This window comes from Octopus sinensis, linkage group LG5, assembly GCF_006345805.1.
Source record: "Octopus sinensis linkage group LG5, ASM634580v1, whole genome shotgun sequence".
Taxonomy (NCBI): Eukaryota; Metazoa; Mollusca; class Cephalopoda; order Octopoda; family Octopodidae; genus Octopus; species Octopus sinensis.
Window position 1 is genome coordinate 64,829,139 of NC_043001.1, and position 144,179 is coordinate 64,973,317.

The following is a 144,179-nucleotide window of genomic DNA, read 5'->3' on the forward strand; positions in this document are numbered from 1 at the left end:
AGGTAGGCAGTTAGGTAGGTATGTATGTAGGTATGTATGTGGGTATGTGGGTATCTATGTATGTATGTAGGTACGTATGTAGGTATGTAGGTATGTATGTATGTAGCTAGGTACGTAGGTATGTAGGTATTATGTTTGTAGGTATGTATGTGGGTATGTATGTATGTATTTATGTAGGTATGTATGTATGTATCTCCCTCATGCATCTTCCTCCCTCAACATCTATTCCATCTTTTTTTCATTCATTTAATAAATCTTAAAATTGTACTCGTATTCTACTAGCATGCCATATATGGCACACTCATTATTTCAAAAACAAAACATTTCTCAGTTATATTTTCTGTGTGTCTGTGTAACATATAAAACACAACTATTAAGTTTTGTTCAAATTGGATAAAAAAAAAAGGATTCAGGAGAATATGGGTTAAGAGATAAGGTGATGGTTAGGGTGAGGGTGATATTTAGGTTTAGGGTTAATGTTAGGGTTAAGGTAGGGGTGAGGGTGAGGTTCACATTGAGTGTTAGGTTTAGAGTTAGTGTTAGTTTTTGAGTTAGGGGTAGATTTGGAGCTAGATTTCAAGTGAGGTTTAGGGTTATGGTTAATGTTAGTGTTAGGTCTTCTTTGCGCTTTAGGGATAGGTTTAGGGTTAGCATTAATATTATGGTCAGCGTTACAATATAAGGCTTAAATAAATATCAGAATTTGAAAATATTAGATGCTTTCCTCTTATGAGCTCATTCAACACTCAAATATACAAAATATATGACATAATTCACTGAAGTCAGTCCCTTTTATATGTGGCACTCTTCAAACCAGTTTACACATAGTTAAAACATGATCACTGCAGGAACGAACTATCATTGCAATTACTTACACAAAAGGTACAGTGCAGTGGGCTGCAGTTTGGTGACCCCTGGTATATATGAATTACTTGCTTTAGGCATCCTTAAAAGAAGGGCATGAGGGATAGATATTTTTAACAACTTCAAAGAGCAATGTAGAACTAAATTTTACTAATTTGATAAGTGTGTGCACAGATGGTACTCTAGCTATGATGGCTAAGAATGAAAGATTTATTGCACATCTTGAAAGAGTAACCAAAGAATCAAATGTACTAATTTCTTTTCATTGTATTTTACATCAGTAAGATCGTGCAAAATCTGTCATTTTAAATGACACTTTGCAGAAGTGTAAACTATATTCGAGCAAATGCCCTGAAGCATCATCAATTTTGAAACATGCTAATGATGGATGATGAAGTAATTAATTTGCCTTATCACTCAAAAGTACACTTGTCACAAGTATTGGTCAAAATTTTGTCTTTACAAAAGCGAATAATTGACTTTTTCAAAGGAAACAACAAACATTGTGATTCATCAAATCCAAACTTTTACAGAGATATTGCATTTCCATGTGATTTTATATCAAAACAAAATGAGTTAAACATTTCATTGCCAGGCAGAAAAAAAATCTATATGTGGCAAAAAATTCAGGCATTTAGAAAAAAGTTGTTTTTCAAGTCTCTTTTGGCTAAATCAAAACTTTCAGAGGGACAATTTCCCCAGTTTACGAAGTTAATGAGAGAAAATGAAGATATTTCTGGATCTTTTGAAGAATACAAGTCAGTTTTAGACTCATTAGTAGAAGAATACAACAAAAGATCTGGTGATTTTGAAAAGCATAACATCATTCTGAAACTTGCTTTTCAGCCTCACTTAGTTGATGTACCAAAAGCTCTTGAAGAGTTACAAATGGAGCTTATTAAAATGTCTGAAGATAATATCCTGAAATCTCAGTTTGACAAGAGGGAAAAATCCCATCAAAATTTGGAAAAATGTGGTAGAATATCCTCATCTTCGTGAACATGCAGAGCAACTAATTTCCTACTTTTCTTCAACATACTATTATGAGTCTACATTCTCGTACTTGACGCAAACCGCTGAGAATGCAATTGACAGATGAGCATTTGGAGGACCAACTGAAACTAAGAACCACTATGTTAGAGCCTGATAGCAAAATGCTTTCTCAAAAAAGGCAAATTCAAAGAAATTCTTTGAATTTGCTTGTATAAAAAGTACCTACTTGCCTAAGTTAAATATTTGAAAATGTTATATTCTCAATGTTCATAAGCTGTCTTTTTTATAAGATTATTATTCATTTACAATGTACCAACTTAAATAAAATATTTGAAAATGTCTTGCTTTCGATATTATTCATTTACTTATTATTTGTACTTAAATAAAATATTTGAAGTCATGCTTTCAATTTCTACACACCTGTCTTTCTTTTATTAGATTACTAATAGATTATTTAAGGAATAAAATAACTAAAAAAAAGAAAAATAATTTGTTTAATGTGGCCTCTATGATGAATTAAAGGGTGGCCTTCATGCACAAAGAGGTTCACCATCCCTGAGCTACACCATAGCCAAATTTTTGCAGTTCTTTGTTACATCATCTTATTAAATGGTAAGTGCTTAATACATCCCCACATTACTTACAATATTGCAAGCGGTACAATTATCCTCAAGAAACAAGTTGAGGCAACCAGTATACATGTTTTGACAGGTAAATTTTAGCCTCGGTGGTTTAGTTATGTTTGGGAATAAGAGTGATAGCTGTTGATAGCCATGTAGCTAATGTTTAATATGCCTTTGATACTCCTCCCAAATGTTGCTGATAGCAGTTGAAATTTTTTAACCAGTATCCAGTAATAAGATCTGGGCCTCAGAATTCCCTATTTGGTATCTGTGCTGTCAATTTTGTAGAGTGTTTGTTTAACATGCTTGCAGTATCCCTGCTCTGTCTCATCTATCCACTCAGTCGTTTTACTAAATCCATCATTTCTTTCCCAAATTGATTTACAGTAACTTTCCACTTCTGTTGATGGGTTGCTTTTTACTGGTGTTATTTTTGTTGAAGTGACATCAAAAGGTTGCTAGGCTAGTCTGTTTTTCATGCCAAGTACCCATGTAAAATCTTAGTGAAGTGGTCCATTCAGTTCTTGTAGTGACCAGTCCAGAATGCCAAATGTAGGCCAAAGGACAAGCACTGCAAAGCTGTTGCAGGCAATATGCTTGTTGTAAGCTGAAAGTTCTGATGACCATATTCTCTTTACTCTCCTGAGGTATTCATTCCTTGTCCTCTCCTTTTTTATGGGTCTATCATATCTGACATTCTCATCTTGTCCAAGATACCTATAATTGTATGTGTGTGTGCGTGCGTATTAACTTGCAGGGTTTGGAAGAAGAGGTAGTGCACTTGGTTTTTTTAAGTCTATGTCCATAGACTAATGAGACTGGTGCGATTAACCCTTTAGCATTTAACTACATCTGGCCCAAATATTCTATCCGCTTTATGTTAAAATTAACCAGATCCAACCTCTCACACCTACCCTACAATGTCATTCTAAAAATAAACAAGCACACTATTGAAATCTTGAAGCTACAAGATAATGCATGATAATTCAAACAATATCAATAAATAAGTATTACATTTGATAAAGAAATATGAAGGTGGTGAGCTGGAAAGGAATTCTAGAGAGTCAATGTTCTTGGAAGTAAAATGAGATGTAGTGATTAGTATGGCCTGGCAGCAAGGTAGGGGGAGGAGGAAATACAAGACACAAATACCAGAGTGGAGACAGCATGAGCCTAACCTGCTCAGAGAAGCAGAGACTATTAGGGCAGTGGTGTAATAATGTGATCTGATAGGAACCCCTGATGGTGGAGTAGTTTTGATAGGATAATGTGTATATAATAAGGTATATTTATTTTGAATTTCAGTCTCTTTGATAATTATGATAATTCTTCTATTGTTTATTGTGATTAGTTATTATCAATCCCATGTATGTGTATACTGTGCGTGTGTGTGTGTGCGCGCACGTGCGTGTGTGTATGTAAATTTGAATACAGAATAAAGAATGAAGTAAAATATTCTTTGATGAAAACAACATGTCCTTTATTTCTTCTTAAATTGTGCATAACCAAAAGGTTTGAAAATTACAAGTATGGTTAGTAATGAAAGAAATGTAACATGATTAAATAGTTGTTTATATAGTTGACGATTCAATTACTCAACTTGGGTTTCATATGCAGCATATGCTGCCGCCTGAAAATTCTTTGCAGCTGCCACAGGGTCAGGGTCTTCAATAATTCCACGACCAACAATTATTGCATCAGAACCATGCACACAAATAGCTTTCTCTGGAGTCAGGTATTGCTGTCCAAGGTCATCTTTTCCCGCAGACATTTTGACACCTTCAATCAAATTTTAAAAAGTTACCCTTAAATTTGAAATCAATTTGTAAAAATTTGAAATGGAAAAGTTTTCATATGTATATATATATATATATATATATATATACACACACACACATATATATATACATATATAAATAAAGGTATTATCATAAATAGCCAAACACATATCACAAACACAAAATCCTGTTTCCTATACAAATATGATAAAAAGACCTTCAAAACCAAAACAGTGTATTTAATAAACTATATCACTGGAGTTAACCCTATAGTATTTGAACGAGCCCATATCTGGCCCATATATTCTACCTGCTTTATGTTCAAACTTGTGGTCTTGAGATTTCTACTGCTCTTTCTAGCACAACGCTTTCCTATTTGGAAGCCTCTTATTGTATTTCTATATGATTAATATATAGTCTAATGACTAATTTGCTTTTTGTGCTAGGCCACTGGTAATAATAATATATTATTACCCTATTTTATTATGTTTAAATATTGTTTGATAAATTTGTTCGAAATTTTTACCGGCATCCTCTCTGTCGCTGGGTATAATCTGCGTCTGTGCAGTGGTTTGAAAAGTAAGGATTTACAAACCGTTAGTTCTACATGTGGATCTGGCGGTCTGTATGTCTGAAATCTAAAGGCTGTCCCACTGAAGAAAACTGGCCTTCAGCAAATACTTTTTTGCTGGAAATAGTTAGAAACCGTCGGTCTGGGAAATAGCTGAGATGGTAAACGTTTTTAATTTTCATTCCTTTCGTGAATTTATCCTTTTTTGTGGTCTTGAGATTTCTACTGCTCTTTCTAGCACAACACTTTCCTATTTGGAAGCCTCTTATTGTATTTCTATATGAATAATAAATAGTCTAATGACTAATTCGTTTTTTGTGCTAGGCCACTGGTAATAATAATTTATTATTACCCTATTTTATTATATATATATATATATATATATATATATATATATATATACAACTAGAAACTGAAACTGAAAGAAGCCCATTGTATATATATATATATATATATATATACAACGGGCTTCTTTCAGTTTCCCTCTATCACATCCACTCGCAAGGTGCCATGCAGTAGGACTGAACCTGGAGCCAAGTGGTTGGGAAGCAAGCTTCTTTTCACACAGCCATACCTGCACTTTATATGTATATATATATATATATATATATTTATATTATGTTGAGGAAAAAGTTTGTGTGCCATGTTAAAATAATGAACTGAATGAACACACACACCACAAAAATATATAAAAAGCATTATTTTAACACGGCACACAAACTTTTTCCTGAGCTTTATATATATATATATATATATATGTGTATGTATGTATGTATGTATACGACATGTTTCTTTCAGTTTCCATCTATCAAATCCACTCACAAGGATTTGGTTAGCCCAAGGCTATATGAGAAGACAACTGCTGAATGTGCCATGCAATGGAACAGAACCCAGAACCATGTAGTTGGGAAGCAAGCTTCTTACCACACAGCCACACCTGTACATACACACACATGTGATGAGTATATAAGGATAAATTATCCAGGCAGGTACCATATGGGCACTCCAGTATAATCCAGGTTCAGGCTAACCGCATTACATAGTAAGAAGCACTTAGGATTACTCAAAGTGAGCAATCCCACTGACGGGTAAATCCTGGGTTCACTTCACAGGATTAAGAATATTTAAGAGTGTAAATTCAAAACAATTACGAAGAATACGGAAACTAGTACATCATATTTTTTCTTTTAAAAATTTATTTTTACAGTTAATTATAAAGCATAATTGGTTTATATGACTGGTTCGTGTTTCCACTGTATAGGAAGTGTCCAGTTGCATTTGCAACCAGCTATTTTCATTCATTCAGGGTCTGTCCACAAATGCGGTTCAAAGCGAATGAATTTTATTTGTGTGGCTTAATAAAGTGAAGGGGAAATTTAAAAACTTGAAATGGCTATAAAAATTTACCTCACATTTAACCTCATCTCAACTTTAGGTTTAAGGATGAAACTGAGAGTCCTTGAGCCTAATGGATCAAAGTTATATCTCAGTGTTTTGTACAATAACTAGGTACAAAATGAGATAAAACAAAAACAAACTAAAATTAATTCTGTCAAATTAATTTGGATATCTATGGTATAAGGAACTTATTTATGATGAGAATTTGAAAATTTCTCTGTATAATTGAGTTTTAGGTTATATGCAGTTTCTATGTTCAGTATGTGTTGCTATGGTTTCTAAAAAAGATATTTCAATTGTTGAGGATATTGATAGTTACTTGAAAGTCAAACCAAACATTTATCCCTTAAATTTGTACACCTCCCATTTGTATAGCAGATACTAACTTATCCATCACTTGCATGGAAGTATTTTAATGTTATCTTGTGCAAGTGTGGACATCTTAAGTCTTGTTCTAGTATACAGTTAAGCAACTGGTGTTTAGATGTAAAAATCTGGAAAATTATCTCTTTGCACAAGATTCATCTTTTTCCACCTATTATATAAGGTACAGTCATGCTACTTTTTTCCCATTCTATCCTTAAGGGACCGGATGGTGTTACGCCTTTTAAGCCAATCCTTAAACAAATGTAAATGGTTTGCCAGTCACGATTTGAAGTTTGTTGAGCACACACCAATTTCCAACATAATCTTATAATGGTACACTAAATTTTCCCTCATACATTCAGTATTTAAGGGACAAATTTTATTTCTACCATAATTACAAAGATTTTTTCCATACTAATACTACTTCTGTTAGTGGATTAAGAACTAGAACTAGTAATCCGCCTTGTTTTTGTATCTAGTGATCTGCTAATGTTTACATTCTGACTCCAGCATGGCCACAGTCAAATGACTGAAACAAATAAAAGAATATGTGTGTGTGTATGTGTATTTATATATACACACACATATCTATATAGATGTATATATACTGTCCCTTCATTGAAGTGAGGCCATGCTTGATAGGTTTCACTCAATATGTTTCTAGGTCCTCAATATTTCTAGCTATTGCTTATTGTCTCATTTTAATGAAATACAGTGGCTTCTCTTCCCCATGATTGTATTTGCTTTATGATGTGTTAGGCCAAGTGACAACAACAATTGCCTCACACTGAGTTCAATGAATCCTCTAAGTTCAACTTCAACTAGTAAATTCTCTACTTTCCAGCCTGCATCTTCTTATTCCTCAAGGAGGTTTTTATAATGGTTGATCTTTCAAGCTTGAGATGCATCCATGATATTTTCATGAGGAACCTTTAACTTTATTAGATTTACTACTTTCTATCTTTCACAACATATCATTATATCAGGTTTCTTCATAACTGGAATGGGAAGAATCCTTGGCACCCTGGTGAATCTGCAGCCACCTCCCAATAGTCATTCCACTTTTCATCATTCACAGGAAGTTTCTTCTTCAAATGGATCTGCTGTTTTGAATGCACAAAAGTAATGAAATATCTGGTTGGTTTCTTCTGTGGCTTTATGCCACTGTTGATGAGAGCAATTTGGTTCTTCGTAGCATTGAAGAGAACCAGATTGTGTCTCCATGTATATCTATTCAATGCTAGTGAACAGTTGAAAAGTTTCAGTGTTCCAACTTTTCTGTATCTGAATTTATAATTTTCTCTGATATGTTCCATCTTACTAAGTTTGTAGCCAATGGCAAGGCATCATCAGATGAATGAATCAGAAAACTCAAATGTGATGTACTCCACTTTCCTATTTTATTGCAACTTATTTTTCTCTCAACTGCATATTCTTCCCAACTTGTCATCTGTCCTTGTTGAGAGCATAGAATCAAATGAAGCTCTTTTCTCTGTTTCTCTTACTTTGATGCTGTTACTAACAATAAATCTGCATTCGTTCCACATCATACTTGAAAACGGTCTGGACCGACCAGCACCAAATCCAATCTCTTCTGATCAATTTATATGGAATCCACTATATCTCAGTGTGTAAGTGATGACAAGATGTCATTAGTCTCTGCTTCTACTTTCCACTTCCTGGCTGTTTCTACATCTGGTGAATTACGCCTGATTTCTACATCCTTTGACTCTGAGCATAACCATTTGTACCTTCCCTACTTTATAGTATATACTATATACTGTTAAACACTCAATGGACATGAAGGGATTCCTGAAGTAAATCTAGTGGCACTTATATACATACTGTTGACGACATCAGGTAGCTGAAGACAGTGAATGTGCTTTAAGCGGCATACTACGAGATGTATACCCAAGTTTACAATTATTACTTTATGATTCAGCAAATCACTGTAAACAAATTTAAATATTTTCTGTGCCTAATTTTTATTTAAGCATAACCTTAACTCTAACCAAAAACGTTCATTCCAAGTGCTTCTACCCTAACCTTCAATCCTAAATGTAAGTCCTTATCTCAAAACTCTAACCCTCAGTTTACTTCTAAATCTTAAATCCTACTCCTAAATACTGCATTAGGTTCTCATGTCTCAATACCATGTTATTAGACACGGGCCTGTACTTTTTCTAACAACTGCTAATTAGGTAACACATCATCTATAGATCCTCTTGTGTATTCAAGAAAATCAACTGATTACAACAGTTACATAAATGGTATAGATCACATGAATCAGATAATGAGTAATCACCTGATTGGTAGACCAGGTAATTAGTGGTGGATACCTGATTTGGTACATAGTAAATATGTGTGTTGTGAAACATTTCATTACATACAAAATCAGAAGAGACTCAAAAAGCTATGCAACCATCTGCTGTTCTGAGCAAATGTAGCAATGCAATTTAGGATAGACTTCTTTTTCTTCTTAGCTCCATTGGTGCCTTTGAGGAGCATATTGGGCAGTCAGTGATCGCCAATTATCTCTGTCTCTGACCAACTGGTATGCTTCTTCCCAGGTGATGTTCAGTTTGTGTAGGTCTTCTTTGAAGGTACTACGCCATATCTTATTTGGCTGGCTTCTTTTTCTCCTATCTTCCAGCAACATCCAGCCCATCGCTGTTTTGGCAAGCCTTTACCTGTGGTAATCTTAGTATGTGTCCAGCCATTCTCATTTGTTGTTCAGTTACAATTGCATGCAGGGCCTTACTCTTGCTGCTTGGAGAATGGCTTTATTTGTCACTCTGTCTCAACAAATGATTCTTAGGATCTTTGTGCGGTACTGCCAATGAAATATGTTGAGTTGGCAGATGATTTTTGCTTTCATCTTCCAAGTTTTAGCTGCTTAGATCACTATTAGCAGTATTGCTGTTTTGTACAGACAAATCTTCAGCTCTATACTTACGTTATTGCTACACCTAAGTGTTGTCAGTCATCACCTTGCCAATTCTGCAGCTTACATCTGTCTCTGCATCACTGTTGCTTGTTACTATGCTTCCCAGATAAGTAAAACTTGTAACTTCAACTGGTTCTTGTCAAACTTTCACTGGTACACTTTCTACTTGTTTCCCCAACTTGCATTACCTTTGTTTTTTGACTGCTGATTCTCAACCCAGTCTTTGCCACTTCCCTTTCCATTTTTGATATTTCTTGTAATGTTGGGTGATTCTCAGCTGACATGGCAATGTCATAGGCAAACTCCAAATCTTGTTAGCCAGTCCCTTGTCATCCATGGTATGTCTATAGCCAGTTCAATTTTGCTGAAATGTTGTCCAGTCCAGGCACTTTATTGTTTTCTAGTCTCTTCACTGCTTCTCTCACTTCATCTTCCCTTATTGCTCCCCTTTCTCCTGCCAAATGTTCTGTTTGTTGGTCCTCTAAATTCAATTTTACTGTTAGTGCTGGTTAGTTTAGGGTTTCATTTTGTTATTCTTCACTTAGCAGAGTCTTCTTATTCTTAGCCTTCACTGGCAGACTGCCCCCTTCTATTAATCCTGTTAAATCTCTCGCGATTCTGTATAGGGTTCTGATGTCATTGCCTTCTGAGCTTCTTTCATCTTCCACCCATCTTCTTTTGTCATTCCTGCATCCTCTCTTCACCTGCCTATCTGCCACTCGACACTACACTACTGTTTTTCTGTTTTTGTTTAGTCCTTTCTTCTTTCTTTTCCTTCCTGCTGTCAATCAACTGCCATGTATCTGGAGTAATCCATCTTTCCTGATACGTCTTTTTACATCCTTGCACTTTGGGTAAAAGCACTTTTGAACATATTCCATTGTTCTTCCAAATCTCCGGTCTGTTGCAGTGGTTGGAATCAGTTAACTACCATAGAGTCATGGTCTTGAAAATGGGAAGAAAGTGTTGCCAATGTACAGATCATTCATACTACAGAATAACAAAAAGTGCTTTCCATTTTCAGCTGTTTTGCTTCCACTTGCTCTAAATAGAATCTAGCTAAGCATTCCAGTCCTTCACAACCAGCTTGATGCCAAAGCGTGGTGCGCTACTGATCACATCATGTTAATAAAAATTATTCTTCTCTGTTTCTTCTGCATCGTCTGTTGGTGCTTAGGTACATGGTACTCTTGACGTCCAGAGTAGAGCATGGTAATTTTTCCACTTTCTATCTAGCATATTTCACTTACTCCCAAAATGCGCAACTTATAGTTGTCAAATTCTTGCAGCAACAGTGTCACTCTGCTACACTAGTACAATGTCCCCCACATTCCAAGTTCCTTGTTAGTTTTTTTGCAGTTAGGAGTTGGCTCTTCATTAGGGTCCAGGACACCTCTCAGCTTTCCCCTGGATCAGTCACGAAATCTTTGTTTGTAGCGATACTGATTATTTCTTTAGCACTGTAAGCTTTTACAGGGTCGGGTTGCTAGCCCAATGCCTAACCCGACTCCTTTTTCATCCTGGACTTGGGACCAGGCCATGGTGGAGTCTAGCAATACTGATTGTTTCTTTAGCACTGTAAGTTTTTACAGGGTCAGATTATTAGCCCAAAGCCTAACCCTCCTCCGTTCTCATCCTGGACTTGGGACCAGGCCATATGACTATCCATTGAAAAATTTAACTGTTGAAAGGAAAGCAAAAGCCTGAATTCCCAAAAACTTTTAAATCAATGATTGCAAAGAGACTCTGTGCTGAATGCCAACATGAGAAAAGGACCCCCCCCCCCCCGCCCTGGACACTCAAGTGAAATGACTTTCCATGATTTTCTCACTGTATCCATGAATGTCATGGAAGCTGTTATGATGTTTGCTAACATGTTCATTTAACCCTTTCATTACCAAACCACCCAAAGCCGCCCGAAAAAAATTTTGATTCATGTGACCAAGCCGCCCAAACCCGCCCGTATTTACCTATTCATATTTAAATGAGAATATCAGACCAAATCTCTTTAGTACATTCGTGAAAACACATGATTATACTTCGTAAACAGTTCATCCACAGTTTTGTACAACGATCGAAGTGTAATTTTAATTCCGTGAATTTTGGGAGATTTTTTTCCGAAATTTGTTCCTATTGTGTTTTCAAAATTTGTAATTCTGACAAAAAATGGATACGAATTTCATTATATCAAGCAGCAAGTCAGAATTCGAAGGATTTTCTACTGAAGACCTTGATAAATCTAACTCTATGACCGAAAAAAAAAGCACGTGGTATTTGATAATGAATCTGACGTTTCATTTTCCAAAAGTGAAAACAGTGAATCCGAGAGCTCCGACAGCAATAAAGAAAATGAATTGGCACCTGAATGGAGTGAAAATTTAAAAACTGTTTCTTTCAGTGATTTTTCTGAAGAAACTGGACCAAGCCACAGACTTTCCCAGGAGAGTAAAGCCTTAGACTATTTCTATTTACTTTTTCGAATGAGCCTATTTGAAATCATTACGGCGGAAACGAACCGTTACGCTAAATGTAAACAAAGCCAAAGAAAGGATAGTTAGTGGTTTCCCACAACTTTAAATGAAATTAAGATTATTTTGCCATAAATATTATTATGGGTATCAGAAAGTTACCCAGAATAACAAATTCTATCGTAAAATTTTGTTGTATACCCAATTGAATATTAGCTAATAACCCATTTTCTATAGCGATGTTTGAACAAAATTTTAATAATTTTATATTTTGTTGAATTTACCTGTATCTACCTGCAATTAGAGTCACTTTGTGACAAAAATTATAGTATAGAATTGGTTGAGAACATTTCATTAAATTATCTTCCAAAAATCACATTAATACATTGATAAATAAAAAAGTTATAGTTGTTTAATGAAACCAGACTAAATTTATGATTATGTTAGAAATTAATTGAAACACATAAGGGGTGTATTTTTGTCAGAAATATAGTAACGAAAGGGTTAAGTGACCAGCCATCTCCCTGAAGGGATTTGCAATTTGTCTGTTTTCCTACTTACCAAAACTTTAGCCTTTGCTGAATTATTTCTGTAATTATTTCTGTCTGAGGCATCACCTTTACCTTTGTAGCAGTTGACTATAGTGCTGCTACATCATACCCCACCCAACCAGATATTTTAAGGCCCTTTGATACCAAACCTTGCTTCCACATCTGAAATTTCTTCTCTAGTTCTGGTAGTGATTCAAATATAAGAACATGGTCATCAGCATAGAGGAGCTCCCAAGAGCAGCCCATCTTAAATTCTTCTGTTATGGCTTGGAGGACTATGATGAACAAGAGAAGGTTGAGAACCAATCCCTGGTGAACTCCTACATGTACACTGAATTCAGTGCTATACTTGTTGCTAGCTTTCACCTTCCTGACAGCACTCCTATACATGGCTTATATGGCTCTCGCCAACCACTTATCTATTCCAAGCTTCTGCATTGACTACCAGATAAGGGAGTGGGGGTGCCTGTCAAAGGTTTTTTCTATGTCAACAAAAGACAAGTACAGAGGTTACTTTGGCAGACTGCCTCTTAAATGTCACAGCTAACTCTCACTGTGCATGTAAATAGGAAAGGGATGCTGTTGGATTGTGAACCTCAATTATAACAGGTACATGGCTGTTGTAGTTTGGCTGAATCAGATGATGAGCCATTACCCAATCTGTTGACCTGGTAATAAAAGGTAGTGATACCTGGTTCGGTATATAGTAAATATGAATACTATACACTAAATCAGGAGGGGCTCAAAAGCAATGCTACAATCTGTAGTTCCAAGCAGATGTAGCAATGCAGTTAAGGGAGCTGGTTTTCTTTAAAAAAAAAAAGCTATTGGGAGAAAAACTAAAGCCTGCCAGAGGAATGTCCCTCTGAATTCAGCCGATCTCCATAAATTAAAGAACATTGACAGCCACAAATGACTTCATCAAAAAAGGAAAGTTCTCAGTGGATGGGCCATTGAAACAAGTTTCCACTTTGCATTCTGCAAGCATGCGATATGTACAGTAGGGTGCTTTACAAGTTACCATCATAGAAATATTGTCTGATCTATATACATATGATTTGACTTCATAAATATTTTTTTCAAATTTACCTCATTTTTATTTTTTATTTACCTGAAAGGTAAGTGATAAATTTTGATCAATTTGTATTATGAATCATTATGACATGTTAAGGTTATCTCTACAGATATTCTATAGAAATTATAGCCAGCACTGATTTTCATAATGATGTTCTGTATCCAAGACAGCAAATGTAAACAATGAAGTTGAAGATGAAAAAACACATAATGAAATACTGTCCCTACAAGTAATTAATATTTACATTATTATAAATGTTTCTGTGTATTTATGTATGCATGTGAGTTTATTTCATTTAGTTACTGGTATTGTTTTATTTGTTTCAGTCATTTGGCTGTGGCCATGCTAGAGCATCACCTTTTAGTCAAACAAATCAACCCCAGGACTTATTCTTTGTAAGCCTAGACCTTATTCTATTGGTCTCTTGCCAAACCACTAAGTTACAGAGACATAAGCATATCAACATCGGTGGGGAACAGACAGACACAAACATACAGATGCATATATATATTGTTAAATGTTTTTCAATTATTTACAGTTAATACACGTATTTTTATATATTTATTTAATAATTAGTATAAGTTAAGATAAATACATTTATTCTATTATAATTTTTTTTTTATTTATTATTTTAGACCTGCTGAGTGACTGACTATAGTTTTAAATAGAATTTTAGATTGATTTAATTTTAAATCGAATTGATTTTATTATTATCTATTTGAAAATATAGCCATGAAACATGCATAGTCTTTTTACTACTATTTACTATTTATTGTACTTAATTGATTTTTTGAATAAGGTTTTATAGTATATGTTTTCTATATGGTGTAAATAACATCTTTCATTATTGAATTGTTTAATAGAGGTTTTTCTCTAAATCATATACACCCTCAATCGTCGACAGATTATATAGGTAAAAGAATATTATTGCTTTCTCTTAATTTTGAGATTTTCCAAAAACACGCACCTTATTATATTGAAGCCCTGTGGGAGGTGGGATATAATAATAATATTAAATTCTTTAATAATTCTAAATATAATTATAACATAAAAGATTACAATATTAATGATTCCTATAGTTTTTATAATCATAAACCTAACATTAAGAATTATGATAAGTTTTATTTAGGTAATTATGGTATTAATAATATGTATTATGATAATACAAAACATAAATATAATAGACTAAAAAATAAGATTAAATTTAATTCATTTGATAATAATAAATTTAATATAAAAAATAAATATAATAATATTAATAAGAACAAAATTTGGTTAATTGTTCCTTATGGAGTTCAAGTTAAAACACATTATTAAAGAGATTTTAACTATAATTGAAGTATTCATTAGAGATAATAAAAAATATAACATTTTATCTAGTAATAATTTTGGAGTTGGTTATACTACTAATAATAATGCTGGTAACATTATTTCTTCTTTTAATAAATTTAAGCTGAATAAGTTTTACAAAAACAAATCAAATTATCATTCCAATAATAAAAAAGACCACAATATAATTAATTGTACTTGTAGAGATAAAAACTAAATAATAAATGTAATTTCGATGATGTAGTATATAAATGTGTAGTGACTTTGATTGTTGATAATAGGAATGGTTACAATTTAAATAGGGCCGACTTCTAATAAAATTAAATTATGAGTGGCTCAACACATGAATTCTTTTAACAAGAGAAATTTAATTAATTCTACTGGCCTTAGTAAATATATATATGGGAACTAAAATCTAAAAATATTACTCTTACTCTTTACTCTTTTACTTGTTTCAGTCATTTGACTGCGGCCATGCTGGGGCACCACCTTTAATCGAGCAACTCGACCCGGGACTTATTCTTTTTTGTAAGCCCAGTACTTATTCTATCAGTCTCTTTTGCCGAACCGCTAAGTAACGGGGACACAAACACACCAGCATCGGTTATCAAGCAATGCTAGGGGGACAAACACAGACACACAAACACACACACGCATATATATATACATATATACGACGGGCTTCTTTCAGTTTCCGTCTACCAAATCCACTCACAAGGCTTTGGTCGGCCCGAGGCTATAGTAGAAGACACTTGCCCAAGGTGCCACGCAGTGGGACTGAACCCGGAACCATGTGGTTGGTAAACAAGCTACTTACCACACAGCCACTCCTGCGCCTATTAAGTACAATTTAAATTGAGAAATAGTTTATAAGGCAAAATCATACTGAATAGGTGGTCATTTTTGTTTATTATGTACTAACGAATTTAAGGCGATATTAACTAATAAAAAAAAATTAATTCCCTAGACGAACAAAAAGTTAAATGTAGACATAAATTAAATTACTTATATGAGTTTAGCTAATTTGTGTATATGCATAAACGCTGTTTTATGATATTAATTGTTGTAGATATAATTTGTAGTAGTAAAATGTGTATAAATTAGCACGAAATTATATAGTGTATATTACATAATTAGAATAAGATGAAAATTAGATGTTTATAAAATAAATTAATTAATTAATGAAAATAGATTAAATTATAGATTTTTAGCTTAATTTATGTTTATTATATTATGTATTTTACGTATTTAGTATTTAAATTATTTAGTCTTTACAATTTTTCCAGTAAATGGTATAAAGTTAATTTTTTTATTATTCTCACAGCTAAAATACATTTGCAATTTTAATAGCTTAATACATATTTCTATCTATTTCTTCTATAAATTCTATTTACGCCATATTTTCATGTGATATATTTCTTATAAACGCTAAGTTCTACATATTACGTTTAAATTTTTAGTTAACGAAAATCCTTCGATAAGGTAAGTTATGGTTTTATTTTAAGAAATATTTTTAAATGCTTTTCGATTATTTATACATGTATTTTTATATTTATTTGATAATTAGTTTAAGTTAAGATAAGTACATTTATTTTATTATTATTATTATTATTATTATTATTATTTTAGACCTGTTGAGTGACTATATTTTTAAATAGAATTAATTTTAGATCGATTTAATCTTAAAACAAATTGATTTTATTATTATTATCTAGTTGAAAATATAGCCACAAAACGCGCGTAGTCTTTTTACCAGTATTTATTATTTATTGTACTTCATTGATTTTTAGAATAAGGTTTTATAGTATATGTTTTCTATATGGTATGAATAACATCTTTCATTATTGAATTGTTTAATAGAGGTTTTTCTCTAAATCATACACATATATTATACTAGCAGTATCGCCCGGCGTTGCTCGGGTTTGTAAGGGAAATAACAATATAAGCATTTTTAGAGAGTTATAGCCAAAAAATAGCAAAAAAATGCATTAAAAATTGAAAAAAAATTAAGGTAAATTTTTTTTAAAAATCGTTGACACATCGTAGATATTTTTAGAGAGTTACTTCCCTTATATGAAAGCGAAAAAAATGCATTAAAATGGAAAAATATGATGGTAAATTTTTTTTAAATCGTAGACTCATCGTAGACGTGCGCTAATACCCAGAAGGGCTCGATATGAATCACGACTATAAGATACCCGCTTTTGGTTAAACTGCACCGCAAAATGTGGGAGTAGTTACGAATCTAAATCGAAGGGGACAGACACACAACTTCACTCTTATATAAAGATGCTTTTTTTTTTCAGTCATAGAGTTAGATTTATGAAGGTCTTCAGTAGAAAATCCTTCGAATTCTGACTCGCTGCTTGATATAATGAAATTCGTATCCATTTTTTGTCAGAATTACAAATTTTGAAAACACAATAGGAACAAATTTCGGAAAAAAATCTCCCATAATTCACGGAATTAAAATTAAACTTCGATCGTTGTACAAAACTGTATTTGAAGTGTTTACGAAGTATAATACGTGTTTTCACGAATGTACTAAAGAGATTTACTCTGATATTCTCATTTAAATATGAATAGGTAAATTCGGGCGGTTTGGTAACGAAAGGGTTTATATAAGTGTCGTCTGTTTATACATAAACACTGTTTCGTACTTTCAGTTTAGTCTTCCTCAAATCACTCTGTCGCTAATTTACTCTCTTCCAAGAACATTTTCACTCACTCTTATCTGTTAGCTTCCCATACATTTTACTCATGTATCTATCAGCGTGATAGACAGAAACAAATATTACATCTAGTTTCACTTTATTCGTTGCACACTGTGTGTGTGCATTTGCGTGTGCTGTAAACCAGACTAAGAAAAGCATTTGACATACACACCAGAATGTGAGTTTTCTGTAAATTTTGCTTAATTGGAGTTTAAATTTTAAAAACTGGACCTGGCATGACCCGATGCATTCTACTCTTAAAAATGCTAGGTAAATTGTAATTGAAGAAAACCTATATTGTAGATTTCTATAAGATACAAAGGGAGGCAGATAAAATCTGCCTTTTATAATAAGAGATATATATACACACACACACATACGATGGACTTCTTTTCAGTTTTCGTCTATTGAATCCACTCACAAGGCTTTGGTCAGCCCGAGGCTATAGTAGAAGACTTACACACTCCTGCACCTATATGTATTTCATTTTCTAGTTTTCTTCTTTTTTCTTCTAGTTTTCTTCCAGTATTTCATTCTATTTTTACCTTTATTACTACCTCTGTCTTATATACATTTAAGTTCAACTGATAATCCACTAATGTACACAATTCTTTGATATTAAAATTTTGTTGTATACTCAATTGAATATTAGCTAATAACTCATTTTCTATGCTGATGTTCAAACAAAATTGAAATAATTTTATAAAGAGTTATATTTACCTGTAATTAGAGTTGCGTTGAGACAAAAACTATGCAACAGATCTATTTAAGAACATCTTAAATTGTGTTCCAAAAATCATGTTAATATATTGATAAATAAAAAAGAATTATTTTATGAAGCCAGCCTAAATTCATGATTATATTAGAATTTAATTGAAACACATAAGAGGCATATTTTAGTTAGAAATGTAGTAACAGAAGGGTTAAATAGCATTTAACCTAGAAATGTTTCACAGTTCAACAACATTTTAAAATTATATAACATTGATTATTTACCTGGAGTCATGTGAATAAATTTTGGGTCCGACAGAAGCTTTTTCTGACAAATAAAACCTATAACAAAATCACTGTGCTCCTCAGCCATTTTAATTGTACCTGTAAAAAACAAACAAACATAGAACTCATTGTTGAACTATCATATGGTAACTAGATAAAACAATTAAGAAAAATAATTTAAAAAAATGAACTTACTTCTGGTATACTCTCCTTCTGCCAAATTACCTGCTGAACTCATTTCAGCTATAAGGACACATGCACGACTATCTGTCATTCCAGACTGTGATTAAAATAAATATAATTCAAATGAGAGAGAGAGAGAGAGAGAGAGAGAGAGAGCAAGAGCATGAGAGTGCATTTTCATTCATTAATGTATATGTGTGTGAGATTTGCCTTCATCAAGCAGCTGCAAAATAACTAATAGGATAAACTGACACATTTATCATCTGTTGATGAAGAACACTAAAATAAGTGATGGTATGTTGTCAACTTAATGTGACATGAAAGGGAAGAATACTACTGCTATTTAGTCCTAGGAAACAATGTTTCCTGTTGGCCATGACACATTTTCTGTGTCCTTATGTTTTCAAAGGGGGAGATAGCATCATTAGCCAGGGCATCGCTAACCCACCCTTTAGCAAACAGAGTGCCTCACAAGTGGCTTTCCTCCCTTCCACAAAAAGCGGAAAAGGTGTTCCAACCTCTTTAGCCACGAATCGGGGCAAGGGACGACGGTCAGTGATGACAGATGCAATAAGCACCTGTACCACCTCCGCCCTTCCTTTCAAAGACAGAGCCCTTCCAGACTAGAGCCTCCACCTTGCTTGCCACTTCACTCTAATTCTCCTGTCTGGGAGTCCAGTCCAAACCAAACTCCAAGCAACTTAACAGGACCACCTGTCCAGTGACCCACGAAACTGGATGATATCAACTTGCTCCTCCAGGTGCCAAGGCGCAAGCCGATGGACTTGTCCTTGTTAACTTTTGCCTCTGCTACTGCCTCATATGCTTTGATAGCATCCTATACACAAGGTAGCTGCACTTCATTGGACATGATGAAGGTGACATCATCTGCATAAGCAGAGACTGACTTACCGCAGCCGATTTCATTAGGGTTGCTTCCCAAGTTCTCCAACTTCCGCAACAATAGCTCAAGAGCCAACACAAACAGAAATGGAAACAGGGGACACCCTTGATAAACTGAATGCTTGATTGAAAACAGCTTCGACAAGTAGCCATTTATCTGGATGGTGGATTTGATGCTGCTATACATGGCGGAGATCCACCTATGGATGTCCGGACCCAGCCCAGCCACTTCGAGGACTGCTGTCAGGTACTGGTAGTCTACCCTATCAAATGCTTTACTTTGGTCTAAATGGACCTTTGCCAGTTAATTTACCCAACCTGTCTAAGGTGTAGCATATAAGGTGAAGATTGTCCTGGATTGATGTGCCTAGGATGGCAAATGTCTGCACCTTCCCTACAAGTTTCTCCATGTCACACATCAACCTTTTGGCTAACACCTTGGCCAAAATCTTTAACTCTATATTAAGTGGAGTTATGGGCCTATAATTACTAATATTATCCTCCTTGCTCAGATAAAAGGGATAACTCACAGTTTCAATTTGGGGAGGGGCTGCGCAACTCCGCCTGCCTCCCCATCTTTCTCTTTGTTTGGTGTGGCCGCTGGGAATTCCCATGCTTTGGCTACCGGGCTAACAATTAACTTGCCCTCAGCCACTTCCACACTCATATCTCTAATGTCATCTGAGTTTCCTTCACATTTGCATATGAAGGAAACATAAAGTTTCCTTCAGATTTGCAAATCGAATGTCAGTTTTATTGTCTTCTCATTCTTTGTAAACTCTTGCTTTGTGGTGTGATCTAATGATTCTGTTTAATGCCTCGTTTTTTCCTCTGAATGCTATTATTTTTTTCCTGTGTTTTGGGGAGGGGTTTGGTAAATTGTTTTACCGTGGGACTGGGTTGGGGAGTTTGGTTATGTGTGTCTGCATGCTTCGATGATTTTTTTGTTTGGGGAAGGGAGTCCAGGACATGTGCTTTCTTCCGTTTATGCAATACAGTTGTGAAATCCATATCTTTGCTTGTGTCTTTTTTCTCTTCCACTTTTTCTGTCTTTTTTCCTGTTGTACTTTCAGGTTTTTCTGCCACTTTTCGGGGAGGGGCCTCGTTTTCTTTTCTCTTTTTATTTTTTGTGCACCTGGATCGGATGTGGCCCTTCTCTCCACACTTGAAGCATCTGGACCAATGTCCCTCTACAGCTACTCGCATGGAGAGCCCCTCCCCAACAAACACCCTATCAGGCAAATTTTCTAAAGTTTCATTAGTGGCCTGTACCACTAATTCAAGTGTTTGGCCTTTCCAATTTATCATATCCTTCTTTTTCATTTGCAAGATGGTTACTTTCTCCTCCACATATTACTGCTGTTGCCACCCACAAAACTTCATATCCAGCAGGAATTTCTTCTACAGTGATTTTAGTCGTCCTGTGGCCCAAGTATGTGGGCAGCAGCTTAATTTCTTCATTTTTTGTAGTGTCTTTGTTGATACTTCCTTCACTACATTAGCCAATAGGAACTGCGCTTCGACAATCGCGCTACGTGTCCCCTGGTTAACGTAGCATACATGGTTCCAAATTGGTGCCATGCACCTCTCTACCACCTCCATAGTTTTTTTTCTCTTTTAGGTTATAAACCTTGTACACCACTGTTCGGGCATTAATTTCTGCAACTGTTTCAGTGGGCAGCAACAGCTTAGTGTCAGTGCCACTTTCTTTTATTAAATTCCTGAATTTATATAACTGTTCCATTTTCACTTCAAGTTTGGTTTTGTTCCCACCCACCGTGGCTGAGAAACTTGGTTTTTCCTATTCTATATTTAAGAGATGAGGAATTATGTACATTATTTACATTTGACGAATATTTGTCCTCATCTTGTTTGTTGTTAACATGTTTCGGCTGATATACCCTCCAGCCTTCATCAGGTGTCTTGGGGAAATTTCGAACCTGGGTTCTCATTCCTAAGGTATATTTCGATGTTATTAATATTATTGTTATTATTATTATTATTCAAGTCACTGCCTGGAATCGAACTCGGAATCTTGGGGTTGGAAGCCTGCACTCTTAGCCACTATGCCATATGCGTTTTTCTTTGTATATCCTTGTTCACACCGGTACACTCCTTCCCCATCACAGGGAAGTCCTTTAGGGATTCAATACTGAATTCCATAATGAAATACTTTTCAATAGGTGTCAGGGTGTGGTTAAGAGTTTTAGCAGTGGAAAGAATTAGTAGTAAATGGCATAAAGATGTCATGTCAAAGTGCTTTGGACTAAATAATAATGATGATAACCATACACACATACATACATATATACACATGCATCTGCCTACTACCTTCTCCCATGTGTGACAAACTGACCAGCTGTTTCTTCAACTTTAATTGTACATCATCCACCTATTTGCGTTTATACCCTGTTAATACTAACCAGCCTTTAATTTAATTTAATCTCACTTATCATATGTTGTAGGAGACAATTGCATTTGCATGGATGATGGTTCACTTGCAGTTAGTGATTCTGCAAAGAAAGAGGCTTGGAAGCGCTACTTTCAAAGGCTACTAAATGTGGAGAACACATGAGAGAAGGAGGGTCTGCCCAATTTGGACACAACAGAGGGAACAGCTATCCAAATAGACAGTAGATTGCTAGATAAAGCCATGAAGGATATGAAGACAGGGAAAGCCCATCAGGAATCACTGCTGAGACACTTAAAATATCTGGTGGAGTGGGATACGGTCTAGTCACCTATATAGTTAATCAGTTGTCCACAAGGGAGTTATACCCAATGACTGGTGTAACTACAAAAGTAAAGGAGACGCTGCAGACAGAAATATTACAGAAGTATCAAATTGTTGGATGAGGTGATGAAAGTTTCAGAGGGTCATAGCTCTACTAATTAGGAAGAGAGTTAGTCTAGATAAGACACACTTTGATTTTGTGCCTTGGAGAAGCACTACTGATGCTATATTCCTGGTAAGGCAGCTGCAGCACAAGTACTTAGCCAAAAATAAACTTCTGTACCTGGTTTTTCTTGATATGGAGAAAGCCTTTGACAAGGTCCTCCACTCCATTATCTGGTGGTCAATGTAGAAGCTAGGGATAGATGAGTGGTTGTTAAGAGCCATACAAGCCATGCACAGGGATGATGTCAGGAACAAGTATATCAATGAATTCGGTGTACAGGTTGAAGTTTGCCAGAGAGTGGTTCTCAGCTTCCTCTTGTTCATCATAGTCCCCAGACTGTAACAAAGGAATTTAAGATGGGCTACCTTTGGGGGCTCCCCTATGCTAATGATCCTGCTCTTATAGCTGAATCACAACTAGAATTAGAGGAGAAATTTCAGGTGTAGAAGCAAGGTCTGGAATAAAATCAAATTTTAGGTGTAGAAACAAGGTCTGGAATAAAATCAAAGTCTTAGTAAATAGGAAGACTGACAAATCACTAATCCCTTCAGGGAGATGTTCCTGCTCAATATGTAGAGGTGTACCCAGTGCAAACTATGGACACATAAGTCATGCAGCAGTATCAGAGGAAGGTTAACAAAGAAAGCAGTCTTTGTATTTGGCAGATGTGGCACTAGGAATGTACAAAGAATAGACTTCATGAAATTACCCAGTGGAATATTTAGAAGTAGTAGATAGCTTCCATTACCTTATTGACCAAGGATGTACCTGCCAAAATGTCTTGCAAACAACTTGCACATGCAAGTGCTACCAGTCAAAAACTCCGCATACCGGAAGCCAGCAAGTGTATGGGGTCATCAGGAGAGAATGCGCGCCATTTTGGGGCCTACCTCTTGATGGCATCAATGCACACCGGCCCCCATCACTGATATGAGGCCCTGCTTGCTAGATCAACTGGTTATCAAACAAAGCTCAATATTCTTCTAGCCATCGCTCATCGTCTCTTTTTAACCAAATCCAGTGGCTAGCCTAGTTTGGATATCGGTCATGGTTTACGATGAGTTAGGCCTAACGATAACAACAGTTGTCGCACAGTGTCCAACAAACCCTCTACATCCAACTTCGATTGGAAAATGCTCTGCTTTCCAGCCTGTATCTTCACATTCCTTGTGGAGGTTTACATAACAGTCAATCTTTCAAGCCTGGGCAGCGTCCATGTTATCTTCATGAGGAACCGTTAACTTGACTAGATTTACAACTTTCCTTCTTTCATACCACACCAAAATGTCTAGTTTTTTCGTAACTGGGATGGGAAAGAATCCCTGGCACCCAGGTAAATCTGCAGTCACTTCTCAATAGCCATTCCACTTTTTGTCTCTCACAGGAAGTTTCTTGTTCTTCTTCTTGAAACGGATCCACTGACCTGATCGCACGAAGGTAACGAAATCTCTAGATGGTACTTTCAACGGTTTTTTTCTCAGTGTTGTTGAGATGAATTTGGTTCTTTATAGCATTGAAGATAACCTTAAGGACTAAGTTGTGTCTCCATGTATACCTGTTCAATGCTAATGAACAGTTGGAAAGAATATGTTTCAGTATTGCAACCTTTCCACATTGGCATATGCCATTCTCTGTAGATAGCTTCCTTTACCTAGGTGACCAAGGATGTACCTGCCAAAATAAGAATGGGCTGGGCGAAGTTCGGAGAGCTGCTACCTTTGTTGGTAACAAAGGGCTTCTCATTCAGAGTGAAAGGTGGATTTTATGATGCCCATGTGTGAACAGCCATGCTACATGGTAGTGAAACATGGGCTTTAGCTGCAGAGGACATGTGAAGGCTCAAAAGAAATGAAGCTAGTACACTCTGCTGGATGTGCACATACCACAGAGGAGTGTAAGTGTCTGAAGAAGAAAATTGGGTATAAGTAGCATCAGACAGAGTGTAAGAGAGAAGACTGCACTGGTATGGTCATGTAATGCATATGGATGAGGACAGCTGCATAAAGAAGTGCTGATCTCTAAGTGTGGAAGGAGACTCAGGAAGACATGGGATGAGGTGGTAAAATATGATCTTTGGATGTTGAGCCTCATGCAGGTGATGACAAGTGACCAAGACTTTTGGGGAGTTGCTATGCTTCAAAAGTTACATCAAGCTAAGTGAAATCATAATCATGGCCAGTGTTGGTGACAAGTAAAAGGCATCCATGGCCATGACATGTGAAAGTCACTCAGCACACTCTGTGGAGTGGTTGGCATTAGGAAGGGCATCCAGCCATAGAAACCAATCCAAAACAGACAGGAGCCTAGTGCAGCTCTTCTAGTCTACCAGTTCCAGTCAAACCATCTAACTCATGCTGGCATACATACATACATGCATGCATGGATGGAAGGAAGTAATGTAAATATTCTCATTCATGGAGACTCTTCAGATATGAGTTTTACAAAACATTCCTTTGCCTTTTATAGAAATTTAAAAGATGTTTTGTTTTGTTTAGAAAAGGAGAAAGAGAGAAGAGAAAAGAAGAGAGGAGATGAAGACAGAAAGGACAGAAAAAAGAAGAAAAAAGAAAGAAAGAAAAAAAGAAAGTATTTGGGGATGGTCTGTGACCTGCAACCCTCCTACAGGCAGTTGATGCCTTTCAAGATATTAATTCTATTTCTTAAAGAAAGGAAAGACCAGAAGAAGGATAAGGAAGACAGAAAAGGGGGCTTCTGTTGAAGCCCCTTGTTGTTGAGATGAATTTGGTTCTTTATAGCATTGAAGATAACCTTACAATGTCATTGTTTTTCAAAGCATCTCTCTCTCTCTCTCTCACTCCCTCTCCTATTACATACATATTAATATGTTTGTAAAATGCACACACACAGGGGCACAAGCATGACTGTGTGGTAAGAAGCTTCCTCTCCAACCACATTGGTGTGTTTATGTCCCAATAACTTAGCAGTTTAGCAAAAGACTGATAGAATAAGTACTAGGCTTACAAAGAATAAGTCAACTAAAATCCTTAAGGTGGTGCTCCAGCACTAACTGAAACAAATAAAAGAATGTATATGTGTGTGTGTGTCTTTGTGTCAGTGTTTGCCCTGCCATCACTGCTTGACAATCGGTGTTGGTGTGTTTACATCCCTGTAACTTAGCAGTTTGGAAAAAGAGACGATACAATAAGTACTAGGCTTTAAGAAATAAGTCCTGGGGTCAATTTTCTCAACCAAAACCCTTGAAGGTAGTGCTTCAGCGTGGCTGCAGTCAAATGACTGATACAAGTAAAAGAATAAAAGAATACACTTACACATACACCGAAAGCTTCTCTCTCTCTCCCACTATATACATACTAACACGCTTGTAAATATACACATACATAAAGCTATATATGTGTGTGTATGTGGATTCCATATCAAAGCTAGATGAAAAATTCTAGGTGTGGAAGAAAAACCTGGAATCTAAGGGCCCTATGGTTAACTTAGCAAAGACTAAGGTCCTAGTAAGTAAGAAAACTGACAGGACTCTATCCCACCCTGGTAGGTGGCCCTTTCACTTTGTAGGAAAGGTGTAGGCAGGAACTCCATACAATGTGCCCAGTGCAAGCTATGGACTTACAAGAGATGCAATGGGTTATTTGGAAGATGCAGAGGAACCTTAAAAACTTTAGAGTCTTGGGAAACTGATTCTCTCAAATGCCCTGGTGGATCATTAGATGTAGTAGATAATTTCTGCTACCAAGAGGACCAAATTAGTAATGGGGGAAGATGCACAATATGTAACAGCTAGAATAAGAATAGGATGGAAGAAATTCAGGGAGCTGCTACCTCTCCTGGCCATGAAAGGTTTCTCTCTCTCTCCGAGTGAAACAAAGATTGTATGATGCATGTATACAGACAACAATTCTACAGACATGGGTCCTGAATGCACAGGACATGCAATGGTTAGAAAGGAATGAGGCTAGTATGCTCCACTGAATGTGAAATGTAAGTGTACATGTTGAACAAAGTGCCAGTGTTCTGAGAGAGAAGTTAGGCATAAGAGGAATTGGTTTGTACAAGACAGGAAACTGCACTGGTTTGGGCATATGATGTGGATGGATGCCAACAGTTCCATGAAGACAGGATGAAGTACTGAAAAACAACCTCAGGAAGCTAGACCTTTCAGATGAGATGACAAAGGATTGAGATACCTGGCCATACTCAAGAAGACCCATACCCCACAGCAGGAGTGTTAAGACTGATCCTTCTGGTGGTGTAAAGAACTCATGGTAGCGCCACGCAAAAGCACCTGTGTGATGCCATGTAAAAGAGCCCATGCAGCAACACATAAAAGCGTCCATGTGGCCACATGTAAAAGCACCTGTGTGGTGCCACATAAAAGCATCCACCACACTCTGTAAAGTGGTTGGCATTAGGAAGGGCATCTAGTTGTAGAAACCACACCAAATAAGACTGGAATCTGGTGTACCCCCCCCCCAGCTTGCCAACTCTGGTCACACCACCCAATCCATGCCTGCATAGATAATGGATGTTAAATGATGATGATGATACACACACACACACACACAGGTACATACACATCTATCCACCCATCCACCTACTCACATATATATATTATAAATACACACATTGCATATGTACACCCACACACACATATACACACATGTGCACACTCACACATCTGTCTGTATGTATATTTTACACCATCCAGGTGTTTTGAGTGTAAGTTGAGGACTGAAAAAGTGATTCTTAAGTAATTAGAGTCACAATTATAAAATATGAAAGAAATCAAAAAAGTTAAAAAACCAATATAAAATGAAAACACACTTGTCCAATGTTGATTAATTTCAGACAAAACATCCCCCTTCCCACCTCTTTGCATTCACATGAACTTCCAGCTTGTGCACCTTTGGCAGTGCTCTACCATCCCATTTATATTCTCACTAGCAGCATAGCCCGGCGTTGCCCGGGTATGTAAGAGCCCCTAGTAGGCAATGACTAATCCCAATCTAGTCCTTTCCCTCTAGGGAACAAAGGCGCATGTGTAGGTTGCAATGTCTTCTCTTCACTCGAATACTTCTGTGTATACGATGTTCCTAGCTGTCCCTTTGGGCGAAAACATGAAAACATCATTGCGCCTCCCAATGCGTGAACAGCCCACGTAGAGTTGACCGTGGGCGAAGCACTGTTCGCCCAACTGTAACCCAGCAACTTGTAGCGTTTGGCCTTGGGATTTATTGATGGACATTGCGAAGCAGAGTTTAACAGGAAACTGAGAACGCCTTAAGTGGATTGGTAGGTCAGCGCCCGATGGTTGAAGGTGCATGCGTGGAATGAAGAAGTCCTCTCCCTTCCCACAACCGGTAAGCATTGTGGCCGTTATTAAATGTGCTGGCAAATGTTTCACGAGACATGTGCCATTGCACTGTTTAGATGGAACCAAATTCCTGATGAGCATAATGGGCGCACCGACTTTTAACTTCAGGATGTGTGGCGGCAGGCCTGGCGGTTCAAGTGAATTCAGGAATTCAACAGGATAATCGGCAAGCTCGGCGGGGTCTGCTGTCCTATCAATAGATTTGTAGACGTGGACATTACCAGGAATAGCTTCAAGTAGCTGGATATTGATGGAGTTGAGAGTTAAAAAGGTTGAGTTGCGTCCCCTAGACAGTCTGTACCGGGAATAGCTTCAAGTAGCTGGATATTGATGGAGTTGAGAGTTAAAAAGGTCGAGTTGCGTCCCTTAGACAGTCTGTGGTTTCTGTTTCTGATTCTCGACCCCATGTCGAATTTATCGATTTTTTCCAGAACTGGGGGAACTTTTCAAAATTTTCGCTGCGTTAGTTTTGAATTATGACATTGGGCTATGTGTGTGTCGAGTTTCATCAGAATCGGTTGAAAGCCGTGGTCAGGGTGAGGGTACAACCTAACAGACACGCAGACAGACAAACTGCCGTTTATATAGAGAGAGATTCGCACACTGGCACATCACCACCATCTCTCTGACTCTCTTTCACCCATTCACTTTCTCTTTCTTTGACTGAGGTAACCCTGAATCTCCTCTACAGCAAGACACCTGTTTCTGTCCCTGTCACACTCTAACCTCTCATCACCTGGCAGAAATCCACCTCTTCCAATATCCCTCTACCTCTCAAAGGAACTTTGTCTTGCAAGTTACTTGGTGACCTTGTCAGTGCTAGTGCTGCATAAAAAGTCCATACTGTAATGTGATTGGCATTTAGCAGTAAAAACAATGCCAAAGCAACGTCACCGGTGCTGGTGTCACATGAAAAGAACCCAGTACACTCTGTCAAATGGTTGGCATTAGGAAGGGCATCTGGTCATAAAAATCATGTCAAAACAGACAGTAGAGCTTGGTGCAGCCTTCTGGCTTAACATCTCCTGTCAGCATGGAAGATGGATGTTAAGTGATGATGGTGGTGGTGGTGGTGTAAAGTGAGGTGACAAGTTTTGAATAATTATATCAATAAATCATTACTGCATGTGTGTATTAGTGAATATATTCAATTTTGTGGCTTTGCTCAAAATTAAATTCCAGTATTTCCTGCTATTTTATGTTTATGATGCATCTGCTTTTATGCATTTAAGTTCAATTCAAAAGTCAATAATATGCATAATTCTTATTACAGTTTCACATTACAATTTTGAAGTATACATAGTTGAATATTAGCTAAAATCTCATTTAAAATTATGATGCTTAACCCTTTCGTTACCAAACTGCCCAAAAAAAATTTTGGTTAATGTGACCAAACCGCCCGTATTTACCTATTCATATTTAAATGAGAATATCAGAGCAAATCTCTTTAGTACATTCGTGAAAACACTGATTATACTTCGTAAACAGTTCATCTACAGTTTTGTACAATGATCGAAGTGTAATTTTAATTCCGTGAATTTTGGGAGATTTTTTTCCGAAATTTGTTCCTATTGTGTTTTCAAAATTTGTAATTCTGACAAAAAATGGATACGAATTTCATTATATCAAGCAGCGAGTCAGAATTCGAAGGGTTTTCTACTGAAGACCTTGATAAATCTAACTCTATGACTGAAAAAAAAAAAAGAAGCACATGGTATTTGATAATGAATCTGATGTTTCATTTTCCAAAAGTGAAAACAGTGAATCCGAGAGCTCCGACAGCGATAAAGAAAATGAATTGGCACCTGAATGGAGTGAAAATTTAAAAACTGTTTCTTTCGGTAATTTTTCTGAAGAAACTGGACCAAGCCACAGACTTTCCCAGGAGAGTAAAGCCTTAGACTATTTCTTTTTACTTTTTCAAATGAGCCTAAATGTAAACAAAGCGAAAGAAAGGATAGTCAGTGGTTTCCCACAACCTTAAATGAAATTAAGACTATTTCTGACCAAAATACACCCCTTATGTGTTTCAATTAATTTCCTACATAATCATAAATTTAGTCTGGTTTCATTAAACAACTATAACTCTTTTATTTATCAATATATTAATGCGATTTTTGGAAGATAATTTAATGAAATGTTCTCAACCAATTCTATACAATAATTTTTGTCACAAAGTGACTCTAATTGCAGGTAGATACAGGTAAATTCAACAAAATATAAAATTATTAAAATTTTGTTCAAACATTGCTATAGAAAATGGGTTATTAGCTAATATTCAATTGGGTATACAACAAAATTTTACGATAGAATTTGTTATTCTGGGTAACTTTCTGATACCCATAATAATATTTATATATTATTATGAGTATCAGAAAGTTACCCAGAATAACAAATTCTATCGTAAAATTTTGTTGTATACCCAATTGAATATTAGCTAATAACCCATTTTCTATAGCGATGTTTGAACAAAATTTTAATAATTTTATATTTTGTTGAATTTACCTGTATCTACCTGCAATTAGAGTCACTTTGTGACAAAAATTATAGTATAGAATTGGTTGAGAACATTTCATTAAATTATCTTCCAAAAATCGCATTAATATATTGATAAATAAAAAAGTTATAGTTGTTTAATGAAACCAGACTAAATTTATGATTATGTTAGAAATTAATTGAAACACATAAGGGGTGTATTTTGGTCAGAAATATAGTAACGAAAGGGTTTAACAAGATTTAAATAATTTTGTTTTACTGAATTTACTTATAAGTAGATTCACTTTGAATCAAAAATTATGCAACAAATTTAAGTATAGTTTATTGTGTTCTAAAAACTACATTTTCATATGTCAATGAATAAAAAAAAGTTCCAGTTATTTTATGAATCAGAATTCAAGATTTTAAAAAATTTAATTGAAACATTTAGGAGTATATTTTAGTTAGAAATATGATAATAAAAGATAACTATTAAGCATTTTAAACTTGTAATGCTTTCAATATCATGCAATTGCAACTTTTATAACCACCTGATATTGTGATTTCTATTTCTGTCAACATATGGATTATAGATATCTGGATTTCTATGCGATATCTAGAATGATCCCAGAGTTAGTAAAAGTAGTAAATTAGTTATTTCATAATAAATGTGAAGTGGTATAATTTGATGCTAGCTTCCTATACTTACCTTTTTCAAGCCCTTAATTACACCATCCCCTGGTACAGAATGTGCATTTACTAAGTGAGCCCAACTGGAAATAAGATAAACACCTCCAGTATACTGATGAAACACAGTAGAACCAATGTCTGAAAATTTTCTGAAATAAATTATAAATACATAGAAAATGGTTTAAAATGAGAAAATAGGTGTTGTACATAAAATATTTGAAAAGTACAAATGTTGATCTCTACACACAATTGCTTTTCATATGTAATTTTGAGAAAATATGTGTTGCCAGTTGTTGACAATGCATTCATTTTTTTTATCTTATTTCTTACACAACCATTTGAATGAATAAATGTAATGTGAATTTAATCCTGATGAACAATAATCAATACTGCATTCCATTTTTTTTAAGTAAAAGAATATTACAGATGGAACTTTAGCAAAATTTCATCATGAGATGAAATTCCCATGTGAAGTTGAACTTTTACTCAATGTGAATGGTACTCTTACTTCAAAAATTGAAAAAGCACTACCTTTCTCAGATTACATTGATGCTATGTTTCTCCAGCATATTTAAATTTTATATTAACTTGATTTGTGATGGTCATTTAACCATAAACTGACTGTAAGTTCAAATATACTATCATCTCCAAGACCAGTCACGTAGCTATTGTATATGGCAGTCATGATGTTAAGAATAAGCACTGCACAAGTTCTTTTGGGTAACAAACAGCTTTACAAAGTTTAAAATACAAACTATTTCAAATGGGTGGGTCCTCCTGCAATGCACTTTTGTTGAATATGTATTTATAAGTTAAAACAATTTTTTTCAGAAAAATAATGCTGTCCTCTACAGATGCCTAACTAAGCTATTTCCAATATAGAATGCTATTATGTAATTACTTCATTTACTGGCACCTATCTGGTTTTCTCATGTCACTTACACCCTATTTATGGTCTTAGGATGTGGGGGGAAAAACAGAGCCTAAGCATCATTTGGCTGATATTTGTGATATTCAAAAATCAAAGGATGTTATAAAGAATGTTAAAGTCACTTATTTCTTTTTGAAGATTGTAAACTATTTACAGAATTCATTTTATATATTTATGATGGCTTGCTGTAATTAACGTTTATTAATATTATTTCTCCTTTTAAGGTAGCAAGCTGGCAGAATCGTTAGTACGTCAGGCAAAACACTTTGCGGTATTTTATTAGTCTTTCATCCTTTCTGGGTCAATAAAATAAGCACCAATTGAGCACTGAAATTGGCCTTGTGCCAAAATTTGAAACCAATATTATTTCTTCTTTTGCTAAAGTTTCTAAGTGAGATAAAATAAGCTAGTCTGTAGTCTTTGGTGTCTTTCACAAAGAATTTGAATTCAAATTCCCAACTGATTCTGAATCACTCAAGAGGAATATATTCTTTTCCTATAAAATTTTTGCTAAGCAAGTTAAAATGACTTGTCATGTCTACCATAAAATGCAACTTTACCAGCCAATTGGAATCTTTCAATTCAGGATAGCTATAAGAGTTTGTAAGAATTGTATGCAAGGTGTAAATCTTTTCTGAACATCACCTTTAGAAAACAGTTCTGACATAATTGCTTAATTATACCCAATAAAACTTTTACAAAAATTGTTAGGCAATAGACCAAGACAAATAAACTACAAACAAAGCTAACAATAAACCCAAAACAACAACAGAACTTTAGAAAAGTTAATTTTTAAAAATCCAAGATACCAAATACAAAAGTGAAAATTAATTATTAAAGTCTGGCAAAATCAAACCAAAATCAAACCAAATACAAAATTAATCCATACCTGGTTGTTACATTACTAATGGAGGGCTAATAAATGACATTTCTATAGACCCAACTAGCACTTGCTGGTTTGAATAATGCTAAAATTGCCACTGAAAATTATTTCTGTTTGCTCATAGAATCATCATCATCATCATCACTTAATGATAATGATTCTATAAAAATTTCAAAGAGCCATTTGTAGCAGCCTAAAATGTTGCAGGTTTCTAGTGCCAGCCCTCATGGAAGATTGCAAAATATAAATAAAAGGAAGATGAAAAACTTTCCTGGATATATGAGTGTGATGAACAAAAGCTCATGATGTGTACTTTATCAATAACTTGTTTTACTGAGTATTCAGTATCAATGAAAATGTTTATTCATTTAACAAGTACATATGGAAAAATCCTAAAAAAACAATCCTAAACAAGATAAGACTTTTTCATGAAAAAATGGTAAAAGGATTTTCGGAGAATCTCATAATACATAAATAGAAGTTTCCATTGATGAGGCTATTATTTGGGTGTAGGAGCTCTTTTAAAAGCAGGTAACAGATCCTCAGAACCTATGAAGGTAGGAAAAAAGTTTGGGCTCATGCTGATTCACACAATGATTACATAAATGACTTAGAGGAAAAATGATTGAATTAAACCTTGGAAGTGGAGTTGTAATTGACTTGATGGAACCTTAATGTTTTTTTTTTTTAGGCCATTATATTTTTATAAATAGTTTTTCTCTTCCAAGAATTTATTCCTCAAACTTGGGCAAATAGCATATGTGGAATAGCAGATGTTAATAGAAAGGGAATGCATGGAGGTTTCTCAGTTCCAAAGAAGATTACATCCCTTCAAGTTGATGTTAATGCAGTTTGTAAACACGCTGATGTAAGCAGAGACCAAAAGCCAAGTAGCAGAGTTTTCCACATGAGCTGGTTGATGATACCTTATCTTGGTAGTTTCATGAGCTTGACAGCAGGTGATTCACAGCAAGACTTTCCAGATACATAGGAGGACTATTACATTTCCATAGGGTGGCAGCAACTAGAACTTTGTATCTCTTTCTCTGTCTTCCAATGGATTGTTGGTCTTTAGTCAATTCCCTGTAGAAGACTATATGGAATAGGCAGAAGGGGAGGGGCATCCTGATGAGATGGCCAGCCCAGCAAAGTTACAGCATTCCAAGATGGTTCAATGAGAATCCCTGTCTTCCCATGAGATGTCCAAGATGTGTTGGAAACCTGATGTGAAAGGATTCAAGAATCTTTGGGTGCTTGCAGTAAACCATCAATGTTTCCACACCATATAAAAGAATAGATAAAATGAAGGACTGAAACACAGCAAATTTTGTAGGAATGATCAGATTCTTGTTGGAGAACACTGGTCCAAAAATAACCAAAAGCTGTAGATGCCTTCTGTATTTGACATTGGACCTCCTCATCATTAGAACAATTGTTAGACAGGATGAACCTGAGGTAGGTGAATGGCAACACAATGTTGACTGTTGCCACCAATGCAAAGAGAGGGAACCTAAGGTGGTGAGTGGAGACCATGTTGATTGCATTACTTCTGTTTTCTTGGTGTTAACCTACAGACTGAGTTGTTGAAAAATATTTGCTATCATATTCAGGATATGCTGCTTCAATTCTTGATTATGAGTTGACAATCTACAGTCATCTGCATACTGGAACTCAAAGATCATGGCAGTCTGAGACTTAGATTTGGATTTGAGTCATCAAAGACTGAAAACACTACCGGCCAGATAGTAGGTGACCATGATTCCATTGTCAGGATCAAGTTCACTCCACATGAAGAGAGTATCAACTGTGATGAAGAGGCTGAAAAGAACCAGAACAAGTACACAGCCTTGTTTCACACCAATGCTGACATCAAAAGGGTCTGATTCTCGACTGCCAATGACCATACAAGCATTCATGCTCTCATGAAATTCTTGGGTGAGTTGCAAAAACTTTGGTGGACACCAACACTTCTGCAGAAGACTCCAGAACTCACAATTTACAAGTGTTGAATGCCTTTGATAGATCAACGAAAATCAAGCAGAGATCTTAATGCTGTTCTCAACATTTCTCTTTAATTTCATATGCAACATCATGTCAGTGGTACTGCAATTCCTGAGAAAACCACACTGTGACTCTAGAACTCTTTAAATGAGAAGAGAGACTAATCTGGAGAAGAGAATGTCAGTTAGAAATGATATATGTTTTGGGTTTTTTTACATTATTTTTTCTTTATTCTTGTTTTGAAAAGTAAAGTAGTCAATAAATTAGGACAGGATTTCTAGCAACATTTTACAACGAACATTTGACATTTGAAAAATTCAATGTAAAAAACTTTTTGATCTATGGAGCATTGCTAATGAGTCCTCATTATCCCTCAAGAATTTCATTTTTACCCCACCTGGGGTAATTTACCCCTGTTCTCTGACCCCTGCATTGAAAGAACTTTGATTCCAATCTCTTCCAACAAATTTGAAGAAAACTAGTTTTTAAATTCTTATTTTATTTTATTGGGGCTTTCATGAATCAAGGTTTCTGTTGAAGAGTGTAGGCTTGAAATGTAAAAGACTTTATTATTTTCCTGAGCGTCAAACTAATACACTTGCTTGTTGTTCATACACCTGTCTTTACTTTTTGTTTTTCTGTAAATATCAACTATATATAGAGCAGTTGTATACCGTCAACTTAAGTTGACGGTATACAACTGCTCTATGGATTGTTGGTCTTTAGTCAATTCCCTGTAGAAGACTATATGGAATAGGCAGAAGGGGAGGGGCATCCTGATGAGATGGCCAGCCCAGCAAAGTTACAGCATTCCAAGATGGTTCAATGAGAATCCCATTGCTTATATCTCTCTGAGATATTTAGAAATTTAATATTTCTATTTTTTTCAACTATATATATATATACTTTATTTAAAGCAGCAGAAAATTCAACAAAACCTGTTACTCTGAGTTTCCCGTTGCTGTTCGTCGGACAGTTTTTGCTAGAATGGAACTGATATGTGAATTCTATCCAGACTATTACAAACGCTACACCTTTAAAAAATGGACTTGTTTGATTGGCCCTTTAGAAATAACGGCCAATTTTCGAGCGATAAACAAAGATGAGTTAAAAAAAAAACATATATATATATATAAAATATAAAAAATATAAAAATATATAAAAAAATATTTTTAAAATATTAAAAAATATATAAAATAATATATTAAAATTATAAAATTCGAGGAAAAACCTTACATTGAATAAAATACATATTGACCTTAATGAAGGAAATATAATTAATACATGGAACTTGAAATGCATTAAAAATATAACACAGCAATTCATATTCATATTAAAGTATACATATATATCAACATACACAGAATAGATGCGTGCGAACCCCATACATATACAGACATATAAATATAAAGATAAAATATACACGCAAATGCGTGTATACATATGTATACGCAATCTAGCTCGCACGCAAGCTAAAATCATAGTAGGTTAAGTATCTTTCGTATTTACGAAGCAAAGCTTAGGGCATGAGTGAGTGAGGGGAGTGTGACGTTGCCTGACTTTATACATGTATCGCATAGTTAGAGAAAGAACAAAAGAAAGGAAGAGAGAGAAAAAAGAAAAAGGGGAAGAAAAAAGAAAAAGGAAAAGAAAAAAGGAGGGTTGGAGAGAAAAAAACGGAATAGGAAAAAAAGAAAAATTATGTATACAAGCTGTGTAACCTCGTATATTGACACATATATAGAGATGCAAGTGCACAAACACACAAGTTCAAGTGGATACATACACATACATTTGTGTATGTGTGTGCTTAAGCACAAACATACGCTCACTCACACATACACAGAGACGTATGCTTACAAATACATATTCGTGGCTATACACATATTTACATCACAATTCTAATTTTTGACAACATTGCTTTTAAAAAAATGGTGAGTGTAGTAATGAAAATTATATGAAAGACATGTAAAATATAACCCCCTATTTTGGATCATCTATAAATTAAAATCAAAGTAAGCCTATACAATATAATAACATGAAATAAACTAAGCCGAAGGTTTTTCCTAATAAATATGTAGAAATATAAACAAAATATATGCATGAGACTTTGCTATACGGGATGGAATCTGCATAGCGCGAAACAAATCCATCGTTGCGTTTACATACTAGTCCAAGAATCACAATCAAAAATACAAAATATATACTCTATCCATATTTATGCTTGACATTTTAAATTTGGCTGCGTGCCTGCATAAGTTCATCAGCTCACTTCTTTGATTCAAAGAATTATTGTCTTTGAATAAGATATAGAGTTTTTCTAACAGGCAAAGGTTGCATTTGAAATTATTTTTGTGTGCTCCATGCCTGTATGGTGCCGCCCTGTCCAGAATGCTCCATGTCACATTGAAAGGTGGGGTTTCCTTTTCTTTTAGTTCCCAGACATATTTTGCTAGGCTGGTCCTCTTCCTATTTTCTGGGTATATAAATGAACTTTTATGCGAAAAAAATCGTGTTTTAAACAAGTTTTCTGAAGCCCCTGTATATGTCCTGTATTCCGATGAGCCTTCGCTCTACAAACTAATCCTTTTACGGGACATTTCCCTTCTAACAGACAGGAGGATTCATTTTTGAAATTGCATTTCTTAATGGGCTCAGCACCATGTTTAATCTCAATCAGATTCCTATTATGCTGGCTAATGTAAGAGGCGAAATTTCTACAAGAATAGCTAACCTTCAGGGTTCTTCTATTAAATATCCTATAGAATTTATGGTCCTGCTTAAAATGCCTAGAGACTATATTAGTCTTTATGGCCAAATTGAAAGCCAGGTTGAACCACAAAACTTTCCTGGTCCTAGTTCTTCGCGCGGCATTATTATCAGCATTAAACTGGTTGTACTGGATCTTCTCAGAAAATCCACTATTCCTTAATGCGCTATCGTACTAAGGCACAGCATTATGGAATGCTGCGTCGTCCGAAGAAATTGAAGATATTCTTCTACCTACATTGCTGACTAAGTTCCTAAGGATAACTGGCGGATGGTTTGAATCTTTGCTAATATACGATAGCTTTTCATTGGGCTTACGGAAAGGTTTAAATCTATCCGACCTTACATTAAAATTTACGTCTAAAAAATCTACACTATTCAGGTTAGTATCTATTGTAACCCGTAAGCCCATCCTTTGGAAGAAAGCTATGAGGTCCTTCCTAAGTCTATCTGATTCATGGCCGTTTAAATTATGGGTGGCTATAAGGCCGTCATCCCTATATAAACCTGCATCTATAAATGGGAATTCTATTTTTAGATTATGAAGAATAAAGACTCCTACGAGCATACATAGCTCAGCCCCGTCGTATGCCCCCATCGGTACATCGAAGAGAGAATCCTCACTCTTCTTAATCCAGGTGGAATCCTCGAAAAAAAGAAGTGATTTCCTCGCATGCATAATAATATCAATTTCCGAGCTATCAATGCTGACATACTGCTTGGCGAAGTCTAATGCCCTTAGGAGTAACGTCCTAGATATTGACGGATAAAAGTTAATAATATCGAATTGTGTAAAACTGCAATTATTCTTATAGCTAATACCTTTAAACCACTCTATGAGTGACTTACTATTCTTCCAAATTCTCAAGTCTACTTCACTATCTAACTTAGTTAAAATACGGTCCAAAATATTTTTGCTAATAATGCCTATCTCAGTTTTAGCCGGATTTATCAATCTACATTTGGGGTTTCTATTAAAATTGGCTTTATGGTCTTTTAGTGTAATAAAAGCTGGTCGTGGGGAAAGATATTCAATCCTATCACTAATCTTAAGATTGTTAGCTATTCCTCTTGCTTCCAAATTCACCTCTTTGTATATATTTGTGTTATCTTTTTTGTATGTGTCTGTGACACTATATATGTATATGTATATATATATATATATATATATATATATTTATTTATTATATAGAAGGAGCTTCTACAGGACTAGAACTGTTTCATTCAAGAGAAATCTTCAGGAAGCTAGTTAACAAGAATTGTATTGGCATTTATACATTTAGGCAGGTTTAACGGGGGGGGGACTCTTTTGGGGGTAGGCATAGCGCAAAATATCATACTTGGGGGAGTGGTCAAGGAGTCAGTGTTAAATTAGATAGAAGAATAAATAAATAAAAAAAAAAAAAAAAATTAAAAAAAAACCCTATATGTAAAAAAAAACAAAAAAAACCTATATATAAAAAAAAGGGGGAATAGAGTTTTAGGTAAATAAGGAGATTCTCACTTGTACCTATGCACACATGTATACATACATACACACACATACAAACTTATATACATATACATACACACATACATACACACACATATATATATACATATATATACACTTACACATACACATATCTACACATACACATATATGTATACATACACACACTCACATGCATACACGTATACACACATGTATATATACACACACGACCTCACATACATATACGCACAGAAAATTATATATACACATACACACACATACTCACATACACGCATACACACACATATCCACACACACACATGCACACACAGCACACTAGTCCCTATATACACATATATACACATACACACACATACATACATGTATATATATACATATGTGTACCTATGCAAACCTACACATACACACATATATATACACATACAAATACAGACCCATTCCCTAATTTTAATTTTATTATCTTCGTTTATTACTTTTGTTATCTTTGGCCGCCTGGTCACAAACATCTTGGCTATGACAGCCAGTCCATTTATCTGTCTACTGGAAAACAAGCACTCATTCACTCACGCACACTCTTTAGCACGTACTCTCACTCATTCGTACACTCATACACATACACGCACGCACACGTTATATTCATACATACATCCAACTACATACATTCACGTATATACACATACGTACGCGTACCTACAGATTTATGTCTACACTCTTAGAAGGCTAGTCTATATATATACACCAATAAATATAAATACACACACATACATATACACCTATATACAAATACATACATGTATATATATATATATACATATATATATATATATATATCATCATCATTTAACATCCGCTTTCCATGCTAGCATGGGTTGGACGGTTCAACTGGGGTCTGGGGAGCCCGAAAGCTGCACCAGTCCAGTCAGATCTGGCAGTGTTTCTACAGCTGGATGCCCTTCCTAACGCCAACCATCCGGTCGTGGCCGTTCGCCAGCCTCATCTAGCACCTGTGTCGGTGGCACATAAAAACACCTTCCGAAGACCCGGCAAGACTAGTCAGGCCATAAACCATGGCCCCTACCTGGGACGTAGTCAGTCCACCTGTGCATACCTTCCTCCTTGTGATACTTGTGAAGGCCTGTTGAGGCAAGTGAAAATCAAAATCAAAATCAAATCAAAATAGATGAACATCAATGGAATTTGTATCTTTGTGGTACCAGTGCCGGTGGCACACAAGAGAAAACCATCCGAAAGTGGCCGTAGCCAGTACCGCATCGACTGGCCTCCGTGCTGTGGGCACATGACAAACACCATCCGATCGTGGCCGTTCGCCAGCCTCATCTAGCACCTGTGTCGGTGGCACATAAAAACACCATCCGAAGACCCGGCAAGACTAGTCAGGCCATAACCCATGGCCCCTACCTGGGACGTAGTCAGTCCACCTGTGCATACCTTCCTTCTTGTGACACTTGTGAAGACCTGTTGAGGCAAGTGAAAATCAAATCAAAACAAATCAAAATAGATGAACATCAATGGAATCTGTATCTTTGTGGTACCAGTGCCGGTGGCACACAAGAGAACCATCCGAACGTGGCCGTAGCCAGTTCCGCATCGACCGGCCTCCGTGCTGTGGGCACGTAACAAACACCATCCGATCATGGCCGTTCGCCAGCCTCATCTGGCACCTGTGTCGGTGGCACATAAAAACACCTTCCGAAGATCCGGCAAGACTAGTCAGTCCACCTGTGCATACCTTCCTTCTTGTGGCACTTGTGAAGACCGGTTGAGGCAAGTGAAAATAAAATCAAAATCAAAATCAAAATAGACAAAATAGATGAACATCAATGGAATTTGTATCTTGTGGTACCAGTGCCTGTGGCACACAAGAAATCCATCAGTGCCGTAGTCAGTGCGGTGGGCACATGACAAACACCATCCGATCGTGGCCGTTCGCCAGCCTCATCTAGCACCTGTGTCGGTGGCACATAAAAACACCATCCGAAGACTAGTCAGGCCATAACCCATGGCCCCTACCTGGGACGTAGTCAGTCCACCTGTGCATACCTTCCTTCTTGTGACACTTGTGAAGACCTGTTGAGGCAAGTGAAAATCAAAACAAATCAAAATAGATGAACATCAATGGAATTTGTATCTTTGTGGTACCAGTGCGGTGGCACGTGGCACATAAGAAAACCATCCGAACGTGGCCGTAGCCAGTACCGCATCGACTGGCCTCCGTGCTGTGGGCACGTAACAAGCACCATCCGATCGTGGCCGTTTGCCAGCCTCATCTGGCACCTGTGTCGGTGGCACATAAAAACACCATCCGAGCGTGGCCGTCTGCCAGCCTCGTCTGGCACCTGTGTCGGTGGCACATAAAAACACCATCCGAGCGTGGCCGTCTGCCAGCCTCGTCTGGCACCTGTGTCGGTGGCACATAAAAACACCATCCGAGCGTGGCCGTCTGCCAGCCTCGTCTGGCACCTGTGTCGGTGGCACATAAAAACACCATCCGAGCGTGGCCGTCTGCCAGCCTCGTCTGGCACCTGTGTCGGTGGCACATAAAATCACCCACTACACTCTCGGAGTGGTTGGCGTTAGGAAGGGCATCCAGCTGTAGAAACACTGCCAGATCTGACTGGACTGGTGCAGCTTTCGGGCTCCCCAGACCCCAGTTGAACCGTCCAACCCATGCTAGCATGGAAAGCGGATGTTAAATGATGATGATATATATATATATATATATGTATATATATATATATACATGTATGTATTTGTATATAGGTGTATATGTATGTGTGTGTATTTATATTTATTGGTGTATATATATAGACTAGCCTTCTAAGAGTGTAGACATAAATCTGTAGGTACGCCTACGTATGTGTATATACGTGAATGTATGTAGTTGGATGTATGTATGAATATAACGTGTGCGTGCGTGTATGTGTATGAGTGTACGAATGAGTGAGAGTACGTGCTAAAGAGTGTGCGTGAGTGAATGAGTGCTTGTTTTCCAGTAGACAGATAAATGGACTGGCTGTCATAGCCAAGATGTTTGTGACCAAGCCGCCAAAGATAACAAAAGTAATAAACGAAGATAATAAAATTAAAATTAGGGAATGGGTCTGTATTTGTATGTGTATATATATGTGTGTATGTGTAGGTTTGCATAGGTACACATATGTATATATATACATGTATGTATATGTATGTATGTGTGTGTATATGTGTGTGTATGTGTATATATGTGTATATAGGGACTAGTGTGCTGTGTGTGCATGTGTGTGTGTGGATATGTGTGTGTATGCGTGTATGTGAGTATGTGTGTCTATGTGTATATATAATTTTCTGTGCGTATATGTATGTGAGGTCGTGTGTGTATATATACATGTGTGTATACGTGTATGCATGTGAGTGTGTGTATGTATACATATATGTGTATGTGTAGATATGTATATGTATGTGTATGTGTAAGTGTATATATATGTATATATATATGTGTGTGTATGTATGTGTGTATGTATATGTATATAAGTTTGTATGTGTGTGTATGTATGTATACATGTGTGCATAGGTACAAGTGAGAATCTCCTTATTTACCTAAAACTCTATTCCCCCTTTTTTTTTATATATAGGTTTTTTTTTGGGTTTTTTTTTACATATAGGGTTTTTTAATTTTTTTATTTTATTTTTTTATTTATTCTTCTATCTAATTTAACACTGACTCCTTGACCACTCCCCCAAGTATGATATTTTGCGCTATGCCTACCCCCAAAAAAGTCCCCCACCAACACCCCGTTAAACCTGCCTAAATGTATAAATGCCAATACAATTCTTGTTAACTAGCTTCCTGAAGATTTCTCTTGAATGAAACAGTTCTAGTCCTGTAGAAGCTCCTTCTATATAATAAATTAATTTTACTCTGCTATGTATTGAGTACCTTATTGACTGTGGTTAACCCCGAATCAACCCGGGACCTACATATACATATATATATATATATATATATATATATATATATATATATATATATATATATACATACATACATATATACATACATATATACATACATATATATATATACATACATATATATACATATATATATACATACATATATATATACATACATATATATTACATACATATATATATACATACATATATATACATATATATATATAATACATATATACATACACATATATATACATATATTATATACATACATATATATACATAATATATATATACATACATATATATATACATATATATATATACATACATATATATATACATACATATATATATACATACATATACATATATATATACATATATACATATATACATATATAATATATATACATACATATATATATACATACATATAATATATACATATATATATACATACATATATATACATACATATATATACATATATATACATATATATATATACATATATATATATATATATATATATATTATACATACATATACACACAAATGTGTATATATAAGTATATATATATATATATATATATATATATATATATATATATATATACATATAGACACAAATGTGTATATATAAGTATATATATATATATATATATGTATATATATATATATATATATATATATATATATATATATATATATATATATACATATATATACATATACACACAAATGTGTATATATAAGTATATTGTACTATGGTCCTCAATAAAAATTCTCTGGGGAACAGTGAACTGTGTACTTCAATACAAGCATGAAGTGTGTTTATGTGTGTGTGTATGCGAGAGTCTGTGCATGCATGTGTGTAATTCAATCCTTAACCATCTGCTGTCGCCAGTTAATGTATATGGGGACACTTCTTTTGAAAGCTGACCAGTAAATGGGTTCATTATGCCATCTTGTATGTGTGTGTGTGTGTGTCTCTGTATTCATCTTAAACTGAGCATCAACATAATACATTCAGTGTACATCCTTTTGACTTTTGTTGGTTTTGTTTTCTTTTGCCTATATATATATATATATACACACACACACACACTGTTGTTGCTTTGGGTAGCATTGACCAACTGCCTACTCTGTTCTTTCATACTAACACCAAGAATATGTGTGCATGAATTCTTTTAATTTTGTTACTACTGTTCTTGGCATCATTTTTGTTGATATTGTTGTTATGGTTTTTTCTCAGTATTGATTGCTTAAGGAGTTTTATTGATAGAACTGTATGCATGTTCTCTCTCGTGAGGACATCTCATGTATAGTTCTTTGAATTATATTTTCCATGACAGTCACACTGAGGATTTGCAGACATTTACGTAATGTAAATGGTAACAATGAAACCTAGGTATGTGACTAATCACTATATTTTGTATCTTTTCATTAGTCTTGCTCACTTTATGTTCTGGCGTTTGCCAAAATTCCTTGACAACAACTTTTCTTAGTGATCAGACTATATGGGGTCTACCTTTAGCATATTAGGAATCCACCTAGCAGTCATTCCTCTTATATGCATATATATATATATATAAAACCATGTAAATGTAATAAACCTCATTAAGGGATCATAAATCCAATGAAAATACTGGTTAGTTACCAATCTATAGAAAGCTCAACTATAAGGTAACCATATAAACCGTGGTTCATATATTTAAAGAATAAAGAGAAAATGGAGAGGTAATTAATAAAATTATTTATTAATTACAAAATATGACAACATCTCTGACAGCTGTTTCAGTTCAGAAATCTTTAGATAATTAATTTATAAAATTAAAATCATTATAAGATGAATCTCTTCAGAGGTAGAAGATTCATTGCTTAAATACACAAATATATTATCATTACCTCTGATTATATTTTCAGATATGCCCCTATTTAAATTTGTTCCGACTTTGCTGTCTTTATATATATTTTACCTTATATCCCTGCTATACATGAAAGTATTTTACGTAATTCATTGTAATTTATTTTATTCTATTTTATTTTCAATTTATTTATATATATGTATTTCCTTTTATGTAATGTTTATTTTCTTAATAATTCCTTTATCTCCTTAAGCATGTTTCATAGCATATTTACTTCTGGTTTCTCTAACAGAATACTGTATGTCTGAAATTTTTAATTAAAAATTTTTTTTCCCTATCTAATAGTTTATTTTTATTATTGTTTTTTTACCTTAAAGGCTTGAAATAAATTTTCTTAAGGGATGCATGGAAATATTATATATTCGATATTTTTCTCTTTCCATATTATTCTGAACTTGCTATTTATTTATATATTTAAATTAAATTTTAGCGCATTATTATTATAAACATAAGCAATAAGTTATTATTATTATATTTAGTAATTATTTATCCCTTTTAGATAACTTCGGTTAATACATAATTGCCACTGTTTGCTTCTACTTGACTTAAATTTTATAACTCGAAATTTTTTATATTGCAGTATTATAGATAAGTATGATATTATATGGTATTATTGGTCCTTTGGGTTGTAAATTCATAAGTTTGTGAGTATATGTATTCTGTGTGATGTCATAAATATGTGTAATGAGCTTAAGTTTATGGGGGTAAATGTGTTTTATGCATACTGTTCATATAATTGATGTCCAGAAAAGATAATTATTCCCCTGACCATTTGAGGAAGTCTATTGTCTGTGCATCTTTAGTGCTTATTGTACACATACATTTGCCACACACAAGGACTATTTTTTCTGTTGACCTTCCTGTGGTACTGCTACACCTCTTATGTGTCAAATGTTTGCACTGGGTACAATGTATGGAGTTTTTACCAACATCCTTTAGTCCTCCAGGCAATAACGGAGGTATTCAAGACAGGATGCCCCTGGGAGCTCCTCTATGCTGATGACTTTGCTCTAATTGCTGAGTCACTATCAGAACTGGAGGAGAAGTTTCAGGTGTGGAAGCAAGGATTAGAATCGAAGGGCCTTAGAGTCAACCAAGCCAAAACCAAAGTCCTAATAAGTAGGAAGGTAGACGAATCACAAACACCTTTAGAGGTAGATGGCCCTGCACGATCTGCAGAAAAGTTGTAGGTAGAAACTCTATAAGATGCACCAAGTGTAAGCTATGGACACATAAGAGGTGCAGCAATGTCAAAGGAAGGCTAACTAGGAAAATAGTTTTTGTATGTGGCAGATGCTCAAGAGCAATAAACACTGAAAATGTGCAGAGACCAACTTCCACCACATTCCAGGGAGAAAAACTAGAAGTAGTTGATAGCTTCCGTTACCTAGGTGACCAAGTCAGTAGCGGAGGTGGGTGTGCTGAAAGTGTAACTGCTAGAGTAAGAATAGCCTGGGCAAAGTTCAGAGAGCTCTTACCCCTGCTGGTGACAAAAGGCCTCTCGCACAGAGTAAAAGGCAGACTGTATGATGCATGTGTACAAACAGCCATGCTACATGGCAGTGAAACATGGGCCGTGACTGCTGAGGATATGCATAAGCTCACAAGAAATGAAGCCAGTATGCTCCGATGGATGTGTAATGTCAGTGTTCATACTCGACAGATGTAAATACCTTGAGAGAAAAGTTGGACCTAAGAAGCATCAGTTGTGGTGTGCAAGAGAGACGTTTGCACTGGTATGGTCATGTGATGAGAATGGATGAAGATAGTTGTGTGAAAAAGTGCCACACCCTAGCAGTTGAGGGAACCTGTAGAAGAGGTAGACCCAGGAAAACCTGGGACAAGGTGGTGAAGCACGACCTCCGAACTTTAGGTCTCACTGAGGAAAAGACTATAGACCAAGACCTATGGAAGTATGCTGTGCGTGAGAAGACCCGGCAGGACAAGTGAGACCATAACCCATGGCCTCTGCCTGGGATGTAGCCAGTCGACTTATGCATACCTTTCCTTCCTGGGACACAAAACTCCATTTGTGAAGACCTGTTGAGGCAAATGGAAATCAGAACCAAAATCGAAGTCGATCAACATCAATGGAAATTGCAGCTGTGATACCAGTGCCGGTGGCACGTAAGCGAACCATCCGATCGTGGCCGTTGCCAGCACCACCTCGACTGGCCTCCGTGCCGGTGGCACGTAAAAAGCACTATCCGATCATGGCCATTGCCAGCCTGGCCTGGCCCCCATGCCGGTGGCATATAAAAAGCACCATCCGACCGTGGCCGTTTGCCAGCTCCGTCTGGCACATAAAAAGCACCCACTACACTCACGGAGTGGTTGGCATTAGGAAGGGCATCCAGCCGTAGAAACACTGCCAGATCAGACTGGGCCTGGTGCAACCTTCTGATTTCCCAGACCCCAGTTGAACTGTCCAACCCATGCTAGCATGGAAAGCAGATGCTAAATGATGATGATGAGCAGGCCCATCTCCCTGAAGGGACTTGTGATTTGTCTACTTTCCTACTTACTAAGACTTTGTTTTTTGCTAAATTAATTCTAAGGCCCTTAGATTCCAAACCTTGCTTCTACACCTGAAATTTCAGCTATAAGTTATCAGTGTGGAGGAGATCTGAGGGGCAGCCAGTCTTGAATTCCTCTGTTATGGCCTGGAAGACTATCATAAAGAAGAGGAGGCTGGGAGCTGATCCTTGGTGAACTCATACTTGTACACTAAATTCATCGCTATACTTGTTTCCAATCTTCACCTTATTGGCAACATTCCAGTACATGATTTCTACATCTCTCACTAACCACTCATCTAACCCTAGCTTCTGCATTGACCACCAGATAAGAAAGCAAGGGATTCTGTCAAAGGCTTTTTCCATGTCGACAAAAGCCAAGTACAGAGGTTTCTTTTTGGTTAAGTACTTTTCCTGCAGTCACCTAACCAGGAATATATCATGTCGTGCTTTTCCCTGACACAAAACCAAACTGTATCTCATCTAGGCTAACTCTCTTCCAAATTAGTTGAGCTATAACCCTTTCTGTAACTTTCATTACTTGGTCAAGTAGTTTGATACCTATGTAATTATTTCCATTTAAGGCATCACATCTTTGTAGTAGTTGAGTATGGTACTGCTACACCAATCGTTGGATATTACTCTCTTGTGGACAACCCGATTAACTATATGGTTGACTCTGTCAGATATTTTAAGCATCTCACAGCAGTGATTTTTGATGGGCCAGGGGCTTTCCTTGTCTTCATTTCCTTCATGGTTTTATCTACCAAGCAACTGTCAATTTAGATAGCCGGTCTCTCAGTTGGGTCTACATTAGTCAGACTATCCTTTTCCCATACATTCTTTACATTTAGCAGGTTTTCATAAAAGCATTTCCAAACCTCTTTCTTTGCAGAATCACTATCTGTAAGTAAACCATCATCCATGCAGACACTCTTCTTTCCTATGACATCATTTCCTTTTTTCACACACTCTCTTACAATCCAAAGTACTTCAAGCCCCTGATCTTCTTACTGCAGAATATTGGCAAACTTCTTCCTTTCTACTGCTCCCTTGGCTAAATATACCTGTCTCCTAGCCTCCCTTCTGGCTATCTGATGCAGTTCCCTGCTACCACCACACTTCCAGTCCTTCCAGGCATGTTTCTTCTCTCTAGTGCCCCTATCATTTACACTATTAGGTCAAGAAGAGACTTTGCACCAGCCACAAATCTGGTCAGTGGCCCTCAACATGTCTCATAGAAACTTCCAGTTGTCCTCCATGTTATATGTCACTATATCCTCCTCTTTTTCATCAAATGCTTCCAGTAACATGTTCCTAAACTTATGACCATTCAGAGAATCCTTAAGCTTCCAGACCATTCTTTTCCACACTGGTTGTCTTCCTGGAAGCCTTCTAGCCCTGACTCTTAAGTTGCTAGTGACTAACCAATGTTGAGGGGTGCATTCTTCACCAGGGAAAGTTTTGGCATTTATAAGCAACCATCTTTCCTGTTTTCTGGTGAGAATGTAGTCAATCTGGCTAGTGTACCAACCAGATTGATAGATGAACAGGTGACTGGCAGGTTTTCTGAAGATCATAAGGTCATTTGCAGCACAGAACTTCAGCACCCTGGTTTCCTCTTCATTGCAGGAACCAACTCTGTTGCCACCATGCACATCATGGAACCCACCCAGATGTTGCCCAACATGTCCACTGAAGTCACCAGCCACAAAGAAACTCCTTGTCATTCGTTTAAAATTGATCTTTCTGTTCATTAAGTAGTACTGGTCAAAGAGCATAGACCAAAATAATAGTTGCTGTTCCACTTTGCAAAATTAGTTTAAGCTTACAAATTCTATCACTCATTCTGACTACCTCAACCCATTTCTCAGCAAGAAGTATGACCACACCACCAACTCTATCACTGTTCCCTACCCAGAAGATTTTACACCTATGCTCTTTGCCTGTGAAGAACCTAGCAGAACCCCCTCTCCATCTTACTTCTTGGATGCAACACATATCTACAGGCTTCCCTTCAAGCATCTCAACAATCTCATTGGACCTATCTTTCAATGTGCCCACACTGAGAGTGCCAACTCTAAGGGCGAGGAAGGTGTGGGCAGAGGGTAAGCACTCACTATCAAGTTTCAACTTATTTCATAATCTATTGTTTCCAGGAATTTTATTATTATTATTTTGATTTTGATTATAGTAAATTTTATCTTTATACCCAGCTTCAAATAACGTGGTTATATAATTTCGATTTTAAAATACAAGTTGATATATTTTTAATGACAGAACTTATTTTTATTTACATACCTTAAGCACTCATTTGGTTTATGATATAGTTGGTATAGTTCAGTACTTAAATCCAGAGTAATATCAGAGCCAACCTTTGTATAATCATTTTCTATCAAGATAGAGAGAGCCAGAGATGCTTCAAGAATTTAAAAATGTTGTTTTCCAAGACCTTTGAAGATTAACCTTAGGGAAAAGAGTGTCATCTCTATATAATCCACCTCCTAATTTAGGAAATTCGCTATGTATACAATTAACCCTTTTGTTATCAAACCGCCCAAAGCCGCCCGAAAAAAATTTTGGTTCATGTGACCAAGCCGCCCAAAACCGCCCATAATTACCTATTCATATTTAAATGAGAATATCAGAGCAAATTTCGTTAGTACATTCGTGAAAACACGTGATTATGCTTCGTAAACAGTTCATCTACAGTTTTGTACAATGATCGAAGTGTAATTTTAATTCCGTGAATTTTGGGAGATTTTTTTCCAAATTTGTTCCTGTTGTGTTTTCAAAATTTGTAATTCTGACAAAAAATGGATACGAATTTCATTCTATCAAGCAGCGAGTCAGAATTTGAAAGATTTTCTACTGAAGACCTTGATAAATCTAACTCTATGACTGACAAAAAAAAAAGCACGTGGTATTTGATAATGAATCTGATGTTTCATTTTCCAAAAGTGAAAGCAGTGAATCCGAGAGCTCTGTCAGCGATAAAAATGAAATCGCACCTGAATGGAGTGAAAATTTAAAAACTGTTTCTTTCAGTGATTTTTCTGAAGAAACTGGACCAAGCCACAGTCTTTCCCAGGAGAGTAAAGCCTTAGACTATTTCCTTTTACTTTTTCCAATGAGCCTATTTGAAATCATTACGGTAGAAACAAACCGTTACGCTGAATGTAAACAAAGCGAAAAAAAGGATAGTTTGTGGTTTCCCACAACCTTAAATGAAATTAAGGCCTATTTTGCCATAAATATTATTATGGTATCAGAAAGTTACCCAGAATAACAAATTACTGGAGTAGCGATGAGCCCTTTGGAGACGAATATGTATCAAGTATAATGACGAGGACACGATTTTTGAAATTGACTCAGTATTTGCATGTAAGAGACACGAGCAGTACACCAGTACGTGGAGAACCAGGATTTGATCCCTTATTTAAAATAAGACCCCTTATTGACTGTGTTCAAAACACATATAAAACTGTTTATAAACCGGGGAGATGTTTATCAATTGATGAGGGTATGATGGGCTATAAAGGCTGAGTACGTTTTTTGACAGTATATGCCAGGAAAGCCCACAAAATGGGGGATCAAAGTTTGGAAGATTTGCGAATCAAATACCAGTTACTGCTCTGGATTTCAATTCTATACTGGTAAAAGAGACAATTATGTAAGTCAGCATGGCCTAGGGTACGATATGGTCTGGAATTTATCACTTCCATACCATAACCAGGGCCATATATATTATTTTTTGACCGATTTTTCAGTTCGGTCAAACTTGCAGAGAATTTAGATACTGTGGCAACACATACATGTGCTACAGGACTGCCATTGGATATAAAAAAAGCAAAATTTAAAAAAAAGGTGAAATAATTCAACGGCAGAAAGGAAATTTGCGAGCAACCGCATACAGAGATAAGAGGCAGATCAATTTTCTGTCTACCTGTGCACGGCCACATGTGGATGAAAATGGCACGCCATTTGTGAACCTCAATTATAACAGGTATATGGGTGGTGTAGATCGGCTGAATCAGATGATGTCTTACTATCCAGTTGGCAGACCGGGGAATAAACGATGGCGATACCTAGTTTGGTATATAGTAAACATGAGTATTACTAATGCGTTTATACTATATACCAAATCGGGACCGGCTCGAAAGCGATGCGACCATCTGCAGTTCCGAGCAGATGTAGCAACGTAACTAAGAGCTGGTTATTCCTAAAAAAAAATAACTGTAGAGAGAAAAATCAAAGCCTGCCAGAGGGATATCCCTCTGAATTCAGCTGATCTGCATAAATTAGAAAAAATCGAGGGTCGCAAAAGCCTTCATCAAAAAAGGAAAGCTCCTAGTGGAAGGGCTGCTGAAACAACTTTCCAATGTGCATTCTGCAAGGTTGCATTATGTAGAGCAGGGTGCTTTACAAGTTTTCACGATAGGAATATTGTGTGATTTGATTTTATAAATATTTTCAAATTTACTTCGTTTTTATTTTTCTATCTCTTTTACTCTTTTACTTATTTCAGTCATTTGACTGCGGCCATGCTGGAGCACCGCCTTTAATCGAGCAACTCGACCCCGGGACTTATTCTTTTTGTAAGCCCAGTACTTATTCTATCGGTCTCTTTTGCCGAACTGCTAAGTAACGGGGACATAAACACACTAGCATCGGTTGTCAAGCAATGCTAGGGGGACAAACACAGACACACATACATATATACGACAGGCTTCTTTCAGTTTCCGTCTACCAAATCCACTCACATGGCATTGGTTGGCCCGGGGCTATAGCAGAAGACACTTGTCCAAGATACCACGTAGAGGGACTGAACCTGGAAACATGTGGTTGGTTAGCAAGCCACACAGCCACTCCTGCCACACAATACCACACAGCCACTCCTGCGTGTAATTTTAATTTACTTGTTATTTTAATTTACCTGTAAGGTGAGTGACGAAATTTGATTAATTTCTTTTGTAAATCATTATTGTATCTATGTATGTATCTATACATTATTGTATCTGTGTATCTATGTATGTGGGAGAGCTTATTTAATCTAGTTGATGGTGTGTCTATTTTGTTTTCTAGTTTTCTTTACAGACAAATTCTAGTCTTTCGTTTTACTTATACCTTCATGGTACACCTGTCTTTTGTGTGTTTAAATTCACCTGATGAATCGAGTAATGTGCACAACTCTTCTATAGTAAAATTTTGTTGTATACCCAATTGAATAGCTAATAACCCATTTTCTATAGCGATGTTTGAACAATAAAATTCTAATAATTTTATATTTTGCTGAATTTACCTGTATCTACCTGTAATTATGGTATAGAATTAGTTGAGAACCTTTCATTAAATTATCTTCCAAAAATCACATTAATATATTGATAAATAAAAAAGTTATAGTTGTTTAATGAAACCAGACTAAATTTATGATTATGTTAGAAATTAATTGAAACACATAAGGTTGGTCAGAAATATAGTAACGAAAGGGTTAAGATTGTAAATCAGTTTCTTGAGTCAAGTCACAGGACCCCACAGTAATGTCAAAATAATCAGGTCTATCAGTTCTAGTTCACTACTTGCCACTGAATTTGATTATGGGTTTCCTAGTCATTAGTATTACATCAACATCATGTTTAAATAAAGCTGAATTCTTCATCACATTAAGGCCTTATTAAGAAGTATAGAGTTGATGGATGAGTATGAAGAGCTCAGAATAAGACTACAACATGACTGGAATTGCTTTCTATAGATGGATGGAAAATGACGAATATTTTTTCTCATTGTATACTCATTTCCAAATCAGCTTATCAATACAAATGCATTAAACTTATCTACTATTTTTCATTCAAAGTATATGTATTGCTTAATTTTTAAACAATTTTATTTTACAAAATAATTTGATTTATTCTTGAGAACTAAAAACTAAGCAAATATTACTAGTGCTCTTCAACGGCTCCTAACACTACAATCAATTAACATAGGAACAACAAATATTGCTGTTCTTATTTTAAAGTGTTCATTCAAGGCTTCCCTATAGTATGCAGAGCTGGGTGATTTGACAAATTGGACTTAAGCTTCTTGGTTTCAGACAACTAAGAAAATATGATTTTTCTGTTTTGATATCATATCAAACAAACTCTCTAACTTTTCACAAAGAAATACTGTCCCCGTACAGAAAACGGACAACTAACCTACACTCACCAATTTTCTTTAAACTGAAAGTCACAGTCTTTCTCCATCCCTATTATAGTGATTTCTTCTTATATGATCTGTTTTCCCTATCTAACATAAAGTGTTATACTTCAATATTCTCATTGTATCATGTTTTATGTTATTTTAATAAATTATCTGGAAGAATAAGATTTTCAGATCAATAGCAGTTATTTTCTTAAAATTATATGAATCATACCTGTCTTCAAACAAAATAAAGTTGAATTCTTCAGATAATTTAACAAGTTGAGAGATAAAATTCATGTTAAAATCCAGAACAATGTCAATGTGGGTCTTCACAGCACAAATATATGGTGCTATTTTCTCAACTATCTGCAATAAAAGAGAAAAAGATATGAATCTCAAATGATCAGTTTATATCTACAGATATCAAGGAAACCATATAACTAATTTTGGACTTATTACATCAATATCACCCACATTCCAAATTTTGTGCATTTTTTCCTACACTAATATAGGATTAAGAGATCTCATCTAGCTTTCATACTTATTAGTTTAGCTACACTATTTCAGTATAATTTCCTACACAATATTGTTAACAGGATTTGATGATGGAAACTATTAGTGTTAACATGACTTTTAAAATCTTGTATGTCACAAATCTGCCCAAAAAGCTCATGTGTCTGTCAGACCTGTACAACCAGAAATGGCCCAAATAAAAACACTCATGTTTATATCTGTTTAAAAAAAAACTTACTAACTCTTTAATCTAAGAGAGAAAGCTTTAATCCCTTCCTCTACCATATATTTACATTGGCCGCTATCAAAACTGATGTGCATATTACTGAACTTCTGCAATTTATTTTTGGATCGAGTACATTCTTTCTGAAGGAAGTAACTCGGCTTCTTTGTAAATTTCACAATGGATAAGCTGCAAAGAAGTTAAACATTTTTTTGTGCTTGTGTGTTTATGTTTCATCAGCAATTTTGAATTTAACTGCTTTTTAATTATTGCTATGTAATATTGAACAGACACAATATTATATTTAGCACATAGCACTATTTAAATTTATAAAAAAAGAACAAGTATATAACTATAAACAACTGCATTTTTGATAACCCTCCAGATCAACAAAGACCATCTACAGTTGGATGTTATTGAGGAAAAGTTTGTCCAATACAACATGGGAACTCTTATTTTCAACTCTCAAGGAAAGTTACATATGGTTAATAAGGTGTGCCTATCAGATATAGTTGCTAAGATTTTGAAAACATTATGCTCTGTAGGTGATATGTTAAATACTCATGAGTATTCAGGTACTGCAGCAAGATATTAATTCAAAGACTAGCTAAGCAAAATAAAAATCTGCTACATGGGAAAAGAGGATGCACTGGAGAAAGCAATTATAGGGGTCACAATATGATGGACCAAATCTTGAAAGTTTTGAAAGAGCTTTTGGATACTGTTAGTATGGGTAAGATACAGTTTAGATTTGTATAGAGCAACAAAAGCTCAGTATGATTTGGCAAATGGCTTTGCTTTATATGTAAAAGTACTACTTGAGTGTGGTCAATGCCTGTCCCACTGGACTAGCTCCTGTGCCAGTGGTACGTAAAAAGTACCATTCAAGCATGGTTGTTGCCAGTGCTGCCTGATTGGCCCCCATGCTGGTGGCACGTAAAAGGTACTCTGTTGTAGTGGTTGGCGTTAGGAAGGGTATCCAGCTGTAGAAACCTTGCCAGATCAAATTGGAGCCTGGTGCAGCCTCCTGGCTTGCCAGTCCTCAGTCAAACCGTCCAACCCATGCCAGCATGGAAAGTGGACGTTAAATGATGATGATGATGATGATGATGATGCATGGAAAACAAGATAGAAACTCAATACTGCATACTCTGAACAAGCAATGGGAACACAAAAAGTGCAGAGATATCTGGCAGGTTGAGAAATCCCAAACTGTAGCTATCATAGATGTACAAGAGTAAAGAGGTGCATCTATAAAATAAAAACAATTTATTTGGTATAGATGATAGTCTTTATTACTTAAGTGATCTAATTAAGCTAAATCTATCTGTTAATGATAACCTATTTCCACTAAGGTGGTGAGCTGACAGAATCATTAGTACATCAGACATACTGCTTAGTGGCTTTTCATCCGTTTTTATGTTCTGAGTCCAAAATACTCTCCCAAAATTGCTGGCCTTGTCCTAAAATTGGAAACCAATAACTACTTATTTTTATCCTACAATCTGATCAATTATTAATGTGATGACATTTTCTCTAACTAACCCTTTCTCTCTCCCTATGTTTCTCTATGTCCCCCCACTTTCCATAACCATCATCGCCATATATAAAAGAGCGATCGCATTATCGTTAACCCCACTCGCTTCCAAATATCTAAAGAAGAAATACGCACAGATCATGAATGGCTAAAGCTAAGTGACTCTTTCAGCCTCGCTACAACTACCTTCTATCCTTGCACGTATCAACATTATCCTTTCACTATTCTTCGATTACTATCTCATTGTATTGTTCCTCATTCTTTCAGTATTCCCTCATTACCCCGTCTAGCTCAAACATTTTTTTCATTTAGTCTTGTCTCCCGGTTCATAGCCACTCTGATTTTTCAAACCTATTTTCTAGCTCACACGATTAACAGAACCTCTTTGATTTTCAAACCTATTTGCTAGCTCACACAATTAACAGAACCTCTTACTAAGTTACGGTGTTATATTAGTTATCAAATAATGATTATTCCCTCTGATCTTTCAAACCTATTTTCTAGCTCACATGATAAACAGAACCTCTTTCTAGGTATGGACTATTCAGATTGCCTGACGAACTCAGATTTTACCTGTTTTGCCCCAAGTATATATTGGTTATCAAATAATGTTTATCGACAATGCCGTCCCCTACAACTATGCTAGTCAATTTCCTCACACCGCTTTATTCCCACGTGTTCCTCGACCTCCTCTCTCCACCCCTCTCTAACTAACCCTTTCTCTCTCCCTATGTTTCTCAATGCCCCCCCCCTTCCATAACCATCATCGCCATATATAAAAGAGCGATCGCATTATCGTTAACTCCACTCGCTTCCAAATATCTAAAGAAGAAATACGCACAGATCATGAATGGCTAAAGCTAAGTGACTCTTTCAGCCTCGCTACAACTACCTTCTATCCTTGCACGTATCAACATTATCCTTTCACTATTCTTCGATTACTATCTCATTGTATTGTCCCTCATTCTTTCAGTATTCCCTCATTACCCCGTCTAGCTCAAACATTTTTTTCATTTAGTCTTGTCTCCCGGTTCATAGCCACTCTGATTTTTCAAACCTATTTTCTAGCTCACACGATTAACAGAACCTCTTTGATTTTCAAACCTATTTGCTAGCTCACACAATTAACAGAACTTCTTACTAAGTTACGGTGCACCCGCCCTCCCAACCCCTCACGATTAACAGAACCTCTTTGATTTTCAAACCTATTTGCTAGCTCACACGATTAACAGAACCTCTTACTAAGTTACGGTGCACCCGCCCTCCCACCCCCTCCACATATGCCGGAAGTTCCTATTCTTTGCCATCCCGGGGTTGCTTCCCATGAAGACTGCAAATGCTCTTTCACCATCCCTACCCCTAGTCTCGACCTATGTAAGGTAATGTTCATACAGTGCAAAATATGAAAGGCTAGTGTTATGCAGGTTGTACTGAAGGCTACTTTACTACTTCATTACTTGCACATGAATTCTGCCAAATGCGAGCTTTCTTTTCAGGTACACGAAGCTACTGTCCACCATCCCAGGGTCTATAGAGCCCATGCCTCCCACACCCTCAGGGTTGGCACACTGAAAGGTAGGTCTGGTGAGATAGTCGAGATGCTTGAACGGAGATGTGTGGATATATGTTGCATGCAAGAAATAAGGTGGAGAGGAGGATCAGCTAGGTTCCTCACAGGCAAGGAACGCAGGTACAAGATTTTCTGGGCAGGGAACACTGACGGGGTTGGTGGCGTGGGTATACTTATCGCTGAGAAATGGGTAGATAAAGTAATTGAGGTAATCAGAGTATGTGACAGAATACTTAAGATTAGATTAGTGCTTCATCATAGTTTAGCAACCATTATATCAGCCTATGCTCCTCAGTCGGGGCTACCCGATGGACAGAAAGACCGATTCTATGACACTCTTATGCAGACTACCTCGTTGACGAACAACAGAGACCTTCTCTTGGCGTACATGGAGGCTATGGCTATGGCTCCCGCAACGAGGAGGGAACCAGGCTGCTGGAGTTCTGCGATGCAAATAATCTTATGATTTGCAACACTAACTTCAGGAAACCTACCAGCCACCTAGTCACTTACCGATCGGGCCAACATACCAGCCAAATTGACTACGTCCTTGCAAGGCAAAGGGAGAGATGGCTGCTTATAAATACCAAAACCTTCCCAGGCGAAGAATGTACCCCACAACATAGACTGGTAGTTAGTGACTTTAGGATCAGGACTAGGAGGACAACCAGAAGACGACCAATATGGAGAAGAAGGATCTGGAAGCTTAAAGATCCTGCAAATGGACAGAGATTTAGGGACATATTACTTGAAGCCTTTGACGAAGTAGAAGGGGATAGAGCATCACATGGGGTAGAAGACAACTGGACGTTTCTAAGGGACAACCTGCTGAGAGCCACTGACCAGATCTGTGGCTGGTGCAAAGTCCCCTCAAGACCCAAAATAACGTGGTGGTGGAACAATATTGTTGACAGGGCTATTAGACAAAAGAAACAGGCTTGGAAGGACTGGAAGAACAGTGGTAGAAGGGAAGTGTATCAGACTGCCAGAAGGGAAGCTAGGAACAGGTGTATTTAGCCAGAGGGGAAGCAGATAAGAAAAAATTTGCCAATGTTCTGCGCAGTGAGGACCAAAGACTTGAGGTATTTTGCGTTGCAAGACAGTGTGTGAGAGAGAATCGTGATGTGGTAGGAGAGAAGTGTGTTCAGATGGAAGATGATTCACTTGCTCTAAATGAGGATGCAAATAGAGAGGTTTGGAGATGCCACTATGAAAGATTGCTGAATAAAGAAAATGAATGGGATAAAGAGAGTCTGCCGAATGTTGACCCAACAGAGGGACCAGCTATCCGAGTTGATAGTTCCGTGGTAGCTAAGGTAATTAGAAGCATGAAGACAGGGAAAGCCCCAGGCCCATCAGGAATTACTGCAGAGATGCTCAAAATGTCTGGAAGTGTCAGCTATAGCCTAGTCACCCGTATAGTTAATCAGGTGATACACAAAGGAGTCATACTCAATGACTGGTGTAGCAGCATAATAGTCAACTGCTACAAAGGTAAAGGTGACGCCCTAGATACAAATAACTACAGAGCTATCAAGCTGTTGGATCAGGTGATGAAGGTTACGGAGAGGGTCATAGCCCAACTAATTAGAGAGAGAGTTAGTTTAGATGAGATGCAGTTTGGGTTTGTGCCAGGGAAAAGTACCACTGATGCTATATTCCTGGTAAGGCAGCTGCAGGAGAATTACCTAGCCAAAGATAAGCCCCTGTACCTGGCTTTTGTTGACATGGAGAAAGCCTTCGACAGGGTCCCCCGATCCCTTATCTGGTGGTCAATGAGGAAACTAGGGATATATGAATGGTTAGTGAAAGCTGTGCGGTCCATGTATAGGGACGCTGCCAGTAAGGTGAGGGTTGGCAATGAGTACAGTGAAGAATTCCAGGTAGAGGTAGGGGTCCACCAAGGCTCAGTCCTCAGCCCCCTCCTATTTATCATAGTCCTCCAGGCAATAACGGAGGAATTCAAGACAGGATGCCCTTAGGAGCTCCTCTATGCTGATGACCTCGCTCTAATTGCTGAGTCGCTATCAGAACTGGAGGAGAAGTTTCAGGTGTGGAAACAAGGATTAGAATCGAAGGGCCTCAGAGTCAATCTAGCTAAAACCAAAGTCGTAATCAGTAGGAAGGTAGGCAAATCACAAACGCCTTCAGGTAGATGGCCCTGCTCGATCTGTAGAAAAGGTGTAGGTAGAAACTCTATAAGATGCACCAAGTGTAAGCTATGGACACATAAGAGGTGCAGCAATGTCAAAGGAAGGCTAACTAGGAAGATGGTTTTTGTATGTGGCAGATGCTCAGGAACAATAAACACTGAAAATGCTCTGAGACCAACTTCCGTCACTTTCCAGGGAGAAAAACTAGAAATAGTTGATAGTTTCCGTTACCTAGGAGACCAAGTCAGCAGCGGGGGCGGGTGTGCTGAAAGTGTAACTACTAGAGTAAGAATAGCTTGGGCAAAGTTCAGAGAGCCCTTACCTCTGCTGGTGACAAAAGGCCTCTCGCACAGAGTAAAAGGCAGACTGTATGATGCGTGTGTACGAACAGCCATGCTACATGGCAGTGAAACATGGGCTGTGACTGCTGAGGATATGTGTAAGCTCGCAAGAAATGAAGCCAGTATGCTCCGATGGATGTGTAATATCAGTACTCATACTCGGCAGAGTGTAAGTACCTTGAGAGAAAAGATGGACCTAAGAAGCATCAGTTGTGGTGTGCAAGAGAGACGTTTGCACTGGTATGGACATATGGCGAGAATGGATGAAGATAGTTGTGTGAAAAAGTGCCACACCCTAGCGGTTGAGGGAACCTGCGGAAGAGGCTGACCCAGGAAAACCTTGGACGAGGTGGTGAAGCACGACCTTCGAACTTTAGGTCTCACTGAGGAAATGACTAGAGACCGAGACCTCTGGAAGTGTGCTGTGCGCGAGAAGACCCGGCAGGACAAGTGAGTCCATAACCTGTGGCCTTCTACATGGGATGGAGCCAGCCTACGTATGCATACCTTCCCTTCTTGGGACACAAAACTCTACTTGTGAAGACCTGTTGAGGCAAGTGAGGATCAGAATCGAAATCGATCAATGGAAATTGCAGATGTGTTACCAGTGCCGGTGGCATGTAAGAGAACTGTCCGTTCGCAACCGTTGCCAGCGCTACCTCGACTGGCCTCGTGCCGGTGGCACGTAAAAAGTACCATCCGTTCGTGTCTATTGCCAGCCTGGCCTGGCCCCCGTGCCGGTGGCACATAAAAAGCACCATCCGTTCGTGGCCGTTTGCCAGCTCTGTCTGGCACCTGTGCGGGTGGCACGTAAAAAGCACCCACTACACTCACAGAGTGGTTGGCGTTAGGAAGGGCATCCAGCCGTAGAAACACTGCCAGATCTGATTGGGCCTGATGAAGCCTTCTAGCTTCACAGACCCCAGTCGAACCGTCCAACCCATGCTAGCATGGAAAACGGACGCTAAACGATGATGATGATGATGATTTTGTAGTTGCAATTATGGGAACTGTTCAGATAGTCTTGCATGTTAACCCATTTGTTACTAACCCGGCCATACCCGGCTGAAAAATTTTTTGGTTTATGTTACCAACTTGGCCGCGAGAACCTGTTGTTATTTAAATGTAAATTTGAACCCAAATCTCGTTGGTACATTTGTTAAAACATGCGATTTCACTTTGTAAATAGTTGGCTTATAGTATCCGACATTGCTTGACGTGATATCTCAACTTAGTGAATTTTGGGAGATTTTTTTCCACATTTTTTCGGCATCGATTTTTCTTCAACTTTGAAAATGGATAGGAGTTTCATGTTATCAAGCATTGATTCTGAATTTAAAGCTTTTCCAATGGAAAATAGGGAGATATCGAGAAAAAGAATGCATGAGGTCTTAAAGCACGTGGTGTACTAAATAATGAATAGGATTTTTTTTTATCCGAAAATGAGAGCGATTCTGAAGAAACAAATCGGCGATTTTACATCGGAATGAAGTAAAAAACTTTTAAAATGTTTTTATTAGCAATTTTTCTGAGGAGATAGAGTTTATCTATAGTCTTTCTTAGGAAACGAAACCATTAGACTTTATTTTTTTCAGTATGCTTGTTTGGAGCGATCACTGTGGAAGCAAACTGTTTCGCAGATTGTAAACAAACACAAAATGGGGGATCAAAGTTTGGAAATTTGTGAAGCTAAATACTGGGTACTGTTTTGGATTTAGTTTTTATACAGGGAAGCTAATGTTAGTCAGCATGGCTTAGGGTACGATGTGGTCTGGTAGTTATTGTTTGAAGCGATCAATGCGGAAACAAAATTACGCAGAATGTAAACAAACACAAAATGGGGCTTCAAATTTCGGAAAATTTGTGAAGCGTGGGTACTGCGTGGATTTAGTTTTTATACAAGGAAAATAATGTTAGTCAGCATGGCCTAGGGAACGATGTGGTCTGGAATTTATCACTTCCATACCATAACCAGGGCCGTATATTATTTTTTGACCGATTTCTTTAGTTCGGTCAAACTTGCGGTGGATTCCAGTATTTCACTTTATTCCACCTTTATGATACACCTGTTGTGCATTAAATCCAACTGATAATCTAGTGATGTGCACAATTCTTCTTTATCAAAATTTTGTTGCATACCCATTTGAATATTAGCTGATGATTCATTTTCTATGGTAATGTTTAAACAAAATTTGAATATTTTTACCTTTTGCTCGATTTACCTGTAATTGAAGTCACTTTGAGGCAAAAGTTAGGCAATAGAATTGATTAAGAACCCTTTCTTTAATTATGCTCCAAATATCACATTAATATGTTGATAAGTAAAAAAGTTAGTTATTTAATGAAACAAACCTAAATTCATGATTATTTTAGAATTTAATTGAAACTCATGAGGGGGGTATTTTGGTCAGAAATATAGTAACGAAAGGGTTAATGAGATAATAGAGCTTTTAAATTCTTTAAACATAATGAAACATTTTGTATTTCCTCACCTCAAGTATCTTTGCACAACTTGTGAAATCAACAGAAAGGATTAGGTTAGTTTGTTTTTTTGCCATGATAGTAAACAATCTTTTAGCAACAGGATGACTGCATAACTCTGCTCGCTGTTGAAAGTTTAAAGTCTGAAATACCAAATTGTAGATCTTTTTCTTAAATTGTGGGGATACAATAGATTGATTAGGAAAATTAACAACATGGACAATATAATAGGAAAGCTGGGAATGTATATACTAAAATATATTTTAACAGAAAAAAAAACAAAAGTTAATTCAGAAAAATTCTCTATTTTCTTAAAATGACCTCATTTTCATCAAAATTATCACTGGGAATATAATTAATCAAAATGTATATCAACATTATTCACTGTCCTGATTAAATGCAATATGTAACAAACGTTTTATGTTATCATTTAGTGAGCTAAATGATAGATATTAATAAGAGATGTAGTAACAAATATATATATGTGATATAGCAACAAATATAAAAACCATACCTGTTGTGAGATTCGAGGAAGTTTAGCCTCAGTTTCTTCATCTTTTAACTTTAGGAAATTATGTCCTGTTTGGTTCATAGTAATGAACTGGCTTACATTTAAAACTGTTTCAGTAGATATCTTGTTATTTTCACTTAAAATTTCAAGAAACTGTTTCAGAGTGAACAGGCTTCAATAAACAAAAATATTTTGAATAGGTTAAAATGCATTTGTAAGATTCAAATATTTGGATAAATGAAGGAAGAACTGTGAATGGCTCAGGAACTAGACCTAATCTTCAAGATTGTATATCTCCCCATAAAGATAGCTGTGATGGTAGCAGCATCAGCTGGTGCCACCACAACCATTGTCATCATTTTAATGTCTATTTTCCCATGCTTGCATGGATTAGACAGAATTTGTTGAAACAAATTTCCTATGGTTGCATACCCTGCCCGCTTCCAAGAAACAGATCAGACATGTTTCCATGGAAGAGTAGAAACCGTTCTGTTGTTTGTATGATAATCATTTAGAACTTCCATGTGAGGTCAAGTCAAGGAGATACAAATACACATCTATATATACAGATGTAGGCATGGCTATGTAGTTATGAAGGTTGCTTCCCAACCATCTGAGTTCCACATTCAATCCTACTGCATGACACCTTGGGCAAATGTCTTCTACTATAGCACTAGGTTGACCAAAGCCTGTGAGCATATTTGGTGGATGGAAACTGAGAGAAGCCTGCCATGAGTGTGTGTGAGTGTGTTTGTGCTTCCCTTTCTTGACACTGTATGACAATTTTAAACAAATGTCACTGTCAGTGTCATTCCCTTCCAATCTTCCCTGAAATTATATCCAATCACGGGAAAATGTATTGCTTGAAAGAAATGAGTTGGTGACACAAAAAGCATCTGGCTGTAGGAAGTCTGCCTCAATCAGTTCCATGAAGCATAGTAAACAAGGATGTTAAAACATGATGATACACACATATATCAGTTTATAGGAAGCATGTAGATCATGGTCAATAGGTTGCTAGCATCCAGCATACAATTGGCTAGTGTAAAATACTCAATAAAATATATTAATTAAAGTATATTTCATCCTATCACAAAATTTTGGAGTAATTTTAACAAGATGACAACTGCTACACAACTCAAAACCAATAGCAACATTTGTTACATAGAAATTCAGGAATAGACAATGTCCTTTAGACTTCGAATATAAGATTAAAAATGTAATTTACAAGTGCAAAGTTACATCAGAAGACAAAGAGTATTTCTAGATAGGTGCTAGCTCACATTTCATTAAACAAAGAATGGCTAAGCATGAAAATTCTTTCAGTTATAGGAACAAAAAAAATTATACTAGACTAAGTAAATGAATTTGCTAGCCTTTGACGAAATAGAAGGGGATATAGCTTCACATGGGGTAGAAGACAACTGGAGATCTCTAAGGGACAACCTGCTGAGAGCCACCGACCAGATCTGTGGTTGGTGCAAAGTCCCCTCAAGACCCAAAATAACGTGGTGGTGGAACAATATTGTTGACAGGGCTATTAGACAAAAGAAACAGGCTTGGAAGGACTGGAAGAACAGTGGTAGAAGGGAAGTGTATCAGACTGCCAGAAGGGAAGCTAGGAACAGGTGTATTTAGCCAGAGGGGAAGCAGATAAGAAAAAATTTGCCAATGTTCTACGCAGTGAGGACCAAAGACTTGAGGTATTTCGTGTTGCAAGGCAGTGTGTGAGAGAGAATCGTGATGTGGTAGGAGAGAAATGTGTTCGCATGGATGATGGTTCACTTGCGCTAAATGAGGATGCAAAGAGAGAGGTTTGGAGACGCCACTATGAAAGGTTGCTGAATAAAGAAAATGAATGGGATAAAGAGAGTCTGCCGAATGTCGACCCAACAGAGGGACCAGCTATCCGAGTTGACAGTTCCTTGGTAGTTAAGGCAATAAGAGGCATGAAGACAGGGAAAGCCCCAGGCCCATCAGGAATTACTGCAGAGATGCTCAAAATATCTGGTGGTGTCGGCTATAGCCTAGTCACCCGTATAGTTAACCAGGTGATACACGAAGGAGTTATTCCCAATGACTGGTGTAGCAGTATAATAGTCAACTGCTACAAAGGTAAAGGTGACGCCCTAGATACAAATAACTAGAGCTATCAGGCTGTTGGATCAGGTAATGAAGGTTACGGAGAGGGTCATAGCCCAACTAATTAGAGAGAGAGTTAGTTTAGATGAGATGCATTTTGGGTTCGTACCAGGGAAAAGTACCACTGATGCTATATTTCTAGTAAGACAGTTGCAGGAGAAATACCTAGCCAAAGATAAGCCCCTGTGCCTGGCCTTTGTTGACATGGAGAAAGCCTTCAACAGGGTTCCCCGATCCCTTATCTGGTGGTCAATGAGGAAACTAGGGATAGCTGAATGGTTAGTGAGAGCTATGCGAGCCATGTACAGGGACGCTGCTAGTAAGGTGAGGGTTGGCAACGAGTACAGTGAAGAATTCAGGGTAGAGGTTGGGGTCCACCAAGGTTCAGTTCTCAGCCCCCTCCTATTTATCATAGTCCTCCAGGCAATAACGGAGGAATTCAAGACAGGATGCCCTTGGGAGCTCCTCTATGCTGATGACCTCACTCTAATTGCTGAGTCACTATCAGAACTGGAGGAGAAGTTTCAGGTGTGGAAGCAAGGGTTAGAATCGAAGGGCCTTAGAGTCAACCTAGCTAAAACCAAAGTCCTAATAAGTAGGAAGGTAGACAAGTCACAAACGCCTTCAGGTAGATGGCCCTGCTCGATCTGTAGAAAAGGCGTAGGTAGAAACTCTATAAGATGCACCAAGTGTAAGCTATGGACACATAAGAGGTGCAGCAATGTCAAAGGAAGGCTAACTAGGAAAATAGTTTTTGTATGTGGCATATGCTCAGGAGCAATAAACACTGAAAATGTGCAGAGACCAACTTCCGCCACATTCCAGGGAGAAAAACTAGAAATAGTTGATAGCTTCCGTTACCTAGGTATATATATATATATATAGCGGGAAGGTTTACGAAAAAGAACAAAAGACGAAGGCAGGTGGAGTACAAACAAACAATTGTCTTAGTATGCCGCTCAGGAATAGAAATAAAACAAGTCTTTTACATTTTGAGCCTATGCTCTTCGACAGAAAGATACACAGAAAAGAAACAAGGAGAGAAAATAAATGCGTGTAGGAGCTAACGATGCAACATGGCGTTCTGATTTCAGGCAGAAGTCAGAGATCAGAGGTCAGACGTTAGACGCTAGAGGGATAGTAGGGGAGATAACAGGGTCAAGTGACTTCGCCCCAACATGAAGGTGCGTGTGTGTATAAGAGAGTATGTATGTGCGTGTGAAAGAGGGCTGGTGGTCTGGACTTGTGTATGTATGTATGTGTGGGTATGGAGATATGGGGATGGGTGGTGTGTTGTGATGTGATGTGTAATGTGGGTGTTGTACTGTGGGTGGTATGTTGTGATGTGTAATGTCGTATAGTGTAGTGTAGTGTGGTGATGTTGTGGGGAGGTGGGGGAGAGTGGGGAAATCCCATGTGGGGTGCGCGTTCGGCTGGGGGTTGTGGGGAGTGAGAGGGGGAGGGGGAGGGGGAGGGGGAGGGGAGAAGGAAGGAGAGAAGGAGGAAGGGAAAGGAGGGGAGAGGGAGAGCAGAGAGAAAGAGAGAAGGGGAAGAGGGAAGAAGAAAGAAGAGGGAAAAAGGGAAAGAAGGGAAGAGGAGGGAAAGAGAGTATGGGTGAAAAGATGAAGGACTGAAGAGAAGTAGGAGTCAGGGGGAGGTTAGATGAAAGGGGTGGGGTGGGGGGAGAGTTGAGACCAAAAGGCGTAAAAGAGCGAAGAGAGAAGATTAATCCCTGCTCAGGGCGCAAGCGGGAATCCGGATGGCCTCTGTGCAAGGACAATCCAAACACAGACAGGTATTGCAAGGAGTGACCAGTGGAGCGGAAATGGCGTGAGACCGGTGTGTCATTAGCAAGGCGGATGTTTCGGAGGTGTCCCGCGAACCGGTCAGCCAAGCGGCGTCCCGTTTGTCCGATGTACACGGAATGGCAGAGAGAGCAGGAGATGCAACAGATGATATTGCTGGAGGTGCAGGTGAAGGAGTCAATGATGCGATAGGGTTGATGATGGGTGCCGGTGAGGAGGGTGGTGTTGGAGAGGTATGGGCAAGTGCAGCAACGTGGGCGGGAGCAGGGGAATGAGCCAGGTTGGAAGGTAAGGTCAGGGAAGAAGCTGTGGACCAAGAGGTCTCGTAGGTTATGGGCTCGTTTAAAGGAGGGGAGGGGTCAGTTAGGGAAGAGGTGTAAAGTGGACGGGTCGGACTGGAGATGCTGGAAAGCTCGAAGAATGGTGCGTTGGAGAGGTAGGGTTGTGGGGTGGTAAGTGAGGGGAAAAGGGATGCGGGAGACTGCAGGGCGGGTTTGGAGGGAGAGAGCAGATGCACGGTCTACGGAATGTGCTCTGGCAAGGGCGGTGTGGATAGTGGTGAGGGGGTATCCACGTAGGATGAAGTGGCGAGCCATGAGTTGAGACTGAGTCTCAAAGTCATGGTCGTCACTACAGAGCCTACGTAGACGGAGGAATTGGGAATAGGGGATGGAAAGCTTGGTGTGTTTGGGGTGGGAGGAAGAGAAGTTTAGGTATGAGTGTGAGTCTGTGTGTTTGTAGTGAATGGAGGTGGTAAGAGTGGAGTGAAGAATGCTGACCAAAATGTCGAGGAAGGAGACAGAGGTGTTGGAGATAGTGGAGGTGAAGTGGAGAGCAGGATGGAAGGATTGAACGAAAGAGAGGAAGGAATCTAGATGTTCACGGGAGAGTGAGGTGGCACCGATAATGTCGTCAATGTAACGACCGTATAGTTCGGGAGTGGGACCAGTGAAACTAGAGAATATTTGGGCCTCAACATAGCCAACGAACAGGTTCGCATAGTTGGGACCCATTCGCGTTCCCATTGCCACTCCCAAGAGATCTGTTGGTAGAACTCGCCCAACACACACACACACATACACATAACCTACACACTCATGTGCTACTGCACCAATTAACCATATACTCACTCAAATATAGGTACATATTGATTTTGATTCCTGACAGTCACATGCATGATGCAGAGGGAAATATCTTTATGCTATGATTTAATTTGACTGTGATTGTCCATTCTTATTTAAAATACACACACATACACAAGCTTCTTTCAGTTTCTCTACCAAATTTACTCACAAGGTTTTGGTTGGTTTATGGGTATAACAGATGAGACTTAACCAATGCCTTATGCTGGACTTGAAGGTAACTTCTTAACCATACAACCAAGACTGTCTGTATTGCTAATAATTTTTGAAGGTACAAAACATTTAGGAAATATTTTATACATATATAAACACAGTTGACTACTCGTATATTTCAGAGTATGGATAGCTGAATTACTATAATACTTTTTCAAAAATTTGCTAACATATTTGAGTAAAACAAATAAGCTGTAATGAATTAATTGGTGGCACTAATATTACTAAAGCTTACCAAAATTGGCATGTTATTTTCAGAAATCGTAGTAGATTTTTAGTTAATCATATTTGCCTATTTATATATTTAGTGTTTCCCTAAATTACAACTGAAATTCCTTTTGATGAAGACTCTCTGTACCTTTGGTTCTTCAGAAATTCGATATAGATCATGGAGGAAATACCAGAAATGCATAATTATATTCATGCTAATATTTTAATTTTTAGTAGAAACAGAAAAGAAGGAACAATTTGCTTTATCTTTTCTTTTGTAGGCAACAAAATTAATTTTGCTACCACATGGAGTAAAGCTGGTGGTGACTAGTTAGCCTAGAGTCATCATAGGCCTTAGGTGTTTTAAATGCATGTCTATGATTTACCATAAGTTGAGGTCATTGAAATTTTCAATTTCCTCTCTGTGTTTTGAGTATTTATTTGAAGGGGTGATCAGGTCATGGTCCTAAATGGAAGGTGTATAGCATGTATCATATTTCAATCATCTTCATGCAGTTTTGTTAACTGATTTTGGCTGCTTGCTATTCAAGTGTAGGTATGTTACTTAAAATTGCTATGGTGATGCCATTTGGTCTTGTTACTGTTGTTAATGGTGCTAATTACTTTGTATAGTGGTGTACTGATTGCTTTTCAGTTTATGGTGGATATAAATTGTGTCAGTTTTCTGGTTTTATTTCCATGGTTAGTTCCTTGATGTCAAGTTTTATTCAGGTGTTGTGTAGAATGATATGTCTAACATGATTTTTTTTCAAAAGCTGTATAGTTTAGATTATAATTCTTAAGTTTTCTTCTGAATCATACTTTTTTTGAAGCTTTTACTATTCTTTGGTTGAGTGTGTAAATTTATGTTGCTTATTCTGGTGTTACTAAATTCTGTAACTGTAATTATATCTTTTAAGGGAATTTGTTTCCCATGACTTTTTAAATCTTGTGAATGCATATAAATTGCATAAACTACTTCAATTCTCCATCAACCACTTAGAAATTAAAACATATAAACTAAAACTGGCACCTACAAAATTTACCATCTCTCTGAACAGCAATATTAAAAACATCAATTACAAACAGTCATCATACCAAAATACATAGGAGACAAAATGACTAGGAATTACACACAATATTTATACAGTTAGAGTAAAGAAAGTAAAATAATGCATAAACACAAAATACTCATATTCACAACATTTAGTCAACACAAAAAATAGAACATTAATCTATGAGTAATATATCTCTCATGAACAACAGTCCCTACCTGGGCTTCCAATTTCTCCACAACAAATTACTAGTAATACAGAACAGCATACTTTGAACACTCACAACTTGACTAATACTCAAAATTAAAAAGCACCTGAACATATTAAGTGTATTCATCTTAGACAGGGCTACAGCAAACTCAATACCATAACATGTACAATTACACCCAAACATATGCCATCTAAAAAACATTATAACATTAAACCCAACCAGATAAGTATAAAAAACACAGGAACAAAAGCAGCAATAGCCATCACCAAAGTCTACATATGCCAAGACAAACTGGACAGTAAAAAACAAAAACAAAGTGCCATACTGCATTCCTTATAATAAACAGATTTAGGAATGCAAAAACAATCCTCAACTAAATGGAAGCATATACACGGACACACACAGAGGTTTCCATACTTTCCAACTACCAAATTTGCTCACAAGGCATTGGTTAGTCCAGGGCTATAAGTTGCCCAAGGTAGCACACAGTGAGACTAGCCTGAGACCATGTGGTTGCAAAGCAAGCTTCAAAACCACACAGTCATGAATGCAGCCATGCCTGTGCCCATCTAGAAAAACATATATTAAAATATTGATTTTCAATAACTGTTAACATTTGACACCTTAAATTTAACCAGATACATTTAATGTTCTAAGTTTTCTGTTTACAAAAGCTAAAAACTCTAGATTTTATACCTTTAATGCAAGAACGACAACTCTAAAGACAACCTGGAAGTCAATAAGAGTTCCTGATTCAGCTCATTAGGAATTCAACAAATACACTACTATGTAGGACACCCTTTCTTTTATTCTTTTAATTTCAGCCACTGAACATGATAGACTACTGATTTCAAGGGTGAAGCAAGCGCTAAAGCCTAAATATACCAAATCTACAAAATCAACCAAATATAGTGATTGCATTTCATGTAAAAATATTAAATCTGAAAAAAATTATATATGAAAACATGATTTTTAAAGCAAGATAAGTAATTATAATTAACTTCAAACAATTCAGAATTGTACTTATTTAAAGATTTTTCTTATTGAGATTAATAGTTAAAAATAGTTGAGAGGACCTAAAGATCTGTAAGAGAAGACAATCAAATTTGATGTAAGGGAGAGTATATATAAGTATTTCTTGCACAGAGTACAGTTGGAAGCCAAAAAAGCTGATAAATTTGTATTTTCAAAAATAGTGAACAGAATTTAAGTGGAAAATATGTCAACAAAAAAAAAAGTAATCTTTTGTGAATGATAGTATTTTGCATGCACTTACCTGTGAATGTTTAAATTATGTTGTTTCAGATTGATTTCACATCCTTGCTCTCTATTTAGTAATACAATGGCATCAGTCACACAAATACCAAGAGACCTGAGTGACTAAAAAAACAAAAATGTAATTGCATTGTCTTATTTTTTTATATCTGATGGGATGGCGATTGGTACATTTTTTTCTATAAATACATGCTTATATATGATTAAAGGATATTTAATTCTGCAGACAATAAATAGTAACATTGTGATTAGAAGTTTTAGGGCATTTGAGAGAATGAGTCATAGATCTAGTTCATAAGAAATTTAACAAATACACAAGAATGTGGAACACACTTTTCTTTTATTCTTTCACTAGTTTCAGTCATTATGGGATACTACATCAAAGGATTTTCCTAGTTTCTGTTTTATCAACATACTGGCCAAAAAAGAAATGTCAACTTGGATGTAACCAATGCTACAAAGTATTTTCATTTAATGCACTTAGGCAGAAACTATTGGATATATGTATGTAAACATAAACATTTATACATCTCACAGTTTCTACCAACTAAATTTCACTTACAAGGCTTTGGCCAACCTGAGGTCATAGAAGAAGACACTCAGAATATAGGCATTGGTATCAAGCCTAGAACATGATTGCAAAAGAAATTTCCTGACTATACAACTATGCATATATACATACACACACACACACACACATATATACACATACATTTCACCCCCTCTTATTTATCATGGTCCTCCAAGCTAAGACTGAAGAATTTAAGATTAGCTGCTCTTGGGAACTCCTCTATGCTGATGACCTTGTTCTTATTGCTGAATCACTACCAGAACTAGAGAAGAAATTTCACGTATGGAAGCAAGGTTTGGAAATCAAAAGGCCTTATAGTTAGTTTAGTAAAGACCAAAGTATTGATAAGTAGGAAAACAGACAAATGAAATCAGTATATTTTGCTGGATGGGTTATATCAGTGTGCATATTCGACAGGGTGTAAGAGATCTGAGAGAAAAACTGGGTATACACAGCATCAGATGTAGTGTACAAGAGAGAAGACTGTGCTGGTATGGTCATGTAATGTTTATGAATGAAGACAACTGCATCAAGAGGTGCTGATCTCTAATTGTAGAGAGAACATGCGGAAGGGGTAGACCCAGGAAAATCTGGGACAAAGAAAGGATCTACAGATGTTGGGACTCACAGGGGACTCCTGGTTGTTTGGTGTGATTGAAAAGACAGATCAAGCTAAGTGTTATAAATTATAATATTCTATCATTAATTCCTTTCTACAGTAGTAAATAATAGATAAAAATATAGATGTCATATTTTATATTGAGTATGAAAATGTGGCATAGTGTCGAATGATATTGATGGATGGATGCTGTCTTTACCTAATATAAAACAACATGTCTTAATTTTGGACAGTCATGATTAATGGATTAGATGGCAAGCAGAACAAAGTTTAAATAAAAGCCTTTGAATTAGTTTACAACACTAAGTAAAAGCATGGTTGTCCTTGCATACAGACTCACCCCTGCAACCCTATCCAGCTGAGCATCCCTTATCTCGTGGGCTCGTAGGTGCTGGTGCCACATAAAAAGGACCCATGCTGGTGCTGTGTAAATGTACACAGTACACTCGGTAAAGTGGTTGGTATTGGATGATGATGATACACACACACACGACCATACTCCATGGTAGTGAGACATGAGCTTCGAATGCAGAAGACATGCATAGACTAAAGAAGAATGAAGCTAGTATTCTCCGATGGATATTCAACATCAGTGTGTATGTAGCATGTAAGAGAGATTATATTGGTTTAGACATGTGATGTGTATGAATGAAGACAGCTGTAAAAAGAAGTGCCACTTGTGGAAAAGGTAGACCCAGGAAGACATGGGATGAAGTAGTGAGGAATGAGCTCAGGATGATGGGCCTCATGGAGGAGATGACATTGGACCAAGACATCTGGCAATGAGGTTCTTGAGGAAACCTGCCCACTTCAGTGAAATTGAGTTCAAGGATCCTTTATTGCCAGATGTATTGGTCCATTGTCATAAACCATGTCTTCTCTTCTTCATATTTCTCCTTTTTCATGCACTATGCTTATCTCTCCCACCCCACTCCTGCAGTTCAATCCTATCCTACCCACTGTATCATTGCAATCCTGTTGTCTCCCACCTTTTTCTATATACCCAGGTTTCACCAGTCACTGCAGCACTTACCAACACTTTGCATTCATGTGAACTCCCTACTCCCAAATCATGCACCTTTGGCAATACTCCACCAGCCCATTTATATTCTCATTCTCGTACCTTGAGCATATTGAGAATTTCTGACACACTATCTAGCAATTCAGTACACCCAAATTCTCCCTTTCGTTATATATTTCTGACCAAAATACACTCCTCATGAGTTTCAATTAAATTTTAAAATAATCATGAATTTAGGCTTGTTTCATTAAATAACTGTAACTTTTTTACTTATCAACATATTAATGTGATATTTGGAACATAATTAAAGAAAGGATTCTTAATCAATTCTATTGCATAACTTTTGCCTCAAAGTGACTTTAATTACAGGTAAATCCAGGTAAATTGAGCAAAAGGTAAAAATATTCAAATTTTGTTTAAACATCACCATAGAAAATGAATCATCAGCAAATATTCAAATGGGTATGCAACAAAATTTTGATAAAGAAGAATTGTGCACATCACTAGATCATCAGTTGCCACCGCAAGTTTGACCGAACTAAAGAAATTGGTCAAAAAATAATATACGGCCCTGGTTATGGCATGGAAGTGATAAATTCCAGACCACATTGTACCTTAGGCCATGCTGACTAACATTATTTTCCCTGTATAAAAACTAAATCCACGCAGTACCCAGTATTTGATTCACAAATTTTCTGAACTTTGATTCCCCATTTTGTGTTTGTTTACAATCTGCGTAAATTTGTTTCCGCATTGATCGCTTCAAACAATAACTTCCAGACCACATCGTACCCTAAGCCATGCTGACTAACATTAGTTTCCCTGTATAAAAACTAAATCCACAACAGTTCCCAGTATTTAGCTTCACAAATTTCCAAACTTTGATCCCCCATTTTGTGTTTGTTTACAATCTGCGAAACAGTTTGCTTCCACAGTGATCGCTCCAAACAAGCATACTGAAAAAAATAAAGTCTAATGGTTTCGTTTCCTAAGAAAGACTATAGATAAACTCTATCTCCTCAGAAAAATTGCTAATAAAAACATTTTTAAAGTTTTTTACTTCATTCCGATGTAAAATCGTCTTTGCTGTCGCCAACGCCACTCTGTTTCTTCGGAATCCCTGCTTTCATTTTTGGATTAAAAAATATCCTATTTCCCTGTATAAAAACTAAATCCACAGCAGTACCCAGTATTTGCTTCGCAAATTTTCCAAACTTTGATCCCCCATTTTGTGTTTTGTTTACATTCTGCGTAAATTTGTTTTTGGACCTCATTCATTCTTTTTCTCGATATCTCCCTATTTTCCGTTGAAAAAGCTTTAAATTCAGAATCAATGCTTGATAACATGAAACTCCTATCCATTTTCAAAGTTGAAGAAAAATCGATGCCGAAAAAAATGTGGAAAAAAATCTCCCAAAATTCACTGAGTTGAGATATCACGTCAAGCAATGTCGGATACTATAAGCCAACTATTTACAAAGTGATATCACATGTTTTAACGAATGTACCAACGAGATTTGGGTTCAAATTTACATTTAAATAACAATAGGTTCTCTCGGCCGGGTTGGTATTATGATCAAAAAATTTTTCAGCCGGGTACAGCCAGGTTAAGATATTGGTAACCTCTTCCTTTCTGCTTCTGCCCTAGCTAGATAAACCTGATGCCTAACTTCCCTTTTACTTACCTTTCCAAACTCTTTTATGACCCTGTTGACTTCACTGTTCCATTACCATGACACCCTTTGTCTGGCAAAAGCTTTGCTCCAACCAAAGATTTGGTCTGTTACCCACAGTAGATTATCCCCCAAGAACTTCCAGTTGTCTTCTATGTCTTATGTCTCTTTCTCTTCCTCATCAAATGCTTCATTAAGGACTCTAAACCTTTGAAGATTTTGAAGGATTCTTGAGCTTAAATAACCTCTTTTGAAGCATCCTTTAACTGACAATGATGATTCACACACACGACCATACTCCAAAGTAGTGAGACATGGGCTTTGAATGCAGAAGACATGCATAGACTAGAGAGGAAGGAAACTAGTATGCACATATGGATATTCAACATCAGTGTACAAGTACAACAAAGTGCAAATGTGATGAGAGAAAAGATGGGCATAAGAGGAATTAGATGCAGCATGTAAGAGAGATTATGTTGGTTTGGATATGTAATCTGTATGAATGAAGATAGCTGTAAAAAATAAGTGCCATTTGCCTTAAGTGGATGGCACCTGTGGAAGAGGGAGACCCAGGAAGAGATGGGATGAAGTAGTGAGGACCAATCTCAAGATGATGGGTCTCACAGAGGAGATGACAATGGACCAAGACATCTGGCAATAAAGGATCCTTGAACTTAAATAATCTCCTTTTCCACATCAGTTTGTGTCTCTGGGTCCTTCTTACTTTAACCCTTTCGTTACTACCCTGGCCGAAAAAATTTTTGGTTCATAATACCAACCTGGCCATACCCGGCCGAGAGAACCTATTGTTATTTAAATGTAAATTTGAACCCAAATCTCGTTGGTACATTCGTTAAAACATGTGATTTCACTTTGTAAATAGTTGGCTTATAGTATCCGACATTGCTTGACGTGATATCTCAACTCAGTGAATTTTGGGAGATTTCTTTCCACATTTTTTCGGCATCGATTTTTCTTCAACTTTGAAAATGGATAGGTGTTTCATGTTATCAAGCATTGATTCCGAATTTAAAGCTTTTTCAACGGAAAATAGGGAGATATCGAGAAAAAGAATGAAATAGGTATAAAAACACGTGGTGTACTAAATAATGAATAGGATATTTTTTTTATCCGAAAATGAAAGCAGCGATTCCGAAGAAGCAAAGCGGCAATGGCAACAGCAAAGACGATTTTACATCGGAATGAAGTAAAAAACTTTAAAAATGTTTTTATTAGCAATTTTTCTGGGGAGATAGTTTATCTATAGTCTTTCTTAGAAGCGAAACCATTAGACTTTTATTTTTTTCAGTATGCTAGTTTAAAGCAATCACTTCGGAAACAAATTTACGCAGATTGTAAACAAACACAAAAGTTTGGAAAATTTGTGAAGCAAATACTGGGTACTGTTGTGGATTTAATTTTTTACAGGGAAAATAATGTTAGTCAGCATGGCCTAAGGAACAATGTGGTCTGGAATTTATCACTTCCATACCATAACCAGGGCCGTATATTATTTTTTGACCGATTTCTTTAGTTCGGTCAAACTTGCGGTGGATTCCAGTATTTCACTTTATTCCACCTTTATGGTACACCTGTTGTGCATTAAATTCAACTGATGATCTAGTGATGTGCACAATTCTTCTTTATCAAAATTTCGTTGCATACCCATTTGAATATTAGCTGATGATTCATTTTCTATGGTGATGTTTAAACAAAATTTGAATATTTTTACCTTTTGCTCAATTTACCTGGATTTACCTGTAATTAAAGTCACTTTGAGACAAAAGTTATGCAACAGAATTGATTAAGAACCCTTTCTTTAATTATGTTCCAAATATCACATTAATATGTTGATAAGTAAAAAAGTTACAGTTATTTAATGAAACAAGCCTAAATTCATGATTATTTTAGAATTTAATTGAAACTCATGAGGGGGGTATTTTGGTCAGAAATATTGTAATGAAAGGGTTAAATCACAAACCAATAACCTATGTTGAGCTGTACATTCTTCCTCTGGGAAGAACTTTGCATTCATGAGCATCTATCTCTTTGTTTCTGTGAGAATGTAATCAATCTGGTTAGTCTGCCCACCAGATTGATAAGTGATCAGATAGCTGGCATATTTCCAGAAGTTGGTATTGCAAACCAGTAAGTTATTTTGCATCACAAAACTCCAGCAACTTTGTTCCCTCCTGATTTCTAGAACCAAAGCCATAACCTCCATGTACACTTTGAATTCCATTGGGGTGCTTTCCAACATGACCACTGAAGTCCCCTCCCTTAATGATAATGTCACTGTTTTTGTTGTCGAGGTAGTTTGTTGAAGGGATTCATACAAACAGTCCAACTGAACATCTTCAAATCTGACATGTGGAGCATATGTAGATACAAATGACAGTTACATTAAACAAGACTATTCTTAGCTCAATAATCCAATCACACACCCTGACTACCTCAATCACCTTATCCATCTATTTCTCTGCCAGAAGAATACTTATTCTGCCTAACCCATCACTGCTGCCCATCTAAAAAACCTTCTATCAATGTTCCTTGCCCGAGAAGCCAGAAAAGTATCTAGAAGTTCAAGAGGGCACCACTGAGCTGATAAGGGAGGCTTTTCACCTCTTATGTAAACAAGAATTCTTTCTCCACAGTAAAATGCAGTGAAATATGAACTTATTTGAACTAACCTAATGTTGAATTCTTTCTCATCACTGCTTAGCATTACCACAACTGTATGTGTTCTGACCAGGCAAGCAGTAAGCACATCATTCATTACCATTGGCTATCTCTATATAAATAAAGCTGAAGTTGTCTGTGTATGGCAGGTTTGGTAGCCTTCAACTAACACTATCTTCTCCAAGACCCTACAGCGCAAGTTGACCAAAATGGAAAGTATGATAGAAGGCTTTCTCTTCCTTCTGTAGAAGAAAAAATTCAAATCGGACCATGTTAACACCAAAAATTATTTACATCAAAAAGGTTCTTTTTTTCTTTGAAAATCCCTATTCTTTAACGATTTTTTTTTGACTGCTGTGTTGCCATTTTTTGGTGTATTTCAACCAGAAAAGTATTCACTTAAAGAGAATAACAAGCTACATAATGCAAAACTTTTACTTTTCAAAAATTCCAATTCTAAAGGGTCAAAACAAACCCGAGCAACACCAGGCGATACTGCTAGTTCTATTATAAAATTACAGCTTTCTAATCAGCTAAGGATTATCTCTCTTTGGTATTGCCAACTGAGGAAGGCTAATGAATGAGAAATGCATACAGGAGTCTGAGCCGATAAGGGTGTTTTTAATTTTTTACCATAAGCAAAAACTTTTTCTCTATGGTAAACTGCAGTGAAACTATCTTTACACACACACATCTCATCATTGTTTAAACAACCACTTTTGCATCCTTGCAAGGGTCAGACAAATTTTATGCTGCAAGATGCCTTTCTTGTCATCAACCTTCACCTATGTTCATGTAAGGTAACAAGACATATTTTCGAAGAAGACTGGAAGTCAAGAGCACCACTTACATATTTGTTTACAACTAACACATCAAGTCACAAAAACATTAACATACACATGCACACAAAACAAACACCTGGAAGTCTTTACACACACACACAAATATATATGTATATACACACACACACATAAAGGGGTTGGACAAAATAATGGAAACATCTAACATCATAATTTTGAAATATCTATAAAACCATCAAAAGCTCGTTTATTTTTGTGTTTTTTTTATTTATTATTAGTGTTGCTTAATATATTTTGCTAAAATTGCTGTTTCTTTTCAGATATCATCAGAAAAAGGTAATTAAAATTCATTAAAATGATAAATCTATTGGACTTTCAAAAAGGTCAAATTGTTGGTGCTCATATTGCAGGTGCTAGCGTAATGAAAACAGCTAAAACCCACAAGTCAGCAATGCTCGGGTACTGGACGAGTGTGAGCAGAACAGTTTCATCGCTCTGAGCACACCTCGGGCAGGCCTGACTGACAGCATTTCTGTACCAGTAAAGTTTATCTCAAATGGGCAGCGCCCCTCAGTAGTACTGCCAGGCAAGGGAATTCTGGAAGTTATCCATGAGCCTCAGCACAAAAGTTCTCCCAAACAGACTGGTTAGTTGATCATCGTCAACTCAGTTTCCCTGAGAACGTCGTTGCACTTTTCCTCCACTAACCCTCTATAGGACACTAGGGTGGAACTATTACCGATTGCATTGCCTGCCTAGCAGAGGGCTGTGAGCACTTGACAGAACTCAATGTGCCAAATGCCCTTTCTAGGTCTATGTTTGATCCAAGATTGCAGCTCAGCCAAAGAGACGAGCTGTGAAGAGGTGAGTCTGATCATCAGCGACCACACCTGTTCACTGTCCAGGAAATGCTTGAGATGCCATAGCCTAAGTGCATTTCTGCGCATCAGCAACCATAGCATGCCAAGGCCTCCATTCACCAGCTGTTGACAGCAGATGGAGCACTTGACCAGTGCAACTTGCCCCTTCCACAGAAAGTAGAAGAGTAAGTGCACCAGTTGGGTCAACCAGCAATTGGGGCAAGGGATGAGAGATGCAATGTATGCATATGCCACCTCAGCTTCCTCTCAGCCCATTTCTGGGTGAGATGGGCCACCCTGTTTGTCACCGCATCCCAGTTTTTCTCCACTTGGAAGTCAGGACCAAACCAAACTCCAAGCAATTTAACCAGACTGTCTGTCCAGAGCCCCACGATGCCGTTGGATGACATGGACTTGCCTCTCCAGGTGCGAGTTGCAAGCCCATCGACTTTACTATGTTAATTTTGACTCCTGTCACTGCTTCGTATTCGTTTAGTGTGTTGCCAATCAGGTCAGTATGCCTGTGGCTCGATGCTAACATGGTGACATCGTCAGCATAGACAGACACGCTCTTCCCACACTCTAGATCACGCAGGACACCCCTCAATGCCTCCAACTTCTGCAGTAGTGGCTTGAGAATCAGTACATAGAGAAGGAAGGAGAGAGGGCATCCTTGGCAGACTGAGCACAAGATACTGAACAGCTCTGATAGGTGACCCTTCACCCACATAACCAAGTAGATGCTGCTGTACAAAGCAGCAATCCACCCATGGAAGATCAGACTGAAACCGGCTGCCTTGGGAATAGCTGCCAAGTATCAATGGTCGACCCTATCAAAGGGTTTAGATTGATCTAAATTGATCAAAGCCCCACCTGTACCAGCTTTGTTAGCCACCCTCTCTATGATGTAGCACATGAGGTGGAGTTTGTCAGGAATAGACCTGGTTGGGATGGCACATGTTTGTGCCTTGCCAATCAACTTGTCCACGACAAACACCAACCTCTTGGCTAATACCTTGGCCAAAATCTTCAACTCTGCCTTGAGCAGAGTGATGGGCCTGAAATTTTCTATATAATCTTTTCATTTTTAGTCCTATCTCGTAAAGCTTTTATGATAATAATTCGTCCCTGTATGATGATAATTTGTTCATTTCTCTACGATACTTTGTTCGTTCTCTACGATATTGTTTCTTCAAACCCCGATTGCTTAATTCTTCTCATTCCTAGTTCCATATCTCTGTCGCTCCCCAATTAAAACTTCGCCATTCACAGCCTGTTTTTTAACCTCTTTATTACTTCCGTCTGTCCCCAACTCAAACTCTCTTTCAGGCAGTCTATATTTAAAAAACTCGCCCATGTGCTCCTCCTATTCATTCATTTATTCATTCCTCGACCAGCTATGTCCAAAGCGAGCTAAGAATTACTCATTTCATTTCTTTCAACCCCTCGTACTACATTCGCCACTAACACTCAAAATGTATTATCTATTCACTAACTGCTTGTTTTTTTCATGAGCTAACTGTTGATATTGTCCCCCAAAATATAATCTTTTCATTTTTAGTCCTATCTCGTAAAGCTTTTATGATAATAATTCGTCCCTGTATGATGATAATTTGTTCGTTTCTCTACGATACTTTGTTCGTTCTCTATGATATTGTTTCTTCAAACCCCAATTGCTTAATTCTTCTCATTCCTAGTTCCATATCTCTGCCGCTCTGTCCCCAATCAAAACTTCACCATTCGCGGTGCGCCCACCCTTTCCCACCCCCACCACCAATACCGGATAACACTATGTTTACACCACCTACACCGGATATCCCTTCTCCCACCACCATGTGTCTATTCCTCGAACCCCTCCTCCTCAATATGCTATTTCATTATGTATTACCCCTGCCTCTCTTCCCTAAGACGGAAGCAGCTAGCGCCGCTGCTCATCAACCGTCCCACTTAACCAGTTATCTTATGTTTCTTTCTGTTTTGAAATCTGTCACCACCTCAACTGGCTATCTCCTTCCAGTCCCCTCCCTCACTCGTGATATCCTACCTTTCATTCTGTCTAGAACCTGCCACCACCCCTACCTGTCATCGTTTCTAACCCCCCCTCCCCACTGGTGCTGTTCCCTATATTACCTGCACTCTCTCTCCCCTTTCCTCCCCCTCTCTCTTCTCTCTGCTGGAACCCTTCCCTGCCGCAATGCAACCAATTTTTCAGCTGGAACCCCCCCCCACCCCCAACCAAACACTAGAATATCCATGTTTCTGCTACGCTGCTTAAACTACGTCACTTAATGACCATAATGCTTGCTTAGAATGCTAACACCTAGAATATCAGTATTTCTGCCACACAGATTACATCTACATCATCAATGACATTAATGCTTATGCTTACAACGCTGCTAACACCAGCTCCTGCCTGCGGCAGGGGCCACAGTCTTAACATGCCTAAATGCTTGAATGTTGTCAGGTCGGAAGAGAGATCAGATGAAAAATGCCTAAAAAACGATCACCACAACAACCCTCTTCTTTTCAGGCGCTGAATTGCATCCCTCCTCCCCAAACCTCACCCCATATTACCTTCCCAGTTTTCAGAGTTGGCACTGTCAATGATGGTACACTGAAAGGTAGGTCATGAGATTGTAGAGATGCTTGAGAGAAGACGGGTTGATGTATGCTACATACAAGAGGTAAGATGGAGAGGTGCTTCAGCTAGGGTTTTCACAGGCAAGGCACATAGGTATAAAGTCTTCTGGCAAGGTAACATGGATGGTGTAGGCATTCTCCTTGCGGAGAAATGGGTGGATAAGGTCATAGAGGTTGTCAGGGTTTGCGATAGAGTGCTTAAGCTCAGGTTAGTCCTACAGAGCGGTACAGCTACGATTATCTCCGCCTATGCCCCACATGCGGGGCTACCAAACGATCAGAAGGACCACGTTTATGATACCCTTCTACAGGCTACCTCAAAGACGAGTGGCAAGGAGCTCATCTTTGTGGGTGGAGACTTTAATGGGCATGTTGGGCGGGAATCGAGTATCTTCACTGGGGTACACGGTGGCCATGATATTGGCACCAGAAATGATGAGGGAACTAGACTACTGGAATTCTGTGATGCATGTAACCTTTTAATCTGCAACACTAACTTCAGGAAGCCTGACTGCCACCTTATAACCTATCAGTCAGGAGACTCCGCTAGCCAAATAGACTTCATCCTCACCAGACAGCGGGATGCAGGGTTGCTCTTAAATACAAAGACCCTCCTGGGTGAAGAATGTACCCCTCACCATAGGCTAATCATTAGTGACTTTAGGCTTGAAACCAGAAGGATTCCAAGAAACAGACCGATCCACAAAAGAAGGATTTTGGAAGCTAAAGAACCCTTCACATGGTCAGAGATTTAGGGACATCCTCATCAAGAAATTTGATGAGAGGGAGGAGGAGCTACAGACGTCAGACATAGAAGGTAGCTGGAAATTCTAACAGGACAGCTTGCTGAGTGCCACAGACCAAGTCTGTGGATGGTGCAAAGTCCCTTCCAGACCTAGAGTTACGTGGTGTTGGAATAGTACAGTAGACAAAGCCATTAGTGCAAAGAAACAGGCCTGGAAAGCCTGGAGGGATGGGGGTAGCAGGGAACTGTACCAGGTAGCCAAAAGGGAGGCTGGGCGGCAGGTATACATAGCCAAAGATGTAGCAGAAAAGAAGAAGTTTGCCAATGTCCAGCGACGTGAGGACCAAAGAACTGAGGTATTTCGGATTGCTAGACAGTGTGTGAGAGAAAATAGTGATGTTACAGGAGAGAAGTGTGTCCGCATGGATGATGGGGCACTTGCTTTTAATGATGGTGAAAAGAAAGAGGCTTGGAAAAGCCATTATGAAAGACTGCTGAATGTGGAGAATGAATGGGAGGAGGAGAGCCTGCCAAATGTTGACCCAGTAGAGGGACCAGCTATCTGAATAGACAGCTCCCTTGTAGTTAAGGCAATTAAGGGTATGAAACCAGGTAAAGCCCCCAGCCAATCAGGAATCACTGCTGAGATGCTTAAAACAGCTGGTTGTGCGGGGCTATGGCCTAGTCACCTGCATTGTAAACCAGGTAGTTCATAATGGAGTCATACCCAATGACTGGCGTAGCAGCACCATAGTCAACTGCTACAAGGGTAAGGGTGATGCTCTAGATAGAAATAACTACAGGGGTATTGAACTGTTGGATCAGGTGATGAAGGTCACAGAGAGGGTCATAACCCATCTCATTAGGGAGAGAATTTGCTTAGATGAGATGCAGTTCGGTTTTGTGCCGGGTAGAAGCACCACTAATGCTATATTCCTAGTCTGACAACTGCAGGAGAAGTACCTAGCTAAAGATAAACCCCTCTACATAGCTTTTGTGGACTTGAAGAAAGCCTTTGACAGGGTCCCCCAATCCCTTATCTGGTAGTCGATGCGGAAACTGGAGATTGACGAATGGCTAATAAGGGCTGTACAGGCGCTATACAGAGAGGCTGTCAGCAAGGTTAGGATTGGCAACGAATATAGTGAAGAATTCCGGGTAGAAGTAGGTGTACACCAAGGTTCAGCCCTCAGTCCCCTTTTATTCATCATAGTCCTCCAGGCAATAACAGAGGAATTAAAAATAGGTTGCCCCTGGGAGCTCCTCTATGCTGATGACCTGGCTCTCATAGCAGAATCACTACCGGAACTAGAAAAGAAATTTTGGGTGTGGAAGCAAGGGTTAGAATCAAAGGGCCTTAGAGTAAATGTAGCAAAGACCAAAGTTATAGTAAGCAGAAAGGCGAACTCAGCACACACCCCCTCAGGCAGGTGGCCCTGCTTGATCTGTAGCAAAGGTGTAGGTAGAAACTCCATAAGATGTACCCAGTGTAAGCTATGGACGCATAAGAGGTGCAGCAACTTCAAAGGGAAATTAACTGATAAGATAGCTTTCATGTGCGGCAGATGCACAGGGACAATAGACACCACAAATACTCAGAAAACAGATTCCATCACACTCCAGGGGGAGAAACTAGAAGTAGTTGATAGTGTCCGCTACCTGGGTGACCAAGTTAGTAGTGGATGTGGATGCTCAGAGAGTGTCACCACTAGAATACGAATAGCCTGGGCAAAGTTTAGAAAGCTCCTACCCCTACTGGCGACAAAGGGTCTCTCGCTCAGAGTGAAAGGTAGATTGTATGATGCACGTGTGTGAACTGCTATGCTTCACGGTAGTGAAACATGGGCTGTGACTGCAGAGGACATGCGTAGACTTGAAAGAAGTGAAGCTAGCATGATCCGCTGGATGTGTAATGTCAGTGTGCACACACAACAGAGTGTAAGCACCCTGAGAGAAATGCTGGACATAAGAAGCATCAGATGTGGTGTGCAAGAGCAACGCTTGCGATGGTATGGTCATGTACTGCGGATGGATGAGGAGAGATGTGTGAAGAAGTGCCGCTCCCAAACAGTTGAAGGTATCAGGGGGAGAGGTAGACCCAGGAAGACATGGGATGAGGTAGTCAAGCATGACCTCACAGAGGCAATGACGAAGGACTGAGATCTCTGGAGATATGCTGTGACTGCAAAGACCCGGGCTGCTTCCTGCACCAGTTCTGCATAGCCCCTGCCCATTCAAAGTACATTGGATTTCAGAACATCCCACTGTGCTTGAGGAGACCTATTGAGTCAAGTACATGAACATCGAAATAAATATCAATGGAAATAGTAGCTGTGATACCGGTGCCGGTGGCACATAAAAAGCACCATCCCGACATGGCCGATGCCAGCGCTGCCTCGACTGGCTTCTGTGCCGGTGGCACGTAAAAAGCACCATCCGAACATGGCCGATGCCAGCGCCGTCTTGACTGGCTTCAGTGCCGGTGGCACGTAAAAAGCACCAACCGATCATGGCCGCTGCCAGACTTCCCTGGCATGTAAAAAGCACCCACTACACTCGCGGAGTGGTTGGCGTTAGGAAGGGCATCCACCTGTAGAAACACTGCCAGATCAGACTGGAGCCTGGTGCAGCCTCCTGGCTTCCCAGACCCCGGTCGAACCGTCCAACCCGTACTAGCGCGGAAAACGGACTTTAAACTGTTTTGTTGCCAGTAGCAGTAAAAGTCTGCCAAGAGGCCCTCAAACAAGTCTGGCATTGAAATGTAAAGCTCATAGAGCAGACCATCAAAACCCCGCAATCTGCCTCCCGTGCAGCTTTTCATTGTTTCCTGTACTTCCCATGTTGTTATTAGTCTTTCACAGCACTCCACCTCATTCGCCAAGAGTTGCAGCAGGCCGTCCAGGTACACACAGAAGTCTGTCCTGTTATCTGTCCTAAACAATCGAGCAAAGTACTGCTGAAAGGCCACGCACATCTGCTTTGGATCGAACACTTCGCACTCGTTCTGGTCCACCAAAGACCAAATGCTGATTTTGTTACCATGCTTAGCCTCGCCACTCAGGCCCATCAAGCGGCTTTAGTCCCCTCTCCACTTACTGAATATGCCTTAGCTCTGACAATGCAGTGTTCATGTTTGGCATTGAAGTGTTGGTCTAGAGCTAACATCGCTGCCAACACATTGGTCGTGATGCTTGTCCTAAGCAGTTCATCTAACTTTCTAACTGAATCTCTCTTAATTGATTCTACTCTAATTGCCCTCTTAAGCGCAATCCAGCAGTTGTTGTTGATGATTGCCCGTCAATGCCCTCTTCACTAAAAGCCCATCTAAGTCGACCATACAGATGACGAATTTGTTGTCAGTATAGCCATCTATGGTGTCCTTATCCGCTGGCCTACAGAAAACTATCTAGAATCTAGATGACCCAATGCGATTTGTCCAAGTCCACATTTGGGTTATCTAGTCAGTATCTATCAGACAGTTGAAAACATCTGAGCAGGTCGGTGAGGCTTTTGCACCCCGCTCTCCTATTAGATGCTCCCACTCTCACACAATCAAAATGTTCATCTAAGACAGCGTTTCAATCCCTTACTAGCACTAAAGTGCGAAACATTACCAGGAAAACCTCTAGACGCTTGAAACAATCCGAACGCCCTGCCCCTATCGAGGCATAGGCAGCCACCAGTTTAAAAGCACTACCATCACTGCTGTTCACATCCAGGACCACCAACTTACTTTCTGGATCCAAGAAGAATGCCTTTATTTTCAGATCCAGACCTTTTCGGAAAAGCACCACAGTACCACCACTGCCCTATCCTGGCCAACACAGAAATAGAAAAATCTCATATCTGCTAAAAAGGACTGTGAGGTCCTGCGGGTCGGAAAGCCTGGTTTTACTAAAGACTGCTACATCCACACTGAAAGACGTCAGGTCATTTAAGTGGTGACCTTGTCTGTAAGGTGACCCAAGGCCCCTGACATTTATGCTACCAATTCTGAGCACATCCATGTCAAAAGTTTTTTATGAAGGAGAAAAGCTCTACTTACCACTGTTGTCTGGTAGGGTGGCCCCCTTGTGATTTGGTGTGGGTATTTCCACGAGATTTTAAAATATATTTTTTGTGAATGTTTTTTTAAGCGATCCAACATCTTGTGGAAATTTTGTTTTAATAGCGCTGTAATTGTGTTGTGTGATCTTGAAAATTAGTAAGTGCAGTGATGGTGTGTGGTGTTGGGATAACAAAGTCTGCCATTGTAGTGTCTGTGTTGTCTTTCAGATATGTGATCAGGTCTTTGTTGTTTGTGTTTATAGCTGTGATGTTTGTAGTGCTGGTGGGGGTCTGTGTGTGTTGTAATTTGTGTTGGTGTTAATAATATGGGGACTTCCGGTTTCTGCCTCGGCTGCATCTCCTGCTGTTATTGCTGCTGCACTGACACTGGTGTTGGTTGCACTGCCTGCTTTTGCTCCTTGTATTTAGGGCAATTGACCCTTAGGTGCTTGTCACTCCCACAGAGACAGCAACTTGGCCTTCTGCCCTCTACAGCGATGTGAAGTATGGTGCAGTCTGGCAAACTAATGGAGTCGGGTATGGCATTTATGCTTTTTAGTTCAATTTGAACAAGCAGCTCCATGCTCTGACCCAACCAATTTTGCTGGTGCAATTTGTGCACCTCCAGTATTGTGGCAGTGTCCTCTGAGGACAGCTGCCACCAGCCAGTATAAATTTAATTCAGGTAGTATTTCTTCAATTTTTATTTTTGTTACATGCCAACCAAGTTATGTTGGCATGAGTAGTAATTCTTCTGTTTTTAGGAGCACTGTGGAATGTTACCTTGCCTCCTGCTTGGTTAGAAAGCGCATTTCTACAGTGTCAAAACACTTTCCTTTGGTAACATACATTTTTCTTGACCATATTGGTCTTAGCGCAATTTCTAATCACTGTTGAGTTGACCATTCAAGTTTTTTGCACTTTGTGTTGAATATCTTGTACATTACTGTTTTTCTGTTTGTTTCATTTATTAGCTTTTGTAGGGTGTTTCTTTCTTTCCTTAACAAATCCTTTACATTTTTTATGTCATCAATTGTTAAACTGAGTACTTTTGTTTGTTTCGCTGCAGAGGCGAAACTGTTTGCTGTCATTGTTGTTAGTATTTGTGGAGGTGTCAGTGCAAATCATTTTCTGCTTTATGGTTTCATTCCTCTCTTCCTCCTTCCCCAGTGTAGGAATAATAGTGGTGGTGAGAGGAGAGAAATCGTCATTTGAAAGGTGGTTTAAAACAACGCTTTCACTCTCTTCTTGAGCATTGCACGTGCTGGAGCATTTTTTGTCATTCTTCTCTCTGCCTTTTAAGGTGCAGAGATAGTTAACTTTGGAACTTTTGTCATTGCTATTCAACAGCAGAGGGGGTGATTCACAAAGAAAGGAAGAGCTTACACTCTTCTCCAAAGAAATTTTTTTTACACAAATTGAAATTCAAAAATGAGAAATAGAAATTTTGAATTGAAAAATTTGCCCCTAAAGGAGCAAAGTCTTACCTAATTGCTTAGCTCAGTGATAGCCCAGTTGGCTTGGCCACCAAGATATAGAAAAAAATTAACAGATATAACAATATTATCTGTGAAAATAAAACAAAAACTCACAGCTTGCAAAGACATGTTCTTTCGCTTTGAAAATAATAAAATGAAAAATTTGATCATATACACAGCATTGTTCTGGAAGAAGTTTAGGTTCATGTTCATTCACAAATGCAACCAACTCCATGATGTCATAATTTGTCTCTCTTGCCATGTCTCTTGAAGTTAAATCACTAATTTGACAGTTTGTTTTTGGCAGTCCAGAGCCAGACTCTTGCAAATTTTTGCTTCCCATGACCAAAATTTGATCCTCAATTTCAATCAGTGCTTGGTTAAAAATTGTTTCAGAGAACTGAATATTGATATCTAGGTTTGCCAGTTGAACTGCACAGTCCTCAGCCATATCCTCACGATGTTTCATCCAAAGCTGTAGGAGACTGCCAAGTTGATACATGCTCAGTATGATTGCAAAAAAGTTATGGAGTTTCTTTGGAGAATCTGATATTGATGCTTCAGTCAATGTAAGGTCCCAGTTCTCATCATTCTGCTTGGCTTGAGGGAACACTGTAACTTCTTGCAAGAGCATCAGTCCCACATTTCCTCTTGTGAGATTTATTGTTTCTCCAGGTATTATTTTTCTTGCATCTTCATGACACAACTTAAAAAGGCAGTAAGGATAGTTTCTTTTGGAGAAAGTGCTTGTTGCAAGGCTGTTTGTTTTGTAAAAGATAACCCTGTGGCCATTCTCTAGATGGACACTCAGATGAAAGATGGTTGGGTGCCTCTCATGAATGGGAAAATTGATGTTGCACTAAAAAGCCTCATTGGTACTGATGTATCTTTCTCTGTCATAGTGTGGATCCTTGTCATTTTTATTTATCTGCTGACTGCCATTCTGCATAAGAGTGTATGTTGCAGCATCTAAACCAGTGGTGGGAAAACCCCAGCCTATGGATGCAATTGCGCCAGCAGGCTGATATACTTGTATATACAAAATAAAATAAATTTTGCAATTACAAAATTTATGATACTTGTACACCTATTTGCGACACAGGTCGGGTTTCCACTATGACTTAAAATGGTCAGACTTGAACAGAAATCCTCTGGTAATTGCCATTTGAATGGAAATTTTGTTTTCACTATAAAACAAATATTGCTAGGTTTGTACCACCCCCTTGAAACCCAACTACACTTTAGATGAAAAAACTAAAAATATATTGCATGTATCGAAATAATTTTTATATGAAATGAAAGCTGAAAGGTTATAGAAGATACAGTGTAAAAATTATTCATATTCAAGAACCCCAAGTATTTAAATTTTCCTCGATACTCACCCACTTTTTGCCAATTGATAACCAAAAAATATTTAAAGCGAGTTTATATATCCTAAATTTGCAGAAGAATTTGTTGTTGGGGCACTTTAGCTTAAGGGTAGAGCACTGCAACATGTAATCACAGGGGTGTGAGTTCAAGTCTCATGGCTGGCTGCCAACACATTTTTCTGCAAAATATGGATAGTTTATCCTGTTTATGCTATATTATTAGCATTATCCTTTGTTTGAGAATAAAATTATTTCCATAACTTTCTAGACATCTCAACGCTTCTAAAGGAAACTTTGTTTGTTTACTTCCATTGTAATTTGAATTTAATGTACAATAGCGTCTTATAAAGTGAGATTTATATATACTAAATTTGCAGAATTTGTTGTTGGGGCAGTTTAGCTAAAAAGTAGGGCACTGCGTTGCGTAATCACAGGGATGTGAGTTTGAGTCTCATGGCTGGCTGTTAACACATTTTTCTGCAAAATATGGGTAGTTTATCCTGTTCATGCTATTTTATTGGCATTATCCTGCATTTGAAAATAAAAATTACTTCCTTAAATTTAAAAATCTATTAAAAATCAAAAACAAATTGGTAAAGTTTCATTGAAACAGAAACTACTGATTTGGTGCTTTGTGAACAGGATAAAAAAAAATATTACCAACTTTTTTTCCAGAAAAAGCAGCAAAAAATAACGTTTTTAGAAAGGGGTGTCGCATTTTTGCTATCAGTTGGTGTCAAGAAGGTCAAGAGGAGTTACTTTCAACTGCCATTGGTTTATCAGTTATCGCCCTCCCCTATCCACTCACTTGTCAACACATGTGTGGACAAGGGAGAGAAAAATCAAGTTAAGCCTTGCAGAACCAAACAATCTCTATATATAAAACTGAAATGCGTTTCCACCACTTAAATCCCTATCTTAAAAGGTGTCGTTGCTAGGGCCAAAAACCCACTTTGACAAGTCCACTTCTGTTCTTTAATGTATCTGTCTTCCTCAACTCACTCTCGCTATTTCCTCTCTTCCCAGCACTTTTTCACTCACTCTATTTCCTACATTCCCATCACTTTCACTTCGTCAAACGGCCTTCTTTTATGTATCTGTCTGCATTCATAGAGAGAATTACCATCGCCACCACCAACACACAATCATGACAAACAAATATTATGAATCTCGCCATCGCATTCTATTGTCTGCCTGTCAACGCGCCGATCAAGCAAATACAAACAGAACACACCAACGAGCGTTCGTGTTCTGGTGATAACATAGGTTTTTCGTATCTATTACATTTTAACATTTATTTAGAACCCTGCAAATTTTTCATGCTAAATTTTCATTTTTTACTACTTTATTATTTTTTCTTAAATTGATGCTTCTAGGGTCAACAGTTCGTTTCCTCGGAGGATATGGAAATTCCTATTACCCATCAGAGAAATAACTCCAGCAGCTCACAACTATTTCAACAAAGACAAGGTTACCTGCTTACCAGTCGAATTCAGCGTCAACGCTCACGTATGAGAGAGACTCCAACACACACACACACATATATACATATATAATGTGTGCATTATGTGGTCGGTTGAGCTGAAAATATGCACACCTATGTTAAAAGTGCTGGTAAGTTTGCATGACAATTATTTTTTTTCCTCAAATGAAAGGCGTGACCTCTAGGACAAAATTTCTCATCTTATAAAATGTGGCCCCAGTAGACCCGAATGTGAATATTAACCAAAATGTGAAAAGGGGTCTAAATGGGGCTGGAAGGGGATTAAAATTTAAAGGAGCGGGTGTTTAGCAATTCTCTGTTACATCAAGCTAAAAAATTTGCGCCAGCCTTTTAATCGTCAATGTGTTGCCGTCCATGATGAAGAAGTTTTGAATGCTTGCCATGGTGAGTCTACTGTCGTGAGAAAGAATCACTTCAAAACTTGGTGTTTAGGGATTTTCTTTTACATCAAGTTCAAAATTTTACGCCAGCCGTTAAACTGTCAAGACGTTGCTGTCCCTCGTTAACAAATGCCAGCCATGCTGACTCTACTATCCTCACATTCTATCCCTTCAAACTTTGGTTTCCAATATTTTATTATTTTTATTCAGCTCGCAAGTTCGTCTGTCCCTTTTAAATGTTAGTGTTTTGCTGTTTGCCTTGAAGCAGACCTTTCCGTTGTTACTGCCTGATATTTATGATTGATCTTTCTAAATATTTTATTTCTCAACTTACTCAAGATCTTTTGCTGTTTATAAATGGGAGAGAGATAGATAAAGATAGAGAGTAAGAGAAAGCGAGGGAGAGTCCGAGAGAAAGGAAGAGTAAGAGAGTGGGGAAAGTGAGAGAGAAAGGGAGAGAAACAAAGAGGGAGAATCATCATCATCATCGTTTAACGTCCGTTTTCCGTGCTAGCACAGGTTGGACAGTTTGACCGGGGTCTGGGAAGCCAGGAGGCTGCACCAGGCTCCAGTATGATCTGGCAGTGTTTCTACAGGTGGATGCCCTTCCTAACGCCAACCACTCCATGAGCGTAGTGGGTGCTTTTTTCGTGCCGCCAGCACAAGTGCCAGGGGGGCTGGCATCGGCCATGATCGGTTGGTGCTTTTTACGTGCCACCGGCACAGAAGCCAGTCAAGATGACACTGCAATCAGCCATGTTCGGATGGTGCTTTTTACGTGCTGAAAGGAAGCAACAGAAAGTAACAACCACACTCTTACCCGCGCGTAGAGCGGGTCACCTTCAGATAGTCTCTATATATAAAACTGAAATGCGTTTGGACCACTTGGATCGCTTTCAAGGCCACTACATCCTGTCGGATTGACTCCAAAATTTACAGGGACATGTAAAATGAGGTGACGATGCCCGTGGGCTACGTTAGAAATCCCTATCTTAAAAGGTGTCATTGCTAGGGCCAAAAACCCACTTTGACAAGTCCACTCCCATTCTTTTACATATCTGTCTTCCTCACTCACACTATTTCCTCCATAAGTTCGTCAAACGGTGTTCTTTATCTCGCTGTCTGCATTCATAGAGAGAATTATCATCGCCACCAACAACACACAATCATGAGAACAAATATTATGAATCAGATATTTCTTGCGTTCATTTATATATGTGTGTGTGTTCTATATATAAATATGTATATATAATGTATATATATATATATATATATGTATATATAATGTATATATATATATATATATGTATATATATATATATATATATATATGTATATATATATATATATATATACAAAGTGTATATATCTGTATTTATGTATATTAAACTTTTTAATACTTTTTGATAGTTATATATATTTTTAAACAAATTATAATTATAATTTAATAATTTTTATTTTAAATTTAAATAATTTAAATTTTTCAATTTTATATTTTACATATTTTCTATATTATATTTTTATTTTTATGTTTTTGTTTTTGGTTTTTCACTGTTTTATTTGCCTATTAGTGGTTTTATCTCTAATTTAATTTATACATATATAATTTGTATATATAATGCGTGCACACACACATTATATATAAACATATATATATATATATATATGTATATATATATATATATATATAATGTGTGCATTATGTGGTCGGTCGGTTCAGCTGAAAATATGCACACCTATGTTAAAAGTGCTGGCAAGTTTGCATGACAACCACACTCTTACCCACACGTAGAGCGGGTCACCTTCAGCTAGTATCTCCTATAAAAAGAAATGCTGGTGAACATGCTTTGTTTGATGAAAAATGAACTGAGCTTCATTATGTTATTGAAATAAATAACAACTGCATTTGTCTTATTTGCAATGAACAAGTAACCGTTCATAAAAAATATAACATAGATAGGCATTTTGTGGAAATTTGAAAGAAATTGAACATTTTGACAAGATAATCTCCTTGAAAGAAAATCTGACCAAAAGACAAGCTTTTTTTAAAAGGCCAATTCTTGAAAGTTAATCAGTTACTCAAGCCAGTTATGTAGTATACGTAAATATTGCTAAAAAACTCAAACCACATAGAGGTGGTTAATTCATGAAAGAATGTATCCTTAATGCTGTTGAGAATATAGGCCCAGAAAAAATTAATTTGTTTGAAAATATTAACTTATCAAGAAGAACTGTTTCTGATCATATTAAAGATATTTTTGATGACATTCAAAATTTTCTAAAATCTGATTCAGCAGAATTTGTATTGTATTCATTAACTATTGATGAGACAACTGATCTATCTAATACTGCTCAGTTGGCAATATCTATGTATGTAATAACTGCAAAATTCAATATTTGGGACAAATTTCTTGCCTTGAAATCAATGCATGGAACAACTAGAAGTGAAGATTTATTTCAAGTGGTCAACTCAACCATGAAAGATTTTGATTTACCATACGAAAAATGAGTGGTCTTACTACAGATGGTGCTCCATCTATGGTAGGTCATGTAAAAGGGTTTGTAGCTCTGATTAAGAATGAATTTAAGAAGCATCTTTTGGATCTGGAAACTTTAATTGTGCGTCACTGCTTTATTCATATGGAAACTTTATGTGCAAAATCTTTCAACATGGGCAATGTAATGAAAGTTGTAACTAAGGCCATTAATTTGATAAAAAGCAAAGGGTTAAATAATAGAGAATTTAAAAAATTTTTTTAAGATTTTGAAGCTGAATATGGGGATTTATTGTACTATTGTGAAATGGTTAAGTAAGGCCCAAATGCTTAAGCGATTTTATGAACTGAAGGAAGAAGTGAAAACTTCTATGGATATTAAAGGTGTTCCTATTATAGAACTGGAAGATAAAAAGTTTCAAAGTGATTTAGCATTTTTAGTAGATATAACTAGTCATTTAAATAATTTGAACTTGAAACTACAAAGCTCCAATCAGCAAATAATCAGTTTGCTTTCTCATATCAAAAGCTTTGAATTGATTCTTCATTTATTTGTTACGCAATTGAAAAGAGCTTCACACATTTTCCAAAATTGAGTAAACAAAATACCCAATCAACAAAGGAACATTCTTACGAGAGTGAAAGTCTTTTGAAGAAATTTGAAAGTAGATTTGAAGAAATACAAGATAAAATCAAACTACATGTTTTTGAAACACGTTTTGATATGTATCCTGAGGAGGCTCCTGATTCCTTACAATTAGAATTAATTGATTTGCAGTCGGAAAACTTAATAAAATCAAAATACAGTAATCTGTTTTTTATTGAACTTCTACAAACCCATCAATCCTGAGAAATTCCCGTTTCACATAAAAATGCCTTGAAATCCGTATCTCAATTTTCAACAACTTATCAATGTGAGTAATTTTTTTCCAAATTGAATTATGCAAAAAATCGTCTTCATACCAGACTTACTAACGAAAACCTGAGTAATGAACTAAGAATAGCAGTTTCTTCAAAGACGTGATGTTCCTAAACTTTCAAAAAAAGAAGAAAAAAAAAAGTAATTTCATTCTTCTCACTAAACAAAGCCAGATTTTAAAGTTAAGGTTAATTAACTTTGATAAAATTATCACTAGGATAAATTTGTTCAAATATGTCATTTACACATAATACTATTTAGGTATTAATGTAATTTTTCAAAATTAAATTTGGTCTGTGCTTGACTGTTATGATTTCTCCAACATTAGGATAGGTATATTTTGCTTTGAAAAATATAAAATACCTCATAAGTAATATAAATGTCCTAAATTCAGTGGCGGCAGTAATGAAGATGTTATGCATTAATTTAATGTGTTAAACTTATCTTTATTAATGTATATTGAATTATACATAGATATATATACAGATACAAGAGTCAGAACTTGTGATTTGCCCACGGACCCTTTTCTTTGGAAATTTTTGCCCGCCACACTAAAAAGTTTCCCCACCCCTGATCTAAAACTTTGTTTATATATTTACAAATATACTTAATAGAGTTAACAGAGTTGCAGAATCCAACGTTGACTCTTGCTACCTGTACTTGTCTTTGCTTCTCTGTAGAATACTGATCATCTTGTAGAGACTGAGAACATTGTTCTCAGAAGCTTTTTCGAAAATTAAAATGGGGACTAAATGAAAAAATGGGTTACGTGAATATCTTCACAAGAGTGATTGAAATAAATGGTGATTGTGGAACACCGCATAGACGCGCGCACACACACAGACACACAGAGTATCAAACATCAGATGGAACGGACGTGTGTGAGAGAGAGAGAGAGAGAAGGAGTGTGATGTCATGTATACTTACATACATAAATATACATACGTCTTTTGTATGTATGTGTGCATGTCTGTGTGTGTGTATGTGAGAGAGAGTGAGTACCACTTAGACATCCCTGTCTCACATACACACACACACATGCACGCACACATACGTACGTACATACATACAAAAAAGATGCATACATATACGTATGCATGTATATAAGTATACAACAACACACCCCTTGACTGACTCTGTCTCACACAAACACTCATACAGAAATGTACACACAAAAACACACATGTGCATGTGTGACTGACTTATGTATGGAGAGAGAACATTGCAAACAATGAATGAAATATACATGAAATGAAAAAAAATCATATAAATAAAAGCTCGTTAAAATCTATTTTGTACCATATATTTTAATTTCCGAACTTAGTAAATATTGCTTTCAGTAATCTATCGTAGTTGATGGCAAATAGCGAATTAAAACTTGAAATGAAGACGTTAAAATAGAGAGCGAGAGATTTTGCAAATGAAAATGGAAAATTTCGCCATGGTTACATCAATATCAGAAGTTGACACTGAGAAACCTTTTTAAAGAAATGAATCATATATATAAAGCAATATTATTTATTTTTAATAAAAAAAACACTGAAGGCCCTACTATGTATCCAAGGTCAAATTATTCATGCAACCAAAGTATGGAAACAATTCACGCAGCCGTTTTTGCGTGAAATGTGAATACACACACACACACCTCTATTTTATATAAGATATATATGTATGTATGGATACATTAAATACACACTTAAATTAAAAACAAATAATGATATTCATTATCACAAAATGCAAAGTAACCTCAAAGTATATGTAAACTAGTATTTGTACAAAAATATAAATACACAGGCACCCCTCCCAACAAATACACACACACACATAGTGTATAAATATTAAAGTTGCAGTCATATCATAGAGATGAAGGATATATGGGATTAAAATAGTATGTCCCTTTGATCTTCACATCTACAAGGCTTTGAACTCAACTATGCAAGCAACCAAAAACATTTATAAAGTGCTCCCACTATCTTCAACAAGCAGTGAATAAGAAACATAAATAAGAAAAGAAAGTGACTAGTACAGCTAAATCAGCTTCCAAATTAGCAGAAGACAAAATAAACTATCTTCAATGCAATTGAGCAAGAATGTGTTAATGGGCTTAAATTGATCTTTTTCAAGAACAATATTAGAAAATTTGAGCTGCTCTTAAAGAAAAGACGTATCAACTCTTTCTGGTTTATCAATAATGCAGCTTCTGTAATCTAGTAAAAATGAGAACTGCATTTTCTCTTCCATCAAATTTATGTACAATTTATTAACCTGTCTTAAACAATAAGTTATCGTTGTTACAACGCTGTTTGATGCCATGCTAAAGTTAAATATAGAACTTGAATTCATGCAAGTCAAGTCTTAAATGAGGCATCAAAAGTAGGTAGACAAAAACAGATTAAAAAGGTACAGATAACAGTATAGTAATTAAGGCAAAATAACTGACTATAGGCTGTCCAGAGTTTTTGAATTCAGACATCCTTCAATTGAGGGATCACCTGCTTTTCTTTACTGTAGTAGCAAGACATAAGAGAATAAAACTAACTTGTTTAAATCACATTATTGATTATAAAATAAATAACAAATAATAGAAAAATAATGAGTCAAAAATACCAGAGCTGTTTCTATAATGCTGCTTCCAGATGTAACAACATCTTCAATGATCAAACATTTGTCATTTTGTTGAAAATTACCTTCCACCATTTTCTTGGTCCCATAGTCTTTAGCTTCCTTCCTTTTAACCAACATAGGTACGTTGTGATTGACTGCAATGCACTGAGAAGTATAGTAAAGAATAAATTAGCTCATGTAAGCAATTATAAATAGTTTTTGATTAAATAAATTTAAAACTAGAAATTTATTTTCAATAAATATCTATAACCAACAATTTATACATCCCAAAATGTTAGAGAATTTTGAAGTTGTATATTTGAGCAGAATGAATCGCCATAAAGCAAAAACAAGCTATGCTTCAATGTATGTATAAAATATTCTAAATACTATACAATAAAGACAAAAATTCCCCCCAGTGAGGGGGGAACAGTTATTCAAACCTGGTTAAACATCAATGCATTTCTAGAATGATGTAACATCATATTGTGTTACTGACTCCTTTCAACAAATAAAACTCAATATTAAATAGGACTAAACCAAAATTAACATTATGTAGAAATTATAAGACTTACAGTGGCTAAAGGAAGTGCAGTGTAAGGAACACCACATATTCTGGCAAAGTCCTTCTTTCCATCTGGAAGGCATTCATACATCATACTTGAGACTTCATTCTACCATAAAAACAGTAATAATTATGAAAAAATTAATGATCATGATCTTAATTATCATTTTAATGCTCTTATTTCCCTGCTTGCATGAGTCGGATGAAATTTGTTGAGGGAAATTTTCAACATCAAATGACAGTGAGATTTATGACAGTGAGATTTATTTACAACTAGCAAATCATATAACATGGAGACATCCACACACCCACATGCATATAGATATATATGCATGTATACATGAGCGGCAGGTGTGTTTGTGTGGTAAAAAGTTTGCTTTCTAACCACATGGTTGGTTCAGGGTTCAGTCCCACTGTGTGACACCTTGAGCAAGTATCTTCAACTATAGCTCTAGGTTGACTAAAGCCTTGAGAGTGGATTTGGAAGTATTTGTGTCTGAGTATGTGTGTGTGTGTGTTTATATACATGTCTATGCATGTGCATTAGTCTCCTTGCCTTGACATCAAATGATAGTTGTAAACAAGTGTCATCATCATGCAACACTGTCCTTTGTTTCCAAGCAAAACATCTCTGATGGAAAAACATTACCTTACTTGGAAACAGGTAGGGTTGGTGATAGGAAGGGTATCCTGCTGTAGAAATTCCACTTCAACCCATGTGAGCAGAGAAAAGCGGACGGATCTTTTCGCTTTGACCGGCAGATTTTTTTAGTAATTTCTTTGTAACTAAACACTTTTAAACTTCGTATACTGATAGAATGTGCTTATAAAACATCTTTTTCTCTTGGCTTTACCCTGTGACCATAAAATGAGGGGTCACTCGTAAACAGAGCTGGATAACAAAACCGTTCCCTCTTTAGTGTCCACCCATAAATTATGATCCTAGTATCGATCTATTGCATTTCAATCGGCGAAGTTTCGTACGACAAACGAAACATCGCCTTTTTCGTTTAAGAAAAGTTGTTTAGAGCAAGTTGTTTTACACCTATTACGCTGTTTTTGTTTTTGTTTTTGTGCCCGGTTCAGACGCTTTCGGAAATTCCCGATATAAATTTTCCGAGGCCTCTTCCCCACCCCTCTTTCGCGAGAGCGCATTTTTTTTGTCATATTCGTTTAGAGCAAGTTGTTTTACACATATTACACTATTTTTTTTTTGTTTTGGTGCCCGGGTCAGCCCCTCAGACACTTTCGGAACTTCCCGATGTGAATTTTCCGAGGCCTCTCCCCCACCCCCCTTTCGCGTGCGCGAATTTTTTTTTTCATATTCGTTCATAGGAAGTTGTTTTACACCTATTACACACATTTTTTTTTTGATTTTCTGATAATCGTAACGCCCTATATTAACCGCCTTTTTTTCTTCAGAAATGTAAATAAACCCAATCTGTTTCTTAAACGAATATATAATATGTAATGTGTGCATCTGTGCAACAGAGAGGAAAATTAAAACTGCATATGTTGTGAACTTAGAATATGTGTTTATTAATAAAAGTTTAATTAAACTTTTATTAATTAAATTTTATTCATACGAACGTAACTGATATGAAATGTCATAAATAACAGGGACATTTTCATATGACACCGCCAGAAAATGTTGTTGACACACTACGGCAGAAATCGTTTTCACCTCAATAGACGTCATTGATTGCAAGAAAATAAACAACAAATATCTTACAAACTACAGAATTTTCACAATAAAGCCAAGAGAAAAAGATGTTTTATAAACACATTCTACCAGTATACGAAGTTTAAAATTTTTAAGTTACAAAGAAATTATTTTAAAAATATGCCGGTCAAAGCGAAAAGATCCAAGCGGACATTAAAATGATGATACTATATATTAATGTTCGTTTATAAGTCAAATCATAATAAAAACAATTTTACATTAAACTGAAGGATTACTCAATAGGGTACATATTTATCAATTACAAGAAGGTTGCTATGTGTGTGTCTATATACACAAACATATAGTGAAAATTTACAAAAAAAACATAAGACGAAGACGGGTGTGTAAACAACAGATGTATTAGTTTAATGTGGTCCATTGCTGTGATATAAGCATCCTCAAAACAAAATGTATTCATGGGGAGAAAACTATTGAAAAACATCAATACATGTGAAAGTGACAAAGAAATTAGGAAGGTGGTAATGGAATGTACTAGAAACAGCAGCCGAATCTCCATTAAATCACACACCTTTTCGTCTAAAAAAAATTTTTTTTATCGAAAAAGCTTCTCAGAAGCTACAACAATGCGAGGAAGCGCATTGTGACCAGCGATATGTAGCAACATCCGACAGTCTAGTCGGTACAGTGATTTGTGTTGTTTTGAGACGAAGGGACAGTTCCAAAATGCCAAATTCCTCTTCTCCCCAGGGCACACGAACTCATCCAAACTTAAGAATCAACATGGCTTTGCTAAGTCAATTGATGTGTTTTCCGTTTGACTTAAAACTTTTGCTACATATCGCTGGTCACAATGCGCCTCCTCGCATTGTTGTAGCATCTGAGTGATGCCACCCTGAGGCTAGACGGGTAGGGTTAAAACTGTGTCGATCGTAGTAACGTGAAACGAAGCCTTTTGCTCAAAGCCTTTTCGGCGCGCTTTTCCTTTGCATGCAACTCTTTTCTCATGAGAAGAATATCTCCTCTTCATTTTATAACTCTCCCGTCTTTTTCTTACCATTTCACCATCGTCACATCAACAGAGATATTAAGGCTGCACAGTAGCAGTCGACAAGGCATGTATAACGATTAAATAAAAAAAAATTGTCTATATCTTCGATCAGTCATTATTCCATTGAGTCAACCTCATTATTTTCTACATTTTCTACATTACTTCAAAAGTTCCCGCAAGCCCATATGTAAAAAAAAAAGAAGTTTTTTACGGAAATCGACGGAAAGGTCTACTAGAGACGAAAGATCGCCGATCGCCCAAAGGCGATCTTTCTTTGTTGTATTAAGTCCACTGTGAAAAACAGAAATTCGCAAAAATTTTCTGAAAATTCCTAAAAATGAAAAAGTTGTGGGGTGTCGGTGTGCTTTAAGCAGAATTCCGCCGAAACATTTTTCTCTAAGGTACTACAAATTGAGATCAACTCCGAAAGCACGTGTTGCAAAATGACACACGAGGATTTAAAGTACCCACATAACACCTCATAACATTTTTTTAATTTATGGGAATTTTCAGGAAACTTTTGTGAATTTGTGTTCAACATTCAGGAATTCATACGATTATAGCAGAAAACTCCAATAAATAAAGAAGTTGTGAAGGGTGCTTAAAGTAGAAATATAAAGGACAAAAATTAAATAGTTCGGTGTTAATATATTGATTTCAAATTTTGGCACAAAGGTCAGCAAGTTATGAGGAATAATAAGTCGATTACATCGACCCCCGGGACTTATTTTATCGACCCCAAAAGAATGAAAGGCAACGTCGACCTCGGCGGAATTTGCTCTCAGAGCGTGGAAAACAAACGTGCTTAACGATTTTCCATACTATTAACAAAGTATAATCAGCTTACCATAAGTTGCGGGAAAGACACTAGTATTCGGAAATCAAAGTAAATCGGTGCTTCAATACCACTTTTCAAAGTAAAATTCCCGAACTTGACACATCCTATATCAAATAACTTTACGATAAGCTCCATAGCGCTGGACGAAGAAAAATGGCTACAAATGAGTTATTTCCCCCTGCTCAGTTTTGGAAGTTCTTTTTTCATTTCACTACAGATTTGTGTCCCCTGATCCCGATTTGTTTTTAACAAAATTTTCAACTAATACCGCTTAGGGACTGTAAATTCTGAGTATCTAATGATTTTTTTTAAAAGAAATTTTCCGATCGGGTGGGGAAAGGAGTTTCGGAAAATTTACCCGACTTTTTTCTTTCAAGAAAACGGGTATCTTTTAATGAAATTTTATACAAATACCTTTCGAACAGCATACTCTTTACTCTTTTACTTGTTTCAGTCATTTGACTGTAGCCATGCTGGAGCACCGCCTTTAGTCGAGCAAATCGACCCCAGGACTTATTCTTTGTAAGCCTAGTACTTATTATAACGATCTCTTCCGCCGAACCGCTAGATTACGGGGACGTAAACACACCAGCATCGGTTGTCAAGCGATGTTGGGGGGGGGGACAAACACAGACACACAAACATACATACACACACACACATACATACATATATATACATATATACGACGGGCTTCTTTCAGTTTCCGTTTACCAAATCCACTCACAAGGCTTTGGTCGGCTCGAAGCTATAGTAGAAGACACTTGCCCAAGGTGCCACGCAGTGGGACTGAACCCAGAACCATGTGATTACGATTATCAAAAGAAATTCGTTGGGAACATTTTTTCCGTGGGTGGGGGAGTTTCGGATCTTTTCAAATGTGTGGCCAGGAGCCCAGATCTTTCTACTTAACTAAATAATTTGAAACTTCGTATGCTGGTACAGTGTTTCAAAACAAGACACAGGTTGGAACTAGTTTATTTGAGAAAAATCTATTTTATAACTTTAATCGTAGATTAAAACTGCGAATTTTAACCAATGAGATTGCTTGTTTTCATATTTAATACGTTACTGCATTCTGTTAGTGTGACGTAGAAAGCAGTTTTGTGACATACACCGAGTAAAAAATTTCATCGTTATTGTTTTGTTTACATGTTAATATTAAGCGTTACGCATATCAGAAAATCAAAAAAAAAATGTGTGTAATAGGTGTAAAACAACTTCCTATGAACGAATATGAAAAAAAAAATTCGCGCACGCGAAAGGGGGGTGGGGGAGAGGCCTTGGAAAATTTATATCGGGAATTTCCGAAGGCGTCTGAACCGGGCACAAAAACAAAAACAAAAACAGCGTAATAGGTGTAAAACAACTTGCTCTAAACGAATATGATGAAAAAAATGCGCGCTCGCGAAAGGGGGGTGGGGAAGAGGCTTCGGAAATTTCCCATCTTCAGTCCACGGCCTTTAAACTAAGAAAAAATAGTGTAATTGGTATAAAACTACTTGTTCTAAACGAGTATCAAGAACACACACTCACACATGAATCATAAACTCCGTATTTTTGTACATATTTCGCAAAAAAAAAAAAATAATAAAGAGAAGAAATTCTGGAAAAAGTGAAGAAATGTTGGATCTCCGCCATGTGAATCAAAATACGTGTCAGAAACATCTTGAAATACTACAGAAATTATGTTACGAAAATGATAATGATAATTTGTTTTTGTTTTTGTGCCCGGTTCAGACGCTTTCGGAAATTCCCGATATAAATTTTCCGAGGCCTCTCCCCCACCCCTCTTTCGCGAGAGCGCATTTTTTTTGTCATATTCGTTTAGAGCAAGTTGTTTTACACATATTACACTATTTTTTTTTTGTTTTGGTGCCCGGGTCAGCCCCTCAGACGCTTTCGGAACTTCCCGATGTGAATTTTCCGATGCCTCTCCCCCACCCCTCTTTCGCGAGAGCGCATTTTTTTTGTCATATTCGTTTAGAGCAAGTTGTTTTACACATATTACACTATTTTTTTTTGTTTTGGTGCCCGGGTCAGCCCCTCAGACGCTTTCGGAACTTCCCGATGTGAATTTTCCGATGCCTCTCCCCCACCCCCCTTTCGCGTGCGCGAATTTTTTTTTCATATTCGTTCATAGGAAGTTGTTTTACACCTATTACACACATTTTTTTTTGATTTTCTGATATGCGTAACGCTTTATATTAACCCATTTGTTTACATACCATATGTTTACTACGTCACCAAATTGGTGGTCGAGACGGAGTAAATAATATGAAGCCGAAAGACGGAATACCATTGGTTAAAATTCTAATTATTAAACAATGTTAAACTTAGAAGTTACAATTCCGTTTTCATTCTGGTTTACAATTAAGTTTACTTTTGACACATTCTACCAGAATACGAAGTTTCAAATTGTTTGGTTCAGTAGGAAAAATTTGGAAAAACTGGCTTCACAAATGAAAAGACCCGGGGTGGATGATCAGGAAGCCCACATAAGTTGGGATTTCTCCGTTTTGAGGGCTATTATTATATTTTTTTTTCACCGCAACCATCGAAATTATATGGCGGGGAGTCTTTTTTCCTGAAAAAACAGTTTTGAAACTTTTTTCATTCGTCTTCCGGACTGATTTTGGCCATTTTTTTTTTTTTTTTGCACGACACACATGAAAAGCGGCACTGTCATGCCTTTGGTTGTCAGAAGTGAAAGTAGTCAACTTCGTGTATTTCCGTCAGCTTTATACCTTCGTTAATTTACGCCGTTTACTTACGTACCACCACGCTGTTAAGGTTTATAAAACAATTGAAGTTCAGTTTAAAGTTTATAAATAAATACATTTCATGTGTAATGTATACACATGTGTATATATATATGTATACACATGTATATATATATATGTATACACATGTATATATATATATATATACATGTATAGACACATCTTTAATTAAACTATTGACCGCCTTAAAACGGATTACAGTAAAATAATAATAAAAAAAAAAGAATTTTGTAAATATTTTCAGAGGAAAAAGTGTTAAGGGAGATTTGGACAAGATCCTTTAACTGTTGTTTCTAGCACATCTGTCCTCGTTTCTTTTTCACTCTTTACGTGTCAATATTTTTCTCCCTTTAAACACGTTTATTCTTTTATTTGTTTAACTCATTTGACTGCGGCCATACTGGAGCACCGCCTTCAGTCGAACAAATCGACCCAAGGACTTATTCTTTGTAATCCTAGTACTTATTCTATCGGTCCCTTCTGCGGAACCGTTAAGTTACGGGGATGTAAACACACAAACATATATACAAATATATATACGACGGGCTTCTATCAGTTTCCGTCTACCAGATACACTCACAAGGTTTTAGTCAGTCCGAGGCTATAGTAGGTGCCACGCAGTGGGACTGAACCCGGAACCATGTAGTGGGTCAGACGCTTTCGGAAATTCCCGATATAAATTTTCCGAGGCCTCTCCCCCACCCCTCTTTCGCGAGTGCGCATTTTTTTTTGTCATATTCGTTTAGAGCAAGTTGTTTTACACATATTACACTATCTTTTTTTTGTTTTGGTGCCCGGGTCAGCCCCTCAGACGCTTTCGGAAATTCCCGATGTGAATTTTCCGAGGCCTTTCCCCCACCCCCTTTCGCGTGCGAGCATTTTTTTTTTCCATATTCGTTCATAGGAAGTTGTTTTACACCTATTACACACATTTTTTTTTGATTCTCTGAATGGCGTAACGCTTTAGTTTAACCGACTATATTTCTTTTAATATTTAGATAATATTTTTATTAAGTAGTATTATATTTAAGTAAACTAGTTTTTATTTTATATCAATTTTATGTTTAACTTTTTTATTGTGTGATATATTAAATCTATAGATATTACACATTGATATTATTATAATTAGTTTATATATTGGATTTGTGTATATTTGAACTATTTCCAATTTTTTATTGTATTATTCATGACTGGTAATACTATTGGGTATATTAATTAGATGCTAAATCATATTATTACATTTAAAATCCAGATAGATTAATTTAATCGTTGAACTTAGTAACTTAGTTTGTTTATCAATATTATTTAGATCTTGCTATTATTTTGAGTTTGATCGTTGTTATTATTATTATTATTGTTATTTACTGGTTTTGTAGAGGACTGGTGATTGCGATTGTAAATCTTCATAGTGTATTGTTCATTGGTTCAAATATTTTTGCACCTTTCTATAATTTGGGGGGGTGAAAAGTTTTTCTTACTTTCCATTAACAAATCATTCTCGCCATTATTTCATTTTTATATATATTGATAGATATAAGTTACGATAGATATTAATTCTTATATCTATTTAGTTTTTTTTCTAATATATATATATATATATATAAATTAATAAATAAAATATATGCATACATACATACATATATGTACGTACCTACATCTACATGTATATATACATGCATATATAAATATATATATGTGAGTACAGGACACCACAAATAGACGTATAACTCAACGAGAAACAAAAACGTAAAAACAAACATGGAAACGGACTTTTTTTAACAACGAAAAACAGAGTACAAGACAAACAATACAAGGAAAATTCCCCTTCATCAGCTGTCCCTAGTTCGACTCCATGCGTGTTTCGAAGGTAAGGACAGAACACGACTCGTCGAACTAACCCTTCCTGCGAAAGAATTAAATAAAATTCCTTTGCAGAGGGGTAAAAACAAGGAAAGAAAAAATGTGACAAAAACAGGACGTAAAAACAATACAAATAAAAAAACAAATACAAAATAAAAATACAAATACAAAAAAATACAGTACAAGTAAAGAATAAAAACAGGACAAGGAAACAAACATTGAGGGCCTTTTTTTTAGCCTAGACGATGGAAAAATTAAAGAGCGCAGGAAAAAAGCATGTTCACTTGTAGGAGGCCGCCAGCGAAAGGAAGTGGTCGACTCGGCTGTGTGAGAGATGAGGAGGAGTTAGAGAGAGAGAGATAGAGAGGAAAGGAAACCATAAAGGATGAAAAATAAGGAGAGAGACAGGCAAAGAGGAAGACAGACAGGAAGGAAGAGAAGGTCAAGCAAAGGGTTACAGGGTTTCGCGTCATAATTATATATAAAAACTTACTTGGAGAACAGAAAAGAAACGAAACGACGCGAGGGCGCTCAGTCATGCAATAAATTAATAAATAAAATATATGCATACATACATACATATATGTACGTACCTACATCTACATGTATATATACATGCATATATAAATATATAATATATATATATATATATGTATGTATGTATAAAGTGATCTAACGTATTACATATAATTTAATTTGAGAATTGATTTCGTTAGACAATATATTATTTAATTATTAGGTGGCATATTTATTATGTAATATTAAATTTTAAGTTAATTAGATATTATATTAATTGATATTTAGTCAACTATGTTGTAGATTGATATATTAATCTATGGATACTACACATGTATATTAATTAATTGTCTATATTTGAACCATTTCTTATTTTGATTACAATTTAATGACTTGTACTAGCATTGTGTTTTTTTAATTAATTTTAAAGTATTTAATAATTTAAGTATTGTTTTAGTGTTCACTTAATGTATATTTAGTATTTTTCATATCTCTATATATAAAACTCAACTTGTGTGTCTGTGTGTGTGTCTGTGTTTTTAACTTCCCGGCACATCTCCTCCTAGCCAACAAATCGTAGAACCACCAAAAATGGGTCACTTAAAGTTTAGGCGAATAAAAATTGAACTGCGCTATTTCTGTTCTGAAATTCATCTCGCAATTGCAAAAATCGATAATGTGTTTGTTTAGGCCTTATCCCATGCATTGAATAGTGAACTTTACTCAGTCAGCTGTTTGACGTGAACTGTGTTCACCACGCGTGCAAGCATGCGTAAATTGCATGAAAAATTTTAAAAAAAATCAAGATATAAAAACGAATCGCCGTGAACATTGTAGAAATTCGGCAAAGAATTTTTGAAGGAGTCGGTTGTGTTTTTTCACGTGAGCCAAAATATTGTTAAAATTGTGTTGAAATTGTTTGTTTAAAAATTGTTTGTTAAATTGTTATACTGAACTTTAACTGGTGTTTGAACCAGGAAAACTTTGTTATTCCCCTCCTTTAAGGAGGGGAAATAGTGTGAAATATATTGTGTGTTTTGACACAATCTAACAAAAAAAAAAATCCATTTGTGTGAAAATGGAAAAAAGAGTTGAACATTTTGCCAATGAAGGTTCACCTTCAAAAAAAGAAAATATTGTAGGTTCACCTACAAAGGAAAAAAATATTGTAGGTTCACCTACAAAGGAAAAAAATATTGTAGGTTCACCTACACAGGAAAAAAATATGATGAAAGCAGAAAATTCGGAAACAAGTGTACCAGCAGTTGAAAACGTGAAAAAAACGGTTAACTTCGCAGCCGCAGCCGGCAGAAAAACCGAACATATTTTACCAGAGGACATTGATTACGACAAATACAAGGACAGGTACAAAAGGGAGGGGAACAACATAAAAGCCACCCTCCCACAAGAAATAAAAACCAGCACCATGAAGAAAACGGTAATTTTTAAATCTTTTGTAATTAAGGAAAGAAAAATAGAAAAAATAACAAAGGAGCAGGCCGAAAAGTGTCTCAAACCAATATGGACAGACATTGATTTCGTTACATGGGGTAAGAAGTATGCAACCATAATGGTTTACTTTAAAGAGGAGGAACAGGCGAGGAACACTCGATCAACCCTCTAAAATCAACAGATATAATTCTTCTCCCTTCGTATATGGGAAGAAGAACAATAAAAATCAAAATAGACGACATACTACCAGAAATTGAGGTAGAAAGCCTCATTCCAGCCCTATTTATGGGACTGAAAGAAAAAATCAACATTATAGACATCGTCAGAACCCAGAAGGAGAATTGGAAGGGACAAGCACTACAAATAATAGTGCAAGCGGCGCCGGAAACGTTAGAGGAGGTGCCTGAATTCATTAATTTCGACGACGAAATAAACTTGCGGGTGGTGGTCGAAGGGCGTAAGCCCAGATGCTACGGGTGTGGAGAAAAGGGCCACATCCGAGCAGAATGCCCCACCCGCAAGAAAGAAGAAGAAGAAGCAAGGAAAAAAGCTGAAGAAGAGGAGAGGAGGAAGAAAACGACTGAAACAGAAGAAGGAAAGAAACAAGAGGGGGATGACGATTTCGTGATACCCAGAAAAATGAAAAAAAGAAAAAATACGGACGTAAATATACCCAACCATAATACAAAAAAGAGTAACACCCAGGGGGGGAAACCCACCCCACCCAAACACGGTTCTCCACAAAAGGAAAAAAAAGATAAGACCCCCCCAGACCAACACGAATCACCCCCACCCCACAGTACCATACATTACCCTCCCCTCCAAATGACCTCCCCGTGCTCCTCCCCTACATACTCCCCAAACTCCTCCTCCCCCTTCTCCCCATCACCCCCACAAAGCCCCCAAAAGAAAATCACGGAGTTCCAAGTAGTTTATGCAGCCATCAACAAAGACAACGACAGTTTAAGCAGCGGAATGGGAAACATCCCAACCGCTGAAAAAATACAAACGCACAGAAAATTTTTAAAAAATGTAGAAATATACAAAATGGATTTGCTAAACTTTAATATTTTAAATGCGCAGTATTCAGGGGACATAAAGGGTCCGCGGCTCGATGTACACGAGTCACTTATTAAAGCGGACTTCACCCCCCGACCAACAAGGACACCGACATAAAGGTAAGTAAATGTCTCGTATTTGTGTAGGATGCGTAAATGTGCGTGGCCTGATGGCGAGCCGGAAGCAAGGGCGCTTCCTAAATGACATCAGGTCACGGGATTTAGATGTTGTTGTTGCCACAGAAACCCGGTTAAAAGGGCCAAGAGATCTGCTCCCGCTGTTCGACGGTTACGAGGGAATTATCTCTCCAAACCCGTCGGTCGGCGGAAGTGGGGTGTTGGTCCTGGTGAAAAGGAACCGGGTTTCTGGGAAAAAGTTGATTTTTGCAGATCCAGAAGGTAGGCTGGTCGTCGTTGATTTGACGTTCAGCAGTCGTAAGACAATCAGACTGGTTGCGGTTTACGCCCCCAATAATAAGGGGAATAGTGAGTATTTTCGGAACCTGGAGAAGTTTCTCAGTACATCGTGCCCTTTAGTAATGTTAGGAGACTACAACACAATCTGCAATGTGTGGGTAGACTGTGTAGGCTCGCAAACAGACAGGAAAGGAAATGCCTGCTTCCTGGATCTACTAAGACGTTTTGAGCTGGTAGATCCATATAGACTGGAACATCCGGACGCTCCATTGTGGACATGGACAAACAGCGACGGATCGTCAAGGTCATACATAGATAGGAGTTTAATTAGGAAGGTAGATAGAAACCTAGTTAAGAGTCCACAGCTCCACGTAGTCAGCTACAGTGACCACAAGATGGTCACCTGTAAGCTAGACGTAGATAAGATAAATAGAGGTCCTGGTTACTGGAAACTTAATACGTCCCTTTTGGCGATTAAGGAGTACAGTGACAGGATTAGGTTGATGATCCAGAGGGCCATAACCGGCTCCATTATCAATAACAAATGGTGGTATGCCCTCAAGCGAGCCATAAGATATGAGTCTATTAGATATAGTATAGATCTCGTAGCTAGAGAGGCTAGAAAAGAAACTACTCTAGTTAAGGACCTAGAGGAAGCAATGCGAACTGGCAACGCGGCTCAAGTGAGGGCCAAGAGACTGGTTTTAAACCAGCACCTCGAAACCAAACACATGGGTTGCATTGTCAGAGCTAGACAACGTACAATGGGGAGCGAAGGAATTAATGCCGCGAGATGGGCCCGAGTGGTGGAAGCCCAACGTGGCAACGATGCCACAATTCGATCTCTGACGAACCAACAAGGTAAGTTGACAGACGAGCCCGAGGAGATGTGTCAAGCTTTTCAGGACCACTTCGCCCAGCTCTTTGGGGGTGGCGGCGGGCCGGATGAGAGGAGGGACCTTACGGACCTCCTTGACGGACTGCCGCGGCTCTCGGGGCGGGACGCGGAGTGTAGTGAGAAGCCGATCACGCCTGAGGAGGTAATAGAGACCATGGCAGACTGCGGTGCGGGTAAGGCGCCGGGGCTGGATGGTCTGCCCTACGAGCTTTATAAAAGTATGCCGGACTTGTTCGGGGACTTACTGGCGGACGTCTACGCGAACTGGCAGCAGAATGGGTTCATACCCAGATCTGTGCGCCGGGGAGTGGTGACACTAGTCAGGAAGGACCAGAGCAAGGGGGACGTCATTGATAATTTCAGGCCCATCACTCTGCTTAACGCAGAGTTGAAGATTTTGGCCAAAGTGTTATCGAACAGATTGGCGCATGTCGCGAATGGACTGATCGGGAAAGCGCAAACGTGCGCCGTACCGGGCAGAACCATTCAGGATAATCTCCATCTAATTAGATACACGATAGAGGGAATGGATAACGATCCCGGCAAGGGAGGGGCAGTGGTCCATTTAGACCAGTCAAAAGCTTTCGATAGGGTCGACCATCGTTACCTGGTGTCCGTCCTGGCTCAGTTCGGCCTGGGTCTTGGCTTCCTCAGGTGGATCATACAATTGTATGACAACGTCGACTCGGTAGTTCGGGTGAACGACTTTATTTCTAAGGCGTTTAAGGTCAAACGCTCGGTCCGTCAGGGATGTCCGCTCTCCCCGCTTTTGTATGTAGTGGCTCTCGAGCCGCTGCTGCGAAAACTGAGTGGCATCCCGAGGCTGCCAGGTCGTGGAATGTCGGTTTCGGCGTACGCGGATGACATCACTATCATCGTGACCGAAATGGACCTCCTACGTAAAGTAGGCAAGGCCATAGAGGTTTACGAGACGGTGACAGGAGCAAAGGTTAATCGTGAAAAGTCAGTCGGCACCTGGAGAGGCAAGTCGATGCCTCCAGACAGCGTCGTGGGACGTTGGACGGAGGGCCCGATTAAGTTGCTCGGGGTCTGGTTTGGACCAGGCCTCCAAATAGAGAAGAACTGGAGCGAGGTATCGAGCAGGGTGACCGCAGTAGTCAAGACCTGGTCTTGGCGGTGGTTATCCCTGAAAGGTAGGGCGGAGGTAGCCAATGTGTTTATCGCATCGGTGATCACCTACCGCCTTGCCGTCGTGCCTTGCCCGGATTCGTGGTTGAACAAGTTGGAGAGACAGCTCTTTCACTTTTTGTGGAAGGGCTCGAAACCACTTGTGAAACGCTCTATTTGTTGTCAAAAACCGTTACAGGGTGGACTAGGGATGCCGTGGCTAATGATGCGCAGAAATGCGCTGAGGCTAAGGCACCTGTGGCTCCATCTGGATGGTGAACGGGTGTGGTCTCCGCTGGCGAAGCAGATGTTTCCCAGGTTCACCAGTTTCGGTGGACGGGAAGACTGGTATAACCGTAGATCGAAGTTGGGTACATGGTACACGGAGTGCCGTAAGGCACTCCGATTATTCCGTCGCTCGGGCAATGCCTGCGGCAGTGGTTCTACCGCTGTGTTTTATAGAGGTTTTGTAGAGGCCGGTAACGATGATACGCTAGGGGAAACCCTAGGTTTCGAGGATAATCAGCTGGCCAGTCTGTTCCAACGTACATTCGGGCCGAAGGCACTGGATAATTTCCAGAAGTCTTTGGCTTGGCAGTGTTACCGAGGAGCCTTACCTGTTCGGGATAAACTCGCAAGGCATGGTGCCCCAGTCAGCCCGACCTGCGCGAGATGTAGGCGAGATAGGGAAACCGTCTCGCACGCGATCGTGCGGTGCCCGGAGGTGACAGACATGTGGGTTTATGCCGAACAACTGATGTCAAGTGGAGGAAGAGTACAGCTATCAGCCGAATCCATTGTGAATATCAGCCCACCTGATTTCTTAACGAAAGAAGGTAAGAATTGTTTTCTCTCTGTGGTTTCAATTGCGAAACAGGCAGTATGGAAGACGCGGGTGAAAGGGATGCTAACAGGCGACTTCATCTCCGGTTCTAGTCTGGTGGAATACTTCAAATTCCACCTGAAAAGACAAATAGAACTTGAGAGGAGGAGCCTGAGTAAGAAAGTGTTCGATGAAAGGTGGAAGAATGTGGCGAATAAAAGGTCCCTCACAAATGCGAGATAGACCTGGAAAAAAAAAAGTAAACACAAGTCTAAGTGTCGTGGCGGGGAGCGTGGGGTCCGCGGACCCGCCCCACTGCATTCTGTCAATTTGTAAATGTGTCTTTGTAATTGTAATTGTAATTTCATTCGATTTTATTGTTCAGTCAAATTTTTAAATTGATCCCACAAAGCATCTTATTGTATCATCATTCGTGATTGTCATGTTTTTGTCTATGTAGCCCCTAGTGGGTAATAAAGAATTTGAAATTCGGCAAAGAATTTTTGAAGGCGTCGGTTGTGTGTTGAAAGTAAGCTAAAATATTGTTAATAATTGTGTTTGATTTACCTTGTTGAAAATTTGTTGTTAAAACGTTGTTTTGAAAATTTGACTGGTTTGTGAACCAGAGAACTTTGTTATTCCCCTCCTTTAAGGAGGGGAAGTATTGTGAAATATATATTTTGTGTGTTAACACAATTTAACAAAAAAAAAAAAAATACATATATCCATTTTTGTGAAAATGGATAACAAAAAAGTAATTACCAATGAAGGTTCACCTTCAAAGGCAAAGAATGTAGGTTCACCTACAAAAGGAAAAATTGTAGGTTCACCTACAAAAGAAAACAAAGCAGGAGAACCTGAAACAATTTCACCGACAATTGAAACAGGAAAAAAAACGTTCAACTTTGCCGCCGCAGCAGGCAGGAAGACAGAGGACATCGACCCAGAAGAAATAGACTTCGAAGAATACAAGGAAATGTATAAGAGGGAGGGAAACAGCATAAAGGCTACCCTCCCCAAAGAAATCAAAACAAACACGATGAAGAAAATAGTGACTTTTAAATCGTTCTTAATCAAGGGGAAAAAATAGGAAAAATTACAAAAGAGCAGGCAGAAAAATGCCTAAAACCAATTTGGGCTGACATAGAATACGTTACATGGGGAAGGAAGTATGCTACAATTGTGGTATACTTCAAAGAAGAAGAAAAAGCGAAGATTCATTCAATCAACCCCATTAAAACGAGTGAAATAATTCTTCTTCCCTCCTAAATGGGGAGGCGTACATCGAGGATCAAAATAGAAGAGATCCCGATAGAAATTGAAGTAAAGAGCCTCATCCCAGCCCTATTCATGGGGATGGAAGGAAAAATAAAAATTATCAACATAACCAAGATTAAGATGGAGAATTGGAAGGGACAGGCGCTGCAGGTAATAGTGCAGGCTGCGCCAGAGACGTTAGAGGAGGTCCCCGAAAGTATCGACTTCGATGACGACATAAACTTGCGGGTGGTGGTGGAGGGGCGTAAGCCCAGATGCTACGGGTGTGGCGAAAAGGGCCACATCCGAGCAGAATGCCCCGCCCGCAAGAAGGAGGAAGAAGAGAAGAGAAAAACAGAAGAGGAGAGGAGAAAAAATATCATAACAGAAGAAGAGAAAACACAAGAAGACGATTTCGTAACGCCAAGGAAGGTGAAAAAAAGAAAAAACACAGACATGAACACACCAAACCCTGGCATAAAAAAGACCAACACCCAGGGAGGGAAACCCACCCCTCCCAAACTTGGTTCCCCACAAAAAGGGAAAAAAGATAAGACCCCACCAGACCAACCCGAACCACCCCCACCCCACAGTACCCAGCATTACCCACCCCTCCAAACGACTTCCCCGTGCTCCTCCCCGTCATACTCCCCGGTCTCCCTCTCCACCTCCTCCACCTCCTCCCCATCACCCCCACAAAGCCCACAAAAAAGAGTTACAGAATTTCAAATAGTATATGCTGCAATAAATAAGGACAACGACAGACTTAGAAGCGCAATTGGAAACATACAAAGCGCGGGAAAAATAAAAATCCATAGAAATCTACATAAAAATGTAGAAATTTACAAATTGGACCTTTTGAACTATAACATAATAAACGCACAGTTTGCAGGGCACATAAGGGGTCCGCGACTCGAAGTGGACGAGTCACTGATTAAAGCGGACTTCACCCCCCGACCAACAGGGACACCATCGTAAGGTAAGTAAAATGTCTCGTATTTGTGTAGGATGTGTAAATGTGCGTGGCTTAATGGCGAGCTGGAAGCAAGGGCGCTTCCTAAATGACATCAGGTCACGGGATTTAGATGTTGTTGTTGCCACAGAAACCCGGTTAAAAGGGCCAAGAGATCTGCTCCCGCTGTTCGACGGTTACGAGAGAATTATCTCTCCGAACCCGTCGGTCGGCGGAAGTGGGGTGTTGGTCCTGGTGAAAAAGAACCGGGTTTCTGGGAAAAAGTTGATTTTTGCAGATCCAGAAGGTAGGCTGGTCGTCGTTGATTTGACGTTCAGCAGTCGTAAGACAATCAGACTGGTTGCGGTTTACGCTCCCAATAATAAGGGGAATAGTGAGTATTTTCGGAATCTGGAGAAGTTTCTCAGTACATCGTGCCCTTTAGTAATGTTAGGAGACTACAACACAATCTGCAATGTGCGGGTAGACTGTGTAGGCTCGCAAACAGACAGGAAAGGAAATGCTTGCTTCCTGGATCTACTAAGACGTTTTGAGCTGGTAGATCCATATAGACTGGAACATCCGGACGCTCCATTGTGGACATGGACAAACAGCGACGGATCGTCAAGGTCATACATAGACAGGATTTTAATTAGGAAGGTAGATAGAAACCTAGTTAATAGTACACAGCTCCACATAGTCAGCTACAGTGACCACAAGATGGTCACCTGTAAGCTAGACGTAGATAAGATAAATAGAGGTCCTGGTTACTGGAAACTTAATACGTCCCTTTTGGCGATTAAGGAGTACAGTGACAGGATTAGGTTAATGATCCAGAGGGCCATGACTGGCTCCATTATCAATAACAAATGGTGGTATGCCCTCAAGCGAGCCATAAGATATGAGTCTATTAGATATAGTATAGGTCTCGTAGCTAGAGAGGCTAGAAAAGAAACTACTCTAGTTAAGGACCTAGAGGAAGCAATGCGAACTGGCAACGCGGCTCAGGTGAGGGCCAAGAGACTGGTTTTAAACCAGCACCTCGAAACCAAACACATGGGTTGCATTGTCAGAGCTAGACAACGTACAATGGGGAGCGAAGGAATTAATGCCGCGAGATGGGCCCGAGTGGTGGAAGCCCAACGTGGCAACGATGCCACAATTCGATCTCTGACGAACCAACATGGTAAGTTGACAGACGAGCCCGAGGAGATGTGTCAAGCTTTTCAGGACCACTTCGCCCAGCTCTTTGGGGGTGGCGGCGGGCTGGATGAGAGGAGGGACCTAACGGACCTTCTTGACGGACTGCCGCGCCTCTCGGGGCAGGATGCGGAGTGTAGTGAGAAGCCGATCACGCCTGAGGAGGTAATGGAGGCCATGGCAGACTGCGGTGCGGGTAAGGCGCCGGGACTTGATGGTCTGCCCTACGAGCTTTATAAAAGTATGCCGGACTTGTTCGGGGACTTACTGGCGGACGTCTACGCGAACTGGCAGCAGAATGGGTTCATACCCAGATCTGTGCGCCGGGGAGTGGTGACACTAGTCAGGAAGGACCAGAGCAAGGGGGACGTCATTGATAATTTCAGGCCCATCACTCTGCTTAACGCAGAGTTGAAGATTTTGGCTAAAGTGTTATCGAACAGATTGGCGCATGTCGCGAATGGACTGATCGGGAAAGCGCAAACGTGCGCCGTACCGGGCAGAACCATTCAGGATAATCTCCATCTAATTAGATACACGATAGAGGGAATGGATAACGATCCCGGCAAGGGAGGGGCAGTGGTCCATTTAGACCAGTCAAAAGCTTTCGATAGGGTCGACCATCGTTACCTGGTGTCCGTCCTGGCTCAGTTCGGCCTGGGTCTTGGCTTCCTCAGGTGGATCATACAATTGTATGACAACGTCGACTCGGTAGTTCGGGTGAACGGCTTTATTTCTAAGCCGTTCAAGGTCAAACGCTCGGTCCGTCAGGGATGTCCGCTCTCCCCGCTTTTGTATGTAGTAGCTCTCGAGCCGCTGCTGCGAAAACTGAGTGGCATCCCGAGGCAGCCAGGTCGTGGAATGTCGGTTTCGGCGTACGCGGATGACATCACTATCATCGTGGCCGAAATGGACCTCCTACGTAAAGTAGGCAAGGCCATAGAGGTTTACGAGACGGTGACAGGAGCAAAGGTTAATCGTGAAAAGTCAGTCGGCTTGCAACTCGGCACCTGGAGAGGCAAGTCGATGCCTCCAGACAGCGTCGTGGGACGTTGGACGGAGGGCCCGATTAAGTTGCTCGGGGTCTGGTTCGGACCAGGCCTCCAAATAGAGAAGAACTGGAGCGAGGTATCGAGCAGGGTGACCGCAGTAGTCAAGACCTGGTCTTGGCGGTGGTTATCCCTGAAAGGTAGGGCGGAGGTAGCCAATGTGTTCATCGCATCGGTGATCACCTACCGCCTTGCCGTCGTGCCTTGCCGTCGTGCCTTGCCCGGATTCGTGGTCGAACAAGTTGGAGAGACAGCTCTTTCACTTTTTGTGGAAGGGCTCGAAACCACTTGTGAAACGCTCTATTTGTTGTCAAAAACCGTTACAGGGTGGACTAGGGATGCCGTGGCTAATGATGCGCAGAAATGCGCTGAGGCTAAGGCACCTGTGGCTCCATCTGGATGGTGAACGGGTGTGGTCTCCGCTGGCGAAGCAGATGTTCCCCAGGTTCACCAGTTTCGGTGGACGGGAAGACTGGTATAATCGTAGATCGAAGTTGGGTACATGGTACACGGAGTGCCGGAAGGCACTCCGACTATTCCGTCGCTCGGGCAATGCCTGCGGCAGTGGTTCTACCGCTGTGTTTTATAGAGGTTTTGTAGAGGCCGGTAACGATGATACGCTAGGGGAAACCCTAGGTTTCGACGATAATCAGCTGGCCAGTCTGTTCCAACGTACATTCGGCCCGAAGGCACTGGATAATTTCCAGAAGTCTTTGGCTTGGCAGTGTTACCGAGGAGCCTTACCTGTTCGGGATAAACTCGCAAGGCATGGTGCCCCAGTCAGCCCGACCTGTGCGAGATGTGGGCGAGATAGGGAAACCGTCTCGCACGCGATCGTGCGGTGCCCGGAGGTGACAGACATGTGGGTTTATGCCGAACAACTGATGTCAAGTGGAGGAAGAGTACAGCTATCAGCCGAATCCATTGTGAATATCAGCCCACCTGATTTCTTAACGAAAGAAGGTAAGAATTGTTTTCTCTCTGTGGTTTCAATTGCGAAACAGGCAGTATGGAAGACGCGGGTGAAAGGGATGCTAACAGGCGACTTCATCTCCGGTTCTAGTCTGGTGGAATACTTCAAACGCCCCACTGCATTCTGTCAATTTGTAAAAGTGTCTTTGTAATTGTAATTTCATTCGATTTTATTGTTCAGTCAAATTTTTAATTGATCCCACAAAGCATCTTATTGTATCATCATTCGTGATTGTCATGTTCTTTTCTATGTCGCCCCTAGTGGGTAATAAAAATTTGAAATTCGGCAAAGAATTTTTGAAGGAGTCGGTTGTGTTTTTTCACGTAAGCCAAAATATTGTTAAAATTGTGTTGAAATTGTTTGTTTAAAAAATTGTTTGTTAAATTGTTATATTGAACTTTAACTGGTTTTTGAACCAGGAAAACGTTGTTATTCCCCTCCTTTAAGGAGGGGAAATAGTGTGTGAAATAATTTGTGCGTTGTAGCGCAATTAAACAAACAAAAAAAATATATACATCCATTTGTTGAAAATGGATAAAACATTCGAAAATGTTGCCAATGAAGGTTCACCTTCTAAAGAAAATATTGTAGGTTCTCCTACAAAGGAAAACACTATTGACTCCAAACCAAGTTCATCAGCAGTAGAAAACGAGGAAAATATTGTAGGTTCGCCTACAAAGGAAAACACTATGTTGAAAAATGATTCTAAACCAAGTTCACCAGCGGTTGAAACCGAGAAAAAAACGGTTAACTTTGCTGCCGCAGCCGGCAGAAAGACTGGAGAAATTAAACCGGAAGACATTGATTACGACAAATACAAGGACAGGTACAAAAGGGAGGGGAACAACATAAAAGCCACCCTCCCACAAGAAATAAAAACCAGCACCATGAAGAAAATGGTAATTTTTAAATTGTTTATCATTAAGGAAAAGAAAATAGAAAAAATAACAAAAGAGCAGGCCGAAAAATGTCTCGAACCAATATGGACGGATATTGACTTCGTTACATGGGGTAAGAAATATGCAACGATAATGGTCTACTTTAAAGAGGAGGAACAGGCGAGGAAACACTCGATCAACCCTTTAAAAACTACAGACATAATTCTTCTCCCCTCGTATATGGGGAGAAGAACAATAAAAATTAAAATAGATGACATACTACCAGAAATTGAGGTAGAAAACCTCATTCCAGCCCTATTTATGGGACTGAAAGAAAAAATTAATATCATAAACATCGTCAGAACCCAGAAGGAGAATTGGAAGGGACAAGCTTTACAGATAATAGTGCAAGCGGCGCCGGAAACGTTAGAGGAGGTGCCTGAGTTTATTAATTTCGACGATGAAATAAACTTGCGGGTGGTGGTCGAAGGGCGTAAGCCCAGATGCTACGGGTGTGGAGAAAAGGGCCACATCCGAGCAGAATGCCCCACCCGCAAGAAAGAAGAAGAAGAAGCAAGGAAAAAAGCTGAAGAAGAGGAGAGGAGGAAGAAAACGACTGAAACAGAAGAAGGAAAAAAACAAGAGGGGGATGACGATTTCGTGATACACAGAAAAATGAAAAAAAGGAAAAATACGGACCTAAATATACCCAACAATAGCACAAAAAAGAGTAACACCCAGGGGGGGAAACCCACCCCACCCAAACACGGTTCTCCACAAAAGGAAAAAAAAGATAAGACCCCCCCCAGTCCAACCCGAACCACCCCTACCCCACAGTACCGTACATTACCCTCCCCTCCAAATGACCTCCCCGTATTCTCCCCCTTCATATTCCCCAAACTCCTCCCCCCTCCTCCCCATCACCCCCTCAAAGCCCCCAAAAGAAAATCACGGAGTTCCAAGTGGTTTATGCAGCCATCAACAAAGACAACGACAGTTTAAGCAGCGGGATGGGAAACATCCCAACCGCTGAAAAAATACAAACACACAGAAAATTTTTTAAAAATGTAGAAATATACAAAATGGATTTACTAAACTTTAATATTTTAAATGCGCAGTATTCAGGGGACATAAGGGGTCCGCGGCTCGATGTACACGAGTCACTTATTAAAGCGGACTTCACCCCCCGACCAACAGAGACACCGACATAAAGGTAAGTAAATGTCTCGTATTTGTGTAGGATGTGTAAATGTGCGTGGCCTGATGGCGAGCTGGAAGCAAGGGCGCTTCCTAAATGACATCAGGTCACGGGATTTAGATGTTGTTGCCACAGAAACCCGGTTAAAGGGGCCAAAAGATCTGCTCCCGCTGTTCGACGGTTACGAGAGAATTATCTCTCCGAACCCGTCGGTCGGCGGAAGTGGGGTGTTGGTCCTGATGAAAAAGAACCGGGTTTCTGAGAAAAAGTTGATTTTTGCAGATCCAGAAGGTAGGCTGGTCGTCGTTGATTTGACGTTCAGCAGTCGTAAGACAATCAGACTGGTTGCGGTTTACGCTCCCAATAATAAGGGGAATAGTGAGTATTTTCGGAATCTGGAGAAGTTTCTCAGTACATCGTGCCCTTTAGTAATGTTAGGAGACTACAACACAATCTGCAATGTGCGGGTAGACTGTGTAGGCTCGCAAACAGACAGGAAAGGAAATGCTTGCTTCCTGGATCTACTAAGACGTTTTGAGCTGGTAGATCCATATAGACTGGAACATCCGGACGCTCCATTGTGGACATGGTCAAACAGCGACGGATCGTCAAGGTCATACATAGACAGGATTTTAATTAGGAAGGTAGATAGAAACCTAGTTAAGAGTCCACAGCTCCACATAGTCAGCTACAGTGACCACAAGATGGTCACCTGTAAGCTAGACGTAGATAAGATAAATAGAGGTCCTGGTTATTGGAAACTTAATACGTCCCTTTTGGCGATTAAGGAGTACAGTGACAGGATTAGGTTAATGATCCAGAGGGCCATAACCGGCTCCATCATCAATAACAAATGGTGGTATGCCCTCAAGCGAGCCATAAGATATGAGTCTATTAGATATAGTATAGGTCTCGTAGCTAGAGAGGCTAGAAAAGAAACTACTCTAGTTAAGGACCTAGAGGAAGCAATGCGAACTGGCAACGCGGCTCAGGTGAAGGCCAAGAGACTGGTTTTAAACCAGCACCTCGAAGCCAAACACATGGGTTGCATTGTCAGAGCTAGACAACGTACAATGGGGAGCGAAGGAATTAATGCCGCGAGATGGGCCCGAGTGGTGGAAGCCCAACGTGGCAACGATGCCACAATTCGATCTCTGACGAACCAACAAGGTAAGTTGACAGACGAGCCCGAGGAGATGTGTCAAGCTTTTCAGGACCACTTCGCCCAGCTCTTTGGGGGTGGCGGCGGGCCGGATGAGAGGAGGGACCTTACGGACCTCCTTGACGGACTGCCGCGCCTCTCGGGGCAGGATGCGGAGTGTAGTGAGAAGCCGATCACGCCTGAGGAGGTAATGGAGGCCATGGCAGACTGCGGTGCGGGTAAGGCGCCGGGACTTGATGGTCTGCCCTACGAGCTTTATAAAAGTATGCCGGACTTGTTCGGGGACTTACTGGCGGACGTCTACGCGAACTGGCAGCAGAATGGGTTCATACCCAGATCTGTGCGCCGGGGAGTGGTGACACTAGTCAGGAAGGACCAGAGCAAGGGGGACGTCATTGATAATTTCAGGCCCATCACTCTGCTTAACGCAGAGTTGAAGATTTTGGCTAAAGTGTTATCGAACAGATTGGCGCATGTCGCGAATGGACTGATCGGGAAAGCGCAAACGTGCGCCGTACCGGGCAGAACCATTCAGGATAATCTCCATCTAATTAGATACACGATAGAGGGAATGGATAACGATCCCGGCAAGGGAGGGGCAGTGGTCCATTTAGACCAGTCAAAAGCTTTCGATAGGGTCGACCATCGTTACCTGGTGTCCGTCCTGGCTCAGTTCGGCCTGGGTCTTGGCTTCCTCAGGTGGATCATACAATTGTATGACAACGTCGACTCGGTAGTTCGGGTGAACGGCTTTATTTCTAAGCCGTTCAAGGTCAAACGCTCGGTCCGTCAGGGATGTCCGCTCTCCCCGCTTTTGTATGTAGTGGCTCTCGAGCCGCTGCTGCGAAAACTGAGTGGCATCCCGAGGCAGCCAGGTCGTGGAATGTCGGTTTCGGCGTACGCGGATGACATCACTATCATCGTGACCGAAATGGACCTCCTACGTAAAGTAGGCAAGGCCATAGAGGTTTACGAGACGGTGACAGGAGCAAAGGTTAATCGTGAAAAGTCAGTCGGCTTGCAACTCGGCACCTGGAGAGGCAAGTCGATGCCTCCAGACAGCGTCGTGGGACGTTGGACGGAGGGCCCGATTAAGTTGCTCGGGGTCTGGTTTGGACCAGGCCTCCAAATAGAGAAGAACTGGAGCGAGGTATCGAGCAGGGTGACCGCAGTAGTCAAGACCTGGTCTTGGCGGTGGTTATCCCTGAAAGGTAGGGCGGAGGTAGCCAATGTGTTTATCGCATCGGTGATCACCTACCGCCTTGCCGTCGTGCCTTGCCCGGACTCGTGGTTGAACAAGTTGGAGAGACAGCTCTTTCACTTTTTGTGGAAGGGCTCGAAACCACTTGTGAAACGCTCTATTTGTTGTCAAAAACCGTTACAGGGTGGACTAGGGATGCCGTGGCTAATGATGCGCAGAAATGCGCTGAGGCTAAGGAACCTGTGGCTCCATCTGGATGGTGAACGGGTGTGGTCTCCGCTGGCGAAGCAGATGTTCCCCAGGTTCACCAGTTTCGGTGCACGGGAAGACTGGTATAATCGTAGATCGAAGTTGGGTACATGGTACACGGAGTGTCGTAAGGCACTCCGACTATTCCGTCGCTCGGGCAATGCCTGCGGCAGTGGTTCTACCGCTGTGTTTTATAGAAGGTTGGTAGAGGCCGGTAACGATGATACGCTAGGGGAAACCCTAGGTTTCGACGATAATCAGCTGGCCAGTCTGTTCCAACGTACATTCGGCCCGAAGGCACTGGATAATTTCCAGAAGTCTTTGGCTTGGCAGTGTTATCGAGGAGTCTTTTCTGTTCGGGACAAACTTGCAAGGCACGGTGCCCCGGTCAGCCCGACCTGTGCGAGATGTGGGCGAGACAGGGAAACCGTCTCGCACGCGATCGTGCAGTGCCCGGAGGTGACAGATATGTGGGTTTTTGCCGAACAACTGATGTCAAGTGGAGGAAGAGTACAGCTATCAGCCGAATCCATTGTGAAAATCAGCCCACCTGATTTTTTAACAAAAGAAGGTAAGAATTGTTTTCTCTCTGTGGTATCAACTGCGAAACAGGCAGTATGGAAGACGCGGGTGAAAGGGATGCTAACAGGCTACTTCATCTCCGGTTCTGGTCTGGTGGAATACTTGAAATTCCACCTGAAAAGACAAATAGAACTGGAGGGGAGGAGCCTGAGTAAGAAAGTGTTTGATGAAAGGTGGAAAAATGTGGTGAGTAAAAGGTCCCTCACAAATACGAGATAGGCCGAAAAAGAAAAACACAAGGCTAAGTGTCGTGGCGGGGAGCGTGGGATCCGTGGACCCGCCCCACTGCATTCTGTAATTTTGTAAAACTGTCTATTGTGTAATCATTCGATTTTATTTATCATTCAGATTTTTAGCTGACCCCAAAAAGCATATAAATGTATTTCATTATTCGTGATTGTATTGTAAGTTCTATGTCGCCCCTAGTGGGTAATTAAGAAATAGAAATTCGGCAAAGAAATGAATTTTCGGGATGTAGCCTGGAGGGTTTTTTCGTATTAATCGTTTGGACTTTGTGAACACATACCAATTGTTTTCATAACATTTTTAACGCTTTGAATTAAATGTGACCATTTTGCGTTGAGTCTGTAGTTTGAATCACTTTAACCAAATTTTATCAGGCTGGATTTTCGATCATCACGATACATCGACAGCGACTCCCTGAAACTCTCGCCTAAAATCCCCGTTGAGAAATACTGATCTAAAAGAATAATTCAACATTATTTGATCAACAAAAATTTATGAAACGCTTCCCCGTACTTCCTATTGAGGAAATGGAACACATAAGCGCAAAAATAGAAGGCATTAAATGCTTGATTTCAAAACCAAAATAATTGAACTTTGATTGAACTTCATCCAAGTTTAGCTTAATTCGCGCGTGCATAGAAAGCACGAGCGCACGGGCCGGGCAATACTGCTAGTATATATATATATATATATATATATATATATATATATATATTATATATATATATATATATATATACTTTATTTTAAGCAGCAGAAAATTCAACAAAATCTGTTACTCTGAGTTTCTCGTTGCCGTTCATCAGACAGTTTTTGCTAGAATGGAACTTATATATTAATTCAATCTATACTCTTACAAACGCTACACCTTTAAAAGAAATGGACTTGTTTGATTGACCCTTTAGAAAAAACGGTCAATCTTCGAGCGATAAACAAAAAGGTCAAAAATATATGTATATATATATAAAAAAACTTATAAAAATTATAAAATCCGAGGAAAAAACCGAGGAAAAAACCTATTGCCGTTAATGAAGACAGTACAAATTAATGCATAGAAATTAAACCTGTTATAAATACTGCAATACATATTTATATTAAAATCTACATATATATATCAACATACACAAAAGGATGCGCGTAAACGCCATACATACATATACAGACGTATGAATATGAATCTAAATATACACATAAAAGCATGTGTACATATATTCACTCAAACCGTCTCGCACGCAAGCTAAAATTTCTATGTAGCAATTCTCATATACTGAGCAAGGAGGGGGGAACGAAAGAAAGGGAAAGAGAGAAAAAGGAACGAAGGAGGGGTGGGGAAAAAACTTGTAACGATGTTATTGGCATCTATAGAGACCAGTATACATACACAAGTTTGAATTGATACATATACATACCGTCGTGTATATGTGTGCTTAAGCACAAGCATACTTTCACTTACACATACACAGATACGCATGCTTACAAATACATATGCTTTGCTATACACATACTTATATAAACATTCTAATTTTGACAACATTGCCTTTTTTTTAAAAAAAACATTGCTTTTAAAAAATGGGTGCATTAATAAAAAATATATACGAAAGACATATAAAATAAAATATAACATCCTATTTTGGGTCATTTATAAATAATCAAGGTAATATAAATAATCAAGGTAATCCTATGCAATACAATAACATGAAAACAAAGTTTGTAGGTTTTTCCTAATATATATGTATAAACATAAGACTTTGCTATAAATCCGTCGTAGCGCTCAAGAGTCAAAATCAAAATCAAAAATCAAAAATCAAAAATACAAAATATATACTCTATCCATATGGTATATTTATATTCGACATTTTAAATTTAGCCGCGTGCCTACATAAGTTCATTAACTCACTTCTTTGATTCAAAGAATTATTGTCTTTGAATAAGATGTGCATTTTCTCTAATAGGCAAAGTCTGCACTTGAAATTATATTTGTAAGCTCCATGCCTGTATGGTGCCGCCCTGTCCAGAATGCTCCATGTCACGTTGAAAGGTGGGGCTTCCTTTTCTTTTAGTTCCCAGACATATTTTGCTAGGCTGGTTTTCTTCCTATTCTCTGGGTATTTAAAAGAATTCTTATGAGAATAAAATCTTGTTTTAAATGATTTTCTGAAGCCCCTGTGTATGTCTTGTATTCCGATGAGCCTTCCACTTGCACCTTGGCTCTATAAACTACTCCTTTCACTAGACATTTCCCTTCTAACGGACAGGAGCTTTCGTTTTTGAAATTACATTTCTTAATGGGCTCGGCACCATGTCTAATCTCAATTAGCTTCCTATTATGTTGGCTAATGTAAGAGGCGAAATTTCTGCAACAAGAATAGCTAACCTTCAGGGTTCTTCTATTAAATATTCTGTAGAATTTATGACCCTGCTTAAAATGCTTAGAGACTAATCTCAAAAATTCCTTACCTATATATATATATATATATATATATATATAATATATATATATATATCAATATAAGGGTAACAGAAAAATTCAAGAAAAATTTTTCTGCAACCAGCGGTCAAGTGAGAAAATAGAAATAGTCACAGACTATATAATATATTCAACAAAAGTATTAAGGAATGACCCTGACAGGTCGTTCGACTCACTTGAAAAGAGCAGCTAAACTCAAAACCGCAAAAATAGTAGTAATTCTGAAACTAGAGGAGAAATAAAAACATTTATCCTCTTCAACTTTGTACCCTGCAAGGTTTCAACATCTTTCACGCAATCGAAATTAATTAAATTAAATTGAATCCGTTTACGCTTGGCTTGTCTCGTCAGCAAAGTCGCCAAAAGAAAAGGAAGATATATATACACGAGGCTACACCATCGAAGCCTCGAGTCTATATATCCTAAATTTTCGAACTTCACCGTAATCGCGCCATCTACTCCGCAGCAAATATAAACTGCTGATATAAATTTCAGAATTAGTCAAGAAATCATTTATCAATCAATATAAGGGTAACAGAAAAATTCAAGAAAAATTTTTCTGCAACCAGCGGTCAAGTGAGAAAATAGAAATAGTCACAGACTATATAATATATTCAACAAAAGTATTAAGGAATGACCCTGACAGGTCGTTCGACTCACTTGAGTGGTATGACAGTAGCAGGCTGTTAGTGGAGTCTCTTAAATGGTCAAGTGACCTAAAAGTGACCTGTTGTGGTTATGGCGTTAGTGATTGGAATTGTTCTGAATGAATTCATGGTTAGTGACTATTCTGAATATAACAATCAAAATCCCTCATATTAAATATTTCTTCAGATCTGCTACTACCTACCTACTGAGCCTTCACAAAAGTAAAAGAGAGAGAGAGATAGAAAAAAGGAAAATGTCCCACATATTTGAAAACTATGGAAATATTTTTTTAAAAAACATTTCATTTAATTTTTCCACATTTTAATTGTTTTACATGCTTTACTCTAAGTTGAAAAAGTTGCAAAGACTGAAACCAGTACTAAAATGTTCTTCATGTTAAAATTATTTTAGCATTTTCTACCTTGTCTGATTTTCTTTATAATAGCTACTGCAGTACCTTCCTAGAAGTCCTCACATCTATAAGTCACTTGATACAATCCCAGATCCAGAAGAGGTGGTAAATTATTCAACAGAATTTCTGAATTTATTGGAGCCTCCAGGACTACCTCCTCACAGATTGGAACTGAAAGCAGGAACTCTAGTAATGTTATTGAGAAGTTTGGATCCACCAACACTCTGCAATGGGACACACCTAGTGGTAAAGAAGATGATGCCAAATGTTATTGAGGCGACTATTCTTTCAGAATGTGGAAAAGGGGAGGATGTTTTCATACCCAGAATTTCTCTCATTCCATTGGGAGCAGAAATCCGTTTTTCATTCTGAAAAATGCAATTTCCTATTCGCATCAGCTTCACAATGTCTATCAATAAATCCCAGGGTCAAACACTATCTGTGGTAGAACTTCACTTGGAAGAGTTATGCTTCTCACATGAGTGATTAAATGTTGGCTGCTCAAAAGTAGGAAGCAAAAAAAAATCTATTTGCAGTTGTTCTACAAGGGAAAACAAAGAATATTGTTTACCAAGAGGTTTTGTAGGAATTACTACATCCTATGATGTGCTCCAGTATCCATTGCTCTTTGTGAATGGTGAAGATGGATACCATTTCGGTATGGACTTCAATATCAAAGCATATTCTCCAATTACTCCTACCAATGATGCTGTAAGCCATTATGCCTTATTTTTTCAAGTAATTCATTACTATATATTCTCATGTGACTGCATAGGCTCAGTTTATGTTTCTTTTTCTACAGCCACACCAGCAATCCAATGTCAAACTTTCTGCAACATTTCAGCAGTTCACTTCCCCATTGCCGTCTCCCACTGCAGCTCCTTTCTGGAGTGTACCCATTTATGTAATATATCTCCATTATCGCTACATTCATTCAACTGTCAACCATACAATGAGTTGTGCTAGATGTAGTGCTGACCACTACAAAGGAGAGTATATCCACTGACTGCTTTTCAGTGGATTCAAAAATCACATACATTCCACCCCCAATTTTCCATGACATTTTAGGGCCTGGAATCCTTATGCATGTATGTGTGTGTGTGTATATATATATATATATATATATATATATATATATATATATTATATATATATATGTAGATATATATATATGTGTGTATATATATACATGTACATACATATATATAGATATATACAGCAATCCCTCTCCATATCATGATTTACCTATCGTACACTGATGATGATGACACTGAGGACATTGCGGTTCACCTATAGTGTCCTCCACAGATTTTTCTGGTTAATTTATGTAAATCTATATCAAGACTCCTCAGTATATCGTAGGTTTCTGTGGCTGATAGGTATTTATATTTTTTAGATTTTAATATTTCTGTGCGAGGTTTTGGAATATGACACCCGTGATAGTCATGGGATTACTGTATATATATATATATATATATATAATATATATATATATATATATATATATTTGTTGAAATAGAAAGATGAATTTTCTTGTTACAGATTATTCAAAAGTTTAACCGATACCTGGGTAGCAAAAATCACAGCAGAAAAACCACGGTTGGAGATAAGACCATTTGGTGTTGCAACTGTGCGTTGGCGCGGATAATTGAAGTTTAATATTATTAGTGAATGGAAGAAATGGAGTTGAACGGAGATTGTACAGAATTCCTTTTATTACATTCTACACATGTTTCAAAGGCCACAAATGTCCAAATTCTGATTAAATAAGGGTACCATATTGTGGCTTTCTCTTCAGGAAAAAACAGGAATTCCGTTGACAGAACAAAACAAAACAGAGGCGCAGCAACGCAATTCGAACGAGGACGCTCCTTAAGAGCCCATGGCTGAACTCTTAGGGAGCGTCCTCGTTCGAATTGCGTTGCTGCGCCTCTGTTTTGTTCTGTCAACGGAATTCCTGTTTTTTCCTGAAGAGAAAGCCACAATATGGTACCCTTATTTAATCAGAATTTGGAAATTTGTGGGCTTTGAAACATGTGTAGAATGTAATAAAAGGAATTCTGTACAATCTTCGTTCAACTCCATTTCTTCCATTCACTAATAATATATATATATGGTCAGTTAAGACTTTAAACTTCAACTGCTACTTTCATATTTTTAAGCGTTTGTTTAGATACCTTAATCTGTTCCCCTTTCGTTTCCCTTCGCTAAAACATGGCGACTTCATGCATTCTTTTAAAGTTTACCGTTTCTTTCAGTGCCATCTTCGTTGTTTATTCCATTATCCCTCAAAATATTGACCCTCGTATCATTATCATACCGTATTTATTATTATTTATTTTCATCCTCTCTCTGGCTCTCTTTCATTTATCTAATTATTTTCCCCTAAATATAATATTCAAACTAGTTGCCTCTATGTTCTCTCTCTCTCTCTCGCTCTCTCTCCCCTCGTGTTCCCCCCCCCCCCACACACACACACACAAATCCCTAATTCCCTTAAAAACCTGTGGACGATTGTATCTCTCTCTCATTCACTCCCTTCGCCTCCAGAGAAAAGACGGATTTTCAAAATGGCCAGTTAAGACTTTAAACTTCAACTGCTACTTTCATATTTTTAAGCGTTTGTTTAGATACTGTAGCAATATCGTCTCTCATTGCTATCTTCACTGTTTGAGAAGAGTATTAAGAATGACCTCGGTCGAGATTACAAACAGCTTTGGCTAGTTCAACATTGTTGTAAACACTAATTCGATTGGCTGACACGTTGGTCTCTACTACGCTCGCACCGCTGGTTATAACTTGGCGCAAAATGTCTCGACTTATTTTCGCGCCATAGTTCCAAGCAGCCAATCACAGCTTTCCATTTCTGAAGTTCACTGGGAGCATGGTGAAGCTTATAAAACAAGGTTTCTCAGAAAAATATCGTCTTAGGCTTTTAGTCTTTGAGTGAGTTATTTGGAGTTATTCAGGTGTGATTGTTCTGGTGTGTTTATTTCAAGTGAAGAGGTGGTGAGTTCGAGTTCTTTGGAGGACGTGGAATAATTTTTTTCCTGAAAATGCAAGAACAGACTTACGCGCGAGCGGCAGGCAAAGGCCTGGTTGCCGGCGAGCTGGAAATGGAGGAGGTGGTGGTCGAACAGAAGACCCTACAGAAGTATTTCGACAGTTTAAAGAGGGAGGGTGACTGCGTAAGAGTCACACCGTCCGAGGAGGAGGAAAGCAGTGCAGAGAAGCGTACTATAACGTACAGGACGTGGTGTGTGGAGTCGGAAAAAATTGAAGTAGCGGAAATGAAAGAAGTAGAAGAATGTCTGAAGGAAATGAGGGTGAACCCACATTTTTCAAAAGAGGAAGGAAGTATGCCACGGTAGTGGTATATTTTGAAACAGAAAATGAGGCAAAAAAGAACGCAACAAGACTTTTGAAATCGGATAAGTGGACTTTGCTACCAAGTTACTGCGGAAGGAGAGCAGTGAGGATGAGAATCAATAGAATCTCACCCGAATTTAATATGGAAGGTTGCTGGCAGCAGTGCTGTTTAACTGCAAGGATGATGTGGAAGTACTGAAGGTGGAGAAGTCAGCGGAGGTGAAATGGTGGGGATATACGGTGCAGGTTCTCGCACACATTACCGTGCGAGACCTGTACAACATCCCAGAGGAGCTGGTCTACCCTGACGAGACGCGGCTCCGAGTTGTGGTAGAGGGAAGACCCCCAATTTGCTACAATTGTAAATCAAGGGGCCACATGAAGGATATGTGCCCGCGAGAAAAAACTAAAGCACCGGAGGTTGTGATGGAGGACGCGTGTGTGGAGGAGGCGAAAGCGGAGGAAGTACGATGGAGGAGCGGTTAAGTGAGGAACGAACGAGAGAGTGCAGAAGAGGAAAAGACGGAGACAGGAAAAGATCAAGGGTGGAATCACCACCGAAAGATCAAAAAAAGAAGAAAATTAAAAGCAAGATAGCAGAAGAGAGAGAAGACAAAGAACAGGAAGTAAAAGAGAAGGTGAGAGAGCGGCCAAGGACAGAGTTTGAAAAAGAATGGGAGAAAAGAGTGAACGAGCAATGGAATCGTGCAGATATGGAAGAAGGCCGACAGGAAAAAACTTGAAGCAGTTGTAATGTATATCAAGAATACAGAAGTGGAGAAGAGACTAGTAGGTAAGAAAGGGTGGTCAGGGTGGAAGGTGAACCAAAGCTGTATGGTGACGACGTGAAAGGCGTCATTATAGACAAAGAGACATATATAAAATTGAAAAAGATGTTTAATGCCATGCACATAACGCATTATGTGCGGTATGATAAATTACCAGATGTTATAGAGCATACAGACCTGTTGGATTATATGACGGACGAGCGTCTAATGTAAAAGAATTGTAAAATTTAAAGTTGTATTTTGAATATATGTGTAGTGATGCTACAGTGTAGGGTTCGGCGCGCATGCGCAGAATGGGACTACTTCCGGGTGGCCACCGGAAGTCTTCCCCATGCGCATGTGCGGGAAAACATCTCTCGAGCCCGCGAACCTCAAATCTCTCTCTTCGGCTCAAGACAGCACTGCGATCGGTCACGGTTTTCCTGGCTCTGACAGCCACACACCAGCTTCAACCAACTTCAACCAACCTCAACGACCAACACCAGCAATACATCAGAGGCTGTCTATTCCCCCATCAGACAACGTACAACCATGAATCAATAAACCAAGTTGTCTTTCACCTTTAACCTGAGTTTCGTCTGTTTGTTTTCTACAAGAATTTTTGTATGTGACTAGAAAGGATCTCGACACCCTGCCAGTGCTTCGATGATAGATCCTTTCACGTTACAATTGGTGACCCCTAGTTGAAAAAAGAACAGGATAGAAGAAGACACAGCGAACAGGTTTTTTTGGGGCCGAAGAGCGCGGAAATTCACATTTATTTTCCTATTTTTCTTTTCAGCACGGCGAGGTGGGTCAAATAACCTTATTCATCGCACACAGTACAAAAAAAAAAAAAAAAGAAAGAAAAAGAAAACACACACACATTCATTTTTTTTCCTTTCTGTATTTTGTTTTCCTTGTACACACTTATTCTTTTTTTTTTTTGCTACCCACGAGGTGCACACACAAACACAATTTTGAATTGCCTTCTCGGTTCCACGTGTTCTCTCTCCGTTTCTAGACCATACCTTCTGCCCCCTTCTCACAGATTCCTTCCGACAAAGGCATGGCTTCAGGTTTGCCTTCATTTACGGGGGATATGGGCTGTGGTTTGCCCAAGTGGAGTGGTATTTTGTTGCACATGCCATTTCTCCACAGCAGCAGTTGCACCTGCTATATTCCGGCTTACATCCCCGACTCGCCGCATCGATCAGGGATCTAATAATAAGTCCCCACCCGGATGCCACATACGCGTCTTGTGAAAGCAGAAATCCTCCGCCGCAACACACGTTCGGGGGAGGAGAGCAATATTCAGATTGCCACGACGGCCGATGGAATACTGGAATTTCGAATCCATCTCCATCGCGAGGCCTCTGTGCATGTATAGGGGCCCTGCGCAAATTTCACTAACGAGCGGATTGATGCGCTCACGCGGCGAATCGACGATCTATCCCGTGCGATCGAGCGCCGACAACGCAGTCGTAGTCGCTCTACCAAAAGGGCAGATCGGTGTACCCAGCCGTGCACTTTCAAGCCCTCGGAAAACTAAATCCGGAGGAGGTGAGCACGTCACCTTCTTCCATCTCGTTTCCCAAACATCGTGCATTCTATGTAAAAGATCTGGTGTCGAAGACATTCTTCATGGTAGACACCGGTTCCTGTTGCAGCATCTGGCCCCTTCGTCTGGCTGCAGACAAGCCGAAGCGCTCTTCGATTGTCTTGCATGCTATTGACTCGTCTCCCATAACCACTTACGGTCAGATTTCGCTGCGCCTCAACCTCAACCTTCGCCGAGACTTTCGATGGTTTTTTTCGTCATCGCTGACATCCCACATCCTATTCTCGGCGCTGATTTCCTGGATAGGTTTAACCTATTGGTGGATGTCAGGCGTCGGAGGCTTCTTGATAGCACGACGTCGCTCTCTACACCGACTGGGAGTTCCACCACTGCGGTCCTTAGCCCGACATTCTTTGTTGCCACCTCTGGAGACCCTTTTCACTCTCTTTTGGTTTCATTTCCGGAGCTAGTGGACATTGCCTTTAAACCGGAAAATCCTACCCACTCGACCCTCCATTTCATCACCACCAATGGGCCACCTGTATTCTCACGCCCCCGGCGCCTAGCGCCAGACCGACTTAAAAACGGCCAGAGCCGAGTTTGAGCACATGCTTCAACTTGGCATTATACGCCCCTCCACCAGCCCATGGGCATCTCCCCTTCATTTGGCGCGAAAGGGCGAGTCTGATTTTCGCCCGGTTGGAGACTATCGACGCCTCAATGCCGTCACAATAGCCGATCGCTATCCGATTAGAAATCTCCGGGACTTTACAGCAAATCTCCATGGTTGTACCATTTTTTCGAAGGTCGATCTGATACGCGCTTACCACCAAATACCGGTCAACCCAGCCGACGTTCCAAAAACTGCAATCACTACCCCGTTTGGGTGTTTTGAGTTTTTGTACATGAGTTTCGGTTTGCGGAATGCTACTAGCACCTTCCAGCGTTTCATTGATGAGGTTGTCCGCGGTCTTGATTTTGTGTTTGCCTATGTCGATGACATACTCATTGCGAGCGACACACGAGAAAATCATCTCCGGCACCTTTCTCAACTCTTCCAGCGTCTTCGCGCGTATAGCATACGCATAAACCCCGACAAGTGTGTTTTCGGACGCTCTTCCCTAGATTTTCTAGGGCATCATATTGATTCGACGGGAATCAGCCCCCTCTCGTCAAAAGTCGATGCCATTCAACGCATCGCAACCCCCACTTCCTTGCGCCAGCTCAGGCATTATCTAGGGATGGTCAATTTCTACCGACGCTTCATTCCGGTTGTGCAGATAAGCTGCTACCTCTCACCAGGCTGTTAAAGGACTCTCCTAGAAAGGACAGTCAAGTCACCCTCTCTGTTGAGGCAGTGACAGCCTTTGAGTCCATTAAGAAGGAGCTGGCTTCTGTTCTTTGCTTGCACATCCAGTTCCTGGTGCTTCTCTCTCTTTGACTGTGGACGCATCGGACACTGCGATTGGCGCTGTGTTACAACACACAGTGGATGACCATGTTCGACCTCTAGCCTTCTTTTCCCGTCAACTGCAACCAGCTGAACGACGATACAGCACCTTTGATCGTGAGCTCCTAGCGATCTACCTATCGGTTCGTCATTTCCAGCATCAACTTGAAGGGCGAGATTTTGTGATCTATACGGATCACAAGCCCCTTACGTTTGCCCTGTTTTCAAAAACGGACAAACTCTCACCCCGTGCTTTTCGGCACCTGGATTTTATCTCTCAATTTACTAGCAACATTCGACACATACCTGGAAAAGAGAACGTTCCTGCTGACGCTCTCTCTCGCCTTCCAGTTTGCGCCCTTTCGTCTCCTGCTGCTATCGACTTAGCTGCCATATCGCAGGAGCAGCCACCTTTGGCGTCGTTAGATTTAACTTCTCCCAAGTTTTCCTGTTGCCAGTTTTCCTACCTTCCGCTTCCGTCAGCCGAAGGCACCATTCTTTGTGACACTTCAACTGGATCTCCCAGGCCACTGGTGCCTGAGACCCATCAACGCTCAGTGTTTGAAGCACTGCACTCCTTATCACATCCTGGCATCGCTGCCACCCTCAAACTAATCACTGCTCGGTTTTTCTGGCCGAATATGCGTCGCACAATTACCTCTTGGACACGCACCTGCTCCAAGTGTCAACGATCCAAGATTCAACGGCACGTTCGTGCCCCGCTTGGACAATTTCCCCCCACGGAGGCCCGTTTTCGCCATGTCCACATCGATCTGGTTGGACCATGGCCTGTGAGTCGCGGGTTCTCTTATCTATTAACTTGTGTCGATCGTTTCTCCCGCTGGCCAGAAGCCATTCCGATAGCAGACATTTCTGCTGAGACTGTTGCGCGAGCTTTCGTTTCAAACTGGATTTCTCGCTTCGGAGTCCCGTCCCGATTGACAACTGATCGTGGACGACAGTTTGAGGCCTCGCTATTTCGCGAATTGTCGCGAATTTTGGGTATGCACCATATCCACACCACAAGCTACCATCCAGCGTCTAATGGATTGGTTGAGCGGTTCCATAGACAGCTCAAGGCCGCTCTTCGTGCCTCTTCGGACCCACAGTCCTGGATCGAATTTCTGCCCATTGTGCTTCTCGGCTGTCGGACTGCTGTCAAGGCAGACTGGGGTTTTCTGCTGCAGAGCTGCTGTATGGTACCACACTGGCATTGCCCGGTACGATGTTGGTGCCAGACACTTCCCCGCCCCATGATCCGGCGACCTATGTCACCAGACTGCGGGAATATTTTCAAACCTTCCGCCCATGCTTCCCAGAAAGCAATCTCCACCGTCCCATCTTCCACCGGATATGAACACCTGGTCGCATGTTTTTGTTCGGGACGATTCTGTGAAGGGCCCACTTGTTTCTCCCTATAAAGGACCTTTTCGTGTGCTTTCTCGCACACCAAAGGTTTTCACGATTGAGATAAATGGTCGGAGGAGACCGTTTCCGTGGACCGTTTAAAAAAGGCACATTTTGAGACGTCTTCATCTTTTGATGACAACCTTGACACACCCACCTATGCACCTTTAACAACACTTCACCTGCACAAACGCCTTCACCTGCACAAACGCCTTCACCTGCACAAACGCCTTCACCTGCACAAACGCACCTGCAAACGCCTTCACCTGCACAAACCCTTCACCGGCTCCTACAACACCACCCTCGCCGTCAACGGGTGCCCCGAGCACACCGTATGTTACAAAATCGGGCAGAACAGTGCATTGGCCCAAGAAACTTTCAAAAACAATTTACATTTAACTTTAAAATGTTTCTTATTGTATAATAGTATGTACCAAGTCTTCTGGGGGATCGGCAAGCCTTCTGTTTTCTGCAGCACCACCACAATATTCTGGTTGCCGTACTTCGCACTCGGAGGGGAGCCCTGTAGTGATGCTACAGTGTAGGGTTCGGCGCGCATGCGCAGAATGGGACTACTTCCGGGTGGCCACCGGAAGTCTTCCCCATGCGCATGTGCGGGAAAACATCTCTCGAGCCCGCGAACCTCAAATCTCTCTCTTCGGCTCAAGACAGCACTGCGATCGGTCACGGTTTTCTTCATTTACGGGGGATATGGCCTGTGGTTGCCCAAGTGGAGTGGTATTTTGTTGACATGCCATTTCTCCACAGCAGCAGTTGCACCTGCTATATTCCGCTTACATCCCCGAATCGCCGCATCGATCAGGGATCTAATAAATAATCCCCACCCGGATGCCACATACGCGTCTGTTGTGTGAAAGCAGAATCCTCCGCCGCAACACACGTTCGGGGGGAGAGCCAATATTCAGATTGCCACGACGGCCGATGGAATACTGGAATTTCGAATCCATCTCCATCGCGGGGCCTCTGTGCATGTATAGGGGGCCCTGCGCAAATTTCACTAACGAGCGGATTGATGCGCTCACGCGGCGAATCGACGATCTATCCCGTGCGATCGAGCGCCGACAACGCAGTCGTAGTCGCTCTACCAAAAGGGCAGATCGTGTGTACCCAGCCGTGCACTTTCAAGCCCTCGGAAAACTAAATCCGGAGGAGGTGAGCACGTCACCTTCTTCCATCTCGTTTCCCAAACATCGTGCATTCTATGTAAAAGATCTGGGTCGAAGACATTCTTCATGGTAGACACCGGTCCTTTACATAAATGCACGATGTTTGGGAAACGAGATGGAAGAAGGTGACGTGCTCACCTCCTCCGGATTTAGTTTCCGAGGCTTGAAAGTGCACGGCTGGGTACACCGATCTGCCCTTTTGGTAGAGCGACTACGACTGCGTTGTCGGCGCTCGATCGCACGGGATAGATCGTCGATTCGCCGCGTGAGCGCATCAATCCCGTGCGATCGAGCGCCGAAACGCAGTCGTAGTCGCTCTACCAAAAGGGCAGATCGGTGTACCCCGCCGTGCACTTTCAAGCCCTCGGAAAACTAAATCCGGAGGAGGTGAGCACGTCACCTTCTTCCATCTCGTTTCCCAAACATCGTGCATTCTATGTAAAAGATCTGGTGTCGAAGACATTCTTCATGGTAGACACCGGTTCCTTTACATAGAATGCACGATGTTTGGAAACGAGATGGAAGAAGGTGACGTGCTCACCTCCTAGAATTGTAAAATTATTGTAACTGTAAAATTGTATGTATAATTGTATTTTAAACGGAACTGCGAGTTGGGGGTTCGTAAGCCGTTCCATCTCATTACATCTAATTCATTTTTACTTCATACTTTATTTTTTATTTTATGTTCCCTGTCCCGTCTTGTAATGTCCCCCTCTTCGTGCCCCTTAGTGGGTAATAAAGAAACAGTCTTAGGCTTTTAGTCTTTGAGTGAGTTATTTGGAGTTATTCAGGTGTTATTATTCTGGTGTGTTTATTTCAAGTGAAGAGGTGGTGAGTTCGAATTCGTGGAGGAGTGGAATAATTTTTTTCCTGAAAATGCAAGAACAGACTTACGCGCGAGCGGCAGGCAAAGGCCTGGTTGCCGGCGAGCTGGAAATGGAGGAGGTGGTGGTCGAACAGAAGACCCTACAGAAGTATTTCGACAGTTTAAAGAGGGAGGGTGACTGCGTAAGAGTCACACCGTCCGAGGAGGAGGAAGCAGTGCAGAGAAGCGTACTATAACGTACAGGACGTGGTGTGTGGAGTCGGAAAAATTGAAGTAGCGGAAATGAAAGAAGTAGAAGAATGTCTGAAGGAAATTGAGGGTGAACCCACATTTTTCAAAAGAGGAAGGAAGTATGCCACGGTAGTGTATTTTTGAAACAGAAAATGAGGCAAAAAAGAACGCAACAAGACTTTTGAAATCGGATAAGTGGACTTTGCTACCAAGTTACTGCGGAAGGAGAGCAGTGAGGATGAGAATCAATAGAATCTCACCCGAATTTAATATGGAAAGGTTGCTGGCAGCAGTGCTGTTTAACTGCAAGGATGATGTGGAAGTACTGAAGGTGGAGAAGTCAGCGGAGGTGAAATGGTGGGGATATACGGTGCAGGTTCTCGCACACATTACCGTGCGAGACCTGTACAACATCCCAGAGGAGCTGGTCTACCCTGACGAGACGCGGCTCCGAGTTGTGGTAGAGGGAAGACCCCCAATTTGCTACAATTGTAAATCAAGGGGCCACATGAAGGATATGTGCCCGCGAGAAAAAACTAAAGCACCGGAGGTTGTGATGGAGGACGCGTGTGTGGAGGAGGCGAAAGCGGAGGAAGTACGAATGGAGGAGCGGTTAAGTGAGGAAGAACGAGAGAGTGCAGAAGAGGAAAAGACGGAAGACAGGAAAAGATCAAGGGTGGAATCACCACCGAAAGATCAAAAAAAGAAAATTAAAAGCAAGATAGCAGAAGAGAGAGAAGACAAAGAACAGGAAGTAAAAGAGAAGTGAGAGAGCGCCAAGGACAGATTTGAAAAAGAATGGGGAGAAAAGAGTGAAAAGAGCAAGAGCAATTGGAATCGTGCAGATATGGAAGAAGGCCGATAGGAAAAAACTTGAAGGCAGTTTAATGTATATCAAGAATACAGAAGTGGAGAAGAGACTAGTAGGTAAGAAAGGGTTGGTCAGGGTGAAGGTGAACCCAAAGCTGTATGGTGACGACGTGAAAGGCGTCATTATAGACAAGAGACATATAAAAATTGAAAAAGATGTTTAATGCCATGCACATAACGCATTATGTGCGGTATGATAAATTACCAGATGTTATAGAGCATACAGACCTGTTGGATTATATGACGGACGAGCGTCTAATGTAAAAGAATTGTAAAATTTAAAGTTGTATTTTGAATATATGTAATGTTGACATGTAGAATTGTAAAATTATTGTAACTGTAAAATTGTATGTATAATTGTATTTTAAACGGAACTGCGAGTTGGGGGTTCGTAAGCCGTTCCATCTCATTACATCTAATTCATTTTTTACTTCATACTTTATTTTTTATTTTATGTTCCCCATGTCCCCCTCTTCGTGGCCCCTTAGTGGGTAATAAAGAAACCGTCTTAGGTTTTTAGTTCTTTTCAGAGCTAAACCTCTGACCACACAGCTCGTCTTAGGCTTTTAGTTCTTTTAAGAGCTAAGTCTCTGACCACACAGAGCATACTCGACCAAGTTACAGTTCGAGGCAGGCGACCACCATTAATACAAGATGTTACAGATACCTCTCATACTGTTAGTGTGAAATATCACCATGAAGAAAACGGTTACAGGATATCTATAACTAGAGAAAAATAACCAAGCAGAACATATAATGAAGAAGCAGCAAGAACCAATCGACAAACATCGAAGATTTAAATTGTACACGAGACAACTACAGATTCAACTATAGCGGTTAGGTGAAATTCTCGCCACGAAGAAAACTGCTACAGAAACATGTCTGGAAGTATATTCATATCAAGATAAAGATAAACATAACGAGTGATTCAATTAATCTCAACTGCGACGCGCAATACCTTGATATAGAACTCTTACAGTGTACCTCATAAACGGTAAATCAATTATCTGTTTCTTGGGTTCTAGTTTTCTTCTAAGAACTACCTTAAGCCATCTGTTATTACCTGTTGCCAAGCCGATACCAACAACATGAATTGTGAATCAAATCCCATCGTCATTTCACTGGTCAGTACCTTTTTACGCCTAACGAACACACAGACACAAAAACATGCTAACGCTTACGAACTCTTAGAATCCACATGATTGTAAAATATGTAAAATAAATAATGTATATATCTTAAAAAGAAATCTTGTTGTCATTCCAAATATATGTGTCTTGCCGCTGCATGTATTACTTGGTCTAAAATAAATTATTTAGAATAGGATCACGTTCCTATTTTTATAATACCTTAATCTGTTCCCCTTTCGTTTCCCTTCGCTAAAACATGGCGACTTCATGCATTCTTTTAAAGTTTACCGTTTCTTTCAGTGCCATCTTCGTTGTTTATTCCATTATCCCTCAAAATATTGACCCTCGTATCATTATCATACCGTATTTATTATTATTTATTTTCATCCTCTCTCTGGCTCTCTTTCATTTATCTAATTATTTTCCCCTAAATATAATATTCAAACTAGTTGCCTCTATGTTCTCTCTCTCTCTCGCTCTCTCTCCTCTCGTGTTCCTCCCCTCCACACACACACAGTACCGGAAGTTTCTACCAGTACCGGAAGTTTCTACCAGTACCGAAAGTTTCTACCAGTACCGGAAGTTTCTACCAAAATACCGGAAGTTCTACCCCTGTCTTACCTAACTACCCCCACCCCCACTGGCACCTATGTAGGGTTTATCTGATCATATAGTGCAAAAATTGTGAAATGTATGCAGGTTGTAGTCTAGTGTTTCCATATGAAATCTGCCAAATGCAAGCTTTCTTTTCAGGTACATGACACGGCTGCCCCTCATCCCAGGGTCTCAGATGCCCACACCCTCAGAGTTGGCACATTGAAAGGTAGGTCTGGAGAGATTGTAGAGCTGCTTGAACGGAGACGTGTGGATGTATGTTGTATCCAGGAAGTAAGGTGGAGAGGAGGTTCCGCTAGGCTCCTCACAGGCAAGGAACACAGGTACAAGATTTTCTGGGCAGGGAACACTGACGGGGTCGGGGGCGTGGGTATACTTCTTGCAGAGAAATGGGTAGGTAAGGTAATTGAGGTAGTCAGAGTAAGTGACAGAGTAATTAAAATTAGATTAGTCCTTCACCACAGGACAGTTACCATCATCTCGGCATATGCCCCTCAACCAGGGCTACCGGAAGGACAAAAAGACCAATTCTATGACACCCTATTGCGAACTACCTCGTTGACAAATGACAGTGACCTTCTCTTCGTGGCAGGTGATTTCAATGGACATGTCGGACGGCATGTCGGGGGCTTCCATGGCGTCCATGGAGGCTACGGTTTCGGCTCTCGTAATGAGGAGGGAACCGGGCTGCTGGAGTTCTGCAATGCAAATGACCTTATGGTCTGCAATACCAACTTCAGGAAACTCTCCTCTCACCTAGTCACCTACCGTTCTGCAGCAGACACACCAGCCAGATTGACTACATCCTTGCCAGAAAAAGGAAAGAGGGCTGATTATAAATGCCAAAACCTTTCCAGGCGAAGAATGCACTCCTCAACATAGATTAGTAGTTAGCGACTTCAGGGTCAGAGCTAAATGGTTGCCCAGAAGAAGACCTGCTTGGAGGAGAAGGGTCTGGAAGCTTAAAGATCCTGCAAATGGACAGAGATTTAGAGACATACTACTCGAAGCCTTTGACGAAATAGAAGGGGATATAGCTTCACTTAATGTGGAAGACAACTGGAGATTTCTACGGGACAATCTGCTGACAGCCACTGACCAGATCTGTGGATGGAGCAAGTACCACCATCTCAACCCAGTGTAACATGGTGGTGGAATACTGTGGTTGACAGGGCTATTAGACAAAAGAGACAGGCTTGGAAGGACTGGAAGAACGGTGGTAGCAGGGAATTGTATCAGACAGCCAGAAGGGAAGCTAGGAGACAGGTTTATTTAGCCAGAGGGGAAGCGGATAAGAAAAAATTTGCCAATGTTCTGCGCCATGAGGATGTAAGACTTGAGGTATTTCGCGTTGCAAGACAGTGTGTGAGAGAGAATCGTGATGTGGTAGGAGAGAAGTGTGTTCGCATGGATGATGGTTCACTTGCGCTAAATGAGGATGCAAAGAGAGAGGTTTGGGGATGCTACTATGAAAGGTTGCTGAATAAAGAAAATGAATGAGATAAAGAGAGTCTGCCGAATGTTGACCCAACAGAGGGACCAGCTATCCGAGTTGATAGTTCCGTGGTAGCTAAGGCAATTAGAAGCATGAAGACAGGGAAAGCCCCAGGCCCATCAGGAATTACTGCAGAGATGCTCAAAATATCTGGCAGTGTCGGCTATAACCTAGTCACCCGTATAGTCAACCAGGTGATACACGAAGGAGTCATACCCAATGACTGGTGTAGCAGCGTACTAGTCAACTGCTACAAAGGTAAAGGTGATGCCCTAGATACAAATAATTACAGTGGTATCAAGCTGTTGGATCAGGTAATGAAGGTTACGGAGAGGGTCATAGCCCAACTAATTAGAGAGAGAGTTAGTTTAGATGAGATGCAGTTTGGGTTTGTGCCATGGAAAAGCACCACTGATGCTATATTCCTGGTAAGGCAGCTGCAGGAGAAATACCTAGCCAAAGATAAGCCCCTGTACCTGGCTTTCATTGACATGGAGAAAGCCTTTGATAGGGTCCCCCAATCCCTCATCTGGTGGTCAATGAGGAAACTAGGATAGATGAATGGCTGGTGAGGGCTGTGCAAGCCATGTACAGAGATGCCGTAAGCAAGGTTAGGGTTGGCAACATGTACACAGAAGAATTCAAAGTAGAGGTTGGGGTCCACCAGGGTTCAGTATTCAGCCCCCTCCTATTTGTCATAGTCCTCCAGGCAATAACAGAGGAATTCAAGACAGGTTGCCCCTGGGAGCTCCTCTATGCTGACGACCTCGCTCTAATTGCTGAGTCACTATCAGAAATGGAGGAGAAGTTCCAGGTGTGGAAGGAGGGTTTAGAATCGAGGGGCCTTAGAGTCAACCTAGCTAAAACCAAAGTACTAATAAGTAGAAAGGTAGGCAATCCACAAATGTCCTCAGGAAGATGGCCCTGCTCGATCTGTAGAAAAGGTGTAGGTAGAAACTCTATAAGATGTACCCAGTGTAAGCTATGGACACATAAGAGGTGCAGCAATGTCAAAGGTAGGCTAACTGGGAAGATAGTTTTTATATGTGGCAGATGCTCGGGAGCATTGACCTCCGAAAATCTGCAGAAAACAACTTCCGTCACTTTCCAGGGGGAAAAATTAGAAGTAGTTGATAGCTTCCGTTATCTAGGTGACCAAGTCAGTAGTGGGGGGGGGTGCGCTGAGAGTGTAACTGCTAGAATAAGAATAGCCTGGGCAAAGTTTAGGGAGCTCTTACCTCTGCTGGTGACTAAAGGCCTCTCGCTCAGAGTAAAGGGCAGACTGTATGATGCATGTGTTCGAACTGCCATGCTACATGGCAGTGAAACATGGGCCGTGACTGCTGAGGACATGCGTAAGCTCATGAGGAATGAAGCCAGTATGCTCCGATGGATGTGTAATGTCAGTGTACTTACTCGACAGAGTGTTAGTTCCCTAAGAGAAATGTTGTATATAAGAAGCATCAGTTGTTGCGTGCAAGAGAGACGATTGCGCTGGTATGGTCATGTGGTGAGAATGGATGAAGATAGGTGTGTGAGAAAGTGCCAATCCCTAGCAGTTGAGGGAACCCGTGGAAGAGGTAGACCCAGGAAAACCTGGGACGAGGTGGTGAAGCACAACCTTCGAACGTTAGGTCTCACCATGGAAATGACTAGAGACCGAGACCTATGGAAGTATGCTGTGCGTGAGAAGACCCGGCAAGACTAGTGAAGCCATAACCCGTGGCCCCTACCTGGGACGTAGTCAGTCCGCCTGTGCATACCTTCCTGCTTGTGACACTTGTGAAGACCTGTTGAGGCAAATCAAATCAAAGTCAAATTGAATCAAGTCAAACCAAATCAAAATAGATGAACATCAATGGAATTTGTATCCTTGTGGTACCAGTGCCGGTGGCACATAAGAAAACCATCTGAACGGGACCGTAGCCAGTACCACATCGACTGGCCTCCGTGCTGTGGGCACGTAACAAACACCGTCCGAGCGTGGCCGTCTGCCAGCCTCGTCTGGCACCTGTGTCGGTGGCACATAAAAACACCATCCGAGCGTGGCCGTCTGCCAGCCTCGTCTGGCACCTGTGTCGGTGGCACATAAAAAC

The 144,179-nt window shown here is 39.0% G+C and overlaps 1 protein-coding gene across 2 annotated transcripts; it reads right to left on the bottom strand.

Moving 5' to 3' along the window:
* Positions 1–3,935: 3,935 nt before the first annotated feature.
* Positions 3,936–101,977, bottom strand: LOC115211853 (uridine 5'-monophosphate synthase). 2 transcript variants are annotated; one of them, XM_029780576.2, is made up of 11 exons: positions 101,778–101,975; positions 98,209–98,307; positions 97,637–97,798; positions 71,230–71,333; positions 63,179–63,347; positions 62,676–62,807; positions 54,079–54,212; positions 31,203–31,332; positions 18,869–18,953; positions 18,674–18,772; positions 3,936–4,259 (listed from the first exon to the last, which is right to left on the bottom strand). In XM_029780576.2, the coding sequence occupies exons 1-11, from the start codon at positions 101,901–101,903 to the stop codon at positions 4,072–4,074; spliced, it is 1,428 nt and encodes a 475-aa protein (XP_029636436.1). In that variant the 5' UTR covers positions 101,904–101,975; the 3' UTR covers positions 3,936–4,071. The 2 variants fall into 2 exon arrangements, with proteins under 2 accessions (XP_029636436.1, XP_029636437.1); XM_029780577.2 differs by lacking the exon at positions 98,209–98,307 and having other exon boundaries at positions 101,778–101,977.
* Positions 101,978–144,179: the final 42,202 nt, after the last annotated feature.

What these genes read in the sequence shown, in the direction of transcription:
- LOC115211853 (XM_029780576.2), bottom strand. Translation starts at nt 101,903, where the DNA reads ATGGAGCTTATCGTAAAGTTATTTGATATAGGATGTGTCAAGTTCGGG. An exon ending in CATAATTTAAACATTCACAG is followed by an intron (nt 63,348 to 71,229) that starts GTAAGTGCATGC and finishes TGTTTATTGAAG; the next exon opens with CCTGTTCACTCTGAAACAGT. An exon ending in AGAAGGAGAGTATACCAGAA is followed by an intron (nt 18,773 to 18,868) that starts GTAAGTTCATTT and finishes TGTTTTTTACAG; the next exon opens with GTACAATTAAAATGGCTGAG.